The 119,404-nt window shown below is 40.2% G+C and overlaps 3 protein-coding genes across 3 annotated transcripts; 1 reads left to right on the top strand and 2 right to left on the bottom strand.

Moving 5' to 3' along the window:
* Nucleotides 1–244: 244 nt before the first annotated feature.
* Nucleotides 245–39,994, top strand: LOC308666681 (sodium-dependent neutral amino acid transporter B(0)AT3-like; the record flags this gene model as incomplete). The annotated part of the gene is made up of 12 exons (XM_081325575.1): nucleotides 245–398; nucleotides 6,805–6,945; nucleotides 10,690–10,827; nucleotides 22,019–22,200; nucleotides 22,633–22,747; nucleotides 24,313–24,418; nucleotides 26,413–26,541; nucleotides 29,495–29,651; nucleotides 31,249–31,453; nucleotides 32,946–33,105; nucleotides 38,496–38,652; nucleotides 39,702–39,994. 12 exons carry the CDS (start codon nucleotides 245–247, stop codon nucleotides 39,879–39,881), a joined length of 1,824 nt encoding a protein of 607 aa, XP_081181701.1. The 3' UTR covers nucleotides 39,882–39,994.
* Nucleotides 39,995–40,517: 523 nt separating this feature from the next.
* Nucleotides 40,518–78,707, bottom strand: TERT (telomerase reverse transcriptase; the record flags this gene model as incomplete). Its single annotated transcript, XM_081326107.1, has 16 exons — nucleotides 40,518–41,707; nucleotides 44,493–44,605; nucleotides 45,470–45,598; nucleotides 47,626–47,687; nucleotides 51,013–51,139; nucleotides 52,201–52,389; nucleotides 53,081–53,152; nucleotides 55,491–55,604; nucleotides 59,364–59,449; nucleotides 60,460–60,555; nucleotides 63,536–63,697; nucleotides 65,263–65,445; nucleotides 69,084–69,273; nucleotides 70,518–70,716; nucleotides 71,665–73,537; nucleotides 78,471–78,707. The coding sequence occupies 16 exons, from the start codon at nucleotides 78,705–78,707 to the stop codon at nucleotides 41,604–41,606; spliced, it is 3,936 nt and encodes a 1,311-aa protein (XP_081182233.1). The 3' UTR covers nucleotides 40,518–41,603.
* A 3,903-nt stretch (nucleotides 78,708–82,610) lies between these two features.
* Nucleotides 82,611–104,554, bottom strand: CLPTM1L (CLPTM1 like). Its single transcript, XM_081326151.1, has 17 exons — nucleotides 103,967–104,554; nucleotides 102,048–102,148; nucleotides 100,078–100,267; nucleotides 99,366–99,511; nucleotides 97,457–97,535; nucleotides 95,564–95,681; nucleotides 94,269–94,363; nucleotides 93,926–94,010; nucleotides 92,603–92,706; nucleotides 91,353–91,418; nucleotides 90,647–90,697; nucleotides 88,790–88,872; nucleotides 87,899–87,933; nucleotides 86,860–86,915; nucleotides 86,715–86,759; nucleotides 85,717–85,832; nucleotides 82,611–84,839 (listed from the first exon to the last, which is right to left on the bottom strand). Exons 1-17 carry the CDS (start codon nucleotides 104,147–104,149, stop codon nucleotides 84,755–84,757), a joined length of 1,638 nt encoding a protein of 545 aa, XP_081182277.1. The 5' UTR covers nucleotides 104,150–104,554; the 3' UTR covers nucleotides 82,611–84,754.
* Between the last annotated feature and the right edge of the window lie 14,850 nt (nucleotides 104,555–119,404).

The following is a 119,404-nucleotide window of genomic DNA, read 5'->3' as shown; positions in this document are numbered from 1 at the left end:
ATAAGCTTAAGGTGATCCTAAGAAAAGAGAGCAGAAGCTTTGGTTATCTTTTATGTGCCCAAACATTTCTGATGTTTTGTGTGTACATAAGTTGCTAAGTACTCTTCCTTAGATTCTTGTGTGTGATGTCAGAGATGGAAAGTTCCGCATCCATTGTTCAAAATCTGTCAGGCAAATGATGAGGTTCAAAGACTGCTACTTACTTCAGAAGAAGAGGTGATAAAGGAAAAATAGGGTGGTGAAGATGTCAAAAGTATCTCTTGATGATACAATCTCTGAAGATGAGGAAAGGCCACATTGGGATAATAAACTCCAATATCTTTTAAGCTGCATTGGATTAGCTGTAGGCTTTGGAAATATATGGCGTTTTCCCTATTTGTGCCAAATTTATGGTGGAGGTAAGAGAAAACTAGACCTAAGATATTCCCACTTATTGTTCCATTGTGTTTACATGTGTCCTTCAAGCTTCTTCACTAAAAAAAAGCCAAACCCATTATTTTAGTCCAATGAATTATAATAATGGAGCTGAAAATTAGTCTCTGAAATCTTACAATCTGTTGTGAATCTTCCAAGGCTAAAAGGGATTGGAGACTAGTCAGTTAAGAATAGTCTTAAGAATATTTTTGTATTTATATACAAGGTATAACTATCAAGAAGTGCCTAATTTCATGTTAATTGGAGAGAGAGAGAGAGAGAGAGAGAGAGAGAGAGAGAGAGAGAGAGAGAGACAGAGAGACAGAGAGACAGAGAGACAGAGAGACAGAGAGACAGAGAGACAGAGAGACAGAGAGACAGAGGTTTATTTGAGGAAGGGAAATTGTAGTAGTCTAATTATTAGTTAGATTTTAAAAGCTGAAGTATCAGAAGACACCACAGTAGCAAGTGTCCCATCTGTTCCATTGCTCTGACATTGCCTTCAACCAGCTGGAAAGTGGCTACATGTGGTTGTCTACTGTTTCCTTGGAATTTGCATATATTTCCTATTTTCTTTGAGTGAATGTTAGGATGTTTATAGAGGATAAGGGATGTCCCTGTAGAGGACAGGCAGCTGGAGAAAAGTGGAGGCAGCCCAATTCAAATGGCCACCACAGCTTCTAGTCCTTTCCTTTGATCAGATACATGGTGGTACATATCTCATCCTTCTTTGCTGGGTATTGCTGCTAAATATCAGAGCTATTTATAGGTAAGATCTTTCTATATCGACTTGATTATAGATGAGAGGATTTTCCTGCTACTACTGATGAGCAAGATTCAAGGTGTAGATTTAATCTAATTTTCCACAATTAACTCATGGATAAGGATGGATTTATTATACTCTAATATGATCTTAGCTAGTTTATTAAATCAAGACCTGAAATATAATGGTGCAATTATCTTCATGAGTAAATCCATTCTCTAGTGGGGCTATCTTAATAGTTAAAAAAATTCTGAAAGCATGAAGTTAGTATAGATCACATGCTTAATCATCACCATTTCCACTTCTGATTTTTTTGCTAGTATTCTCTAAGCCTTTTTTTTTATTGCAGAATTCAGATAGAACTCAAACTGGGTAACTTTAAAGCTTCAGAATCTCCCCCCACCTTAATTCTAGTCTTCCCCCCCAAAAGAATTCCTCTTGAGAAAATAAAAGATGGTTCAATTCTGTCTTGCACTAGCTTTGATCTCTCATAGAGGCTGACCAATCCTTATGTGAAAATCAAAGCCACAGCTGCTTTTCAGCAAGGTTATGAAGTTCTGTCTGCACTCCCACTGTTCTGCTCTTATCTTTTAATATGCTTGTGTGTCAGTGGTGTCAGCAAAGACAGTTATCGTTATTTTTTATTCTTCAAGAATCTCCATTTCCCCAGCAATCTTATCTTCCCAGAAAGTAGCTTTTCAAATCTCTTAATGTTCCAGGCAGCATCTGTAGTCATAAAGGTCTCAACAGAAGAGTTTTAGAGGGTGCTTTATCTTCCAAGATTAAGGATTCTTTAGGTAGTAGTAAAAACTCAGTTTCTCTCAATTCCTGCTAGAACTCATCTGACTTCAAAATAGTATATAGTGGAAACAATACCCATTATGTGGTGTGTCATAAAATGGGTATTTACAATAACTCTGCTGATCATAAATGAGATTGAGTAAAGTGTACATTCCAAAAATAATTTTCAAGCTATCTTGTGTTCTTTGGAGAAATAAGACTTGTTTTTCTTCAATTGTGGGATTATTATCAAAATAACCTTAAGTCTATCCAAATGATTTTCTATATCTCTTTGATATGATCTGGATGTTGTTTGGAATTCTACAGATGTCATAGCCCTATTCTGACTCTGTAATTTTAAAAATGTGATATTCATTTCTGGAAACAGAAATGTTATTATTAAATTCAGAGTAGTTTGTGAAAATCAAACAGAACTTTGTATGCACTTCTAAAATAAAAAAAGATATGTGTAATAGAGCCACCAAATCTGGACTGCAAAAATCTAGATGATCATAAGAGGGTAGCAAAGTAGAATTTTCTGATTCTCTTTGTTGCCATGTTCTGGTCATTTGGATTTTTGCAACCTAATTTAGATCTTATAGTGAAAAGTAGGATTGGACATTTAGGTTCATACAAAATTTAACAAATGTTCTCTGAAAAGGTCTTTGTGTTATTTGCATGAAATCACCAATACCAGTACTGATGTATCAGTCTAGATTGAAGGAACAGAATTCTTGTTCGTATATTCTTAAATCTATGTGAATTCCTTCTACAGATTCCTACTCATGGTCACTCATGCCCTAGTCACCTCCCGTCTTGACTATTGCAACACCCTGTAAATGGGGCTGCCCTTGAAAAGCATCTGGAAGCTCCAATTGGTGCAAAATGCAGTGGCCCACATGGCTTTGTGCAGAGGTGTCAGCATGTGTCACCTGTCCTCCGGGAGCTGCATTGATTGCAATTCAAGGTGCTGGTTGTCACCTTTAAGGCCCTTCATGGCTTGGGACCAGGTTATCTAAGGGACTATCTCCTGCCGGTCACATCCATCCGACCCACTAGAGCAGGGAGGCAAGGAATGTTGCAGGTCCTATCCCCTAAGGGGATACATCTGGTGGGACCCGGAAGAAGGGCTTCTCTGGGGTGGCTCCTTCCCTCTAGAACAGTGATGGCGAACCTTTTAGAGACTGAATGCCCAAGCTGCAACCCCAAACCCACTTATGTATTGTTGGGTGCTGGGTGGGTGTAGCCCATTGGGTGGGTGTGGCCCATTGAGTGGGCATGTCTGTGGTGGTAACGGCAGACTGGATGGGACTAAAAAGTTCAATCAATTCCAACTTTGCCAGATCTTTTTTTCCCCACGAAAAGTTGAAATTGATTGATTGAACCTTTTTTTTTGCACATGGCAGTGGAGGCCTAAAATGAAAAAGTTTTATAAAACCCAGCTGAAGACCTAGGACTGGGGTGACAGTGCGCGTTCCCACAGAGAGGGCTCTGCGTGCCACCTGTGGCACGCGTGCCATAAGTTCATCACCACAGCTCTAGAACATCATCCCTCCGGGAATTAGACTGGCCGTTCACTCTGACACTCTTTGGAAGGCCCTGAAGATGTGGTTCTACCAGAGCGCGATGGAGCCAATTAAATGGCTGGTATGAGTGTGTGTTGTCACCAGGGTAAGTGTGGGTGGAGGGTTATTATTTTATTATTTTTATTTTTTATTATTTTTATTTGTTTTATACTGGTTTTTATTTTCTGTAAGCCGCCTTGACTCATAATGAGCACGTAGGCGGCAATGTAACGTTTCCAAATAAATAAATAAATAAATAAATGGGTGTTCTATAAGATCATGAAAGAGAAGGTTTCTGAAACGAGTAGCATTATTTCTGGAATTAGAAAATGGATATATCTTCAGTCCAGAGTTTCAGAAATGTATAAAAGTCGGTATACATGAATCTCAGAAAACACAGTTCAATCATTGATGGTGTTGTGAATATATATATATATATATATATATGTGTGTGTGTGTGTGTGTGTGTGTTTGTGTGTGTGTGTGTGTACGTATATATATGTATATGTACATGTATATATGTATATATATATGTGTGTATACACAGACACACACAGACACAGACACACAGACACACAGACACACACACACACATATATATATATATATATTATATATATATATATATATATATATATATATATATATATATATATATATATATATATATATAGAGAGAGAGAGAGAGAGAGAGAGAGAGAGAGAGAGAGAGAGAGAGAGAGAGAGAAAATGATACTGGAATTTTTTTGATAAACTTAGTGGAATGACCTCTTGTTACTATTCAAGCAAATAGGATTTTACCCTTTTAGATTAATATCAGCATGAACAATAAACAGTTTTGTTTATTGTATCCATGTCCTTTCACCCCATTCTACTCACACTCTGAAGGGAGGATAGCTATCATTCTCTTCTTGGTCTCCATTCTATGGTCTTAACACTGGACTGCACACTTTTTAATATTTAAACCACAGAATATATAATTTATATGGACTATGAAGAAGCAAGATAGGAAGAGTATTGATGCCTTCAAACTTTGATTTTGGAGAAAACTCTTGAGAATACTGTGGACAGCTGAGATAACAGACAGATAGATCATTGAACAAATAAATATAGAGTTCTCACTCAAGGCACAAATGAACCAGGCTCAAATTATCCTACTTTGGACACTTCATGCGAAGATCCATCTCTCTGGAAAAGGCTGTAATGCTGGGAAAAGTAGAAGGAAAGAGAAGATGGCCAGCAACAAAGTGCACAGTCTCAGTTACAGTGATGTGAAAGATGAAATTAAGGACAGATCATCATAGGAAAAAAATCTATGTAGTCATTAGGAATAAAAGAATAATTTAATGGTACATAATCAATTTCTAAGGCATAAAAATGAACATATGGATTTGAGCTCCATAATGCATGACTCCCTAAGTAACCAGAACAACATAATGCAGTTAACAATCATGCATGTAGCTGTCTTTAGAGCTCTAAGTAGCACATTTAGAGCTGGGGTCTTCAAACTTGGCCCTTTTATGACTTGTGGACTTCAACTCCCAGAATTCCTCAGCCAGGCAGTACCCGGCTGAGGGATTCTGGGAGTTGAAGTCCACAAGTCATAAAAGGGCCAAGTTTGAAGACCCCTGATTTAGAGCATCATCAAAGATCAAGAACAAGCATCTAGCTGTGGTAAGAAGGGATGGGATAAGAAGAGAGAATCTCAGGAAAACTGATTTCAAATGAGTCAGCAGAGAAGTAACCGTGCAGCAATAACTGTTTCCCAATTCAACCACCTTACAGGAAGAGAAAACTAAATATATGCCATCCTAAGTGTTGTTTTTTTTTTAAAAAAAGAATAAAATACTGTATGGTAAACAGGAATTTTAATTTGCAACAATAACAAACTTTATAGGGCCCAAGTTATAAAGCCTTTGGACTGAAATGGGAAACATCTTTGCTGTTTCCTTTCTAATAAATAGCAGTGTGTTCCACATTTAATCTCAATTCTACTTCAACTGTACCTAGCGTGTAACCTTTACTACTGTTACTGAATAACCCACATATAAATTTCCTCACGTGTGAGCATTTGCGGTTTTCCCTTCCCAACTGCATGCAAATATTTTCATCATCCATTGTTACTGATTAATTTGGCTTCACTGTCTGGATTGAATGGTTGAATGATTTCAGTGATTTATTTTTTCTGATGGAAGGGCTTTTTTATGTTTGCATAATGCTCATGAGTTTGTATCTTAATACAGTAAAATTATTTTAAGGTATGCACTATGCTTTGTGCTTCTCTATGTTGCCTTTTCAAATTTAAAAACAGCATTTGATTCCATAACCTGAGAAAAACTCTGGGGAAAATTAGCAGCCTCAGCAGTTGATAGCTTCACCTCAAACTTAATCAGTTTTTTTTAATATGTACAACACATTAGCACTCAAATCAAGGGTAATAGCAAGGGGGACTTACAGTAATTGGGCCTTTCCCCACCTATAAAGGAGCAAAGGAAGGACATATACTTGCCCACTTGCAGTTTAATCTTTACATTAATGATATAGTTGAGGTTTTTGCCAATCTGGACTTTGCACCTCCATTTTTTTTGAAAATTGTCTCAATAAATAAAATAAATAAAATATTCTTTTATATGAAAATGATGTAGCCATTCTCTCTTTATCAAGATTGACGACATAGGTATCTTGTAGCAAAGGTATTTTTGTCTACTGTGATAGAAAACAATTCAAAATCAATCACTCAAAAAACAAATAATAGCTACAATATATGTGGTGTTGGGTTTATTGCCTAATAAGGGAAAAAACAAAATAGAGCTATTCTGATAATTTGGGTATATTTTTTAATAAGAGAGAGATGAGAGATTGATACTATACCAGGGGTCTTCAAACTCGGCCCTTTTATGACTCGTGGACTTCAACTCCCAGAATTCCTCAGCCAGGCATGCTGGCTGAGGAATTCTGGGAGTTGAAGTCCACGAGTCATAAAAGGGCCGAGTTTGAAGACCCCTGTAACTATACCACATGCTATATACCATGTTAAATTATATAATGCTGTATTCCACGGGTGTCAAACTCACCATGTCACATGATGTGTCGCGACATATCGTGGCTCTTTTTGCATTGTTGGCAATGGGGTGGGTGCGGTTTTGGTATGATGAAACCGGCCGGCAGGTTGACATCCCTGCTGTATACTGTGATACCATGAGCAGTACAATAAAACATGTTAATAAAAAAGTAAAAGTAGACAAAATATTGCTTAACTGTGTTTGGCTGTTCTACTTTTAGGTGCATTCTTGATTCCGTATCTCATTGCCGTGGTGTTTGAAGGAATCCCAATATTTCATCTTGAACTAGCTATTGGACAGTTCTTGAGGAAAGGCAGCATTGGTGTCTGGAGTCATATTTCACCCTATCTAACAGGAATTGGTAGGTTATGACTTGTTTTCAGTGTTGCACATTCCTACAAATGCCTGGGCTTCATAAATGGGAAAGAAGAAATGTTATCATACAAAATTCCTTACAACAGCAATCTCATATGTGTGAATGTTAGTGGATTTTGAAATGAAAGTATCCAAAATTAAGACAGCATTGTCTAAATTCATAGGGTCTTCCTAAGAACCCACAAATATACTTTACAATTTTTTTAAAAAAGAATATTTAACTTGCTTATCTGTTCATAGAAATGGATGCTTTATGAAGTTCTGTGGCTTCCAAAATGAAGAGGTTCAAGAGATTGCGAAAACTATTTTCACATTTTTCAGCAAATATAAGAACCAACACTTCATTATTATTCAATATTTGCAGTTCCCTATTTTTTCAGTTCCGCACCCTAACAAAATTAAAATAGCATACTGACGGAAAGCATTAAAAATGAAAATTGTCAGAAAATTAAGAAAAATGATTTGCAGAAATCATGAAAAGTTGGACATGAATATATACATACACACATGCATGCATACATACACACAGGCACAAACAGACACACACACATACGGCAATGAACATCAAAACAATACTTACTTAAATTAATGTACTTGGATGCACACTTTAAAAAAATTCTCAGGTTCAAAAGTCAAACTTAACATATTTGAAAAAATAAGAAAGCATTCACAGCATTAATTTACAGATTTGTTGGGAGCATATCAATTGTGTTACTGCAGCCTTTCTATCTTGAATGTTCAGAATATGGTGAGCAGTTCATACAAGTCCATTGTCCCTTCCCAACACCAGAACACTTTTTGCTTGATAGCTACCAATATAATATATTCAAGTATTGCTTGCTATATTTGACTTTTGTAAATTTCACAACCACCTACTGATAAACAGTATCAACTACTCCTAAATGGTTGTGTTGGACATGATCTGAAAAGTTCAGTCTCCCAAAACAAGATAAGATAAGATAAGATAAGATAAGATAAGATAAGATAAGATAAGATAAGATAAGATAAGATAAGATAAGATAAGATAAGATAAGATAAGATAAGATAAGATAAGATAAGATAAGATAATTTTTATTGTCTTTTTTTACTGTGGGCACAACAGCACACATCAAAAATGAAATTTAGTTGCCCGCTCTCAAAGTGAAACACATACATGACACACACCTGAAACATACTACATACAACAGATGTATAGACCCACACCCCTACATATGCATAACAAATAAATATTAAATACTGTCCATCTTGAATATATAATGGAAGGAGGAAGCTTGAGAGTTCACAAAGTTAATGCTGTATGGAATTAAACTATGGTTGAATCTGGGTGTTCTGCTGCGGATACCCCGAAACCTCCTCCCAGAAGTTAACAAGGAAAACAGATCGTGAAGAGGATGTGTAGTGCCCCAGATAATCTTACGGACCCTGCTCAAGCAACGCTTCTGTGCTATGTCCTGGATGGGAGGGAGGGAACTGCCAATAATCTTTTTGGCCATCCTCACCACTCTCTGCACCGCCTTCCTGTCTGAAGCAGTGATGCTTCCAAACCAGACTGTGATGCTGTATGACAGGATGCTCTTGATCGTTCCCCTGTAGAAAGTGGTCAGGACAGGGGAAAGAAGATGAGCTTTTCTCATGCGATGCAGAAAATGCAGGCACTGCTGTGCCCGCTTCACCAGTTTCTCACTGTTAGCTGCACATCCAGGAATTTGATGCTGATAACCGTCTCCACAGGTGAATCATTAATGCACAGAGAAGTGTGGCTGTGCCTGCCTTTTCTGAAATCGGCAATATCCATATTTCTGTTCAGCTGAGTCTGCTTCTAGGACACTGCCTAGGATAAGTCCATGCAGTGTTCTTGCAAGATTTTTCAGAAGTAGTTTGTCATTGTCTCTTTCCAGAGCAGAGAGATGGGCCAAAAGTCACCCAGCTGATTTTGTGCCTAAGATAGGACGAGAAATCATGGTCTCCGGTTTCTAGCTTGATGCCTTAACTACTACACAAAACTGGCTGTCTAGTATCCATTATCTGCATCTGTATCTGAAAGGGAAATTTTGGTCCTCTTAGCATCTTTTTAGTTGCCAAACAGCTTTTTTAAAAAAAACCTTGCATTGTTGCTAAAATTTCACTGTTGTACTACTACTACTACTAGTTTTATTATTATAATTTTATACAATATTAATTGTCATCATTACTGCTGCTCTTAATTTTTAAACCTGGTTGTTAGATTTTCTACTATTCCCAAAGGTGCTTTTTCAGGAGGCAAATGGACTTTCTTGTTTTTCTTTGAAGACGTTTCATTTCTCATCTAAGAAGCTTCTTCAGCTCTGACTAGATGGTGGGAAGTGGAAGTCAGAGCTGAAGAAGGTTTTTGGATGAGAAGCGAAATGTCTTCAAAGAAAAACAAGAAAGTCCACTTGCCTCCTGAAAAAGCACCTGTTCTGTCCCCTCCCAATGAGTAGCCTTAAAGAGACTCAAAAACCCTGCAGAAGCCAAATGCAGGCTGAACACACAGAAGGTGGTCCCCTCACAGCCAACTCCTTCCCAGTGTTTATCACAGAGCACCTCTGTAATTACTGGGCAATGCTCCAAAGTCTTTGGCATTTGCCCAGCAGCTCCAAAGCCCAGATGCAGGCAGACACGTTACAATTCTCAAAACGCCAACAAATTGTTTACCACGCCTTTCCTGCGCAGCCACACCCTGTAGGGTGTGGCCCTACGTCTCCCAGCCACACCTCTTGGGGCATTGCAATAGTTGCTGCTGCTGTTGACGACGTATCCTACGTCTTTCTCTTGCATCCAATAGGGGCTCCTCCTTGCTGCTGCCAGCCTCTGCTTGCTGTTCTGTTTCCTCCTCTGTTTGGCTGGGGTCCATAGGCACGTCAGCCACAGTCAGTTCTTGCTGACTCACCAGGGGAGTTGGCCCCTCCAGCACGTTGCTCGTGTCAGCTTTCTCCTCCTCCATATCATCCTCCGAGTCAGCATGCAAAGATAAAGCACCCTCCGGGGCCGGGGTCACAACAGCACCTTTGGGACAACCATACCTGGATGACTGAGAATCTCCATAGACATTGTCTACTATTACACTTTTTTAAAAAAAAACTTTTAATAAACTATTTTGATGGATTTTATGCCAGCCAGGAAACTACAGTTATTTGGAGGCCTTGAAGCTTAATCCATCAATCATCAAGCAGGAACTGTGAATGATGACCCATGCCAAGTTGAGTGCAGGGTCCCATTGATAGCATTATGTTTGCCTTGAAATCAGATGGGGATAAAGTATATGTGATAGCTCTGCCATTCCTGTAAATGTTTCCTGAATGCTGTGCTTGTTAAATGATAACATTCACTTACATTTGCGTCCTTCTTGCCCGATTCCCATGTTGGCCATACCTGAACTCTCTTGACAGATCAAAACCAAATTCTCAGTTGACATCCTAGATTACGAAGACATCTCTGATGAGACTTCGTAGAGGCAGCAACACTCTGACAAAAGCTAGAATCACAGGATGTTTGCCTCTGCTTTCCCTTGAGCAGGGAATGCGCAATTTATTTCTACATGTTAAGCTCATATAAACACATTATCGTACAGTTCCAAAACTGTTTGCTGGAAACAGGAGTTTATTGTGTGAGTCAGGCTTTTACAGTATGCCTGAAGGAAAGGCTTCCCCCCAATTCCTGTCTGTTGGTGCTGCTGTTGACTTCCTTCTGTCTATGCTTGCTTGTTCCATAGGCTATGCTTGCATGATAGCATCATTCATAATTGGCACGTATTATAATATGATTATTGCCTGGGTGTTGTGGTACCTAGGAAACTCTTTCACGGAACCCTTGCCTTGGAGCATCTGCCCGCAAGACCCCAGCAAACCAGGTGGGTGAGTTTTCTATATATTTTAACTGTTTTCATTCATTAGCAGATGAGACATGTGTTGTGACTCAGGGCCAGCCTGTGGGTCCGACAGCCGGCTCCGATGTATCGGAGGACTCAGATGTGGGGGAGGAGGGAAACGAACCGGCTGATGATGATTTGGAGACTTTGCAGAGTCCTCAGCCGGGAACCTCTGCTCAGCTGTGTGAGCCCGAGAGTGCGGAGGATGATGACCCACAGCTGGCCCTGTTCAAGGACGCCCGACGCAGGAGGCAGTCGAGCAGGGACAAACAAAGGAAGGCTATGGGACTCCTCGGGAGGAGGCACAGGGAGACCACGCCCTGAGCTCTCTATAAAAGGAGTGTTTGGGGAGGGGCTGGTTGCTGAAAGCAACTCTTTTGCTTGAGAAGATAAGCTCTTGTGTGTTTACTGTTAAATCTTGGCAGAAGCCTTTTAGCCTTGGACGCTTTCCAGTCTCTTCTTTTGATTAGGGGTGCGAGAAGAGGGCTGGTTCAGAACAGTTTGCTTTCAGCCACCCACCCCTTAATACTACGATGGAGCAGCTTCTTGCCGAGAATGCCCAGCTCAACCAGCAACTCACCTTGCTGGCCACTCAGGTGGCACAACTGCAGGCTCAGGTACATGCTGCCCCCCCACCCAGGAGGAAATGTCAGATAGCTATGCCGGATAAATTTGCTGGTAAACCAGAACTGTTTCCTGCCTTCCTGGGACAATGCCAGCTTTATATCAGCGTGAGAGCAGCTGATTTCCCCACTGACCGAGATAAGGTGGGATTCGTGTTGAGCCTTCTGTCGGGAGATGCAGCTCGTTGGGGCACGCCTCTGTTGGCACAGCCTAGCCCTTTGTTGGATAACTTTGGGGGGTTTTGTGACCATATGCGCCTCATGTACGAGGACCCGATTAAGGCGCAGACCGCCACCCGACGCCTGAAAGCTTTGAGGCAGGGTCAGCGCCCTCTACAGGCCTATATCAGCGATTTCCGGCTGCTTAGCCAGGATTCCGCCTGGAATGAGGCTGCGCTCGTGGATGCCTTTCAGGATGGCTTGTCAGAGGAGATGTTGGATGAGCTGGCCCGCGTGGACATTCCCTCAGACCTGAATGGGCTGATCCATCTTTGTCTGCGGATCGATGCCCGGCTGCAGCAGCGTAAGAGTCGCCGTGCCACCCCACAGACCCCTGCCGCCCCTGTTGTGCGTGAGCCCCCAGTCCAGAGGGAGGAGCCAATGGAGCTGGGTGCCGCCAGGTCCCGTCTATCGGTGACGGAAATGGACAGACGACGATCGGAGGGGTTGTGTTTTTACTGTGGGGACCCTGGACATTTGGCTGCTTCTTGCCCGAAGAAGCGTCAGCGGGCGTCAGTGACCAAGCCTGCCCCGAGAAAGTCCCCTGCTTTGCTATCGGGAAACGGCCCGAGCCCGATCTAGACGGTGTGAAAGATCGGGCGACCCACAACGATCACGCCGAGCGACGCCGTTCCGACGGTGCCTGTGAACCTCCACGGCATTTGATTCTGGAGGCACGACTGATCCTCCCTGGCAAGCCAGAGGGGATTCCGGTCCATGCCTTAATTGACTCTGGGGCTACCACTAACTTTATGGATTCGGCCTTTGTGGCCAAATGGGCTGTTCCCCAGTGTCCAGTGGATCCGCCCATGCTTGTGGAGACCATCGATGGTCGAGTGCTCCTGTCCGGGCCTATCACGGCCGCCACGCAACCCGTGTGTATGGCCATCAGTACCCATGTGGAGGCCATTCAGTTCTACGTCACTTCGGATCTGCACTTCCCCGTGGTCTTGGGACTGGCGTGGCTCCGGGCGCATGATCCACAGATCTATTGGTCTCAGAACTTGGTCACCTTCCCAAGTTTGCAGTGCGTGGACCACACCCGCCATATCTGTGCCGGCCAGGTGGAGGGTTCCCCAGGGGTTTCCTTGCCTCCCGAACTGTCCGACTTTGCTGACGTGTTCAGCGAGTCAGAGGCGGACCAATTACCCCCGCACAGGCCCTACGACTGCTCCATTGACCTAGTCCCTGATGCGCCTCTCCCAGTGGGGCGTTTGTACTCCATGTCGGAGCCCGAGTTGGCTGCATTGCGGGACTTCCTGACAAAGAACTTGGCTCGTGGTTTCATCCGGCCCTCGTCCTCGCCAGTGTCTGCGCCCGTGCTCTTCGTCAAAAAGAAGTCGGGCGAGTTACGGCTTTGCTGTGACTACCGGAAACTCAACGCCATCACGGTGCGTAACCGCTACCCGCTGCCCCTCATCCCCGAGCTCTTGGACCGACTCCGGGAGGCTAAGATCTTCACGAAACTGGACCTGCGTGGAGCTTACAACCTCGTCAGGGTTCGGCCGGGTGATGAGTGGAAGACGGCGTTTGGTACTCGCTATGGACATTTCGAGTACACGGTGATGCCGTTTGGCCTGACCAACGCCCCCGCTGTGTTTCAGCATTTTATGAACGACATCTTTCGGGATCTGTTGGACCAGTTTGTTGTGATTTACCTGGACGACATCCTGATTTACTCCCCGTCGCGTGAAGCGCATCATCAGCATCTCCGTCAGGTCCTGCAGCGCCTCCGGAAACATCGGCTGTTTGCCAAGTTGGAGAAGTGCCAGTTCTACCAGGTGACCATTGATTTCTTGGGTCACCGCATTTCTCCTGAGGGCATCGCCATGGAACCGAGTAAAGTTGAGTCGTTGCAGAGTTGGCAACCCCCGCGTCGCGTGAAGGATATTCAGCGACTTCTTGGATTTGCCAACTACTATCGGACATTCATCCCTGGCTTTGCTGCCTTGACAGCCCCCCTCACCCGGCTCCTGCAGAAGAAGACTCGGTTCCAGTGGAACGCCCCCGAACAACAGGCGTTCCAAGCTTTGAAGGACGCCTTCATGAAGGAGCCCATCTTGAAGCATCCTGACCCGCAACGGCCGTTTGTCGTGGAGGCGGACGCCTCCGACATTGCCATTGGGGCCGTGTTGCTCCAGGCAGCGACGCCCAACGGTACCCTTTTCCCTTGCGCGTATCACTCTCGGAAATTGAATCCCTCGGAGCGCAACTATACCATCTGGGAGAAGGAGCTGCTGGCCATCAAGGCGGCGTTCGAGGCTTGGAGGCATCATCTGGAGGGGGCGCGGCATCAAATCGAGGTCCGGACGGACCACAAGAATCTGGAAAGCCTGCAGACCGCTCGGAATTTGAACCAACGCCAGATCCGGTGGTCCCTCTTCTTTGCGAGGTTTGACTTCCGGGTGCGGTACATACCAAGCGGGCACAACCAGAGAGCGGATGCTCTGTCCAGGAAGCCCGAGTACACCCGAGTGGAAGACAAGCTTCCGCCCAGGACCGTGATCCCCGTCGAGTCTTTTGCTGCGGTGCGGGAGCCGGTGGATATACGGGCTCGGATCCGGGAGGCGCAGCAGCAGGAGGCGTGGGTGGCTCAGCGGAAGGAAGAGGTGGGGCCAGATTCGCCTTGGTCGGTCACGGATGGACTCCTGTATTATCGTGACCGGCTCTATGTTCCAGGAGGGCCACTCAGGGGACTCGTCCTCAGCCAATGTCATGATAACCCGGCTGCGGGGCATTTTGGCCTGTTCAAGACTCTGAACCTGGTCTCCCGTACGTTCTGGTGGCCCCGAGTCCGACACGATGTCCAGTCTTATGTCACCTCCTGCGTCCCATGCAGGCAGGCCAAGTCAGCGACAGGGGCCCCGCCTGGTTTACTGCAGCCTTTGCCAACGCCCAAGAGACCCTGGGGGGCTGTGTCCATGGACTTTCTGACGGATCTACCCCCATCCTCCGGCTTCACGACAGTGTTTGTGGTGGTGGACATGTTGACCAAGATGGCGCACTTCATCCCCTGTCGCGGCTTACCGTCAGCTCGCGCCACTAGTCGCATGTTCATCCAACAGGTGTTCCGGCTGCACGGCCTTCCCGATAGAGTCGTCTCCGATAGGGGGGCCCAGTTTACAGCCCGCTTCTGGCAGGAGTTGATGCGGGCGTTGGACATTAAGGTTTGCCTCTCGTCCGCGCATCATCCTCAGACCGACGGGGGTACCGAGAAGGTCATCGGCATCTTAGAGCAGTATCTGCGCTGCTACGTTAACCTGCAGCAGGACAATTGGGTGGACTACTTGGCCATAGCCGAGTTTGCCTTTAACAACTCGCAGCACACCTCCACGCAGATGACACCGTTCTTGGCCAACGTGGGTTATCACCCCCGGTTTTTCCCCCTTTCTCCCGTGGACTCACCGGAGCCGGCAGCGAACGAATTCATGGCGGAGTTACAGGCGATCCATCGGTTGGTGCAACGGCAGCTGGAGAAGGCCAAGGCCGACTACAAGAGGTTCGCCGATCGGTCGAGAAGGGATACGCCTCCACTATCGGTGGGGGATCGGGTCTGGCTGTCCACCAGGAACCTACCATCCACTCGGCCGGCGAGGAAGCTGGACCACCGTTACCTTGGACCGTTCCCAGTCGAGGCCGTCATCAACCCGGTCGCCTATCGTTTAACTCTGCCACGTTCCCTGCGCGTGCACCCCGTCTTCCATCGGTCCTTGCTGGTCCCCGAACGACCGGCCTGTCCACTTCGCCAGGCGGAACCTCCACCATCAGGAACTCGTGATGGAGACAGCACCCCCGAGTACGAGGTCGCCAGCATCAGGGATTCCCGCTGGCTGAAAGGTCGCTTCCAGTACCTGATCGAGTGGAAAGGGTACGGGCCGGAGGACTTCACATGGGAAGACGCGACCGCCGTTCATGCCCCTGCGTTGGTGACTGCTTTTCACGAACAGTTCCCATCCCGACCGCATCCGGATCGGCAGACCCGGGGGAAGGGCCCTGCGGTGCGGGATAGTGTTGTGACTCAGGGCCAGCCTGTGGGTCCGACAGCCGGCTCCGATGTATCGGAGGACTCAGATGTGGGGGAGGAGGGAAACGAACCGGCTGATGATGATTTGGAGACTTTGCAGAGTCCTCAGCCGGGAACCTCTGCTCAGCTGTGTGAGCCCGAGAGTGCGGAGGATGATGACCCACAGCTGGCCCTGTTCAAGGACGCCCGACGCAGGAGGCAGTCGAGCAGGGACAAACAAAGGAAGGCTATGGGACTCCTCGGGAGGAGGCACAGGGAGACCACGCCCTGAGCTCTCTATAAAAGGAGTGTTTGGGGAGGGGCTGGTTGCTGAAAGCAACTCTTTTGCTTGAGAAGATAAGCTCTTGTGTGTTTACTGTTAAATCTTGGCAGAAGCCTTTTAGCCTTGGACGCTTTCCAGTCTCTTCTTTTGATTAGGGGTGCGAGAAGAGGGCTGGTTCAGAACAACATGTTACATCTATCCTTTACATCAGAGGTCTTCAAACTTGGCCCTTTTATGATTTGTGGACTTCAACTTCCAGAATTCCTCAGCCAGTATGTCTGGCTGAGGAATTCTGGGAGTTGAAGTCCACAAGTCATAAAAGGGCCGAGTTTGAAGACCCCTGCTTTACGTCAACACCACAACTTGCCAAATCTGATATAGTCCTGCACTTGTCCTCTTTTGTCTTGTACTGTATAGACAAATCCTATCACCATTGCCTCACTCCAAAATGAAGACAAATCCTTACCAGAGCTTATAAGAGAAAACATACGTCTATGAGGGATAGATGGTGTTGGGGAGCAGAGTATGGCTTGGATAAGTAAAAAAGATGGAGGAGGAGAAGAATGATTCCTGTTTCTTGCTTTCACATTACTGTTTGTGTCCGGTGTGCGATTAGCTTAATCAAATGTTCTTAACCTTGCCTAATAGCTATAATTATTCACTACTAAGTTTGCTGACTCTGTAGTATTAGCACCCAGCATGGTACGCTGATCAGTGTAATCAGCAATATTTCCTTGGTGGCTGCTGGTTCCATGTCCCACTTGATTTAAAAATTAAATTAAATGAGAAATTGAAACAGCAGGTTAGCAAACAGCAGCGAAAAGCTTCCAGCATTTTCCCATTAACTCCTAGATGCTTTATCCATCATAAGCCACAGAGGGTATTTTTGAAAGTCAAAATGGTGGGTACCCACCACTTAGAATTTGTTTAGAATTGAGCCTGGCTTCCCAGAAAAAAAGGTATAGGGGGGGTGTTTTTCAGTTAAAGTCAAAAAGGGCAAGATGACTGTGCAAACAAAGGTTTAGCCCTTTTTTGGTGTGCATTATGATGCACATAAAAAGGGGCAGGACTTCAACCACATGTTGTAACTGCTCTCCTGACTTCTTTTATACCTTTCCTGTGGGCACTTTTGGATCAAGGTGGTAGGTAGATACTATTGGGAGAAAGAAACTAAAAGGAGGCAGCTTTTGGTAATTGGTATTTTGCCAAATCAGTATTTTGGGAGCTCTTCATGGCAGCCATCTTTTAAGAATATGACTAAGTGACAGGATTTTGAAATTTGGCAAGTCTGTCTACTACCTGAAAAGCTTAAGGACTCCTAATGCACGCTTTCAACCATGGCTTCAGATCCTCAATAAATGTTGTTTATTACTCAAAAGAAAATGGTAGGTCCAAGACTTCAGTTTTTCTTCATCAAGCATGAAGAAAAAGTAGAATTTTTGACCTACCATCACAATGGACTTTAAATGGCTTTTCTTTGTACACTTTATGAATGACTCTTGCCTTTGTTGCGTCAGGCAGTATATTTTGGACATAGAAAAGATGATCAGAGGTAGTAAAGCCTATGCCTTTACAGACATTGATGGAATGGCACAACTTTCTGCAGCCAACTCACCCCAGCCATCTCATTCTGGTCAACTTGCTGCAGCTAACACAACTAACTTGCTGTTGGCCAAGGTGTGGAGCAAGGAGAGCATGCCTGGATAGTCCTTGCACAGATCCTGGCCGAGGGAGCAGTACATCTGCAAGAAAAAGCCTGCCACCACTGCTTCTTCCTGGCATGTTGGCTGAGAGAGCCAGCCACTCTGCTGACATCCAGGTACTCCTTGTGGCAGAGCAAACAGGCTGATCCCAAGAATCCCCAAGGAATCCTTTATTGACTGGCTGGGGAAATGCCACTGGACCAATTAGGAATACTTTCTGGCTGATTAAATAGCTCTGGAGAAATCTGCGACTCCTTTTAAAATGAAGCCATCGAAGAGCCCCAATTTCACAGCTTCCCCTTCCAGCCCTGTGTATTTGGTGAGGCTGGAGGTGCAGGAGCATGAATGTCAGCAGAGTGGCTGACCCTTGCAGCAGGAGTGCTGGGAAGAAGCAGCAGTGGCAGGTGTCCTCACACAGATTCACTGTGCCCTCAGCCTGGAACCGTGCAGGGACTATCTGGGCATGCCGCGCTTGCTCCATGGCTCAGCTGACGGCTTGCTGAGACTCCATGCTTTGGCTTACTCCAGCCTTGAGGATTTCTAATTAAGAAGGTTTAAACATAAAGCAAGACTAGGCCCACTGCAATTCACTTGTCCCTCTCTTGAATTATCCTGCATTGAATTGTCCCACGCTAGTTGTCCCAGGGCGAAGTAGCTTCAGAGAGTTGTCCTGACCTTAGAATATACAGTAGTTCTCAAAATGGGCAGTTTTTCCCCAAGCTTGAGGTACTCAAAGCAGCTGAGCACTCAAGGTCCAAATGGTCTGCTCTGAAGGTGAAATTGCTTTTAATGTACAGAATACTCCACACACTCTACTGAAATGATCACATTTTGTTTGAATTCTGACCTGGAAACAAAGCCATTGGAGCACACCTGACCCTCTTTCTTTCCTTGTTTTTCACTTCAAGCATAAAATGCTTGAAATGCCTGTTTCCCTGTTAAAATGTTTCAAAGTCAAAATGTTTTCACATTCTTCTCAAACACTGGGTCCTCATGAACAGGCTTTGCTGTTCTTTGTTTTATAGCATGTGGAAAAATGGGAGGGCTCTTAGTGACTTCAGGCCACATATTTGATTCTTGGATCAGTTTATTTTACACATATATTTTTATCTCAGAATTTGTGTTTTCCAAAGTTTTGTATTGTTTATGATGAATAACCTCTCAGTGAAGTTGTAATGGAATCAAATAGAGTTAGCCGGGTTGAGTTGGCTGGGGCAAATTGTCCTAGATCCAGAAATTGAGCAGCTTTTTACCTCTTTAATACAATCCTAGAACAGAAATAGACATAAGGTCATGGTTGTTCCACAGTGAACTATTTTTTGCTCTTACTTTTCCCTTTGGGTACATATCACATCTTCCAAGCTGTAAAAGGATAGTTTTCATATAGATCCAGCTGAAGAAGACATGCTTCAAATGATTTCTTTAGGCTGACTTCTTCATATTCAAATTTGAGTGAGAGAACTTTTACAGACCCATCTAAGGAAGGTTTAAACAACCATATTCCAATATGATCTGAAAGTAAAGTGAATAGCATCCCCTGCAATCATGCAGCATGTAACAAGGACATCATCTGCATACATCTCTGCATACCTCGTCAAGCATAAGCAAGGGCATCAACTGAAAATAAAATGGCTGTTTTGCATTCCAGCTCAGGTATAAATCTCCCTAGATTAAGAGCATTTTATTCCCAGGTAAGAATGCATAAGATTACAGCTTCTCTACAGATAATTAAGCTATAAATTTGCCACATAGTTAATAGAGAGGTAAATGTGTCCTTTTTCTTCCTTGGCATATACAAAGTCACTGATTGAAGCATGTTTTATGAGTAGAGATTTGAGATAAATTGATATTCACACAGGTCACTTTTCTATATGCCTTTTGAGCTGCAAATTCAAGTAAATTTGTTTCTGGATCAGAAGAATGCAACCTTAGACAAAAACTGAACAGTTGGCATGGAATCCTACTGTATCGATCGTCTCTGCAATTTTGCAGAAGCTTCTGAAGGAAGGCAAACATTCCTGCCCATGTTTTTTTGCCATTTAAATAGAATCTATGAACAAAATATCAAATGTATTTATAATTTGAGACTCATTGCATATAAAGATAACTAATTAGCAACCATCCAGTCTGCTTTGCTTCCTAAGGTCTATATGGACAATATTCACTTTCTTAAGCCTGTTCTTAATAAGAACCCATGGCACTTAAAAGGATATTCCAATAAGTTGTTTGATCCTATCCATTCACTTTATCCATTGTCTTCTACTTTTCTCAACCTTGCCAACTTAGTAATCGTTTAGTCCATCATCCATGTGCATCACACACGCAAAGTACTTGCTGACCATATTGTTCTGAGAACAGTCAGCCTTCATTTGATCTAGGACTAGCTGATATGCTCCTCTTGTAGCCAAATGTATTCTGGTACTCTTAGTAACCATTTCCATATTCATAATTTGAAGATGTCTAACTTCTTTACCCCATTCTTTCTCCATGTCCAGCTATCACCACCATACGTTATCCTTAGACAGACCATTGCTTAACTATTCTGATTTTTGCTGTAATTGAAAAGTCATTCTCCTTCATAACCTTATTTAAATTTGTTATCCTCTTTCTCCCTAAGATTGGTCTCCTCCAGCATACTGTCTGTCTACTGTATATCTATTATTCTTGAGCCCAAGAAAACAAAACTTCACCTTTTTGAAATCATATATTCACTATATTCACTGAGGGTGCCTTTTTTCTTTTTAATCTTAACAATCTGGATTTTTTTCTTTCCATTTTTTATTGTTGTGATGATCTTGTCCCACTCATAAATCTTCATTCCGATCTCTCTTGTTCAAGCAAATAATAAACTTCTAGATGCCAATAAAATAGCGAGCAGGCTGGGTACAATTAATATGTGACTAATATTATATATGTGGTATATTATCTGCCCATATAACTAGTATGTAAAGAATTTGCCTATAGGGGAAATAGGTCGACAGACAATGCCATAGCTACTGCTTTACACTCTGTAGCAAGTCATCTCGAGAAACCTGGAAGTTATGTCAGGATGCTTTTTGTTGATTATAGCTCGGTTTTCAACACCATTTTGCCGAGCATTCTCATCGAGAAGCTGACTGACTTGAAATTCTCCCCCGCCATCTGCGATTGGATTCAAAACTTTCTTAGGGACCGGTTACAAACAGTGAGGGTCGGGCCTGCTTTGTCCATCCCCCTGAAGCTTTGCATCGGCTCGCCACAGGGCTGCATGCTTAGCCCCTACCTGTACTCTTTATACACATATGACTGTGTATAATCTGACCCATCCACTGCAATAATTAAGTTCACAGATGATACGACTGTGGTGGGTCTTATTACAGGTGGGGATGAGACAGCATACAGTGCAGAGGTACAAAAACTATCCATATGGTGTAGTAACAACAACTTGCACCTGAACATTGGCAAGACAAAAGAGATGGTGCTAGACTTCCGGAGAAAAAAGGAGGAACCTGCCCCACTTTACATCAGGGAGGACTGTGTGGAGAGAGTTTCCTCCTTTAAATTTCTGGGAGTCTATCTCTGCAAAGATCTGACCTGGAAAGTTAATACAACCCAGGTGGCTAGAAAGGCCCAACAGAGGCTTCACTTTCTCAGGGTCTTGCGGAAGAACAGGGTAGAACAATGGCTAATGACCCTCTTTTACCGGTCTACTATAGAGAGTGTCCTCTTGTATGGTATTGTGGTTTGGTATGCTGGTCTGACAGCCGCAGATAGGAAAGTATTACAGAGGGTGGTGAGTACAGCACAAGACATTGTGGGCTGTCCCCTGACACCACTGGATGACATCGCCAGGGCTCATTGCCTTGGAAGAGTGAGGAAAATTCTCAGGGATGACTCACACCCTGGACGGTATCTCTTTACTCTCCTGCCATCGGGTAGGAGATATAGGAGTATAGCCAGCTGCACCAACAGGCTGAAAAACAGCTTTTATCCGTGGGCTGTTAGGCTTTTGAATGGGAAATAATTTTTATAAACTTTATGCAGAATTGACTTGCGAGGCCGGTGTGTGGTGCAATTAGTTCACATGGTGTAATAAGATGGAGGGTTTGTTGTCACTGTGAGTTGGGGAGTGGGAGCACGAAGGGAGGCTCAACTAATCTCAATGTATACATGGTTGTACTTTGACAATAAAGGTTCATTCATTCATTTAGTAACCTTAACTTAGAGGGGGCATTAGAAATATAAAGCACTATTTTCTACCTGCATTGGGAAAAAACTTTTAAGAACTTCCTCTTTGAATTAACAAAACAAAATGAATGATTAATGCCTCTAAGAGTTTTATTTCATGTGCCTCTTATTTTAGAGCTCATCAAAGAATGTGATCATAGCTCTGAATCCAATTACTTTTGGTATAGATACACACTGAACATCAGCACAGACATCACACAGACTGGCCCTTTTCTTTGGTGGTTGATTGTATCTTTGGCCAGCTCCTGGATCATTGTTTACCTCTGTACAATTCAAGGAATCAAATCCACTGGAAAGGTGAGCAGTGTCTTCTTCCTGTATGGTTTTTGACTAGCCAACTAGCCAAATTTAAACAGATCCTGATAGGTTCATTTTCAGGCATGGTCAGTCACATGCCCCAATTCATCCATTGCAATAATTATACTGTATAGTGGGATGTATCGTAGGAGTTTCTGATTTCCTCCATGGAGAGGGGAAAGGGCAGATCACCTGCAGCCCATGTTCACTCTCCCAGCACTCCATTTATTGGGTCCACAGCATTTCATCATTTTGTTGTTAAAAAAATTCAATGGTGAAGCAAGCCAGATTTTGGCAGTTACATCTGTGTGTTGGCGGAAAGTTGGCCCACGATGTGAGTAACACAGCTGGGCTGCTGTGGGAACATTAACTAGGACTTCTATAGTGATGATCTGTTTGAATGACCTTCTTCTGCTTTTTCTCCCTTTGCAGGCAATTTATATTACAGTCTCTTTTCTATATATAATTTTAACTATATTCCTTATTTATGGACTGATCCTCCCAGGAGCTATCCAAGGGCTAATATATCTCTTCACACCTGATGCAAGTATATTCCCCTCTGAATTTCTAGCTGTTTTTAGGAGTTAATTGTTTTATTGAGCCTGATCTAAACTTCTAGTTCTCTAACAATTGCATTAAGTTTCAGAAAAGAGTTATTCATAATGTTTTACCCACTGAAGCTGCTAGAAGCCATGCATAGGGCGGTGGGAAGTATGTAGGGAGTACCCAGAAACTCTGACACCTACACTGAGCTCTTTGAATGTGATCCTCTGTATCTCAGCCACCATCTGTAAGTGCTGAACTGTGTAATCAGTTTCATAATTTCTTTGCTTATTATACCTTATTTAGAGAATCTGGGAACCTATTAGTGTTACTAACATTAACTAATGGTTGACTAGGCACATGGACTGGAAGCAGCACTTAGTAGTGAGAGCAACTGGGAATTGGGAACAATGAGCGATCCTCTAGATGAGGGATGTCAAACTGCCAGCTCGTGTCCACCCCAGCTCCGGCAATGCGAAAAAAGTCACAATATGTCGCAATATGTCATGTGACACAGCAAGTTTGACACCCGTGCTCTGTTGAACTCAAGGCCTCTTTGATCACAGCTGGTATGATCAGTCATTAGAAATAACAGGAGGTATAGTCCAACAGCCTTTGCAGGTTCATAGATTTCACACTCCAGTATCAGATTTTATACGCTTTCTACAGCAATCTGTTATCTACCTTTATAACTCTTCATTTGTTCATTTGCTTCCTTGTTGTGCACCAAAACCCTAACGTCATTAGGAAAGTTGTAATTATTATTTAGTTGCTGTTACCTTACCTAGGAATTATTCCTTTAATTCTTAGAATCTCACCAATTTACACCTCACCAGTGTAAGAAAGAGAGAGAAATCCTACACCTACATATACCTAATATATACATATAGCACCTAGTAAGCATGCTTTTAGTAAATTTACTCATAAATAAGTTCTATAATCTATTTAATATTTAAGGTTTATTTTTATTTGTAAATTGGGGGGAGGGTTCTATCTATAGTCTTATAGTAAACCATTTCTTTTATTGATTTTAGAAACATTTGTGATTTTAACTTGAATCTTGTAACCCCTTGTAGTAATTACACAAAATGCTGCTCGGGGACCTAACATAAAGATGACAGCTGATAGGATTCACTGTATTTCCTACTTCATTTTTATTTTTTATTTTATTTTTTCTCTTTTTTTCAAATTTAGACAGTTTTATTAGTATATGTAATAGCATATAAAAAAATACAAAAGCAAATAGTAGGAAAAATAGAGAAGGGAAGAATGAGGAAAAGGGGTGAAAGAAAGAAAGGTCGCTGACTTCCAACTCCCTTTGGTGCAGTAGAATAAGGCAGTTACATCAAACCTCAACTTTTTAGTTTTAGATACTAGTTTAAACTAGCCATTTCTATAACAACAAATCTCTCTAATTGGTAAAACCCAAAATCAAGGTTTCATTTTTTCCCCCACCTCAAGCACAAAGCGGTTTCCAAGTAGAAATAAAAGTATTGGTATTTTTTCTTTGATCAAAGCAGTCAATTTAGTCATCTCATTTTTATTTTTAATGTATTTAACAGTTCACAGTCCTAAAAAATCCACGTGCATGGCTTGATGCAGGCACTCAGAGTTTCTTCTCCCTGTCTTTAGCGCTTGGAGGACACATAGCATATTCAAGCTACAATCCACAAAAGTAGGTGTAAAGTAGTCTAATTTTGTATGTCTTAACCCAGTGCAAAATGTATGGAAGTTTCATTTATGTCAACAAAAGTCAAAATCATTTCTCTATTGTTTTGTAATCAGTCTTCAAGATGGTGAATAAGAAAGGAAAGTTGGTCAGTTGGAAGGAGAAGGCCTCATTCACATATAAAGTCCTTTAACAGTGATAAACAGCACCCTGAACTGAAAATCCTTTTGGAATATGTTTCATGTAATCTCTGAGATTTGTTGGATCGCAGGTGGTTATAAATGTAATTGCATCCCATTTTTTGCCATGGTTGTCAAGCAAATCATTTGCAGTTGTTAAGTGAACCATGTGATTGTTAGGCAAATCCAGCTTCCTCCCATTGATGTTTGCTTGTTGGAAGCTGGCTGCGAAGGCCATAAATGGCCATTGCATGTCCCCAAGATATTGCAACCATTGTAAAGCCATACCAAGTGTCCAAATTTTGATCACATGACTGTGTGGGGATGCTGCAATGGTTGTTAAGTGCAAGGAGTAGTAAAATCACTTTTTCCAGTGCTGTTGTTACTTGAATGGTCATTAAACAAATGATTGTAAGTTGAGCACTACCTACAATCAATCAATCCTCTTCCAACAGTAAGTGGGCTGAAGAAGGAAGGTGTATTGATGAGCCCTCAGAAAAACTGTCACTGCTTAATTTCACTCTTTTTTACCGAGTTTTTACTGAGTTTTACTGAGTTCCATGAGACTTGCTTGGTGCCAAGATTTTACCAGCTGAAAATCACCTTTTGACTAAGTCGATATTACTGCAATGTTAGACCATTATTGCATAGACCATTTGGGTATGCTAATGTCACATACTCAATAACTTTATTTGAAGCTGAGCTTGTCGATCAGAAGGTCGGCAGTTTGGCGGGTCGAATCCTGAGTGACGCGTAACAGAGTGAGCGCCTGTTACTCGTCCAAGCTTCTGCCAACCTAGCAGTTCGAAAGCACGTAAAAATGCAAGTAGAAAAATAGGGACCACTACGGTGGGAAGGTAACAGCGTTCCGTGCGCCTTTGGCATCTAGTCATGCTGGCCACATGACCACGGAGATGTCCTTGGACAAACGCTGGTTCTTCGGCTTTGAAACGGAGATGAGCACCGGCCCCTAGATTTGGAAATGACTAGCACGCATGTGCGGGGGAACCTTTACCTTTACAGAGAAGTGGAGTTCAGGAGATAGACCATTTGCTTGTTCTACTTTGAAAAAAGTTCAGACCCAACATCACTTTAAAAGAAGCTACAGGCTCATTTTTTTATACTCATAGTAAGTGAAAAGAAAGTAGAATTTAAAAGCAAAGTTAGCTTTTTCCCCTCTTTTATGGCAACCTGTACATTCAGTGTAAAGTCATGTTACATAGTTGCCTAAAGTAGGGACCATACTTCTTTCTAACACTTTCTAACAAGATTTTATAATAATAATTTGACAGCAATTCCTCCTTTCAACTATCTCACTAGATAATTTTACAGAGTTGTCATCATTCTGTATGGTAGGAAATTTCTGTACACTTGCCAAAGTTCCATCAATTTAGGTCAATATCCTTTCAACTAACCATAAGATTATTTCCAGGGGCAATTGAACATACCTATGTAGCTTTTTTTTGCAACTGAATGGAATTTTGCTAGTATTTTCTATCATAGTTCTTTTTTTTTTACTTCCCAGTTTAGCCTACAGTGCTAACATATTTTGGTGATTTCCCGATCCTGCTAACTAATGCATCCGCTTAGCTTCCTCCTCAATTTCTAACTCCACATCAGGTAGTTCATTACAGCCACCTGAGTTGATTGGCCTAATAAAATAAAATGTAAATTTCATGTGCTACATCTGCTAACCTTAAGGCATTCATTAGTTCACATTAAAAATTAGACCAATGATGAGAGTCCTGACAAACTGGCAATTTTCACAGTGCTGCCTTTTGGAAAGTTTATTCTGTTCCCCCCCCCCTTTTTTTCTTCTAGAAATGACTGTGAAAAAGATTCTGTCATAATAGCCACAGTGAACAGTTTAACATCTATATATGCCTCAATCGCCATTTTTTCAATTCTTGGGTTCAAAGCAACAATAAACTACTGGGACTGTTTGGATAGGTAAGCTATTAAAATAACAATCCATGTAACATTCCAATCTTTTAATTTTGCTTTGCATTATTTTGCGTATTACTTTGTTTGGCTAACCATTATGATTTGACTACTTCAAAGAATGCTACATAATGGAATTAAAATGAATACAAATCCTAGAAAATTAATATAAATTATATAATAATACATTCCAGTATTTTTAATTCCTAGTAACTTAAAACATTCTCCAGAGGATGTGATTATCTTTCTGACTTTATGCCTGGTTAAACCCAAACTGACTTGGTTGCCGATGGGAGAAGGAATAGATCACAAACACTACATTCATCTAACTGGGACTACTGATTCTAGACAATAGGGTTGTTTTCCCACTGTGAAATAATGTCTTGAGGCTAATCCTTTTTATGTCCTCCTTGCTTAATCAACTGAATAACAACAAGCTATGTCATACAAAGTGCATGAAATGCAATGAAGAGAGAGCTTTTCTATTTCAGATTTATCAATTCCAGTTAATAACAGTTTTGGTTTGGGCTTATCAAAGTTTCTGAACCATTTTCCAAAGTAGCTTCACACATGCTATGCATTGTTGAAATCCAACAGAGATATGTTGGCTAATTGAAGACACGTTATCTCTGTCCACATAAGACTTCAGCTGGTATATCAGCTAAGCTGATACTGGAGGTTATCCTGGGACTTAAAAAGGTGTCTTACCAGTTTACGTTCTGGTTAATGTGGCTGATAAAACTCACCTTCCTCCTGTAAATAATTTCCCATCATTTTGTGATGACTCTCTCAACATGTTGTGAAAATCCTTTCTGTTTACTGATCTAGATTATACTGATTAGGATTTCTAATCCAATATATCAAACTTTCATGGAATAAATAAGTTTGACATTGTTTAGTTGGGCAAATGTCCTTTACCTCGTTGGGACTACTTATTAATCCTAATTCAATTTGCTGGACAATATTTTGTTTCCTGAACAATTTTGGGTGCATCCTGTAGGTTTGGGGCTGCTAATCATGAAACTAACATCTAATATAACCATCATGTACTATTTTAAAGAAATCTTCTGTTTTTACATGATGACAGTGTATACTCCTCAGTACCTGTTGCCAATGCTGCACACATGAAAGAAACATACAAAAAAATGGAACTGTTGTTGAAGCACATCCAGTACAGCTGAAATACCTGTAGAGATCTAATGCAGCTCAGATAGGTAGACCAGGTACTTGGTTGTTGCATATGCAAATGGGACAGCCATGCTAGAGTCACATTACATTAAACAGAATGGCTACTGAAAAAGAAATGGTTAGGTCAGCAAAGGTGGCTCATAGACCACTTTTTGACCCAACAAGATATTTTTGCCTCCGCTTCCCATAAGACAATGAAAAATTTTGTGAAAGTGATGAACAAAGAAGATTTTTGTTATCTGAGATAGATATTTCCAAGAATAACTGATATCAAGATTAAGGAAGACATTGTTGTTGGTCCACAGATCAGATATATCATCAATGACAAGCGGTTCGAATATCTATTAGTAGGGCCAGAGTAAATCACACAGAAAGTGTTCAAGGATGTCACTGAGAATTTTCTTGACAACTACAGAGCACCAAACTATAATCAGCTGTTTGACAAACCTCTTAAAGTATAGAAGACCATCAAATGCAACATGTCACTAAAGATTCATTTTCTGCATCCACGCTTGGACTTCTTTCCTGAAAATCTGAACATTTCCTCAGGACATAGTCCCAATGGAAAAACAGTATCAGGACAACTGGAATCCATCAGTGTTGGCTGAATATTGTTGAATACTGCAGCAAGATGCATCGGACACTGAATACAAACGAAAGTCAGCAGTGAAACATTTTTAGCCCCATTGAACTCATGCAGCATGTTGGAAACATTATGTAATTAAATATATTACAGTCATTTGTAACTTTTTGAGATTCCTACATGATACTGACATTCTGAAATCATACATGTGTTCAATTTGAAAGGGTCCATCGTAATCACCAAAGGCTTTTTCAGGTGGCAAAATTTTGGGAAAAAATTGTTTTCCAGGGACCAATTGAGGACACCCCCTGCCTCATTTGGACTAGAAGAAAGGGAATGGTAGAATGTCATCTGTAGAGGAATAATCTGTGGTGCATATCCCCACCTTTGCTTTTTCAGTACTTTTTCACATCAATGTCATAATATAGGCAGTAAAGTTGAGCCCATAAGGATGCTGTGATGCATTAGTTTTCAGCATTCTCTTCTGGAAATATTTAGCTAAATGAAACTATTATAAAATTAAATTTATTTCCTTCCTTCCTCTCCCCCCCACTTCCCTCCCTCTAATTTCTAATCATCTGATCATTCTGAAACTACTGCAATGTGTGAAACCTTTTAAATCTTTGTGTGCCTGGAACTGGAAGCAATTATTGTACTTCCCAGGATTTAGAAAATATAAAAAACTGTTGGGGTTTTTTTGGGGGGGGGGGCTGGATTGGGGTTGGTGGGCAGAATTAATATCAAATTACTAACTCAGATTGATTGTTTAACAACAAGATTTTTTCACATTTTTTCCTATTTATCTTCTATTATTTTATTCTCTTTTTTATTTCTCTCTTTATTTATTCTGTCTTGTATTTCTGTTTCCTAAGTAAATAAAGTTTTGCATGTGTTTCTTTTATGCTGCTTCTGCTATTTTAACCCTTAGATTTTTTTTAAAAAAATTCCTATAATATATGGGTTAAGTGTTGTTTTCCACTCATGATTTTATTAACCTTAGGCATTTAGACTGATGGTAAGGAATCACTAGAGGCGTAATTCAATATTTGGAGCATCTCATGTTGCTATGTGGATGGTGCCAATTGGCTATTTGTAAGCATGAATACTCAAAGTGTAGTTAGGAGCAAAAGCTGATTTGCTAACCATGGTAGCGATGCAAATAATTCACACCTTTTTGGATTTCCACAACAGTAATATTGAATTACTCACAATTGCATTTGATTTGATGGAACAAAGCATTTCAAGAACAAACTATACTCTCTGGCTTGAGGGTCTGACACACGTTGCTCCGTCAAGAGTTTCTGGTCTCAAGCTGAAAAAATGTGATCTTCAACATTTTCTTCGTAAGGTACTGTAAGCCTATTACTGAGAGGTCCTGTTTTCCTGTGAAAGAATACTATGGATTCCTTACACAGGTAGTCCTTGACTTACAACAGTTCATTCAGTGACCATTCAAAGTTACAACGGCACTGAAAAAAAGTGACATACGACAGTTTTTCACATTTACGTCCCCCACAATCATGTGTTTAGATGCTCGGCAACTGGCTCATAATTGTGTTAGTTGCAGGGTCCCGGGATCATGGGATCTTCTTTTGCAACCTTCTGACAAGCAAAGTCAACCGGGAAGCCAGATTCTCTTAACAACCACATTACCAGCTTAACTGCTATAGTGATTCACTTAACAATTGTGGCAAGAAAAAGTCATAAAATAGGGCAAAACTCGCTTAACAAATGCCTCACTTAGCAACAGAAATTTTGGGCTCGAGTGTGGTCGTAAGTAGAGGACTACCTGTTTGGGGGATCAATTTTTTATCTCTTTTACCTAAGCAGCTTTGTCTGCATTGAGAGCATAGCGAGAAGTGTGCACCAGCTGTGAAAATCAGAGAGTCACTTTAGCAATGGAAAAGACTTGGTCAGACCAAATATTACTACCAAATTGACCAGTTTCCTCTTGGTGCTATTTTCCATTCAAGACCTTTATGTAAGACTGATGCTGGTATGCCTTCATTGGATTTAAAATTTTATCCATTCTTCCTATGCCATAAATATCTTAAATTCTTGTTCATTCACTGCTTACCTAATAGCTTTTCTATTTAAGCACAACCTGTGAAGCATGTGTAATGTGAAAACTGGTACTGAAATGTTTTCAGAGTAGCTTTTTTTTTACTCAGCTTTCTTTTTCAGATTAGTATTTTTTAAATGCGGGTAATTTTAAAGTCATCGTTCTCCTATGTTTTTAAAGAGAACTCTACATAATTTGTTCCTATGAGGAAAGCGGCTATAGGACATGATAAGAAATTGATTTTTTTAAAAAAAACAAGTGCCGGGATTGCAATTTTTTTTCCTTCACACTTTTTTTAATTGTTATGACATTAAAAAGTAAAGGTAAAGGTTCCCCCGCACATGCGTGCTAGTCATTTCCAACTCTAGGGGCCGGTGCTCATCTCCATTTCAAAGCCGAAGAGGACAGTTAAAAAGCAGCATTCTTTTTATCCAGTTAAAATGATGTGTATAAAAAAGGCAAATCTCTTCCAAAGATTCTTGTGATACTCTGTTTTTTACAGTGATGGTTCTATTGCCCCTTTGTTAGACATAATGGAAGGGAGGGCTAGAGCACAGCAATTATGTGAAATGTATTTTTGACAAAGGTCTTTTATTTACCTAGTTCCTGGGGGAAAAAGGTAAACACACCTCCACACTGATATCTCTAATAACCTCACTTTTTTTTTTAAAAAAAGCTGTTTTAAATTAGTCTCATTTTCCAGGTTTTAATTGCTGGGAACCTATCCTTGTTCATGCCTGGATTTTCATTTTATAGATGGAGAAGCTAAATTTTAGTCCACCTGGATTAACCAGTCAAGACTTGCCTTTGCATTATAAGATAACATTTACAGATGTGTGTAGCTGATCAAATTAATTGCCTGTTCCATTTTGAAATTTTTCAGACTGCTTCTGGGCCTGGCCTGGCCTTTATTACATTCACTGAAGTTGTAACGAGGATGCCTGGAACCCAAATATGGTCAATTCTGTTTTTCCTGATGCTGTTCTGCCTGGGAATGTCTTCTATGTTTGGGCTCGTTCAGGCCATCCTGACTCCTTTCACAGAAATTCCTCTTGTGTCAAAATACTTGAGCAAAGAAGTTTCTTGTGGTAAGACTGCTTTGGAAAAAGAGTTCCAATTTTATCTTTTTTTCTTTTTCTATTTATTTATTTTTAAATAAAGTTGCTGACATTGCTATTGAATATTTTCCTGATTACCTAACTATAGTGCTTCAGGGTAGTCCAAGTAAAATAGGGATGGCTCTTTGAATCTGCTTCTCCAGGTACCCCATTTGGTTGACAGAGATTCAAGCAAAGTCATTCCCAAGTAACTTACTTTCAACTGCCCCATAAGTCTTCTTCTCCTCATTAGGTGTGTGTGTGTGTGTGTGTGTGTGTGTGTGTGTGTGTGTGTGTGTGTACATGGGGAGAGAGCAGGAGCATCCATGAGGGGATCGGTGATATTAAAATGGCAGTCGAAAGTACATGGTTCAAGCTCCATTCCTTTATACATACTGTATACATATAAACCACATATACGCCTGAGTTAGTTTTGATTCCTGGCAAATGCATGGATAGTCTTTGCTGTATTCTTGGCAACATTTCAGAAGTGGTTTGCCACTGCCTCCTTCCTAGATCTGAGAGGGTGTGACTGGCCAAAGGTTATCCAGCTGGTTTTGTGTCTAAGGCTGGAGTAAAACTTTCAAAACTGACTTCTTGTCTGATACCTAAATTATATCATATTGGTTCCCTTATGTCTGTGACTGCCTGTGTGTGTGTGTGTGTGTGTGTGTGTGTGTGTGTGTGTGTGTGTGTAGACACACACATACAGTGCATTCAGAAAGTATTCAGACCCCCTCCCCTTTTGTCAATTTTGTTATGCTGCAGCCTGATTCTACAGTTGTTGAAATTCATTTTTTGCTCATTAAACTCAGTACCCCATAATGACAAAGTGAAAACAGAATTTTAGAAATATATGTAAATTTATTAAAAAGAAAAAACCCCACTGTAATATCATATTGGCACAAGTATTCAGACCCTTCACACAAAACTACACACCCTCCGGTCCTTGGAAAAACCTCTCTACGGAACGTTCCCTGATGACCAAAAGTAGTAATAGTAATAGTAATAGTAATTGGCTATGGAGAATCATAGTTTTTCCCTTTCTTTAGATATTATGCAACTGCCTTCAGGGATAAAGGGGGCAAGAACAGCCAGACTAGTTTCTAAGGCAAATAAGAATGGTATCAGAAACTGCCTGCTGCCTTGCTTGCATTCATTTTCATAAGGATAAATTGCAGAATGTACAGCAAGATAATTTGTATATATTGTGAGCTTGATATCTGCCTTTATTACTGAGCAAAGTACATCACTAAGTGAAATCAGAAGCAGAAACTCATTTATGTTTAAGCAACTTTGCTCCTGTCCTTAAATGTTCAGGAGAAATCTAGGGAGCGGGGAGGATCTGGGGAAATGAGAAGCAAGTTTGACAGATCTGGTATTATCCATGTGCAGAGCTTGGAAATATTTAACTGATTAAATTATAATTGATCTCTTTTTGCATTTTCATTCACACACAGCTACTAAACTTTCTCTTCATTAGGTATAATATGCTTTGCCTCTTTTTTGTTGGGTCTCCTTTTTACTACACGATCAGGAAGCTACTGGCTTGAAGTGTTTGACAGCTATGGAGGAAGCCTAACGTTGTTGATCATTTCTTTACTTGAACTGTGCGGTGTTGCATATGTTTATGGTCTGAAAAGGTAATGAGATTCTTCTATGTCCATTTCTTAGTACGTTCTTCAACTGAGACAGTATGGAATGTAAGAGTGGAAAGACCTCAGCCAGAAAACTTCACTGGGTCATTCTCTCTCTCAGCCCAACCAACTTTACGGGAATTTTAGGGAAAGTAGGAGCATTTTACCTTGAGTCCCCAAATGAAAAGCAGGATAAATACCTGGCAAATAAATATGTAACAAAAGCTTTCTCCTAGGATTATACTTTGAATACACTTTTATTGTATTCAGAGATCTGTATACATGATCTTCGTGAAATTCAGATCTAGGCATATGGTAAATCATCATTAGCATTATGTCCTTATGCAAAGGAAAGGCTTAAGCTAAGAAGAGGTGGCTCTCTTAAGGTTAGTTAGAGAAGGTGCTCTGGAAGCATTTGAGGTAAAAGGTGTTGTCTTGCAACCACCTCCTAGTACAATGAAATGATCATCACTTTTAACAGAACAAAACACTTCCACACCTATGATGACTAAGACCCCAGCTTTTCATTCCAGCAATTCTGTTTGTACAGGTAGTACAATGGATTCCTAAGGGGGGAAAAAATCAAGTCATTTTTTTCACACCAGTTGGGATTTTCAAAGTCTAGTTCACTGCCATGCAGTGATTAATCAATCCAAATTCCTCCATAAACTCTTTAATATTTTTAACCACTCCCTGTTTGCATAAAAAAGCCTCACCTTACTTATATGAAATCACCAAAGGAGATTTTTGCACTAGCATTGTGGAATTTTCTCACTAAAAACATCCTTAGACTTTATTTTGCCACAATGTCTGAGTGGACATTGCTACTGCAGATAAATGCTTCTGATATATTCTCACACCCCTTACAAAAGTAATGCCTGGTTATACATATACACTATAATTTTGAAACTTCTAACCCCATGTTTTTGCACCCCCTGGAATATCGTCTCACACCCCCAGGGTGTTGGGAACCCCTGGTCTATATTCTTCTGTAAAATAATGCTCTAAGCAATATTTTCCTTACTTTTATTATATGCAACACGATCCCTCTAACACAGGGGTAGGCAACCTTGGCTCTTTTATGACTCGTGGACTTCAACTCCACGAATTCCTGAGCCAGCCATGTAGCCAAGGTTGCCTACCCCTGCTCTAACAGAAGACAAGTTTCTCCAGTAGTAGTTAAATAGTAGTAGTCAAATTTCCTTCTTCTCTCCACGAACTCACCGAACCCTCCGGACTCAGAAGGTCCTGGAGCTGAGCCGCTGTGAGAGGGTGGCTCAGCTATACCATGAACTATACCATCAATTATGCCACCCTTTACCACCTGCTATCTCCCTAGAGGTGAGAGACCTAGGGAGGTATGCTTTATTTGGGGTGGCATCCTGTCCGCTCCTGGATAGGTTTGGGCCCTCTGTGAGAGGGAGGTCCCCGATCTGTCTCGGAAGTTACCTGGAAGGTATCCAGCTCAAGTGGCAGGGAGCTGGTGGACTGGACATTGTTGACCTTTTATTTGACATCCTCCTGAGTGACTATGGGACTGCCTGGCTGGACTTACCTGAAAAAATGGTCTATTTATCTTATTCAAGCACGGACTTATTTGCGCTCAGGGGTGCCCCCCCTTCCTGGGTGCGACCTGCCTTTATTTCAACTTATCCTCTTGATGACGGGCCCAATTATTGGGACCCTGAGAGAAGGTTGGGCAAGGACAGGAGCCTCTGTCATAAATTTAATAAGAGGCCCCTGGTGCACTTTTTAGCTCAATTTTTTGTGGGGTTAGGGAGGGGGGTGGGTTCACATGAGGTTTGGTCGGGAACTGGGGGGGGTTCCACCAACCGTTTCTCAGACCAGGCCCGGGATTCATCGCGCCGTGACGAGGCTTGGGTTGGGTGCCTCCGGGGCCCCGGAGCGGGGTGTGGGTTTGTTTATTCCCACAGCAGTTGGGAATGGCAGCAGGCGTGCGAACAGAGGGTCATATCAATATTCGGGAGTGCGTCCCCGCTGTCTCCAAGCGGTGATGCGCTCCGACTCTCTGGTTTCGGCCCATGGTTCCGGGAGCGAGGATGAGCAGCCACCTGAGCTCAGGCTCGTGTATTTCAATGCCAGGTCCGTAGCTAACAAGGCTCCTCTTATACGTGATTTGATCGAGGAGCATGCGGACCTGGCTTGCATTACGGAGACCTGGTTGGGCCCACAGGGCGGTGTACCTCTGGTTGATCTTTGTCCATCGGGTTTCCGGGTGCTGCACCAGCCTCAGGCTCAGGGTAGGGGCGGAGGAGTGGCGGTAGTTGTGAGGGAGACCTTATGTCCACGGGAGGCCACCGTTGTCCAGATAGTTGGGTGTGAGTCCCTCCTCTTGAGATGCGGCCCTAGAGCTCAGTTGGGCTTGCTGCTGGTGTACCTTTCGCCTAGTCGCGCAGCAGCAGCCCTGCCTGAGCTTCTCGACATCCTCTTAGGGTTGGTGATTGAGTTCCCCAAACTTATGGTTTTGGGTGACTTTAATCTACCATGCCTGGGGGGATCATCTGAGTTAGCTCGGAAGTTCACGGCTTCCATGACGGCCACGGACCTGTCGCAAGTTATTCAGGGTCCAACTCATGGGGGGGTCACACGCTCGATTTGGTTTTTCTATCTGGACGGTGGTTAGATGATCTGGGTGTGGGTTCCCCAATTGTCATGCCCCTGTCATGGACCGATCATCACCTCCTGCGGTTGGTCTTCCGTTTTGCCACTCCTCGTCGTGGGGTTGTTGAACCAAGATGGTTCTGCCCTAGGCGCTTAATGGACCCTGAGCAGTTCCAGGCGGCGCTTGGGTCCCCACCTGCCTCCTCTGCTCACAGCTCGGCCGATGCCCTAGTGGAAGCCTGGGAAAGGGCAGCCACTGAGGAACTCGACTGAGTTGTACCCATGCGGCCCTTGACCCAGCGCAGATCCCAATGGGCTCCATGGTTTTCCATGGAGCTCCGGGAGATGAAGCGTCGGAGACGGGGCCTAGAGAGCTGTTGGAGATCAAGCCGATCTGAATCCGACCGGTTGCGACTAAGGTCTTTTACGAGATCTTATCTCGCGGCGATGAGGACGGCTAGGTCTAATCACTTTGCCTCCCTCATCGCGTCCGCAGATAATCGCCCAGCCACCCTGTTTAGGGTGACCCGCTTCCTCCTTAATCAGGAGGTGAGGGAGGAGCCCTTGCAGGGTCGTGCCGAGGAGTTTAGTCAACATCTGTCGGACAAAATCGCTCAGATTCGGACCGGTTTGGACTCCGACTGGGCAGAGTCTGACGATGAGGACGATGGCAGTCTTGTCGATATTATCTGGGAGGAGTTTGATCTTGTGACTCCTGAAGATGTGGACAGGATCATGGGGAAGCTGAGCTCCACCACGTGTTTATTGGACCCGTGCCCCTCCTGGCTGGTCTATGCAGCCCGGGATGGGACACGAGGCTGGCTCCAGGCAGTGATAACTGCTTCTTTGGGTGAGGGTAGTTTTCCCGCCGCCTTGAAGGAGGCGGTGGTGAGACCCCTCCTCAAGAAGCCTGCCCTGGACCCAGCTGTATTAAATAACTTTCATCCGGTCTCCAACCTTCGCTTTCTCGCGAAGGTTGTTGAGAGCGTGGTGGCGCATCAGCTCCCTTTGTTCTTGGAGGAAGCTGACTATCTGGACCCGTACCAATCGGGTTTCAGGCCCGGGTACAGCACGGAGACGGCATTGGTCGTGCTGGTGAATGATCTCTGGCGGGCTCGGGACAGGGGTTGTTCCTCTGTCCTAGTCCTGTTAGACCTCTCAGCGGCTTTTGATACCATCGACCATGGTATCTTGCTGCGGCGTCTCAGGGGGTTGGGAGTGGGAGGCACAGTTCTCCAGTGGTTCTCCTGCTACCTTCTGGGCCGCTCGCAGCCGGTGTTGGCAGGGGGGCAGAGGTCGACCTTGAGGCCTCTCGTTTGTGGAGTTCCTCAGGGATCGGTCCTCTCGCCTCTCCTGTTCAACATCTACATGAAGCCTCTGGGTGAGATCATTCGTGGTTTTGGAGTTGGTTATCATCAGTATGCTGATGATACCCAACTTTTTATTTCAACCCCAAACCACCCCAGTGATGCCCTCGACGTGATGTCCCGTTGCCTGGAGGCGGTCCGGGTCTAGATGGGGAGGAACAGGCTTCAGCTCAACCCTGACAAGACTGAGTGGCTGTGCATGCCGGCATCTCGGGAAATGCAGATTATTCCATCTCTTACTATGGGGGGTGAGTTATTACCCCCCCGTAGATCAGGCTCGCAACTTGGGGGGTCCTCCTAGACCTAGATTCACAGCTTTCCTTAGAAGACCATATAGGACCTGTGACTAGGGGGGCCTTCGCCCAGGTTCGCCTGGTGCGCCAGTTGCGGCCCTATCTAGACCGGGATGCCTTGCGTACAGTCACTCATGCGCTCGTGACCTCTCGTTTGGACTACTGCAACGCTCTCTACATGGGGCTGCCCTTGAGGACCACTCGGAGGCTTCAGCGGGTGCAGAATGCAGCCGCGCGAGTAGTGTTGGGGGTCTCCCGATACTCCCATGTTACACGTCTGCTCCGCGAGCTACATTGGCTGCCAGTTGCCCTCTGGGTGAGATTCAAGGTGCTGGTAATGATCTTTAAAGCCCTACATGGCATGGGTCCGGATTACCTACGGCAGCACCTGCTGCCGGTGTCAACTTCCCTCCGCCCAGTGCACTCCCACAGAGTGGGCCTCCTAAGGGAGCCTCCGATCAGAGAATGTCGATTGGTGGCCCCCAGGGGGAGGGTGTTCTCTGTGGGCACGCCAGACCTACTGAACCGCTTGCCAGTTGAGCTCCGGATGGCCCCCGACCTTCGCTCCTTCCGACGCGATCTAAAAACTTATTTATTTGAACAATCCGGCCTGGTCTGATGGGGTTGGGGTTTGGACTTGGTTTTAACATTGTTTTAATCATTGTTTTATATTGGGCATAATTATTTAATTCCTTTTTTAACTTTTGTATGTATATTTTGATATTTATTGCCTTGTACACCGCCCTGAGTCCTTCGGGAGAAGGGCGATATAAAAATTTAATAAATAATAATAATAAAATAACATTAGTTTTGAAGCTTTGTACCTAATGTGCAATACAACTGAATTTAAATTCATACAGGTCATTCACCTGACGTTAAGAGTTATTAAGCTTTTAGAATATATACACACATATTCTTACATATCTATATCTACTGGTACTTGTAGGAAAATGTGGTACACATTGTGAGCACCCCATCTTTGTAAAATGCAGTACTCTATTCATTGCTAGTACGAAATAAACAGTTAATGCATTGCATAAAATCGCTATATTGCAAATTCAGCTATTCCATTGTGAACTGAATTGTTAGTGACTATAAACCTATTTGGCCACAGGTTCTGTAATGATGTGGAATGGATGACTGGAAGGCCAGTAAATCTCTACTGGAAGGCATCCTGGCAGTTTATCAGCCCTGTACTAATGGTTTCAGTCTTTTTGAGCTATCTGTTTTTTCAGCGGCAATCAACTTACAGTGCATGGAATCCAAGCTATGTATGTTAAACTTGTTACTTAATTTCTAGCTTTTATTTTTATGGAATAAAAATAAGGATTCAGTCAACACCATAGTATTGCATAAGCAGTTCCCCATAAAAAGATACAGTGCTTAAAAATCAAATTAATCAGCCAACTCAGATTTAGAAAACATTAGCTATAAATGAGAGACTATCCAGTTACAAGATATGTATATCGAATGGGCAATGCATTTCTTCTTTGCTGTGTTGCTTTCATTGTTTACCATCTAGAATTTTTAGTTATGGTTGTTCTTTGTCAGCTGCTCCAAGATTATTATAGTCTGGAAGCAGATAAAGAAATAATATGCAACAAAAATATATGTCACATATTTGCCCTCCATTGGCTGGGGGCTGTGCTTATTTTATGGGATACCAGTTGAGAATGCCTTCTGTATATATAGGCTGGGGTAGCACGTATGTGTAGGGATGTGGTGGCTCAGTGGGTTAGGATGCTGAGCTTGTCGATCAGAAGGTCAGCAGTTTGGCAGGTCAAATCCTGAGTGCTGTGTAACAGAGTGAGCGAGCGCCTGTTACTCATCCCAGCTTCTGCCAACCTAGCAGTTTGAAAGCACGTAAAAATGCAAGTAGAAAAATAGGGACCACTATGGTGGGAAGGTAACAGCGTTCCGTGCGCCTTTGGTGTCTAGTCATGCCAGCCACATGACCACGGAGACGTCCTCGGACAAGCGCTGGCTCTTCGGCTTTGAAACGGAGATGAGCACCAGCCCCTAGAGTTGGAAACGATTAGTACGCATGTGTGGGGGAACCTTTACCTTTACCTAGCACGTATGTGTGCATTTATCACAAAAAATAAGAGTAGCATATCATCTATATTTGAAGAGCAAATTGCCTCTAACTATTCATTATTCCACGTCTTTGTGAAAACAAGAGACGAAGAATAATATAAGAGATCTCCTTGCAAGAAAAGCAAGGCACATCCTTTTGAAGGATTGTCAACCTCTGTGTAGACCCCCCTTTGTACTACCATCATTCAGTTTTAATTTTATGCAATGTATGTTTAACTTATAGGAAGAGTTTCCTGCAAAACAGACCAAATTTTACCCACGCTGGGTTTTATTCATCGGTGCCTTGCTTGTGGTCTTACCGTGCATATGTTTTCCAATTGGAGCCATTTGCCATTTTAAGGAAGTACTACTGAAAAGGAAGAAGCAAGCCCTTCATCCATGTGAAAGCACTGAAGGCAACTGATGCTCTAGGATTCTGTCAGCTGATTCCAGTGATCCATAGTAAACCAGAAGTTCAGGTTATCAACACAGAAAAAGTATATTAAGGCAATCTATGAACATTAAAGAATATATATATCGTCTATGTAAACTTCTGTAGAGTTCTTAGTGAAAGTAGCCAAAATATTTCATATAAACAGCCTTTATACAGTATTATATTCTGCAATGCTACAAGTTTTTCAAGAACTTGTTTTAAACATTTCCGCATGTTTTTAACTGAAAAGGCTATCAGAACCCTGGATTTACAAAAGAAAAAGTGTAAATAAAAACTACAGGGAAGGGAGGGAAAAAAACATAGGTCAAGTAAACATATTCAAAGGCAGTCAGTTCCTAAAATGACCACTTGGGTAAAAACCGATCAGTGGCTGATGAGATAATTTTTGTGAACCACTTTCTGGGCAGGGCCAATGATCTAGTGTGGTTTCATTTTCCCTTTGTGTTGCACTTTGGGAGAACGGAAATGCCCTCCTCGCAAGCTTCCCTTCTTGCTAAAGTAGAGTTGGACAGGAAACATGGAGAAACAGTTTCATCCCAAATGGCAAACAAAAATTCAATGTTTTGAATCTTCTACTGAAGCAAAACTCAAAACCTTCTGAGGGTTCAACCAAGTGAAATAATGGAAATTCAAACCAAGCGCCTTGCCACCTTGTTTTCACTGTAGGGCCATAAAAGTAGATGTCATGATACTCCTTGTCAGCCATCTAACCTACAGGGCAAAAATTAGAGTCCGAACCTTTGCCCAAGCTATCTTCCCTATATCCAGAGAACACATCTACTATTTGCAGAGAGAAGAACAGACCAGCATGTGTTGAAACAGAATTTTATATGGCAATCTAGCCAGAGTTTCAGTACATCAATTACTTTGAAATGGATTATTTAGTCCTAGAGACTACTTGTTATGAAGAATAGTACAGTAAACACCCATAGAGTTCTACATCTTCTTTAGCGGTTAGCCTGGCAATGGAGCTCCTTATTATGTCAACAGTGTAGGAAAAAAGAGGGTAATTTTTCTGATGTAGTCTTAATGTCAGCAATAAAACTGCAGCTGTATCTTGAATCTGTATGCTTTAAGTGCATACTCCAGCAGGGTGATTCATCAGAATTTAAGGGAAGCAACTTGGTTTTCCACATTGCTCATTATACCATATAACATTTAGTATTATTCTGATGAGGCTTTAGAGGATGGAATATAGTTTTTGACAATCGTACATTACACTTTAGGCATTACACCAGAAGAGATAGCTGGTTCACCACTCCTGGATTACACTAAGTTTTCCTTATTAAAAAAGAAAAAAAACCACCAACCAGTTCCAAATAGATACATTTTTAAAATTATTTGTGAAAAACATACTTTGTGATGTAAATTGTCTTAATCTCTCAGTAATCCACAAAATTAAGCCTACATCCCCTTTTGGGCCAAACAGTTGTGCTATAATATCATGCAATGTTCTTGCTGTGAACTACTTATCAAGAACACTTGTTTTGAGCTTTCTTTCCAAAGGATGGGGCCAATATTTTACAATTCACCCCCCATAATAACATTGTATGTTTCACTTAGAAGCAAGGTAAAACTTTAGAAAAAATTAACTTGTTACATTCCAACTCCTTGGTAGAAAAAACATCTCACATGGGCAAAAAAATTAAGCAAGTGGAAGGCAAACTTGAAGAAGAATGTTGCTTTATAGAGCTAATCCAGGATGGCTTTGAAATCTTCACATAATGATGGCTTTATCACTTCAACAAGCAGCTGCATGGTAGTTTCTGGAATTTGCCGAGTCAACTGTAATTTACCTACAAAGAAAGAGTAACCAATTACTTCTTTAGGCCAACAGGTTATTCTGAACAGATGTTTCCAGATCACCATGTATCTGGCTTTAGAGAAAAGCAGACGACAAAGCTGTGAAAAAGTTCTACAGTGATCTTCCTTCTGCAGGACTAACTATTGATATCTTTGGAAATAATTAGCTTAAACGTTTAACAAAAAATAAAATAAAAAAATAAGGAATCAGATCACAAAAATTGCCATCAGCAATGTGGCTCAACTCTGCTAAGAATAATCACTATCATTCATTCATTCACCCATGCATTCATTCTGTTGTTGTTACGCCTAGCATTTGTCTCGCTTGGCTGCAGAGTCCATTTGTTTTGCGTTGTGTTTGCTTCGGTTCACATAATGAAACTATCAACGCATGATGTGATAAATTTTGGTTTTCAGCCCAATATGTTCAAGCTGATTTGGGCTGTGTGTGTGTGTGTGTGTGTGTGTATGTGTAAATGAAGGAGTGCTAAATTTTGGTTATAGATCATCAAACTGTTGTTAATTCTTAGTGACCAATTAGATAAATTATCTCCATGATGATCTGTCCCTAACTTGTTCTTTTCAGGTCTTCCAAAGCTTCCAAAGCTCTACTTACTCACTGCTGTAATTGAGTCTATCTGTCTTCTCTTTCCTTCTACCTTTCCCAGCATTACAACTTCTTCAGACAGCTAGATCTTTGCAGGATAATTTGAGTCTGGCCATTCGAATTAGAACTCATTTTTTGATGATCTATTGCTTTGTTTTCTTGGCTGTTCACAGTATTCTCAGGAGTCTTCCCTAATAACCACAGTTCAAAAATGTCAATAATCTTTCCTATCTTGCACCTTTTCAAAGTCCATTTTTATTTTCCGTAAGAGTATCACAGGGAATATCATGGCTTACACAGTTCTGATTCCTGCAGGTATACAGAGTCCTTGACTGATGACCACAATTCAGCACCAAATTTTGGTCGTAAATTGTTGCAGTTTTACAATGGTTGTTAAGCAAGTCACTGGTTGTTAAGCGAATCACTTGGTTGCTAAATGAACCACTAAGTGAATAAAGTAACGATTCACTAAGTTAGTTATTAACTGTATAACTCAATGGCTTGCCTCCAGTTGTTCTGGGTGCTTCATCACTGGAGGTCTTTAAGAAGAATTTAGGCAGACATTTGACCAGAATAGTATAGGTCTCCTTTTTGAGTAGGTGGTTAGAAGACCTCCAAGGACCTTTCCAACATTGTTATTCTGTATTTTATATTTGGCCCTAAGTCTAATGGGCCTTTTTTGCACGAAAATGACAAAAGAGTCACAAAACACCATCAAACGACTGCGGATTTTATAACTGCTCATAAATGTAAGCCAATTGCCCAAAATGAAACCATTGGATGGTGAGGGTGGCATCGCAGTTGTAATTTTTGAGGATGAATGTAAGTAACAGACTATCTGTATAGACATATCACAGCATTATGAAGATCTTTTCCAAGATCTTCATGGTTGCTTTATCAACTGCTAGTTTGTGGCTTATTTTTTGACTGCTTCTTCCCTAATATTGATCCTAAAAAGCAGACGTTGTCCACCTCTTTGATATCTTTATTGCCAATTCTAAGGCTGGTTGTCAAGAGTTTGGTCTATAATATAGACCTAATTTATAATTTTAGTCCCATTTTTTTCATGGTGCTCGACTTGCAAATCCTTTTGCCTTTTCAAATTTAATACATAAGACATTGTAATATAAGGTAAGGTTTTAGTTCTCCCTTGGGCACAGAAGTCAGTTATGAAACCTTGGCCTTAAATTATGATTTCACAAAACACCTCTCTACCTATCTGCACTGGATCAGTGTGCTGATTATGGTTTATAACTTTCAAGAAGAGGCCTTCATCTTGCAGTGGATTGATTTGGGTTGATAATAATAAAAATACCTATGCACATGCTTTTATTGCAGGAAAGATGCCAGACATGGTGCAGTTAACACAAGTAAAGAAGAAATACCTAGGCAATATTAACTTGCGATCATAAAAAATCTCCTTATTGTAGCAACATTCCATTTTATAAATGAAACTTAAGGCAGAGTTAGTTCTCTGTATGTTCGCTAAAAAAATAATTTCTTAACAGCACTATTAAAACAATTTATAGTAATCATCACAGAAACTAGTATTAATTTGACACAGATTTGCATTTTTAACTGAAAAATTAAAATTAGAAAATAACGCTTTTGTATATTGCCAACAGGATTTTTATTGAAGAGACATGTATAATATCATACTCCTATACTGAAAGCACAATTGGAAATAGAGGTAATATTTCAAGAGCATAGTAGTAGTTGACAAGCTTTACACTGCTTATTATAGACTCTACTGATGTGGACAGATACATTTACTGATATGCACAAACAGCTTTAATACTTATCTCAGCCTAGCAGCTGTTAGAAACAACCAGTTACTTGCAGCTTGAGGCTGAACAAGTTACCCTCTGCTTGTCCCCTATGCTGGCCAGACAATCTACCAAGGAACGGTTTGTCTTTTTCTAAAGTTCTACTAGACAGTGAAGTTGCAGTGGAGTAGGGTGATAAGCTAATTCCAGTCTCCCTCCTCAGATGATGTGGAAAGAAGAATAACTATACAGTATCTGACAGGGCTTACAGAAAGAGATAGGCATCTAAGGTCCACAATCATGATACTAATCATCATATTGTGTATAAGCTGTATTGACACTCTATGCAACTCACCTGAAAACATCTAGAAAGTATGAAGGACATCAAAGGAAAGGAATACTTACACTGTCTGAGGGGTCCAAGAAGACACTTGTAAATCACCCTGTGATTTGCCAATTTAGTGCTGAAGGCATGGAAGGAGAGCCACTGGGCTGCTTTGTAAGAAAACGGAACTGGGCTACCTGTTACAAGAAAAAGAAATCCCCCAAACTTAGAAATGTATTTTGTGATTCCGTACAATTGCTTTGCTATAAAACATCGCTACTCTGGCACTTGTGAGGGACCAACCTGACTGATATTCGAATGTACTACCGATTATTTTATTTTACTTCAAAAAGAAGCACCCCCCCAAAAAAAAACACCCCAAAAAACCAAAACAAACCGCGCTGCTGTCACCTTTGTGAGAGAATTGATTGGGACCGCAGTACACACAGGAGATTTAATTCCTCACTACATGCTGATGTCAAAATAAAAAATAAAAGGCTGTACCCAGCAGTAACCCAGTGAGGGCTTCCTTTCCAAGCCAAAGAACATCTCTCAGAGGAAACAATCACTTCAGTAGACAAAAAGGGGGCTTAATGTTACCTAGCTGGGTAATGAAATGTCTGCAAGCAACTGAGTTCAAAGGGCACCACGGACTCCATAGTCAACTGCACTTCTCTTAATGTCATAGTCCCACTCCTAATCACTATTCGTAAAGGCTATTTGAAGGGAAAACGGGATAGCAACTTCCAATAGTGCAACTTCAAGTTTAATTTACTTTTGAGAAAGGAAAGAAGAGCTATTTTGGTCTAACTGTTAAGATATTGGTTTAGAAACCAGGGGACTGTGGGTTTGAGTCCTTCTTTATGCACAAAGCCAGCTGAATGACCCTGGGCTAGTCAGGGTCTCTCAGCCCAGGAAGGAGGCAGTAACAAACTACTTCAGAAATCTTGCCAAGATTACTATAGGGATTATCCAGGTAATGAAAAGCATTAAACAAAAGTCAGCCCAGGGCAGCCATTTTAAAAGGGATATTAGTCTCAAAAGGTATTTATTTCACCTACCTGCATTTTTAGCTTTCAGAATAGAGAAGCAGCATGAAGCACTATCGGAGATGACCGTCAGGAAGAAACGTGGGTTATTTTTGATATGGTGATGAAATGGGAGCTGGAGAACACAGGCATGAAATCTAGCATGAAAAAAGCCACAGATATTCCTTGCTTATAAGGGTTTCAGATGTACCAGCATTTAATGTCACTGAATTTAAAACTCTGAGGTGGAGTTTCTACTGGATCAAGTCAAGGAATTGGCTGTGAGGGGGGTGGCTTTAAAGCCAGCACATATATGGACTACTGCTTGGGAACTTTAAATGTTCTCCATTAACTCTTGAACCAAATAGTGACACAACACAGAAGAAAACACCAAACTTCTCCTTCCATTTGGCCTTGACCAAAGTGTACGTTCTATAATTCTGATAAGCAAATGTTTGCAAGAGAAGAGAGAGGGGGAGGGGGAAAAAAACCTTTGCAAGAGAAAAGATCTGTTCAATTGTAAAGTAATTAAAGGATTATCAGTACTTAAGAAAGTGAAGATGGGGATTCTAATGCAGCAAGCAAGGGCAAGGCAGGAAGATGCAGGTCAAAGCCCAGACAGATTTTATTCAGACACAATGTTCCGGAGCCAAAACTGGTTAATAAATTACATGCTTACTCTCTGCTTTCTGACAGCAGAAGAGAAGGCATGAGGGGTGGGGGTGGAGAGCAGCTGCATATTCACAGTTGTTTGAACTGACATCAGTTTTGATCGAAGAACGATGCAGATGCATTCCTAATAACATTTACTTAACCAAGAAAGCTCCAAATGCTTAAAGTGGTCCATAATGAAGTGCAGGCAAACTTGCACAACAGCAGTTCTGAGGAGATCTTCTGTATATTGCCATCCTTGGCCATGCTGCTATGCCTGTCTAATTGCCCCTTCATTTTTTCCCCCAACAACCTCTGGTCTGTTTAGACTCAAAGACTTCCCAGGTTATCAAACCAAACTCATGTCCAGCTAGTTTCTTTATTTTAAAAGGGCTTGCTTTTTTGCACTGGCAGATTCCTTGGTGAAGATTTCTTGTGCTGTTTACTAGAATATTTCTTTTGGGGGGGGGGCGGAAGCAGAACTGTTACCACAGGCACCCAAGAAAGAGCATTTTTTTCCAGTAAAACTCTAGAACAGAGGAACAAGGGACAGCTCAGCAAGTCCCTTTGGCTAGGAGCCTCTAGAAAATTAAAGCCAAATATTTTCCAGAGAACAGAGTACCACTAGGATTTGGTCTAAAGGAAATTGTAAAGTTGCAAATCTCCCATTTATGCATGGCCAGATTAAAAGTAAAACCTTGGGCAAGAAGAAGACACTATGACAACTATTCTGCTGGTGGTTTATTTGTGTGAGGTGGGGATAGACAGATAAAGAAAAAATGGTTGTAAGAAACGGGTTGTAAGAAACCCTGGTGATTTAGATAACTTTAAAGATAAAGAGAAAAAGGTTAAGTAATGTGTTTTCTAAAATGTTAATATTGCATAATAAGCATAAGATTACTTATATTTTACATCCAGAGATGATGTACTTAGGAAACATAGGAAGTAATTTCAAGTAATTGGGAACTGAAGGCAGGTCACCTCTTTTGGAAAAACCGCTCTGTAAAATTATCTTACAAAACAGACAAGTTTTATTTGTGGGACACATAAATCATTAAAGCATTTCCCCAATTCTCCAAATGAATGGACAATATCAGTAATTACCATTAAAAAAAAATCTGAGAACTGCCAATTCTATCTGTATTACAACTGTAGCATTAGAAAGCATTATCGGGAGGAATATGGATCAATACTGGAAGTTAACAAAGGCTGCCCAGATAATGCAGATCCTCCTAGAGCAGGGGTAGGCAACCTCGGCTCTTTTATGACTCATGGACTTCAACTATGCTAACTCAGGAATTCTGGGAGTTGAAGTCCATGAGTCATAAAAGAGCCGGGGTTGCCTACCCCTGTCCTAGAGAGTACAGTAATATATTGCAGTATTTATTATGCTAGATGTATTTCAAATCACTCCATTAAAGGGCCATAGCCCAGCACATTCAAAACAAACTTTGAGAAAGCACAGTGTGACATCATCTTTACCCACCTCACATTCCAAGGGGAAGTTAACAGGGCTTCAAGGTTACATGCTTACCTGTAGGCCTGCAGAAGTAGTATCTTGTAAATATTAATGTACACTGTCCTGAGGCTATTGATCTAAATTTAGAGCAGGGGAAATAGAAAAAGATAATAAAATGTTTCTCCAGCAAACAAACATGCATTAAATCAAGTTACCGTATATACTTGAGTATAAGCCGAATTTTTCAGCCCACTTTTTGGGCTGAAAAATTCCACTTCGGCTTATACTCCAGTCAACAAAAAAACTTACCGAGGACTTGTGCGCGGCCGAGGCTTTGGTGCTTCCGGGATCGCGCGCACCTCTCCCAAGCCACTGCCGTCCGAGACCTGCCGAAGTTTGGGGAGGTTTGGGGAGGTGCGCGCGCACCTCCCCAAACCTCCCCAAACGGCAGGTCTCCGTTCCTCCGCGCCCTGCCTGCCTGCTTCTTTCCGCAGCGGAAAGAAGCAGGCAGGCAGGGCGCGGAGGAACGGAGACCTGCCGACGTTTGGGGAGGTTTGGGCGCCTCCCCAAACCCCGGCAGGTCTCCGTTCCTCCTGCCGACGTTTGGGGAGGTTTGGGCGCCTCCCCAAACCTCCCCAGGTCTCCGTTCCTCCGCGCAGACCTGCCGACGTTTGGGAAGGTTTGGGCACCTCCCCAAGTCTCCGTTCCTCCTGCCGACGTTTGGGGAGGTTTGGGCGCCTCCCCAAACCTCCCCAGGTCTCCGTTCCTCCGCGCAGACCTGCCGACGTTTGGGAAGGTTTGGGCACCTCCCCAAACCTCCCCAGGTCTCCGTTCCTCCTGCCGACGTTTGGGGAGGTTTGGGCGCCTCCCCAAACCTCCCCAGGTCTCCGTTCCTCCGCGCAGACCTGCCGACGTTTGGGGAGGTTTGGGCGCCTCCCCAAACCTCCCCAGGTCTCCGTTCCTCCTGCCGACGTTTGGGGAGGTTTGGGCGCCTCCCCAAACCTCCCCAGGTCTCCGTTCCTCCGCGCAGACCTGCCGACGTTTGGGGAGGTTTGGGCGCCTCCCCAAACGTCGGCAGGTCTCCGTTCCTCCTGCCGACGTTTGGGGAGGTTTGGGCGCCTCCCCAAACCTCCCCAGGTCTCCGTTCCTCCGCGCAGACCTGCCGACGTTTGGGGAGGTTTGGGCGCCTCCCCAAACCTCCCCAGGTCTCCGTTCCTCCTGCCGACGTTTGGGGAGGTTTGGGCACCTCCCCAAACCTCCCCAGGTCTCCGTTCCTCCGCGCAGACCTGCCGACGTTTGGGGAGGTTTGGGCGCCTCCCCAAACCTCCCCAAACGTCGGCAGGTCTCCGTTCCTCCTGCCGACGTTTGGGGAGGTTTGGGCGCCTCCCCCAACCTCCCCAGGTCTCCGTTCCTCCGCACATACCTGCCGACGTTTGGGGAGGTTTGGGCGCCTCCCCAAACCTCCCCAGGTCTCCGTTCCTCCGCGCAGACCTGCCGACGTTTGGGGAGGTTTGGGCACCTCCCCAAACCTCCCCAGGTCTCCGTTCCTCCTGCTGACGTTTGGGGAGGTTTGGGCACCTCCCCAAACCTCCCCAGGTCTCCGTTCCTCCGCGCAGACCTGCCGACGTTTGGGGAGGTTTGGGCGCCTCCCCAAACGTCGGCAGGTCTCCGTTCCTCCTGCCGACGTTTGGGGAGGTTTGGGCACCTCCCCAAACCTCCCCAGGTCTCCGTTCCTCCGCGCAGACCTGCCGACGTTTGGGGAGGTTTGGGCGCCTCCCCAAACCTCCCCAGGTCTCCGTTCCTCCGCGCAGACCTGCCGACGTTTGGGAAGGTTTGGGCACCTCCCCAAACCTCCCCAAACGTCGCGCAGACCTGCCGACGTTTGGGGAGGCGCCCAAACCTTCCCAAACGTCGGCAGGTCTGCGCGGAGGAACGGAGACCTGGGGAGGTTTGGGGAGGCGCCCAAACCTCCCCAAACGTCGGCAGGTCTGCGCGGAGGAACGGAGACCTGGGGAGGTTTGGGGAGGCGCCCAAACCTCCCCAAACGTCGGCAGGAGGAACGGAGACCTGCCGACGTTTGGGGAGGTTTGGGGAGGCGCCCAAACCTCCCCAAACGTCGGCAGGTCTGCGCGGAGGAACGGAGACCTGGGGAGGTTTGGGGAGGCGCCCAAACCTCCCCAAACGTCGGCAGGTCTGCGCGGAGGAACGGAGACCTGGGGAGGTTTGGGGAGGCGCCCAAACCTCCCCAAACGTCGGCAGGAGGAACGGAGACCTGCCGACGTTTGGGGAGGCGCCCAAACCTCCCCAAACATCGGCAGGTCTGCGCGGAGGAACGGAGACCTGGGGAGGCGCCCAAACCTCCCCAAACGTCGGCAGGAGGAACGGAGACCTGCCGACGTTTGGGGAGGTTTGGGGAGGCGCCCAAACCTCCCCAAACGTCGGCAGGTCTGCGCGGAGGAACGGAGACCTGCCGACGTTTGGGTAGATTTGGGGAGGCGCCCAAACCTCCCCAAACGTCGGCAGGTCTGCGCGGAGGAACGGAGACCTGGGGAGGCGCCCAAACCTCCCCAAACGTCGGCAGGAGGAACGGAGACCTGCCGACGTTTGGGGAGGTTTGGGGAGGCGCCCAAACCTCCCCAAACGTCGGCAGGTCTGCGCGGAGGAACGGAGACCTGCCGACGTTTGGGGAGATTTGGGGAGGCGCCCAAACCTCCCCAAACGTCGGCAGGTCTGCGCGGAGGAACGGAGACCTGCCGACGTTTGGGGAGGTTTGGGGAGGTGCGCGCGCACCTCCCCAAACTTCGGCAGGTCTCCGGACGGCGGCGGCTTGGGAGAGGTGCGCGCGATCCTGGAAGCACCGAAGCCTCGGCCGCGCGCAAGTCCTCGGTAAGCTCCGGGCGGTCACTTGCTTCGCGTCTCCTGAGGGAAGGGGGGGCGACTGGAGCGGGCGTGTTTCCTCGCCTGCTGGGCGCCGCGATTTGCCCGGGGAACGCGCGGGCCCCGAATGGCAGCGTGGAGCGAGGAAGCAGACAGCCAGGGCTTCCCCGAGAGCCGCGGCCACACAGGGTATTCCTGTGTATTCAGGCTTGCAAAATGGCGGATCGAGCCTCTGCTGGCGGCAGAGGCTTGCAGAGCGCGGATCCAGCCTCCGCCGGTGGCGGAGGCTTGCAGAACGGCGGATCGGCTTATACTCAAGTCAACAACTTTTCCCAGTTTTTGGGGGTGAAATTGGGGGTCTCGGCTTATACTCGAGTCGGCTTATACTCAAGTATATACGGTAAATCAAAATTGTAGACTGGAAAGATAAAATAAGTATTGTATGCCAAGATAACTGTAGTGACATCAGTTTCTGGCTCAAGTCGATTGGGTGGCACAAAATATCTAGATCTGACTGTATGTTTGAGATCATTGTGCATATAAAGTACTTTTCAGGCATCCGTTCTGAATTCTGCATTCTCTTACCTGTAAATCTACCAATAAAGGGTGACATTTGAGCTGCAGGACTGCAAGCAATTTATTTCTCATGTTCACACCAGCTTTTCTAGTACAGTTCAAAGACAGGCTTGACCTGATAGATGTGTAAGCATAACTGCAGTGGAAGGTAAGTGGAGAAAGAGATCAGCCTAATTTAGACATCATTATACTTCATTAGATATTTTTCCTATTACAAAAATATATTTAAGTTAGCTTTTATAAAATTCAAAACGTGAAGATTTTGAAATAATGATCATGTAGGGAAACGTTAAACGTTTTTAAATTAGAAGGTCATAACATCTTAAAACATTTTGATGGCAATCTATAATTTTTAAAGAAGTGCTTAATTATTTGTAACTTTATACAAAAGGTTCTGGACTTATGCAGAAATCATTTGGGGTCTTCCAGAATTTAGGGCTGTTGTTGAGTGGTCTACCTTGTCCTCTCATCACACATTCCTATGCATGGTTCCCTGTCACTCTTCAAACCTGCAGCTCAAAACAATTCACATGTCAAGGCTGCCACCTGGATGGTGCAATTCAGATTGAAAAATAAAAAGTCTTGCAATCTGCTGAATGATCAGCTCTATTAATTCCAAATATTCCTTCACAGAAATCTGAAATATTCCATTTTTAGATCTCCACAAATTAGTCTATTAATCCAAAAATGCATCCTTTTAAGCCTGCGTGAGAACATCCTGCCAGGTTTAATCTACAAACACAGCAAGGATTTAAATTTTATAGAAATCAAAACTGTAAGTTATAGTAGAGGCTTGAAAGCTCATCTTTTAGCTTCTAGTAAGGTATATTACTTAGGCTATAAAATTATTTGAGTTGATTCATCATCTATTTCAGAATCTATGTAGATTAATCTGTGTATTATGAAACAGCTACTTTGGGAGGATAATATAGTTCTAAATGATTTTAAATTTCACAAAAGTCACTTGAACATAGCGGACTATTTTCACTATGTTTTTATACTTCATATTCTAACTAACTTGCCACAACCAGCCTTTAAGGATAAGCAAATATGCTGTTTACCTATGGGTCTTTATTTAACTTTGTCTACTAAATTTAACCTCACTGATTCATTCAATAAATCTTTGGTTTATCAACTCACTGATTAAAGCATCCAGTCTTAATATTAATGCAATAACTATTCCTGAATAGTACATACCTGGAGTAATCACAGTAAATTTCCAGAGTCTGTGTATTAATTAATAATCCACACCATGGGATAACACAGTGAGTTGGTAATTGTTTGAACTCCAAGCTACGTGGAACGTTTTCATCCACAGGAAAATTCACCACAGTCTTAGATGGATTTATAACAAAGCCATACTCTGGAATGCCTTTGGCTAGAGTCCTACATGAATGAAAATATATGTTCCAAATTGCTACCTAAAATAATTCCATCACAATTACTAACTGCAGATACATATGATAAATTTCTCCAAATAAGTAGTCAGCTGTATAGTCTCTCCAAAACTCCAGAATGAGTGAAAGCTGGGGAAAGCCGCTTGTAGGTCAGATGTAAGTTACACCTGATAGCTTAGGTTTTGATATTAGAATTGCTAATTTTAAGCAAGATGGCAATAAGCCTAAAATATAAGAACTTAATAACTTCCCCTGCCCCCCCCCCGGATTGGCTTTTCTTCAGTTATGTGAATTTAGTCACTTCTACTTGCTTACCCCCTTATTTTATAAAGTCCATTTTGGTTTTGCTAACCATGGAAAGAGCAAGGACTGATCATTTTATTTAGAATCAATACACCAGCAAGATCATAACCCATGCTTTTCATGGTAATCATTGCTACCTCTACAGGACTTTATTGAGGGTTTCAGTTAATTTCCTCTTGCATATATTCTAAAGAACGCATATATTTAAAAGAAAGCATTTTAAGTGCACTTTTATGGAATATCCATGTAGAAAAATGTGAAAGAAGAGCAGAATAGGACAAGATAGGAATGTTTTCATCCCTTTGTGCACAGAAAATTAGAATTCAAGGAAAGATGATAAAATCACTCATTAAAAATAGTATCTTTCATTGTCATACCTCAGAAATGTTTTTGCTTGTTCTAAATGAGGTGTAACGAGCAGAAAATCATCTGTTAAACGCATCAGTACTCTGTGATATGAAAAAAAGTTAATATCTTGGTCTTGGGTACATTTAAAGCACGAATGCATTGCTCATAGTTCTTCATTTTTCAATTACTTGAGGTAAACGTAATACACGTATTACTCCCATTACATATACTATTCTATTATCCAAATCATTATAAAAAAATGTATCAGTGCTGTAAATTAACCTTTCTCCCATAAATAAAATTGGCACAAAAACGAACAGGATTTTAAGTTCTGATCATCCATCACAATGATGGATGAACCCACCTGCTATGTTTAATTTCCATATGATGAGAAGCTGATTGGACTTGAATCTGGGCAGAAAAATACACTAAAACAAACAAACCCTGACTCAAATTTTTCCGAGAACTTAAGTAAGGATAACAGGATATGCTTGGGTTTTTGCAGACCTTCTCCATACCATCTGCCAGTCCTCAAGAGTCAGGCTGAAGATAAAAATAAATACTTCCTTGGATAAAATATGGCTTAAATTCTGTGTGTCCACATAATCTTCCTGGCAGCAAAAGTGCTTTGTCACTGCCTTTCTCCCAGATGGTTTTCAGACTTTTCAGTTCAGGTTTTGCCTTCAGAATTTCTGGTAACCTCTCACTAACTACTCAACTCAGTATAGTCATTATTACTGATAATAAAAAAACCCTTCCCAAATATCTTGCCAATACCATAATTTTGCCAGAAATCCTGATACACTGCAAGCAAAATGAAATAAACTTTACTCTACAGGTTGTATTAATGTGGTGCTTATCCCAGCACCACATTCACAGAAGGGAAAATAACACCCCTCCCAGAAGTCTCAAAATAATTTAGTTTTGGGTCAAAGTGGGAGAAGAGGATAAATTCATTGTTGGCTCTTGAACACCTTTATACAGGGGTCATCGTAGAGGCAAACATAGGTGCCCTCGATCTGTTTTAATGGGCTGGTATAACATGTCAATATTTACTTGTTCTGATTTAAATGTTGGAGGAGGTAAGAAAGACACAAGTACAGGATGTGCTTATTGCTTGATCTAGAAAGACTTGACTAAGCATTGGTTTTTTATTTCATTTCAAGCTGCACCTTTGAAGAAAGCAACTCTGCATTCTTGCGTGTGTGCCAAAGAATCTGGCTGGCACTGCTGGCTCCTGGTTGTATCAAAAGGTGACAACTTTTTGTTCTTTCATATTCTGAAATGGATTCTGGAAGGAGTATTTTGCCAGAAATGCCACTATTTTCATGAAGTACTAGCAAAAGGGATTTTTGTCAGATTCCTGGAGACAAAGAGCTAAAATTCCTAGGCCTGCTTGAAATGCAGCTTTGAAAATAGTTTACATTCTGATGCAGATGCATATGGATGTTGGGGAGGAGGTACCGTGTTTTCCCCAAAATAAGACCGGGTCTTTTTTTTTTTTGCCTCCAAGAGAGGCACCAGGTCTTATTTTGGGGTGTGTGTGTTGTCTTTTCCACTCACCTCCAGCGCCGACAGCCCCACCCAGCCAGCCCACTTCTTCTGTGGCCGAAATAGCAGCTGAGAGTGGAGCTCCGGCCTGCATTTCACAGTCAAAGGCCTTTCCGGAAAGCCACCACAGCCAAGAACCAAGCTATGGATTAAAGCTCGGTTCTTGGCTGCAGCGGCCCTCCAGAAAGGCCTATGACTGTGAAATACAAGTCTGGGGACGCCACAGAACAAGTGGGTTGGTGAGGAGAGGCCTGGATGCAAATTAAGTTGATATGGGGCGCATCGGGCAGCTTCACACCCCCACCCCAGCTTCATTTTTAGGTATGTGCCTCACTCGAAACTAGGGTTTATTTTTGGGGTAGGGCTTATATTAGGCCCACCCCCAAAAATCAAGCCAGGGATTATTTTCGGGGTAGGTCTTACTTTTAGAGAAACACAGTAGTAGTGGCGTGTGTCATTACATCATACAAGTGAGGCAAATTAGTGATGTCATGCAGCTGACACAATATAACTTGCATATATTTGATTTCACAGTGACACATGTAACAATGTAGTTTTAACCAAATACCTACATAGAATCTTCCTATGTTTCAAGTTGGCTAGTTTGCCTTAACTGTTTCTCAATTTACATCTGTTGGATTATAATTTGATAGACAGAACTGGAGCAGGAACAGGCTCTGATTTGTAATATGTTTGGCAGACATGCAGGGGCAAATAATGCTGGTTAATACCTCCAACTCCTTTCATCCTTAATTGGAAGACTTTATACTGGGCTTCATGTTATTATCTAAGCACTGAATGATACTTAACTTTTATAAAGATTGCAGCACAAGAGAGTTTGGTCCTTTGGGAATGGCTAAGATGCCAAACAGCAGAATAACACCTTACCCATCCTTTTGCACATTGCACAGTAACTTATTCTCCATGTCTCCATAGCAGAGGTTGCAAAGTAGAGTTGATAAAATGGAGCCCTGGGGAATTCCACAGCACTGCACATAGTACCTGAAAAATGCCAGGAACCAAAAGCCCACTGTCATTAAGAATGCAAATCTGGTAGTAAAACAGTTAGTTGTAGTAAGGCTGAGCATTTCACTGCAATAAGAAGTATTTTCTGATGGGCAAATTGTGTATCATGTGAGAAACATATGATATTGACAATGATTTCCCTGTAAATAGAGCAAGTAAATGGGACTTGAGCTGGAATCTTGGTGCAGGGGACAGAAAATAGGCTTTTCTGTTAGGACACCATTGCCCCAAGTTCTGTTGGATAGCAATACTCAGAATTCTGAATCAGTGTATTGATTCAACTGCTCGACATTCCCTCAAATAAACACCTATTTCTCTCTCCCCACCTGGCACGAAAGATTCACACTGGTATCTCATGGGCTTCTCCCTATGTACTTCCTCTCTTTACCTTCAGCTACACAAGCAGTAACATGAAACAGAATATTTCTGACATAGCTGAATAGACAACTTACCTAACTATATTTTTAAGTTTGTGGATCGTGAAAATACTGTTAAAATCTTCCCTTGCAGTAGAACACAATGCATTCAAACGCATTCAAACACTGGAGCTACTGTATCTGATGGATTCGGTCTATATTTGTATTTAAAATAAGCCTGAGTATATGGGAGAACAGTAAATATTTCACTTCCCACCTGCAGGTACATTCCACACTACCAATCAGGATTCTACTCACTATGATTTTCCTCGGCTGGGGGGAGACAGAATAACTGTCTAATGCAGGGCTTTTCAACCTTTTCACCCATTGTACCACTTTTAGGATATGGCAACATCCGAGTATCACCATTAGCCTAGCAAGGTGTCAAAAACTTGACCAAAAAAAGGAAAAAAGTGATGAAGTACAGGTAGTCCTCAACTTACAACAGTTTGCTTAGTGACTGTTCGAAGTTACAATGGCACTGGAAAAAGTGCCCCCCAAGCCACAGCCGATCCTGGCACTTCCGCTGAGCCCTGACAGCCCTGCAGCTCCAGCTGTCTCTTGCTCAGGGTTGTGTGGTGCTGCCACTGGTTCAGCTCATTCCCCTCCCCTGCCACCACTTTTCTAGAATGGTTGTGTATCACCTGCCAGGTGCCAATGTACCACAGGTGGTACCCGTACCACTGGTTGAAAAGCCCTGGTCTAATGGACAGAGAGGAAGAGAAATAAATTTAAAGGACTTCTGGGGAAGGGATGGCAAATTGAAGATAGCTTTGGCTGGCTTTCCTCAAGGCTTTTGCTGCCAAGAATGGAGGCAGAGAGCGGCATGCATGCCCCTCCCAGCCTCCGTTCTTGGTGACAAAAGCTCTTTGCAAAAATGACCAGACTCTACAGGGACACAATCTCTCACCCCTGCAGGCTTCAGCAAGCCTTTGCTCAAGGCTTTTGCCACCAGGAATGGAGGCTGGGAGAGGCACACACACACACACACACACACACCCTGCCCTCCTTTTTTGGCGGCAAAAACTTTTTTCAAAGTCGACCGAAGCCTGCAGGGATGCAATCTCTCGCCCCTGCAGGTTTGGGCAAAGAAGTGGCAAATGGACAGAAGGCCTGAAACACTGAAACATCCCATCCATTTGCAAAGGCTTCTGGCACAGATCTCGTTCAGGCCTCCATTTGCAGAGAATGGAGGCCTGAAGTACTGCGAAATCAGTAGCGAATTCTCTGCGAATACACGGAGGGCCTGAAGCACTGAAGCAAGCAAAGAAACCGTGGCAAAGAGGCTGGAGAAGAGACAGCTTGCTAGATCTTTGCAAGGTAAAATCTCCACAGGCCCAGTGCCTGTGGAGATCTGGCGGGGGGAGGGGGGAAATAGGTAGGCGAATGTTGCAGTGCCTCTGCAGTCATTCATAAGGGTGAACGACCATCGTGGTGCTGCAAGATTTGTAACCTTGGGACTGTGTTGTAAGAACTTGAAGGGGGGTGATGTAACTTTGAACAGTCACTTAAGTGAACTGTCGAAACTCGAGGATTACTTGCATGACAAAAAGAAAATGGAGCTAAACTAGTGGTACGTTTGGAAACATTTCTTCTTGCACATGTGTAAGTTGCTTTCCCAATCCAAACGGTCTGCCACCATTTGAATAAGCGGATTCCTCCCCCATCCCCAGTGCTTAGATGCTCCTCTTTGTCCAGAGCTTATGTAAGTTCATCCCTGCCCTCTAATCTCTCGTCTATTCTCCTAAATGCTCTAGATTTGCCCTCTACTATACCCTAACCCAGGGGTTGGCAACCTTAAAACACTCAAAGAGCCACTTGCACCCGTTTCCCACAGGGGAAAAAAAAACCACTGGGAGCTGCAAAACGTGCGCGCATGCTAAGCGGGGAGCTTGATTGAAGAGTTTAATTAAAAAGAAATAGAAGCTGCTATACATGAGTTCTCTCTCCCTCCCTCTTTCTCTCTCTCCCTCCTCCCCTCTCTCCGATCTTCTGCTCACCTGGCAAGCTGGCTTCACGCTGCTGTTCTCGGACAAGCTGACACACATTCTTATTGGGCTGGCTCTCTTGCTTCCTGTGGAGATGCAGCAAAGGCAGGAGCCCCTCCCAATAAGCTTGTCAGCTTCTAGGAGAACACTCTTTTTTACACACACACACACACACACACAAACGGGGGGGGGGGAAGAGAGAGAGAGAGAGAGAGAGAAGGGAAAGTGCCTCTCTCTCTCTCTCTGCAAATGGCGGAGGACGACTGGGAGCTGTAGGACCAGTGCTTTTTTTGTAAAAGAAAAAGGTGCCGGAACTCACACATGTCATACAACCTGCCTTGCCTACGCTACAAGGTTCCATCCAAAAAAGGTGCCGGAACTCCGTTCTGAGCGTTCTATGAGAAAAAAAGCCCTGTGTAGGACACATCCAGCGCCGTGGGTTGCCGACCCGTGCCCTAACCCATGTTTTAGATAAATTGGTCCCTTTTCAATCAACTCTTAATTATTATTTTTTTAGCAGTAACAGAATGAATACATAAATGGATGACATTTCAGGAGCTATCTGAATGCATTCAAGAGGAAAGGCTGGCAGGCTAAGCACAGATGTTCTGAGGTCAGAATCAGTTTAAATCCTGGCAGATGTTCTGGCTTCTACCCTCAAGAGGGTTAAGAATGATCTTTAGAAGAAAAGATTATTTGAAAATCGCACAGCAACGACTAGCTGAAATAAACTGAAAATGAAAGGACTTGGGGAAAAAGAAACAAAATGAACAGCAAAATAACAAGAGGCTGTGTGCCACCAAGAGAAATAATCATTGCAGCTTTATATGCCATCAAAACCAAGTGGCAAGAATAGTAATTGCTAAAAAAACAACAACCCAGCAACAGCAGTATAAATACTTCTCTTAATCTTAACCCTTAATTTCCAACTTTATATTCTATGAAAACTTAAAAATGTAGGGAATTGTAGATGCCTTAGTTTGGAAAACAGTGAGTTAGAGCCATGGAATTTGTCACCAACTTTAACCATTTTGAAACGCGCTAGCATAAATTCATGGCAAATCAATGGCTCCTCTCCAAGATGATTATATAAATATTTCTTGTAATAAAGGCAGCAGGCCTTTCAGTAATAATTGCTAGAGAATATGGGTGGGAGGATATTCAGATGCTCAGCTTGTGCCTCTCAGGGGCTATCTAGTGGGCCATTTTGGAAAAGAGTGAAAGGGTTTGAGGCCCTTACCCAAACTCCTAAAATCCTATCCCAATTAAAATCCAATCAAAAGCAAGTTGCCAGGTGAAACATTCCTAAAAAGCTTATAATAAACATGTACCTGTCCTTAATCTTCAGGATATTATTATGGATCAACTCCAAGAAAAACTCACGGAGGCTAGAACTGCTTTCCCTCAGTAAAACACCCTGCAATAACAAAAAGAAAATATAAAAACAGCCCAGGTAAAATATTTTTAAATGAGACCTGTGCATTTTTGGGTTGCCAAATCAGTAAATTAAGTGAAGAAAATCCCTCTCTCCTACTTTGCAGTTAATTACTGTCCCTTGATAGTGATCACCTACTTCATTAGAGAGGGAGGGGGAGGGGAATGTAATTGCAAAAGGCATAAATCATCTTCTGATGTTATAACAGAAGCAAACCAAATTAGGCAAAACAATCTATACAGATCAATGTAACACAGGATCATATTAGTCCAACTATAGTTTTCAACATGTATTCATTTGTAATCTGTATGGCCAAACTTCTAAGAACATCTTGTGTATTGAAGGTCCAGTATGTGATAGTACTACATGAAAGAAAAAACTTGTTAAAAATTAAAAATACCTATAAGATAAGCTATAATCATAATCTATAATAAATCAGGGAGGATGAATAACGTATAATAAAATAAGGCTGTCCGTCAAAATGACACTGTATGTTACTACCATCTAGTGGTAGTATCTGGCAATAACACCCAATCAGCTATACTCAAAGGTAAATTCCAATAAACATAGTATGTACGCTGTCAATTGAAAGAGAATGGATAGAACACTTGAATGAGCCCATCTAAGACTATATAAATGTGCAGTTCAAAAGGTATAAATTTTACATATGCAAATGCCAAGGTTTCTTATAAATTCCCCTTTGACATTTGGAATAAGTTGGACATCATGATACCCATTAAGATTTGAAGCATTAAAGCCAAGACAGGAACCAGGAGGTAAAAATAATGAGATGGGTTGAACTTTGAGCCATGTTTGTAACTGTTTAACATTTTAAGATACAGTGAGAGGCAACTTTCAGACTTGCAAACCAAGTCTTCTCAGGACCAGAGTGTTGCTAGATTGAAAAGCAGCTCTCTGAAAGCTTGCTGAAAAACAGGCAGATATTTGTAAATTCCCTTTTTCAGGAATATAAATTCTAGCTGTTAAATTACCTGCTCAACAATTATAGCATTTCTCATTGAAGTGCTCTGTTGAAGATGAGATACAAACTGCTTCATTCCATGCATAAACTCATTGTGACTTGAGGCCTATAAAAACATTCAAATTAAGTTATTTTAACTTCATAAAAGACCATAACATGTAACGTAAAACAGGAAAGAGTAAGATATCTGAGTACAAAAATTACCAATAATTTTCAGACATAAAAATAAAAATTCAAAAGCCTTCTCTGATAATGCCCAGGATTAAAAACATAACTGGGGGGGGGGAAGACTGGTTAATAGGTCTGGCCACTTAGTTTTTCTCAAACAGAATGAAAAAAGCTGTCTTTAAAACCTAAAACCTAGCTTAAAAAAGTATAATGAACATCACCAGACAGGCCTGAGAATCACTTTTGGCTTAACAATGTTAATTTATGTAAGCCTACTTGTATAAATTATATGTTCAATGAAGTTATTGGAATAAGACTGCAGGTTATCAGATACATTTTAATGGAGGCCATAATGGCTATACTCTTATTGCAGCCCATAAAATGGCTGTATTCTCCCAGAGATCATTCTGTATACTTTTACTTGTTTAATTGTTTTAATGTTTGTAATTTGTATGGCTATTTTTTTTTGGGGGGGGTGTTTTGTTAGTATTTGTTTTAATTTTAAACTGCCCAATCATGAATGTATAAATTGAAATATATAACCTGAATAAATGAGCAAACAAATAAACAAACCAAAAGCCATTCTGTTTGAATGCCATGATATAAATTACATTTTCAAATATCAAATTAAAAAGAAAAAAAGACATTAAAATGTTAAATAATTGCAAAAAAAATATTTAATACCCACATCCAAGAATCAATTATTTAGCCTAATTGGTGCTGCTCCTTGTAGAAATTAGAAGATAGGCTACATCAATTATGGTGACAAAAAATTACAATATTTTAAGTCCTAGAAGCAAACGTGACTTTAAATATAAATATGGGCATATATCAATATCCATGGGGAAACCTCCTCACCAATACTCTTTTCTTTTTAGCACTGCTTCCTTTTACTTCAAGCTGAACATTTGCAGAATGAAGTAGCACAAAAGATACACAGAAGAGAGTTAATGCTTAGTATAGGAACATCACAGAGAAGATGTTGCTCTACTTAATTTTGGCTGATGGAAAAGGAATAATTTTATTAAGTCTCTCCCTAAGCAGCATTTCTTGCAAAATTGGACCAGACAGGAAAAAAAAACCTACAAAAAGGATTAACTGAAAAGTTCTTCACAAATTGCTCAGTGTGATGTCATTATATTTTTCTAGAAAAACCATCAAAAGATCCCCTTTCTGCTGGGTTTATTCAAAAAAGAAGATAAATAAACTAGTGCAGCTTTTTATCTTCCTATCTTTAGCATGAAAGAAAATCCGCTTCTTTCTTCTGCAGAGCAAAAGGAAAGGGAAAATGGCTTTCATCAGCATTTGCAAAAGCCTGTAGCAAATGAGGAAAACCATTACAAAGGCCGCAGTGGTAGTTGTGACCACAATGGACAGAACAAAATCCATTTAAAGCTCCAAGGGTGATTACCATGTTGTGATTTATCTAGTATAGGATGTACAGCTTCCTTGTAAGGATCACAGTACTGCTACTCTCTCGAGGGTCACCTTCTTTGAGATCTTAGGTGAACAGAGTAATCTTTAACTCATTAGGAATGCCTAATTCTTTGGGAAACTCAGTTCCCTGGGGAAATTCCAGCTTGAAGTGAAATCTTCTTCAACCCATTAGCTATTCAAGACATCAGAAACCCAAGGACTTCCAGTTTTGCATCGTGGCAAGACGGATGCAGGAAGGCAAGGTTCTTCCTTCTCTGCCTGATTTCGCCCTGCTGGGGGCCCTGAAAAAGGCCTAAAGTCGCCCTGAAGAGGCGATGAAGGAGGAGAGGTGCCTTGTCAATCACAGAGACGGCGATGCAAGGAAAGCCCTCTAAACCTGCAGGGGAAAGACAGTTTTGATAAATCTGAGAACTGAGATAATTGTTCTCTTGGGGAAAAAATTATTGAGGTGAAATATAAGAAAACAACCCTTTAAGAGTGGAAAATGGACTTTGAATGACATCTGGTGATGAATTTAAGTACAGCACCATAACCAACTCCTTGGCTGCTTGGTACAGTGGGCAATAAAGGAAAATATTTTGGCATTTTTATCATACTAACCTTCTTGGGGTATAGATACCTACTGACTTAGATACCTTAGACTTTTAATCTCAAGAGCTAGTGGGAGAGAAATAAAAATAACCTAGATGATAAAGGACCAAATTTCCAAATTGAAGCTACAACGGGAAAGCTCCCAGATAACTTCAAAGTATGAAAAAATAAACCAGAAATCAGAGGATGAAGCAGAAGAAATGGATCTAGAGATAGAAAAGGTAGAAGAGAAATATGGATTGCCATATACAAATAAAATATTGCAAGACCTACTTATAACAATGAAAATACAATACAAAAGATCTCTTACTTCCTTCTCCAAAATACACCTGAGGACAAGGAAGATTTGAGAAAACGGAACATAAGAGCAAGCAGAGGACATGTCTAGGGAATGTGGATGGGCGGAGTCCCCCCCCAATACTTTACCTAAATTGCCTTTCTTATGCCAAGCAGCCTGCACAAAAATAGAAATAAAATTTTGGGGCGATTTAATTGCCTTGGCTTGGAAAACTACTTGGCAAAGAAAGAAAGCGAGTATTAAGACTTAAAAAACAATTTGATTTATCAGAGGGAGCACTATCTGTTTAATATACCTTTGAATATGATTTAAAAAATCAGATGACCCTTATATACAACTATATTTTTATAATGGAAGATACAATTTAGAATTAAAATGGCATTTTCTTTTTTTTGATATGGGAAATTTGAAAAAAGGATTGGTGTAAATATTTTTTTTTAATTTGGGCTACAGGAAAAGGTGAGCAGGGTTGAAAACTGCAGGGAGAGCATCAAAATACTAGCACATAAAGTTTGAGTTGCACTATGTGACCTAACACATTTAAAGACTTTACTTTTTTAGTAATAATGAGGAACCCTCATGTCTGTCTTACAAGTGTTCTGTAAATTTTTTTAATAGATCCATTTCTAGTCCTCATGACTGCTGCATAGCGTCGTATGCTGTAGCTGGTATTTCTGTCTGGTGCAAGAATCTGTAAAATCACTTCTACCAGTTTATCATGGGGAAGAGAGTCATAAGCTCCTGTGACATCAGCCTGGAAAAGAAACATGCAATTTCTCAACTTCCAAATGTCACTCAAAATAAATGTGGTATAACAATAGAAAAGTATTCACTCACAGGTTGATAAATTGTGCAACTGTCATGGTTTTCAAATAACATCAGTGTGCAGTAGACAAACACTTATAATTCTCCATAAATAAAGGAAAGTAACAGAAGGCATTTTTTCATTTTATTTATTCAATTTCTGTAGCCCCCAACTCAGCCAAGTGATTCTGTGCAGCTTTGGTTTGATTATATGTAATTATCCTCACCTTCAGTAAAGGATGAAGATTAACCATCCCCCCCCCAAAAAAATGTTCATTTTTTCCCCCCAGAAGGGCTTAGGAAAGTTAAGAGCTGGGTAGAGGTAGACGAACTGTATACCCTTATTGTTGTTAATGATCACTGATCGTAACAAAAACTATGTTTATCTGCCTATAAATGCTCTTGAGACAAAATTCAAGACCTTCAAACATTTTTGTGGAATTTCTACAAAACGAATATATTTACTAATTGGTGTGAAGTACAGAGCAAATTTTAGGCTGTAGAACCTTTTGTCTTTTTCTGCAACGTTGAAGAACAATTAATGCTAGATATAAGTTATCAGTTAAGGAACGAGAATATAGTTGGCAAAATAGAAACTGGATAACACAATTTTTGTGAACTAGGAAGATTGAATCTCCCTTAGGAATGAAGAGGGAATGTGTTTGATTTCATTGCTATCTTGATGAAAAACCTCGTTTTCCTGAGAATGCCCTTAATTCTACACTCCTGTGTACGGCTAAGGTCATCAAGACCATTTTCTATCAACAGATCCTGATACCTTGTTTCCTTGAAAGTAAGACCTATCCCCAAAATAAGCTCTAGCTTGATTTTTGGGGTGGGCCTAATATAAGCCCTACCCCCAAAATAAGCCCTAGTTTTGGGGCGAGGCACATACCTAAAAATCAAGCTAGGATGAGGGTATGGAGCTGCTCCACATGCCCCGCACCAACTTATCTTGCAGCCAGGCCTCTCCTTGCCGGCCCACTTCTTATGCGGCATCCTCAGGCCTGCATTTTGCAGTCAGTGGCCTTTCTGGAAGGCCGCTGCAGCCGAGAACTGAGCTTTGGATTGAATCTGTAGCTCGGTTCTTGGCTGGAGTGGTTTTCTGGAGCTCCATTCTCAGCTTTATCCACAGAATGTTAGTTGCCAATCCTTTTTCCATGACACAGCCTTGTTGTTTTTGCTTTGTTCTTCTGTTCTAAGCTTCCTGGTTTGTCTGGACTATGACCCTGCATTTGCTCCAGCATCTCCTATGCTGATTTGCTTTAGATAAGCAGCTCCAGAGGTACTGTCATGAAGCCTGACAGGATTGGGAAGAAGTTGTTTTTGGCCTGTCTTTTTACCTTAACAGGAGCTGAACTTTTCTGGTCAATGCTATTGCTCTGGTGATCAAAAATAAAATACATACTTCCAAGAAACGAGACTGCATCTTTAATAAAAGAAAAATGTTGAATTTAATCAAAAAGGAGGCCTATTCACAAAGTGAACAACAGCTTCTATTTTTTTTTAACATACCTTCACAAAGTAGAATTTAGGCATTTCAGCATATGATTCCAAAACCCTTGAAACAAACTTCTTCCATATTGCATAAATGTCATCCTGTCCAAACACAGTTGAGCCAACCAAAGCGGGGTTCTTAAATCGTTCATAATTAAGAACACCAAGTACATTTTTAAGTTGTGTGTTGAAGTGCTGAGCCTAAGAAAGAATCACAGAAAAACAATTTCAACAATATTAAGTGCTTCTCTCATGGCAAAACATGAGAGCATAAATTATTCAATGTTAGAAAAGAAGGAAAGAGGCTTCAAGAAGCTTCCTTAATGAGTTGCTGGAAAGGGCACAGGAAGAAAGAAAAAAAATAGTTGCAAGCATGTAATTAAGGAGCAAATGCGATGGGTGCATGTGTAAGTACACGAAGAAGCTGAGGTCTGTGTGAAACTGGGTCACAAGAAATCACTCTTAACTAATACAACAATGAACCTACTTTTGAAAAATAAAAAGATTTATTTTTCAGGGACATTCATTAAACATTTCCTGCATGAAGAGGTATTGCATTGATGGTATTTGGATATGCTCTACTGAGAGGTGTTTCAGCAGCACTTGACTAAGCTTGTCTAGGGGTGTAAGCTAAGCAGGGCTGGCCTAGTTAGTAGCTGGATAAAAGTCATCCATGGACTCCATACCAAATCTGTAGGCGAGATTAGAAAATTAAAAGAAAGGGTCAGGGGCAAACTACTTCTGTATTTGAGGAGTGGAGGATTTATTAAAGAATTCTTAAGGAGTGGCTTGCTGAAGTAATTACATTGTATTACTTCAGAAAAAGAGATTAAAGCAAACCTAAAGGACAAAATCATCAAAATAACTCCATCTTGAATTTGCTTCATCTAAGATTGGAGAATAAGAAACTTGGACAGATTTTTCAAGATTTTATCACAACACCATAAACCAATAAAATAAAATTTCTACAACATTAAAATAGAAAACTATGCAATGTCTTTTTTGGCCTGCGCTGTTTAAAAGCTGAGAACAAGGAAGAGGTTTACAGAGCCAAATAGTTATTTCATGAGCTGGACTGAAATGTATGGATCTATGCTATAATAGATAGATTGACAAAATGTATCAAACGATTATCTTTATCTGCTTCTGTTCGCATATATGTATAAACTCATCACCACTAGGCTATGAAAGTATATTTTGTTAGGAAACTAAGGGAAGAAAAGTGAGAGATCCAAGCTTTTGTCTGACACGTTTGTCAGTTTTCCCATATGTTGATTGGTTGGCTGCCTAAAAGGCATAATAGCAAAAACCTGGTAAACAATACATTCATGATGAGAGAATTCTGAAGAACATAAGCAGGAAGACTTTAAGCTAACTTCTGCAGATAAAAGCAAGTCTAAACATAAAATATTCAATTCCCACACAAAAATTGAGAATGTAAATACATTTAAGCCTGTGCTATTGGAATAGCATGGTGAAGCCTCATCTGCCTTTTCTATTAACTACTGAATGAAAATGCTGTCCAGAAGCCCTGTTCAGGGTCCCTTTGGAGATTAGCAGGGGAAAAAAACACCCTGCAGATCACTGCAAACTTTTTGCAAAACAGTTATGACAAAATTGACATGCTTACTCTAAACTTGATGCCTCTTATTCAGAACCATTGAGATGGCTAGGCTGATGCTCTGCTAGGTTATCTGAGATTGGTTTGAATCTGTGGACACCAAAGAAGCAGATAAGGTTATTTGCAATATGGAATCTGTCACATGCAAGCTGAAATCGTGCCTTTCCTAACTTATATTATTTACCATAGTATCTCCTAAGCCAGGGGTCCCCAACCCCAGGGCTGCTTGCATGGAACAATCCTGCCGGTCTGCAAAGCCAAAAAGGTTGGGGAACTCTGTCCTATGCTACTTACAAGGATGAAGGACACGGTTTTATAGTGGTTCTGCTCCTTAAATGACCTGTGCTGGTTGACAGTGATGGAGGAACTCTGGCTGTTGATATGGGGTGCCCCTAAGCTTGATCCTCTTCCTATTCTATTTAATATCTATCTGAAATCAATGGAAGACATCATTATTTTATTTATTTATTTATTTTTGGGACTTATATGCCGCCCTATCTCCTGAAGGACTCAGGGCGGCTAACAACAATAAAACACAATAATACAAATGTTAAAAAAGATTAAACTAACAAGCCCCAATGATAAAATATTAAAAATATTCTATTTAAAAATCCCTATCGTCAGTCCAGGTCAGCCTGATGGAAGAGAAATGTTTTAAGGCCGCGACGAAAGGACCGGAGATCCGGGGCCATCCGGAGCTCAAGGGGAAGTTGATTCCACAGGGGAAATTGTTGATTAGACAGTTTAGAGTAAATGCTGATGATCCCTGTGATCTGGAAGTCTTCTTAGACTTCCTGCTGAAACAGCCGGTCCAAATGCAACTGTTCTTGGAACCAGATGATTTGGCTTCTGTCATTTTTGGATCATAACCTGCTGCTGGGTTGCTGCTTTGCATTTTACTGATTAGATGTAACAACATTATTCTTTTGAATTATTCAATGGGCTTGATTTAAATTATGTAATGCCATTTAAGTGTTACATAGTTGGGCAAGTACAGAATGAGTGTCAAATTAATAAATTCTTTACCTCATGAAAATTAAGGATGAGTAGCAGTGAACATACCTCTTGAATTTCAGAAAAAAAAACACTTTAATAAATGAATGAAGTTACAAGGAATCTGAAGGCAAGATAAATGCACGAAGAAAGAAGTCCAAGATGTGTAAACTCAATTGCATGAAAAGGTAAAAAAGGGAACACAAGGTTCCTCAAGACAAGTATAGCTGAGCACTCGGATCTCTAAGCAGCACAAGAAAAGCTAGAAGTTGCCAAGTGAAATTGACAAACAATGCAAGGATCAAGTTGGGCTTAAAGGAAAAACAAGGGGAAAGAAACAACAGGCATTTCACTCGAGATGACAAAATGTTACCAAATTGTCAGCTCCCCAGCGCAATCATTCGAAAGTAGGATTGGGGCAGATAAGGGTTTCATTTCAAAACTGTGAAGCATTGCATAAAAAATATGCTACCTTAAGGGAAGGCTGGATGAATTCTACTTCCAAGTGCCAAATGTATTTTCAGAGATACTCTTAACCTTTCAGTTGCCCTGTTTTTTCAGTTAGTACATTGCCAAAATCCTGGATAGATTTCAAATCAAGTGGCTTAATAATTGATTGAAAAGTGTACACAAGGAATGCTCACCCCTATCTCCTCATTACAGAGATTTTAATAAGGAATACTTGATTTGATTTGGCTGATAAGAAAGGGAATCATATTTTTTATCAAACATATAGATAGGAAATTGGGCGAAGTAAAGAATAATATTCAAAATGATCTTGCTGGAAAAGACGCTGGGCTGAAATTTAAAGAAGTTATTCAACAAAGAAAAATATTAAATTCAGCATTTAAGCAAAGCAATAAAAGCTAAATACAAAAGAAATGCACAGAAAATGTAGATAAAAAGGATGCTTGGGTTGTTCTTGATCATAAGGGAATGTAAATCAGCAACCTGAGGATTCTGCTACAAAATAAAATAAAAAAACTGCAATATCAGTTGCATTAAAAGAAGTATACTTAACACAGAGTAATAGTTTGATATGTTATAAAAACAAGATCCCAACAGGAACACTGTTCAATTCTGGATGCTATATTTTGAAGATGTAAACAAACTGGAACAGATTTAGAGAAGTGAAATCAAAGTGTACAAAATACACATCTCAGGCCCCTGTCCCCCAAACACATGAATTTGATGTAATGTTGAATTAACTCAATAAATTAAGGACCTTTTTGTCTCCGCTTTTCCTGCAGAATGTTTCTGCTCCTACCACACCATTCAGCTTGACCACAGGCCTCAACCCATTTGGTTTGGGGATGAATCGGAGTTTTGATGCCAGAGGAACGTACTTTCTCTGCTGCATATCTTCAATTTCTTCCTGAAATAGAGGCCGAAGCTGCACTTTGGCGAGATGGCTCCTAAAATCAAAGTTGCCAGTACTTTAAAATGTACACACAGCGGACTGTCATTTAAGAGGCCACTCAACTTCAAAGCGACTCTAGGTGATTTACACTAAAAACAGGACACAGTACAAGAAAATAGAATTCTATCCTTAAATGTCATATAAATTTCCCGTTTATTTTAAGGTGTAATTTTCTAACTACTGCATTGTCAATGCAATAAAAAGTTCTGGAAAGTGGCACCATCTGGCCAATCTCCTCAGGTCTTAGAATACAGGCAGTCTCAAGCCTGGTTAATACGTGTTATCAGTAGGCTTCATCGGAAAGGGAAAATAACCCAAAAGAAGGAAATGGCAGAATGTTGCCAAGGAAACTAAGCGGAGATGTCTATAATCATCTGAAATCAAGTTCTGACTTCAAGGCAACTTCGCATTTACATTCCACAAGAAATGTGGAAATCGAACTCCACAAAAATGCATGATACTGTTCATATGGCTCTGGAAACCAATTCAGATGAAGAGAATTACAATGTGAGGAAAATTCCTCTGACGGAGGAGATGGGGGGGAGGGGGAGGAGCCCTGATGGCATAAGGCGCTTCCCACCTCTTCTAATACGCTACAATGTCTGAACACAGCTGGGAGATACATGACTAGCAAAAGCAGCTTTTCCCTTCATGTGTTCAAAGCATATGCAGATGAGCTGAACCTCCTCTGCTTTCTAATCCCAAATTAGGCACCTTGTCTAAGATGTGAAGACTACCTTCAAGTCAGAATTAACAATAGAACAGCAACTGTCCGGTTTCAGCGCCGAGAGCATCCAAGCATAGGAAAAAGTAGGGATAAGGAATCAGATTCAATCTCCTACCTGTTTGGGTGCTTTAGATGACATCACATATTAGGAAGGAAGGGCAGTTTAGGCTTTGAAAAAATACCCAAACCAACAAAACTCCATTCTAGCCTTGGACAGGGCTCCTTTGCCCATGAGGGAGACACGAGGACTGCCAGATCTGTACAGAGTCTGTTTATGCGGTACAGAGATAAGCTTCCTATTTCCTGCCTTGCCCAGCACAGGCACCTTTAGGAGTCCAGCATCCCCCCCACCCTGAAGGAAGCAGGACGCAACTAGAGCATTGCCACCATTTGCAAGATATGGTAGATAGACTGACCTAATGGCCTAGATTAGGTCTGTAGAATCCCCCACCCTTAGCATAAAGGGAATCCATAGCTTTCTTTGCATTTTTGAGCTTCTGGTTTCCTAATACCTGATTCCAATGCTCTGTAGTTTGCTCCAAATAGCCTTTCGGAAGAAAAAAAGTAAATTTTTTTGAAATGCCGTCTCCGTGATATAGAAGAAAGATCGAAGGAGCTCTGAAACATAGCAATCCATCAGCCAGTACAGGAATTTAGACATTAGCTCTTCCCGAAAACGATGTTCAGAGGCAGGAACAGAATGGCCACTTTCTATAAGCAGAACCCAGATTTAGTGACAGTAAGATTCCTGTTCTTCCAAGAAGCATCTATTCACATTACAGTATCTCCACAACCAAGATATAGGTTAAAGGTTAAAAATTAGATCTGACAGATAAAATGATGCAAACCATTAAGTAATGACTATGAAATGTCTTATATGTTTTTGCAGTATAACAATGCTGCATTATAAATCAAATATGTTAACTGTATGTATATTTCTCTCTAATGCATGCATGAAATGTGATAGTAGGAACATCAACTTGGTGGAGCAGTGGGCTAATGCCTCCTTAAGTAACACCAGCTGCCTGCAATTAGTGCAGGTTCGCATCCCACCAGGCTCAAGGTTGACTCAGCCTTCCATCCTTCCGAGGTAGGTAAAATGAGGACCCAGATTGTTGGGGGCAATTAAGCTGACTTTGTAATAATGCCGCTTGGGGGTGTGTGTGAAAGCCCTAATAAGCAGGCATATACATAGAATGAAGGCTACTGCTAAGCTTGTAAGCCGCCCTGAGTCTTCGGAGAAGGGCGGGATATAAATGGAATAAAAAAACACAACCTTCTTCTGCCAGTGACATCAGATTCTGAAAAAAGAACTGCTTTCAAACAAGCAGGCCGTCTAACAAAATGTCTCTTATTTACAAGGCTACTTAACTTGTACAATTAAGAACATGAAAATGACATTTGGAGGTATTTTAATATTAATTTTATTAATTTTTATTGTAATTTTGGGCTACACTATTTAATTCTTTCTTAAATTTTGTACATTGTATTTTTTATTGTATTGCCCTGTACACCGCCCTGAGTCCTTCAGGAGAAGGGCGGTATAGAAATTAAACTATTATTATTATTATTATTATTATTATTATTATTATTATTATTATTATTATTATTATTATTTTCAAAAATAAAAGCATTTTCTGAGGATATCGCTGTTGATACCTTTGGTGAGACGAAGCCAAGCACAATCCCTCACTCTCATTTTCCATGTCAATTCCTCCAAAGAAAACATGACAAACTTCCCCAGGGAGATAAACTTCTTCACATTTCTGTAGAAGCGGCACTTGTTGTGGTTTGAACCCCAAAGTGCAGGAGGCACCACTCTCTCTAAGCATTCCCTCACAAAAGTATACACTTGCCAATGGCTGCTGTACTGCTTCAGCAACACTAGGAAATCAGAACTGGAGGAATCTCGGAAGACCTGTTCCTTAGCCTTTTTTTCAAATAATTCAGTTCTTTCAGAGCTTCTGCTTGAAGCATCCGTTTCTGAAAATAGGTTCAAGGCATCTGACCTGCTTGTGATGCAACCTTCTGCTGGATTGTTCTGCTGCCTGCTTGATGAAATCTGCCCTACTTGGTCACCATTTTGTTTCAAACTCTGCTCCCCTAGGCTTATCTTATCTGGTTCAGAAACCGAAACGGGACAATTCCTTCGTAATATTGCTTGGTAAGGACACTTTGCATGGTTCTGTAAGAGTTCTTGGAAGACATTTCTCATCTGCCAATAGCGTTTCGGAAGCCTCTTCTTTTTCTTGGGACCGCTTTGAAAGCCAGACCTGTCAGACTGCTTCAGAATCTTACTGCTGAAGAATACTTGTTCTACTAAGCGTCGCCCTCCTGCTGGATGGCCCTTCAAGTGATTTAATATGAATGATTTAGGTAAACACTCTTTCAAACGGTAGGAATAAAAGAGAGAATGTCTCTCAATATGCACTACAGGAATGCTAAGTCTGTCAGGCTTCCTGACAGATTTAGATGAGCAAATTTCAAGGTCTTTTTCTGGCAGGACTTTTTTTGCAGGCCCCGTCTGCACAGAACTAACATCAGAGATTCTAGTTACCAGCTTTGGCGGCTTAGCATTACATGTTGGTTGTAGATTGGATTCACAAAATGTTTTACTTATACTGTCCTGCTTTTCACACACCAAAGCCCCTTGATTGTCATTAGTTGCACTAGGTACCCCAGACATTTGTACTCCACCACTCTGAGGAACAGAGTTCATAAGAGTTAAACCTTTTGAACACGATTGTATACATGCCACAGAAGCCTCAGGTTCATCACAATCTAAAATCAACTGATTTTGGTTTTTTATAGAATCAGGGTTTCTTGTTTCTTTTTCTACATTGTCCTCCTTTATCACAATTTTTATTTCCTTGGCATTAATATCACACTGGCTTGTCCTCTTCCTTTTTAAACACTGTGGTCTTAATGATGGGCTAACAGGGAGGGGTTGTTGCTTTTTTATGTAGTCACCAGTTCTCATGATTTGGTTTTTCTTTGCAGGGTTTTGGCCAGAAGCACTTTGAATTACTGAAGATTGCCAATTGTGTTGTTGTTTTTCATTCCATTTCTGCCTTTCAGAATTCCTTTTCCTCCACTTTGTTTTTTTGGGATACCATGTACAATATTGAAACTTTTTACGGATATAATTTGTTAGGATACAAGGTGAACGCCTAAGAACCCTCTGCCTAAGAAAATTTGGAAGCCGTGTTGCATTTCTTGAAGGAAGCTCATAGATGGGTTCTCCACAAATTTGGTAACAGCAGCTAGGAGGCACAAGGATAAACAGAGCACAATGCTCTAATATATACATCATGATGTCATCCCCAACTCTGTTCAAAATGATCTCCCAGAGCACATTATGTCGAATAGTTTCTGTCGAATTATTAGGCATATAGCTACCAATATTTGGCATACAGGTCAACTGGTAATTATTTTCATTCAATAGGGTATAACCAAAGGTCAACACATTCTTTTTCTTCTTTTGAAAAATTCTCTGAATGATTCTTGTAATGACATCATCCTGACTGGAAACCTGCAACATAGCAAAAAAAAAGGTATATTCTAGCAAAATTTTGAATAAATCACAAATGGCAATTACGTAGAATTGAATAGAAATGCAAGGGGGGAAAAATCCTACTTTATTCAACATACCAGTGGATAGCTGGTATGTTGAATACCACCATGAGATGAAAAAATATTCCCACCAAATATCTTAATGAAAGTCGACTTGAGCATTTCTTAATGCCTGTGTATATAGCATTTTTTCACTTAAAGCAGGAAGCAATATCTCAGTCAGATAAGGATTGCTATAGTGCTGAATGCTGACATGGCAATCTTGAATTCTACAAACATACAGTGAGGAGAAAAAGTACCGTATATACTTGAGTATAAGCCGACTCGAGTATAAGCCGAGACCCCCAATTTCACCCCCAAAAACTGGGAAAAGTTGTTGACTCGAGTATAAGCCGATCCGCCGTTCTGCATGCCTCGGAGGCTGGATCCGCGCTCTGCAAGCCTCTGGGATCCTGGGAGGCCTAATGCAAGCACCAGCCCGCCTGCCTCAGGTCTCCCCCACCCCCAGATACTGGGCTTCAGCACAGCTGGCTGTCTTGCCAAAGAGAAACATCTGGGAAGGAAAACCCTGTCTTACCTCTTTCCCAATTCTGCCTCTGCCCTTCCTCCTACCAAGGTGTTCTGGGACTAGTTCCCTAGCCTTTTGGAGCTTTTGGTGTTCGCCCATCAGCTGTCTACGGGGAGGCAACAAAGCTGCCTCTCTAGGCTTTGAGAAAAGGCCCCTTGCACAAAAGGCAGCTTCAGGACGAGCTTCCAAAAACCCTTTCCTTCCTTAACGCCCTCCCCACCTTCCCCCAGAAAGCCATATTTCTTTTTTTTATTGAAAATTTTTATTGAAGTTACAATATTATCCCCTCCCCAACCCACCCCAGAACCCCTCCCCCTCCCCCATATTTCTTCAATAACAAAAACATAAAAAGCTGGTTGGGATGTACTCGCTGATTTCCCCCCCCCTTTTTTTAGATGCTAAAACTAAACTCTCCCTCTGCCTTCCAACCAATATCCCTTTTTAAAATCTTACCTTGGCTCCAGATGGAAGAGTAGAGGAACTAAGCTAGTAAGGAGAGAATTTTTTTCTGCAACTTTTTACTCCTGAAGTAGTAGTAGTAGTAATAGTAGTAGTAGGAATAATAATAATAAATCCCTAAAAGTTGTGCCAGAAAATGGAGGACGCTGGGTCTTTGCAAGTTTTAGCTGTCTGTCAGACTGCCTGAAAAGGGCGGCCTTCAGGCAGCCAGGCAGACAGCTAAAGCTTGCAAAGACCCAGCGTCCTCCATTTTCTGGCATAACCTTCGGAGATTACTTTAAAAAAAAACAACAAAAAAAACCTTCAGAGGAAAAACAGCTGCAGAAACATTTTGTCTCCTTGCTGGCTTGGTTCATCTACTCTTCAGCCAGGAGGGAGTCCAAGGCCTAGAGAAGGAGAGCTTTGCAGCATCCCTATGGACAGCTGATGGGCAGACAGCTGAAAGAAGCAGGCAGTCAGGGCGCGGAGGAACGGAGACCTGCAGGTCTCGGACGGCGGTGGCTTGGGAGAGGTGCGCGCGATCCCGGAAGCACCAAAGCCTCGGCCGCGCACAAGTCCTCGGTAAGTTTTTTTGTTGACTGGAGTATAAGCCGAAGTGGAATTTTTCAGCCCGAAAAGTGGGCTGAAAAATTCGGCTTATACTCAAGTATATACGGTATTTGATCCCTTGCTGATTTTGTACATTTGCCCACAGACAAAGAAATGATCAGTCTACAGTTGTAATAGTAGGTTTAACGGTGAGAGACAGAATAACAACAAAATCCAGAAAAACAAATTTCAAAAAAGTTATAAATTCATTTGCATTTTAATGAGTGAAATAAGGTGTCTTTTATAAAGGTAACAAGCTGAGATTAGGAGCACTCTCTTAAAGGAGAGCGCTCCTAATCTCATCTTGTTATCTGTATAAAAGACACCTGTCCATAGAAGCAATCAATCAGATTCCAAACTCTCCACCGTGGCCAAGACCAAAGAGCTGTCCAAGGATGTCAGGGACAAGACTGCAGACCTACACAAGGCTGGAATGGGCTGCAAGACTACTGCTAAGCAGCTAGTTGAGAATGTGACAATAGTGGGTACCATTATTTGCAAATGGAAGAAAACAAAATAACTGTTAATCTCCCTTGATCTGGGGCTCCATGCAAGATCTCACCTTGTGGATCACCTCAATAATCATGAGAACAGTGAGGAATCAGCCCAGAACTACATGGGAGGATTTTGTCAGTGATCTCAAGGCAGCTGGGACCATAGTCACCAAAAAAACAATTGGTAACACACTATGCTGTGAAGGACTGAAATCCTGCAGTGCCCACAAGATCCCTCTGCTCAAGAAAGCACATGTGCAGGCCTGTCTGAAGTTTGCCAATGAACATCTGAATGATTCAAAGGAGAACTGGGTGAAAATGTTGTGGTCAGATGAGACTAAAATCAAGCTCTTTGGCATCAACTCAACTCGTGTTTGGAGGAGGAGGAATGCTGCCTATGACCCCAAGAACACCATCCTCACTGTTGAACATGGAGGTGGAAACATTATTATTTGGGGGGTTTTCTGCTAAGGGGACAGGACAACTTCACCGCATCAAAGGGATGATGGATGGGGCCATGTACTGTCAAATCTTGGATGAGAACCTCCTTCCCTCAGCCAGGACATTGAAAATGGGTCATGGATGGGTATTCCAACATGACCCAAAACACACAGCTACGGCAACAAAGGAGTGGCTCAAGAAGAAGCATATTAAGGTCCTGGAGGGGCCTAGACAGTCTCCAGACCTTAATCCCATGGAAAATCTGTGGAGGGAGCTGAAGGTTTGAGCTGCCAAATGTCAGCCTCAAAACCTTAATGACTTGGAGAAGATATGCAAAGAGGAGTGGGACAAAATCCCTCCTGGGATGTGTGCAAATCCGGTAGTCAGCTACAAAAAAACATCTGACCGCTGTGATTGTCAACAAGGGTTTTGTCACCAAGTACTAAGTCATGTTTTGCGAAGGGGTCAAATGCTTATTTCACTCATTAAAATGCAAATCAATTGATAACTTTTTTGAAATGTATTTTTCTGGATTTTTTTTTGTTATTCTGTCTCTCACTTTAAAATAAACCTACCATTACAATTATAGACTGATCATTTCTTTGTCAGTGGACAAACTTACAAAATCAGCAGGGAATCAAATAGTTTTTTCCCTCACTGTACATTAAAGTCTGTGGTAATTCTGGTAGCAAATAAAAATGGGCAAGAGCTCCTTAAAACATTTCTAGTCATAATTGCATCTAGAGTCTAGTAAAAACTCAGAATAGCTCATTTACACTAATCAAAATATAGGATTACAATACATGCACAGATTTGTACCCATTGTCCATGACTGGAAAAACTAAGAAATTATAGGAAGCCAGCGTTCAACTAATGGAAAGAGGAGGGATCCTCAAGCTATTACCTCCCTCATTTCGCCAGGACCTGAAGACCTGGCTCTTTGAGCTTTCCGGCCCAGGCTGAGAGTTTTAATTGGGGTTTTTATATTTCTACTTCAGGGACTGAATTTAATCATTTTTAATTGTTTTTTAATTTTTGTATTGATGTTTTAAACACCTTGTAAACCGCCCTGAGTCCTACAGGAAAAGGGTGGTATATAAATCTAATAAAATCTAAATCTAAATCCCTCCTGAAAGGCTTTGAACCTCATTCCGAGGGATGTTCCATTTAAGACAGAGGCTGAGGAATTCTGGGAGTTGAAGTCCACAAGTCATAAAAGACCCAAGTTTGAAGACCCCTGATTTAAGATGTTGAACAAAAAAAAAGATTAGCTATTACAGAGGCTCCCAATCACCAACTTTCCTAAAAGAAAAAAAGGAAATGCCATTGCTGCTCACTGATAAAAGGAACAGCACTGGAGAATCAAGGGAGGGCTTGCGGTGACTAAAAGAAACTAAGAAATAGGCAAGAATGAAACAAACCATCAACAAACCATGTACTAATCAAGGAACTACCAAGGAGAAAGCCACACCCCTTAACACTGGCAGGGCAAGCCTATTGTACTGTATATAAACAGAGAGCAAACCACACCCTCATTAAAACTGATGACGTTATGTAGCTGGGTAAGGAAGCATCTGCAAGCAAATAACCAATCTTCAGAAAGTGCCAAGGTCTCTGCAGTTCCTCCCTGAGCTAAATGTGTTCAATTGGAATGATTACTTATATATTAGCTCACCAGATTTTCTTCAAGTGGTTGCTTTGATGCACACTACACCACAAACATACTTGGGTCCCCAAAGCCCACCATTGAGTCTTTAGCATTTTTAAATAACTTTAGATCTGTAACTTTAAAACACCACATAACGCTATCGTTTTAAAACAGTGCATCAGCATGAAGTTACCTGGTTAGGGTAATGAAAGGCCTGCAAGAAAACAACCAAAGCTCGGAGAGCACCAAGGATCCCTCGTGTCAACCTTAAGCTACAAATATTCTCCTTTACTGGTAAAACAGTGCAGCCTACAATAGGCAGAAGGAGAAAGCCCTCCTCCGACAATGGGGAGGAACAATGAGCAAACTATGCACTAACCCAGGGGTAGGCAACCTCGGCTCTTTTATGACTCGTGGACTTCAACTCCCAGAATTCCTGCTGACTCAGGAATTCTGGGAGTTGAAGTCCACGAGTCATAAAAGAGCCGAGGTTGCCTACCCCTGCACTAACCATAAAACATATTAGGAATTTCCCGAGGGAAATACTGCTGCATTTTCTGCAGACAAAACTTGGCTGGCCCTTGGAAAACAGCGATTCCCAAGGCGCGAAATAGGTTACCGTAGCCTTTCTACGGGAAGGGGATCGGTGGGTCAGAAAGTAATCAGGGTTAAGCGTAAACCTGTTCCATTTTACCTGCTGGAAGCCGAAATAGGCAGGGAGGGCCTTGCACGCAGCCAACCGCCCCACCAAGCACTGGGCGACCAGGCTACGGTAGCTCCCGGGATCCCCGTCCTGGACGAGAGGCTGCGGTTGGTCAGTTGCAAGAGTGCGCATCTGCAGGCGCCGCACAAAGGCTTCCAGCGGCAGCACTTCCGCGTAAAAGGAGCGCAGCAACCCCCGCACAGCTCTCCATCGCCGGGATCGGTCCATGTAGGCGCGGAAAGAAGCACGTTTCCCGCGGTCTACCGAAAGCCGACTCGCCTCCCTTATTGGCTCTTAAAGGTGCAAGAAGCCACGCCCTTTAAGGCAGCCCGGGAAAAGTTGCCGCCGCCGCCGCCGCCGCTCCTCTCCTCAGCCTGGGTTACTTTGTGCGCAACCGTTTCTGTAACGCGGTGGAGGGCGTGTGATGCACACTCTGAACGCCAATATTTGAGTTGCTGCAATATGCCATGCAAGATCACATCAAAGCCACAACAAAAAAAAATATAGGGACTGACATCCGAGGGCACCAAATTAGGAAGAGGGCGAGTGGACGTGGAGATAGTACTACATAATTTAAGTCATGGATGCGTAAAGCAGGAGTAGATGAGGTGGAAAGGGCTGATGTTAATAGTGTAGTATTCTCAGCAATCGTGCCGAACAGGACCAGTAAGCAGATACTTCGCAAAGTTTTTTTTCCCCTGAAACCCGATATTCCATCGGCCCCCGTATAAAAGAGAAAACTTAGTGGGGGCTAAACAGTGTGAGTGGGAATAAAACGGCTGCTTAGAATGATTCAAGAAAAAGTAAAATAAACTGCCGACTATAGAAGAATGGACTTTAAAAGTCTCCAATCTGGCGGAAATGGCCAAGATTTCAGCGTACTTGAAAGATCAAACGCAACAGAGATATATTGTGGAGTGGAGAAGATGGATTGATTATATTCAGAATAAATACGGGACTAAAAAGTTTCATCTAGCATTTGAATAAGTACTGATGTGATATTTATATTGCTTGTAGTTATTTTATAAGAGTTAAAGTGCGATAGATTTAATATTTTATTGTTGTTTGCATAAGGTAGACTATGATTGCTTGTATTTTTATACCCTGTATTTAATTTTTATTTTTATTACATTTATATCCCGCCCTTCTCCGAAGACTCAGGGCGGCTTACAAGCTTAGCAGTATTGAGCTCTGGGAAGTAGGGGAGGGGGGAGGGGGAAGGGAGGGAGGGGTTGGGGAGAGGGGAGAGGGTTGGGAGGGGTTTTGTCTTTTTAAAAATGTATTGTAAAACTTTTCAATAAAAAAAAAGAAAAAGTAAATTAAGTAGTACCATGATTCGTATTTAGTTAATACTCAGAAATGACCCAACGTCCAGTAGATTATTATCTGGGAATCCAGGTAAGGAGTCTAAACTCTTAGTTGTAATTCTCCAAGACAGAGGGGGATAATAGTGAATGAATCGGAGATTCCGTTATAAAACAATTATTTGAGTAGTAAAAGTAGTAAAATAAGTTTCTTCTGACATATTAACAAGAACAAAGTCAAGGAAACTGTAGGGCCGCTAAATAGAGAAGATAGCAAGGAAATTACAGGCAACGGGAAAGCCGAACTGCTTAATTCATACTTTGCGTCAGTCTTCACACAAAAAGAAACTATAGCCCAACATTCCAAAAAAAAAAAAAACCCCACTGGAAAAGACATACTAGAAACAAGAATTAAAATAAGCAAGAAAATAGTAAGAGAACACGTATCCAACCTTGACAAATATAAATCACCGGGATCAAAGAGCTGGCAGATGTTATCTCGGAACCATTGTAACACATCTTTCATAAATCCTAGAGCACTGGGGAAGTACCTGAGGATTGGAAAAGGGCTGATGTGGTCCGCAACTTCAAGAAGGGGAAAAAAATGGACCCAAGAAACTACAAACCAATCAGTTTAACATCAATACCTGTGAAGATCCTAGAAAAGATAAAAAATCTGCAAACAACTAGAAGCAAACAAAGTCATAACTAGTAGCCAGCACGGGTTTGTTAGAAACAGATCATGCCAAACCAATTTGATCTCATTCTTCAATAAAGTGATTAAACTAGACCAGTGAAACACAGTGGAAGTAGTATACTTAGATCTTAGTAAGGCATTTGACAAAGTAGACCACAGCCTACTCCTTGGTAAGCTAGGGAAAGGTGGAATAGATAACATCACCACCAGATGGATCTGTAGATAGCTGGCAAACTGTACTCAATGAATAGTCCTCAACGGCACTCCATCCACATGGAGAGAAGTAATCAGTGGGGTACCACAAGTTCTGTCTTAGGCCCAGTACTCTTCAATATCTTCATAAATGACTTAGATGAGGGAATTGAAGGGGAACTCATCAAATATGCAGATGACACCAAACTGACAGGAATACCCAACACCCCAGAAAACAAACTCGGGAACCAAAAAGATCTTGACAAACTTGAACAATGGGTCCTATCCAACAAAATGAGTTTCAGTGTGGAGAAAAGCAAAGCCTTACATTTAGGCTGGAAAAACCAAAGGTACAAATACAGATTGGGCGAGACCTGACTTAAAAACAGTAACTGTGAAAGGGATCTTGGAGTCCTAGTGGACGATCACTTGATATGAGCCAGCAGTGTGCAGCAGCAACCAAAAAAGCTAATACAGTCCTGGGTTGTATAAACAGGCATAGAATCAAGATCACACGAAGTATTAGTACTGCTTTATAAAACCCTAGTAAGACCATACCTGAAATATTGCAGCCAATTTTGGTCACCATATCACAAAACAGATGCTGAGAGTTTGGAAAAAATTCAGAGAAGAGCAACGAAGAAGATCAAAGGCCTGTAGACTAAAATATACAAAGAATGGCTACAGGACTTGGGTTTGGCTAGTCTAAAGAAAAGAAGAAATAGAAGAGACATGATAGCAGTGTTCCAGAGGCTGCCACAAGACAGAGAAGGCCGGGTTGTTCACCAAAGCATCAGAGAGAAGGACAAGAAACAATGGTTGGAAACTTATCAAAGAGAGAAGCAACGTGGAATTAAGGAGAAACTTCCTGACAGTGAGGACAATCAACCAGTGGAACAGCTTACCCCCAGATCATGGGCACTCCATCACTGGAGATTTTTAAGAAGAGACTAGACATTCACCTGTGTGAGACAGTATAGGGTTTCTTGCCCAAGCAGAGGGTTGAACTAGAAGACCTCCAAGGGTCCCCTCCAGATTCTTATTCTATTCTATTCTATTCTATTCTATTCTATTCTATTCTATTCTATTCTATTCTATTCTATTCTAGGCAGGTAAGTTTCATCAAATTTAACTGACTATAAAATGTAGGTACATGCAAAACATCAAATCTCTCTCTGTTCTTTCGCATCGTGACCTAGCTGAATCGCAGCTTTCATTAACTTCAAGGAATTAGGAACTTTTTCAGAGAATACCAAAGACCAAGGGATACCTCCTTGGTTTTTCTTTCACAGCTCTTTTAAGCAGTGATTTGGCAAGCTTAAGTAGCTTTCACTGCCCTTTTTACCAAAAACAAAAACCACACCCTCAGCTGCTGTGCAGAAGTACTGAAGAACTTTTCTTCCTTTTTGAGAGCTGGTGGGGTGGTTTCCTCCACTTGGTCCTAAGGCCATCTCAATACTATCTTTTCAGCTTCAGTTTCTTCCGTTTGTCAGGTGAGGGTACTGGTTGTACATCAGTAACTTCCTTGCAAAGGGGCAAGGTATAAACATTCAAGGCTTTCTCTCTCTCTCTCTCTGTTAGTGTGTGTGTGTGTGCAAATTCTAATAATTCATACAAGTGAACTTGTATGGTAGGTGCCATGATGGAAAAGCAGCCTCTTGCCTTTTCTATTTAGGCAATGCTATTTATAATTCTCCCATCCTTGACACGTTATTTGCAAATCAGAATGACTGTCCAGAGGCTGCTACTTCCCATTTTCTAGGAAAGTCCAACTTTCAATTGCTCCCTGAAATGCATTTCCAAATCAAAGGTAATGTGTGAAATTTCCACTAAATCGATTCTTCTCAGCAGTATAATCAGAATCTGAGGTTGAGAAATAGCATATATGGTGTGGATGTGTGTGTTTATATATATACATATATATATATATATATTAACATTTATTGCTATACAATGTGGAGGAAACAAACATAACTGAGACGATGAGAAAGTAACCAGATCTCTCTCATATTACCAATAACATTTCTAATTAAAATTCAAAAACTATTTTCATGTAAATCACATAGTATTTGCATTGCAAGTCATTTAACCAAGCAATTATATTTTGTAGTTTCCAACATGAGCCAAATAAAATTGTATTAATAATTCTCTCAAGATATTTTATATAGCTGGAATCTTTTAAAAAATGCATATGACAATATTTCTTCCATTTAATAATTTAAATTCTGCTGTAGATAAATAAAAGTAAAATTAGCAAAATGAAAGCTTGGGAGTTAATTGACACATGGTCAATTCATGTTGATCCAGGCTAAATTAGTGATACTTTAGTCCCATCATTAATGTTAAATTAGTCATCATTTATTTGCTCTATTAATCTGAGAGGGATTGAATATAATAACTACTTTAGACTGGAATCAACTCATTTTCAATAAACAACCCTAATGATCTAAAACCTGATATTATCTTGAGAACTAAGTGCCAGCAGATTTCTGGAACTCTAGTGGGGAAAATACACATGCATATTGAGCAGTATTGAAAGCAAAACCTTTTGGCAATAAAGTTACTACAGTATGAAGCATACTCAAATCTCATTCAAGTCAGTGGCCTTAAGCATGCACAGCTAGGCACAAAATGGCAGCCCTATCTCCTCTCCCCCACCATTTCTTAATGTGGAATACATGACCCCACAGGAACTCTTGATTGTTCTCCAGTGTTCTGTATTTGAAAAGTAAAAGGCAATTCCGTAGATTATATGTAACAATTGTATGGGAGGCAATGGGGATTAGTCTTGAGAAAAAAAACACAGCAGTTCTATTAAAATTCATGCCACAATCTAAATGGTTTTTTAAACTTGCATTTTGAGCATGCTTAAAATATATTTCACTTGAAATATAAACATTATTTGATTAATAAACATAGCATCCCAATTTATAAAAAGGCATGTCATAAAAAATTTAGGCCCCTGCACCAAAACAAAACATGGCAATTGGGCAGTTACAATTTCCTTACCAGTAGAGTTTGAACTGATTTTCCTTTATGAATTTTTCTTGAGATCATTATTTTCTGCCTGCCTTTTGCTTCAGACCACTCTTCATTATAATTTACATTGTTATAGAATGAAAAAGGTCTACAGTCTCCCTGCCGAAGTATCATTGGCACAATAGTGTGTCATGCAACTATGTATTTACATTCTTCTAAAAACATGTTTTTGACTGAAAAAGTAATGACTTCATCTTAGAAAAAAGATCCTATTTAGTGGAATCAGGAAATTCCAATTTTAGGATTGAACAAAACTATGTGTGTACCAAAAAAAATCCATTCCCCAAACTACAGAATACTATTTGACTTACTGGTATGCTAAATTTTTTTTAAAAGTTACACGCTTTGCATCCAGGACCAGCTTAGAATGGTTCGAAATATACCATTGAGAGTACATGTCTTCATATGGTTGCTGCCACAATTAGGTTCATTTAAGAAGCATAGCTGACATCTTTAAAAAAATTAAATGCTCACGTCAGGAAATACAGTACAAAATAAGGGGCACTTTCCAGCCAACCAAATATATCCTTGATTTCAAGGAGTGCGTGAGGAATGTACCCTCCCTAAAATCATAAAAAGGCTGGAACATGCCCAAGGATTGGTCCAAAACATTTTTTACAGAAAGGTTTGAAAGTGAACGGCAGGTCCTTGTCAGTTTGTTACCTTTTCATAATCATTCACAGTACGTTCCTCTTGTTCATAAACTGAAGAGCAGAATTTAAATGCACCCCCCCTAATGTCAGCTGTTAGAGGGTTCAAGACATTAAGCATAATGGACACAAATGTTTATGCAGAAACTGTCAAAGCAATTCAAAATGTTAACCACCTGACAAATATATTGGCAGCCTTGTTGAAACCCAAATAATAATTTAAAAAAAAATTCCAAAGGTAATCATAACATATTTTGGCAATGCAGATGATACAATGTCCATGACATTCTATCCCAAGCTCTGAAGAATACTCATTTGCTTCATCTCTTTATAAAAGTCAAACAGCATATGCAGCCAGCATCAATCCAAAGAATTTCCTAGTAATATCTTAAATTATTCTTTGTGGGGTTTTCTTTTCAGCTTCTCTTCATAAGATTCTCCATATTCATTCACTCTGCTCTTATCCACAGGATAAAGCCTTAGGGTTAAAAAGAAATTGTGACATTTTCTTAATCAATGCTTCTGTTTTTTTGCTATTGTTAATACATATATATTTATATGTCTTGAAGTATATACAAAGTGCTTCGTTAACACGTTGTGGTCTAGCTAAAATATGCCGCAAATGACCAATGCTATGTTGCTACTGTAAGCAAGGAATGTTGCATGTGAAGCAAGAATGATTAAAGTCAGTAAATTAGTCTTTCTTTATCCTATCAAAGACATAATGTAAAAGCCTTGAATGACTAAAGCCATGCCAAGTACTGGTGGTCAGTATTAATAGGTCCATTTCTTAATCTCCACTGCATATAGCAGATGGTGGCTTGGAATGCAAGAGAAATATTTGGCATAGAACATGAATTAATGAATGAAGTGAAAGAAAAATTGTTAGGCTGTTATCTAAAGAGAACAATGTAATATATTTGAATGATGGTGCCTGAAGTGGAGTTGGTTTGATGAAAACAGGAATAGAAATGAAGGTGGTTATTAGGAATAAAAAAAATCTAAAAATATATTTTAGAAGGCTAAGTGTCAGCTAGACTGTTGAGGATATGTATGAGAATAGGAATCCATAAGTTGATAGCTGAATGTTACACTTTGCTGAATTGTGATAATGAATGGGGAAAATTGTGCAACATTCTGGATAAATAATTATTTGATAGCATCAATGAAGGTTTTGTGAAAAATGGATAGGAAAATAAAGAGACAAAGAGATGAAAGAAACTACAATACACAATCAATACACGATTTTCTCAACCCTGCATGATATACAAGGCATATCTATATTTTCTCCTGGCAGAAGAACTAACGCTAACCATCTAATTAATGAGAAGAAATTTAAAATAAAAAAAGCGTACCATCTTTGGTAAAGGTACACCAAGAACACCACATCATCTCTAAAGCAAGCCAGCCGATGAGATGTTGGCATTGTAATAATAAATGCAAAAATATCATCAATGAATGTGTTGAACGCCTGTAAGTAAGAGACAAGAGGATGCAGCTTGTTTAATGGCATGTAAATGTGTTACTTAAAATAAAAAAATCAAGCAAATTAATTGATTTTGATGACACAATATTTAAACAGAATAGCTGAATTGAAGGTAAAAAGGTCAATTTAAAGGTTACAGAGGGTCTTTCTCTCCAATAATGAAAAATGTAGGTTAAATCTAGAACAAGTGAAACCCATATGCAACATCTAAATGATTTTGTAACTTATCCTTAGTAGATTAAAAATATCCTTAGTATGATAGGCTCATGACTCAACAAGCTGACTTTAGCAGTTAATAGACTCATTCAACTTGCGAGCCATAGGGTTAGGGTTAATGGTGCTTGATGTCTTTTCCCCACTTTACTAATGCAACTCCAAGGCTGGTCAGTAAAACACTGGGCTTTGACTGACCTGATGGGCTAAATAATATCACAATTATTAGAGATGCTAATGCCATTATTAATTATGCAAGATTAATGTAATGTAATATAAGCACTGTGCTTACAAGTCATGTCAACACCACCTTGAGATTCCTGTGCATGTGGCCAAAAGTTCCTCCAAGTCTAGCTTTTCATTACATTCTAAGCTGGTCTTCCTAAGAGTCTTAAATCTAAAATTACTTATTAGGGAAACTGCGAAATAAAACTCTCCCAATTATTTGTTTCAAATCAGGCTATGGACTTTACAATGAATATAAGACTTAATGGTTCTCTATATAAACTATACTAACAGAGTTATTGCCTAGTAACTTTGTGGAATATTTTTTGGTAATACCAGGCTGGCAAATAAAATTCCAACTGTAGCTCAATTTTCAAGTAATAACTAATGGCTCAGCAGCATAAATCTTAAGAAGCAAAATTAACTTACCTTGTATGTAAATGCTTTCCATGGCAAATGTGCAACAGATTTCATCTGGAAAGAAAGAAAATAAGAAGGTCATAAAATATATATTAAAAATAGTGAAGGTTGGATTAAATAACATATTACAATATTGGGTTCAATTGTTAATTACCTTATAATTTACAAAAAGCTGTGGCAACATAAATAGAAATCCAAAAGCATACACTCCTGTTGGAAGGGGAAAAAAACATTAATTGTTGGTGTTATAGAACAAAAATAAATATCCATTTTTATTTCCTCCTGCTTTTAAACAGTAGGAGACACTAAGTGCCGCGCAATTTAATACTGAGCTTTTATTTCAACTTAGGTTCTCACCCTCTCTTATACTGTAGTTCATTCTAGAAATTTAAAATGTTTGGTTCATATTATTTTGTAAAAATGCATAAGAACCCTACAAAATTTTAATTACAGATGCATTACATTAATATTTGAAGAGAGATTAGGTTGGAGTGGGAAATTGATGGACAAAAAATTCCCAGAAAAATTAAATGGCAAACTGTGTGTGTTGTGGGTGTTTCTCTCTCTCTCTCTCTCTCTCTCTCTCTCTCTCTCTCTCTCTCTCTCTCTCTCTCTCTCTCTCTCTCTGTATGAGAGATATTTATAGAGCCATCCAGATCATATATGTGCATACATTGAGAATTCAGCTTGATATGAAACAGACTTTACTTTATAATAAATTAGTATAAATGTACAGCTAACAAATAGGAAAAAGGTAGTCTGCTTTGTTCTACTAGTAGCAAATTTAAAACTGAAATTACAGGACCAGCATTTCAGCTTTATTCTACCTCTTGTAGTCTGATACCAGCCTAATATATTAAGTTGTAGACAGTTAATGCAAATAAATGAAATGGCTTGTGGTCTTAGCACACTTATGTGAATAGTTCCTTTTTCCAGATCTGGCTGCCTCTGTTGCTATCCCACTAGATTAGAGCATCCCAGGACCTAATACTGGAATTGATCTAAATCAAGATGGATTATATCTGTGGTTTCCCCCTCCCCCAAATATGCTCTGAAGCAATGTATGATAGCAAGAATTTAAGTACAGCTATTTATAAACACCCACTTCCAAAAATACTATGCCTCAGCAACTTCTTTTGAAAATACTTTTAAAGAACTAGATTTAAAGAAAAGCAGTAAAAACTCACACTTACCATTGACAAAACTATTAATTAACCATGAATACCAGCTTATGAAAAAGAAAAGGAGCATTATTTTCATTATTGATCATTTAAAAAAACAACAATTAACACATAAACGTCTTTCCTCACTCAAGTTTTTCTGTGCACTTCATATAAAGCACATGCAAATCACGTCATGAACACACAGAGACAGATGTACTGTATATATGGCGTTGAACTGGAAGTCAGGTACGATATTTTTAATATATAAAAGTACAATATATCACAACCTCCCACCACTTTAGCCAAAATATTTACATAAGTAATACAAAGAGAATGGTAAAGTAGATGAGAACAAAAAGTAAAAATAAATTAAAATTAATATAGAACTATTTATGTTCATATTTATATTTATATACTGGCAGCCTCAGTCATCTACATTGATAGATGGTATCTGAGAAAGAAGGCATCTCAACTTTAAAAAAAGCCCCTCCATTTTTTTAACATTTGCAAAAGTTAGTTGTTTAAATGTAATTAGTTTAAGAAATTCCTGATGACTAGTTGAATTTGGCTTTAAGCCAGAAAAGTCTTAAAAAGTTGCAATAAGTATTGGCCCAATGTTGCACAAGCAGGGTTTATGTTTTTTAGCATTTCATCCATGCTTATTCCTGTAATGACCATTTTCTGATTTAGCAGCTTCAGAAAAGAAGTTGTAGGATTTGCTATCAACTTTTAATAGAAAGATTTAGAAGGCTTTGATTAGAAAAGGCAGTGTTAATTCTGAGAAAGAAGCATATGTTATAAGACGACAGCTGTTGAAAGTAGACATTTTTGAACACTGTAGGATTTTTTATTTATGCTACCAAAAAAGTAACATAAATCTTATCATGCCTTAGATTTTTAAAGTAGTGTATAGCAGCTTACCTTTTGTACTTGATATTCAACAAAGAGTAAATTGCACCTCCAATACACAATGGATATAGCAAATATGACAAATATTTCATAGCCTGAGTGACAGAAAAAAATAAAACTACATATAAGTATTCATCCTTTTTTTTCAAATGGCCTCATGGATTATTCCCCTTTCACCATTATAACAGCACTTCTACAGAATAATTTGGTATCCTGAGAGGTAAAGGCTGATGTATATTTGGATTCCAAGATCCAACATTCAATGAACTACATCAAATTCATATACGGTATATTGATAAGTAAAAGCTGGGCAAAAAGAGACCTCATTAGAATAAAATCTGAGCATTTAAAGCCAACTCTTCCATCTCAGTAGTAAGATGGAAGTTTTGTAAATTTCAATATAAAAGACCAAGAATGCAGAATACCATTATTTAGAATAAAAAAAATACAATTTCCATGTAGTACTAAATATTTAAATACATCAAGGGTTCTATCCACAGAACCAAAATTAGAAGAAAAAGACCATTTTTCGAACAGATATATTTTTATAAAGAAATAATTTGAATCAAATTTAGTTTCTATGCTGGTGTTAACCACAGTTTAGCCCTTAAATGACTAGAAAAATGTACATGATCCTAGGACTAGAAAAATGTTTGTCCTCCTATTTTAGGTCCAGGCTAATTAATGTATATGATCACTTTCAACTAATATTACTTAAATGATTAGGTACAAATTATACCTAGACAGCAATCAGCAAGAATTGCTAAATCTATTTTTATTAGTAGTTTTTAACTTTTCCTTTTTTGACATTTTGATTGGTTCAGAATTGTAATTGCCTGGCACAGTGTAGATACTAACACTGGATTATAATCCTCTGGATAATTAATCATTAAGATCCAAATCTTCCGTTGTGGGTTAGTTCAGATAATTTTCAACAGGGAGCCATATTAAAAAAATGACCTTGGAATTCTATCTGGAAAAGGTAAACTAGTGTTTGTAGATATCACTATTGATTTTTCATCACTACAGAATTCTTTCCACACAACAATTTCATGGAGTTTCTCTAACTCTTATAGGATGACAATTTAATTGTCCAATAGAGCAGACATGTCAAACACAAGTCCCAGGGGCCGGATCCGGCCCGCGAAGTGGTTTCATGTGGCCCGCGAAGCCATCCTGGAAACAGTGAGGGAACGGCCCCCACTGCCTTGGCCCTGGCCCTGAGACCCTCCTTCTGCCAGAGCCCCTCAGATCTGTCCCACTCCTGCCCAGGCCCCCATAGGCACCCTTGATGCGAACGATGTAGAGCTGGCCACGCCCACCCAGTAGGCCATATGTACTCTAGCTATGCCCACCCAGTAGGCCACGCCCACCCTGGCCATACCCACCTGGCCCCCTGAGGGCAACTGCAATGCTGATGCGTCCCTAAATGAAATTGAGTTTGACACCCTGCAATAGAGCATGTTAGGCTACTCACATGGTCATGTGATCAAAATTCAGTTGCTTGGCAACCGGTATGTATTTTTGACGGGTAGCGTGATCTACTGTGACCCTCTTGACAAGCAAAGTCAATGGGGAGGCCAGATTCACTTAACAACCGCGTTACTAACTTAACAACTGCACTGATTCATTTAACAACCATGGCAAAAAAGGTTATAAAATGGGGCAAGACTCACTTAACAACCATCTTGCTTAGCAAAGAAATGTTGGGCTAATTGTGATCATAGGTCAAGGACTGCCTTTATAGTAAAAAAAGCATGCTTTACTGCTTCTCAGTTGGATTCTGTAGTCAAATCAGTATAGATCTTTAGCATAAAAATTTCACAAATCAATAAACTTAAAATAATTCTAAACATAAGGTTATTTTACCTGAGTATCATATTCCTCAGTTTTCTTCTCAGACTCAGTAAATGCCCCAAACTACACAGAATATAAGAATTAATCAGTATAAATCATTTTACTTATGATCCCAGACCTATAAAACCCAAATATAAAATTTAAAATACAGGGGGAAACAAGCCTAAAATAGTCAAGATACCACTGAGCTTCTGCAAGCTGGAGCTAGTGCTAAAAATTTGGCAATCTTTACAGTGATTATCTAAGGTAGGTCTTGCAGAAGACATACTGTTAATTCTTGACCAGAAAGATAATTAAGATTTCATATAATTGGGTTTATGAGTGCCAGACTCAATGGGTGGTACAATGTTTAGTGTAATAATGCATGTATTAGTAACTCAGTGTATTTGAGCAGAAACATACATTGTTATTACACGGGAGAGGTGTATATTTGTCTGCAGTCTCCATAATAGGCAGCGTATTAATTTCATTAAGGCTTTAGTTGGGCCATCCGTGTAAAGATTTAATTCCAAAGTGCCAGGTGGTCTAATCACATCTCACTTTGCACAATATTACACTACCATATGCAACCTCTTCCATTCTGTAGAGAGACAAATTTTGCATATATCTAGTAGCCTAACCCTTTCCAGACTGCAATATACTTAAATCTATTCCAGATGAAAATCCAAAGTTGTGAACAGATTGAGTAATTAACATAACATTTTAAAAAATGAAATACCTTTACTGCTGGTATGAGACCATTCCATTCAATTGTCATTTTCAATGCTTTCTTCACTTTCCAAAGCTGGAGGATAAAATGTAAATTCAATATTTTAATGTACCATATTACAAATGTCTCATTGTACAACCTGATTGTGATATTTAATTATAACTATACCTGAATTCCTTGGCATTGGCATTTAATCCTAACTTTTGTTAACTATGTTTTGGAAAGAACTTGAGTTGTCATGATAGTTTAACAATGACCGCATAACAGAGAAACCATATACTCAGCTTTGCTATTTCTATATACGTGATTCTACAATAAAATGGAATGTATGATGTTCAGCCTTTAACAAGAGTACTATTGCTTAGGACTTCACTCACTCCAAAAGCAAAAACTTTACATATCAGCTCAATTATATTTAACTAACATATAATAAATATTTTCTTTTGGTCTTATGGTCAAACCATAAATATAGAAATTTTAATTTCTCAAATGATTCTTATAAAGCCATTCCACACTTGTTTTCCCCCCCCTCTTATGTGAGATCTATTGTGCAATAAGGTTATTCTGTGGATAGAACATGTAGCTGCAGTTACTTTTGTGACTCTGAGGTATAGCTAATGTAGTTTATAGTATATATTTTATACACGTACTTTATACTTATATAAGAAGGCAAGGCTCAAAAGAGCAAAAGATATTAAATAAATTAAAGTCTTTCAGATAACTAATACTAAAGACTCAGGAAAAAAAATCTAGCACAGAATGTGCCTCAATTGTACGTTTAATTTTAAAAAAGCTCTTAAGAAAATGAAGATACACCTAATAAGTTTGTGAGTAATGGATGCTGGAAATCCCAATAGCGAAAAAATTGAACTTCTTTGCTCCTGCATTGATCTTGCTTTCTCTGTATGACCAGGAAGACAGAATTATGCAGAAGAGCAGGAATGACAGCACGTACTGTACAAAATAGGGTTAAACATGCAAATAAAAGATATGCACCCCATCAAACAAATCAAGTAACTGATCTCAGCCACTTTTTTTCAGATCGTAGGATAGAATAATTGACATATCATTCAACTAATTTCCACCATCATTAGCTCAATTCACAAATCAATTTAGAATGCAAATCACTTGCAACTAAGCTGGTTCTGACCTATTAAAATAAATTTAATCATGACAGTTTAAATCCTTGCATTCTTACTAAGCTGCTTTGAGAACCAATCTGTCTGTACATATCACATGTAGAGATAATGACAGCTCACCTCAATCACTGCTCCAATACCAGCTGGAATCAGCACCAATAAGCTTGTTTGTTCATCCAACAGAAAAAGAAATATGATCACAGTACTGAAACATCGCCAGAGCACTGCATGAAAAGAGTTCATGTTAGTGCACTGCGGATTTTAGAAGACTATGTTGGATGCATTTGGATATATTTGAGAAAAATATCTTACTTATTTTGAAAAATAATTTCAGTTGGAATCACAAATATCATTTTGTTAAACTATGGTTTTCTAAACAAAACATAACCACATTGCACAACGTACTAAGCTACTTGGCAAACTGTTAACGGCTAGCTTTAAACAACTAAAACTCTTTTTGGCTAGCACAATCCAACCTAAAAGTTTGGATAATTATAGTTCTACGTTTCTACACAAAACCATCTAACAGTATTCAGTATCTAGCATTCTTTAAACCTAGAATAAGAAGAAGCACTGAACAGGATGTTAAAATTTGGACCACATCTTAAGGCAAAAATTGTAATCCAACTGCAATTTTTTTTGGCCCATTGTATTTCTTGTTCTAGACATGTTGGCTAATAACCAGACTTTAAAGATGCATTCTTCTAGCAAGTTTTTCCCTTCCTATAAGCAACATAAAGTAGTGCTGCAAGGAACTAGTAGCAGGGAGTATGGTTACAATGGGGGCACTGCAGTGGAAATGAACTAATGGTTCCCACATAAATGATGATGGGATTTGATAGCTTACCCTGAGAATTTGCCTGATTTGGGCTGAACCTCTCATCTTCCACCACTTAGGAATGGCAGCAATGAAGAACACAATCCTAATGAACAGGATTTGCCATTCCCAGAGTGGAGTGTATTATAATTTTAGAAGCAGTATAAAATTCTGCTTTCAGTAAGCATACCTAACATTGAGTGAAAGCCTATAGGAGTGAAATAAATCCTTAGGGAAATAAAACAATGGAGAGGGACTTTTCACAATAATCTTTCAGTATATTTGCTGAGAAAGCACAAAGAAAGCAGGTCAGGACCACAGCATGATACTTTCTGTGGGGGCCCTGCCATTTAGAACATTCTAGTCTCTGAAGCCTGTTGAGTGACATCTGAAAGTACTAGAAAAATCAAATTAAGACAATACTGTTTCGACACGGTTTTAATCTATAGGACTAGTGGAATATTATCTAACCATTGCTATAATCCTTCATATGGGCCCATGATTTTACAACAACCATTTAGAATGTTGTTTAAAATTTTCAGTTATATTTTCTTGGAGTAAATGCCTGTGTGCCTTGTTAACACTGGAAAATAGCAAGGAAGCATGTAGATAAATATGCTATTTACCTGCTTTTGAAGACATGCCAATCATACTCTTCTTTTTCTTCCAGAAGCTGATGTCATTTTTGAATGCAAGGAAATCAAAGAGAAGCTGCAACATAACACCCACCATTAACAGTTATCGCTATTAAAAAAAAAACTAATGTAACAACAGTTTTAGAGCTGACACAACCTTGCAGCTTACTACAGTTTACTACACTTGATCAGATATAACTGACAATATTTCAGGATGCTGAAAGAAGGAAAACAGTTTCTCTTTACAGTGTCTTTTTCTACATCAATAGAATTTTATATTACCTAGATGCATATCAGTATTGTTATTATTGTCTAAAACATATGATCTGCTTACATGGAAAGCTGCAACAAAGAATGTCAAAGCAAGAAAATAGAGGTTTGTATCCACAAATATTCCCTTTACTTCGTCAGCATCTTTTTCTGAAAAACCTAAAAGAATAAGCAGAAGAAATATTTGATCATAGAGATGAAACAAATGTTCCTAGAAATTTAAGTTAAATGTAAAACAATAAATATTTACTATTTTGTAAATACTAAAATAATTCTTGCAAAGCTTTATTAAACACATTATCAGACAGTATTAGGCAAAAAATAAAAATAAAGCTTCAATAGCATTTATTTATGCCTTTCCCATTTGCAGACTGACATCCAAACCAGAAATAGTCTCACTGTACATGTTAGCAGGTGAAAGAAAGCTGGGATGCTTTATAGAGCTTCTTGACTTCAAATTAATTTTCATAATATTGAATCATAAATTCAAAATACAAGTAGTCCTCAGGTTACAACACCAACTGGGACTGGGATCGCTGTTGCTAAAGTACAATGTCATGATTGCATTGCCTAGTGAGGGCAATCCGGACAATCCCGGTTGCTGTAACCCCAACATACATACTACTACTACTACAACATACTACTAAGCTTGTAAGCCGCCCTGAGTCTTCGGAGAAGGGCGGGATATAAATGGAATTAAAATAAAATAAATTAAAATACATGGATCATTAAATGGGAAGCAGCAGGAGCCCCAAATAAGGAGTGTAAATGTGTCATGGGAGGATAAAGAGGTGTCACAGCAGGGTGGGGGAGGCCCTGGGGGACTGGCACAGGCTGCATGTGAGCCAAAAAGGGCTTGGGAGACCTGGTGCAGACTGTACACACATCACTGGAGGTTGGGGGAGAGTTTGGGAGGCCGATCACAGGCTATGTACAAGCTAACGGAGGCCTGGGAGAGCGAAGACTATGCATGGGGATGGTGCTGCAGGTGGGAATTGACTTACTGGAGCAACTTACAATTTTCCCTGCTAGCTTCCCTATTGACTTTGCTTGTGAGAAGCCAGCAGGGGGAAGTTGCAAATAGTGATGTTGTAATTGCCAGCTGGGCACCTCAGTGCCTGGATCATGGTCAAATGACTGCAGGGGTTCTGTGATGGCTGGAACTTCAGGGACTGGTGGTATGTCCATTTGTTCAGTACCATCTTAACTCTGAAGAGTCACTGAATGAATGGATATAAACTGAGGAAAACCTATAAAGATCCAAATTTAAAGAAAAATATCATGTGGAATTCCTAATCAAAACCAGTTTATCAAAGGGGCCGCTGTATTTCCATGAATAATCCAGAAATGGAGGCTTACCAAACTGCTGTAGAGAGTAAACAGCGTCTTGCATATGAATCCAAAACCGCAGTTTTCCCAATGATATTTTATCATAGGACACTGTAAGTGGAAGTTCTGTTGTTGAACGGTTTATAATCTGCATTAGGTTTAAATATTTCACAAGATTAATAATAAACTGGATATTGCTTGAAATACTCCTTACCAGTATTAAAGAGTTAATAAAAATGGCTAGGTTCTAATTATACATCCCCCCCCCAAAAAAAAATATTCAAAAGAAAAACAATATTTATTCAGAAATGTTCCTACATAATATTTGTGAAATCAGTATTGCCTAAGTGTTATTTTGCAAATAATGATTATCATTTCTGGTAGAAATTATATTTAAATTATTTAAAGTTCACCAAAGAATAAGAGAACTATATATAAAGAACAATTCAGTGTATTTGGTAAAAACCCTTCCATCCATCCCTGCATCCATTCCTTTAGCTGCCAACTCATGCATAGCTTACAAGGATTAAAACAATTTAAAATAACACACACAGGGCCATCTCATGGGGGGGGGGATCCACAAAAAAGTAAGAATGTGCTCAGATTCAATAATAGGCTCATATATATTTAAGCCCTTGCCCAGTGCCTGAGGGGAGAGATAGGCTTGGGGGTGTTCTTTTGAAGGACGGCAGAATCAGGACTGGCCAGATCTTGGGTTTGGGGGAGACTGGTAATAGAGAAGATGAGAACTCTAATTCACAATTTGCTAAAGCCATGTTTTTAATACTATACATTTCTTATTATTTTAATCTGCACTATATAATAAGCATTCAAAAATAAGCACATCGTTAAAACAATTTTCCCATGAAGAAAATGTACATTTTGGACTTTTTCACTTAGAAAAAGGGAAGCTATTGTGAGTGGGAAGCTATGAAATTAGCATAAGGGTAGGTTTTTTTTAATCTCCCTCTCATATAAATGACTGCATGAGCCAAGATTAATCAAAATTTTGACCTAAAGTGCACAGATACACTATGGAATTCAATGCCAAAGGTTTATTGGTCTGGGACCATAAAGAAATATTTTCATTTGCATACCAGTGTTGTGGTACTTGCCAGCTCAAACTTTAATGGCAATAAGGTACCAAAGGTGGTTAGCCTTCCTATATAAAATGCTAGAGAAAATTGGAATAAATCCTGTCACCCTTATACACTATTGTGGAGTTTTCACTTAACATTCGGACTAGGTAAGATATGACAGTAGCATACTCAGGCTGAGTGTCCTACTTCATATGTTTACACTTATAAAGTTCCTCTTGCACATATTCTGCTGTACAAAAGAAAGATCAGCTCTAACATATTTTCACTTTGTAGGAGATATATGTTCAATGAGAGAAGCAGATTGCTATTGGGGCTTATGGATACTGAATTAGAAGAGACTCATGAAAAAATAATTTTAGATATGGTAACAGCAGCAAGATTATTATATGGACAAAGATGGAAGGGTATTGAAACTTTCACAATGGAGGAAGGGATAGTAAAACTCTCAGAATTAGCAGAAATGGAAGAACTGCCCTGTTAGATTAGGGAGAAAACAAGTGCTTTTTTAAAAAAACTGGAACCCTTTTATTGACTTTGTTTTTAAAAAAGAAAAAAACAAGTGAAATATTTTATGGATTTAATGATTGCAAAATATGAGAATTCAATATCAGCTGAAGGGATTTCTGGAGAAGATAAAAAGGAGGGGAGATGATGGGTTTATCAATATCTATTAAAGAAAAGGTCAGAAGTCATTATTTTTTCATAACTTTTATTTTCTTTCCTTGCACTCATTTTTAGATTTGTCATTTACTTTATATAAAATTATTAATAAAGATAGAGAAGCAGACTATTTAATTTTTAAAAAATCACAACTGTTCCTTACCATTAAATCTTTCACTCTGTTGCTCAGCTGATCAATAAATAATATTGGAAGATAGTGCACTGTCTTGCCCAATTGTATCCTGCATTTTAAAAAATATTTATTATAAATATATTGGTTTTGACACAAAGATTTCCATCCTAAACAAATAATTTTACAATGTGTCTTTCAGAAACAGGTGTCCTTGTATATCCTATGTTGTGTAAGAAGTTTATAGACTGAACATATACAGGTAGTTGCTCTTACACAATGACCATTTATTCAGGTTCAAAGTTAAAAGAGTGTTGAGTGAACAGATTGACAACTGGTCCCTGAAGATTCAGCTGTCACAGCATCCTTGCAATAATGTGATTGTGATTCGAGCATTTGGCAACCAGCACGCATTTACAGAGGCACAGTGTTCAGCAGCCAAGTGATTGCCCTTTGCAACCTTCACACGTGGTTTCTGATGAGCAAAGTCAATGGGGAAGTCGCAAGCTGTGGGCACGTGATGGCTTATTGACCCGTTGTTATTCACTTAATGACTGCAGCTGGAACTGAACTGTCATCGTAAGTTGGGTGGTGGTCACGTGATTTTTCATTTTATGACATTTTATGATTTCATTTAATGACAAGGTTGCTGTTTCCAACTGTGGTTACTGAGGACCACAGATAGACCTCAATTTACAACAGCTTATTTAGTGATCGTTGAAAGTTACAATGGCACTGAAAAAAGGGACTTAGGACCATTTTTCACACTTAGGACTGTTCTAGCATCCCCAGGGTCACGTGATTTACATTCGTATGCTTGACAACTGGTTCATATTTATGACCATCTTTTGCGACCTTCTGAATAAGCAAAGTTAGTGGGGAAGCCAGATTCACTTAACAACCATGTTACTAATTTAACCACTGCAGTAATTCATTTAACAAATGTGGCAAGAAAAGTCGTAAAATGGGACAAAACTCACTTAACAAATGTCTCACTTAGCAACATAAATTCTGGACTCAATTGTGGTCATAAGTTGAGGACTATCTGTACTTAGTTGTTCCAGTTTTTGGACCAAAAATGGAATTTTCTATCTGGATCAGTACATGTGGAAGGTATGAATATGGCAATGAGGTCTGAGAGACGACTGTTTTCATAAGAGACCTGAGTTTAAGTTCCTTGTTAAACATATCTTCTTGCAAGCAAATAGTGGAAGCTTTACATCAGGGGTCTTCAAACCTGGCCCTTTTATGACTTGTGGACTTCAACTCCCAGAATTCCTGGCTAAAAGGGCCAAGTTTGAAGACCCCTGCTTTACATAGTTTAGCATGGAATAAACTCTCAGTTTACATTAAGTGATGCAATGAATTTTTATACATATCCCAACTTCTTTCAAGTTGCTTAAGGCAACATACAAGATACTATTCTTTTTTTTAAATCATCAACATCTGATGTAGTTTAGAGGAAGAAATATGTCATGCTTAAGGCTGTCTGAAATCTGGAAAACTTAATAACTAATCAAAGGTTTGAATATGAATCTTTATGTCTGAATAAATAATATAATTATCTTACTACTACGCTAGGCAGCAATAGTTTGGGTTACCTTCAAAGCCCCCAGAAGCAACACAAATGCTTTCGAAGAAAACTACCAGTAATCTGAAAATGAAAAATGTATTGCAATAGCAGCATTTCCCAATTTTGGCATCTTCTGGCTTAATGTATCTGGAGACTGTCCAAGTTAGGAAGGCTGCACTAATTTAGTTAGTAATTTAGTTTGCTACTTTGCATACATGTTGCCCAGAGACAGGATCTTGGACGCTGGAGAAACAAAAATATGGGCCCTCAGTGGTAAAATATTATTTGCCCTTGTTGAAAGTCATGATATTAAAGACAATTTTTTATACTATGTGGACTTTACCAGAAGCAACATTATTATTAGCTTACATTTTCATATATCTGTGTACATCAGCCGGGAGAGAGGATCCATCAAAGACAAAGTCTTCCACCATAACATTTAAAGTCAATCTAGATCTCCAGTGTGACACAGGCTCATCTAGAGCATAATTCTGCTTTTTTCCTGCTTCAATTTGCTATTTAAGAAAAAAAATATATAAACAAGATTTAGTATGACTTTGCAAACACATGTGCTTGCAACAACAGAACAAAACTATCATTTTAGTTATTTAAACACTAAAATCACTTATCACTAAATTTCTCCTTGTATCTAGATAAATATTACATTTGAGAGAGAAATTCAAAATCACAGTAATAGAGGATTCACTTTACAGTACAAACGTCTATAAAGAGAGAAGCAAAAACTCAAAATACGTTTTTTAAAATCAAAGCAGATATTGAATTGGCAGGTTCAGGATAGATGTGAGAAAGAATTAACTTGAGTACATTTTGTTACTATTGAAAAAAGCATGTTTTTTTTTCTAAATTGAATACAGAAAAAAAATGATAGAAACCACTTTGATATTTCACAGAAAATCTCTGCCGTTTTGAGTGGTTCATGATCTAAGCAAGGCGATTTGTAGCTTACAGAAATAAAAAAAACCACCCAAATTCCTATGAACAATACATCAATTTATTTCATTTGTTGATCTTTTAGATTTCAGGAATCCCCCCCCCAAAAAACAGGGGAAAATAATCTCACCTGGGTGATAGATTCTCCTGTAAGAAGATTGATTTCCTCTGGTTTAGGTACCATGTACGTAGTGAGAGGGCTTACTATATGCACTTGCTTGCCATCGTGCCAAGGCAGAATTCCAGCATGATGAAGGAATATGTAAGCATATAATGTCCCATTATTTCTTGTTTTCTTTGGTACAGAAACATTAACTGTTCTAAAAAAACAAAACAAAACATAGTTTATAAAAATGCTTAAACTTGGTCATGGAAATAGGGTAAGTTCTTATCTGTTTAATTCCAAAAGTGAATCACTAGCCTTTTAAATGTCACCAATAGACTTTTCTTCCTTATTTGAAAACTTTCATAATTAGGGTTGAAGTATTTTATAGACATAGCAATCACAATTTAGCTTAGATATTAATTAAGCATCAGTGGGACCTGGGCAGCAAATAGATATAATAAATAAATAATAATAATAATGTCACATAACACCCCAGATTTAATTGTCTATAAGAAAAACAAAAATGTGGCAGTACCTGGAGACAGCAGAATAAAAGAGAAAGAACTGGAGAAAATCACAAAATACAAAGATTTGCAAACAGAAGTAAAATGACTGTGGCAAAAAAAAGCAAAGGTAGTAAAAATAGTAATAAGTGCCTTGGGTGCAATTCCCCAAACAACTGGAGCACCATTTGAATATTATTGGTATTGACAATCAATTGCAAAAGGCAGCTTTACTTGTATACTTTTAATACCATCAAAGAACAACATCTGACTATTCCAGGTCCTTGGGAAGGACTCAATAGGTGGATAAAAATGCCAAATCCAAACTAAATATCTGGCTGACTGTGCAACAAACCATAATAAATTGAACTATTTTGAAGTCATTAGAATTTCAATTGGGTGAATTTCAAATGAGTGACTTTGGGCCAGTCACTCTCTCTCAGCCCATCTTACCTCACAAGGGTTTTGTTGTGGGGAAAACAGAATGTGGAAGGAGTATTAGATATGCTTGCCATTATTATTTTTACAAATAATAACAGAGAGATTAAGAATGAAAATAAAATACATACATTTGCAAGTGCCACATTTGATAAAAGCACAAAACCATTTATAATTCATACAGAGGCAACTTCATGTACGGTAACTATCGAACTAAATGGAGCTCCCCAAAACTTATGCCATTTAATAAAATGTGTTAGTCGGAAAAGGTGCTACTAGACTCCTTTTGATTTTTTTGCCACCGTAGATTAACATGGCTCTCCTCCTACAACATTTTTTTTTGCACTCCAGCAAACACCATACTTATGGGCCATTACAGTTATCTCCCATTTTATTTAAGTCTTCAAAGAGCTAACAAAAATATAAAACTGCTTTTTCATATAAATAAATGAGAAATAACTGGATGGTAGCTGAGAACTGGAAAAAATAGCTACTTTCAGTTTTGGAAGAGACAATAGCAATGCGCTTCTGAGATATCTGTCAAAGTCTACACTGTATAAGAAGCACTATTTTTCATTTTGTTTCTTGCTTAAGGAACAGTAGTGGAAAAAAATTTCTATCCATTCCATGTGATAGAGACAGAAACGCAGGAGTTAGCAATGAAAATAAAAATAAATTTTGTTATTTAATTTAGTTTATGGAAAGTTTAAGCAAAATATCATGTGTAAATCCAGAATAACAAATAACCTTAGTATTACATTTGAAGGACACTTACTTTGAACTAAATTCTATCAATTAGGCTTATTTCTCATAAATGTGATTAAAACTAAAAGGTCAGATTGTTCTGATATCTTGTAAGCTTTTTGTAATAAAAAGGAAAAAAATATGACCTAGATTTTTTTTCATGAAATATACTGACCAGTGGGTAATAGGCATTTCTATATGATTTAAACATGTTAATACAGTCACTAATATAAATAGGGATCAAAATTTGATTTGAGATGGGTACAAACGAGATCTTTTGAAGAAATGGAACAAATAAATTCAAATTACCTTTCAAATTTAGTTTCAACATCAAAATTGTCCACATTCAAAACCAGGTCAATGTTATTTTCAGTGCCTATGTTTGAGCGTGTAGTTGTGTAAACACTTAGCTGAAACAGAAGAAAGACCATTAATTTATTGCTATTTTGCTGGAGAGCTTAAAGATTCCTGCCTTAATCATTCTGTCTTTTATGTTGAATATCATGTTTCCTCATACACACTGCCACTAATTTCTCTCCCTTCCTCAAAATTGACATGGTTCAGTCTAACTAAAAAAAATGAGATTTAAAAATGCATACAACTTCCTTCTCCTTAATTCGAGCCAAGCCTCATCAAGATGAAAGGAATCCATTATAGTAGTCAATTCACTGTAGTTTAGCAAGCACTTAATAAGTTTCCTATATGTGCCTACTGCAGATTGACAAGTAATAAATCATAATATATATGTTCCATCCAGGGCTTTTTTTCTCATAGAACGCTCAGAACGGAGTTCCGGCACCTTTTTTGGATGGAACCTTGTAGAGTAGGCAAGGCGGGTTGAATGACATGTGAGAGTTCCGGCACCTTTTTCTTTTACAAAAAAAGCACTGGTTCCATCTATAACAATCTTTTCAGAAGTGTACAAGTTGTACAGTCTATTCAAATCAAAGATATCCCCCCATCCTTCCTTGAAAAGGTGGGAAAAGAACAAAGCACAAAACATGGAAAAGTTGAAAAAAATTCAATTCATGAAATCACAAAAGAGAACTGACTAGTGCTTACCAAAATTTGATGCTCCCTCCAGATTTTGTAGAGAAGGAGCAACTGCTATAGGTTGTAAGCTGATATATTTAAGTATGCCAATACATGCCCATGTAGTACATCTTTTTGTTTATTGAACATATGTAGTTCAAATTAATGGACCAATGGAACAACATTGTAGTCCCTTCAAAGGCTACAATTTTACATAAAAGAGGCACAATTGTTGTTTCTTATCCATCTATTCCTCCCAGCAATTGGCAGAAAAATCTTACTCTTGGAAGCTAAGTAGAAAAAAAGGTACTCAGCTACCATATATTGGAAAAAGGAAAGACAAAAGGAGCCTTGGTGGAGCAGTGGGCTAATGCCTCCTTAAGTAACACCAGCTGCCTGCAATTAGTGCAGGTTCGCATCCCACCAGGCTCAAGGTTGACTCAGCCTTCCATCCTTCCGAGGTAGGTAAAATGAGGACCCAGATTGTTGGGGGCAATAAGCTGACTTTGTAATAATGCCGCTTGGGGTGTGTGTGAAAGCCCTAATAAGCAGGCATATACATAGAATGAAGGCTACTGCTAAGCTTGTAAGCCGCCCTGAGTCTTTGGAGAAGGGCGGGATATAAATGGAATTATTATTATTAAAAGGCAACATTCAAGTGTGCCATATGGCAAATAGCCATAACTTCCCCATACAATAGGCTAAGATAATCATAATCATCATCATCATCATCATCTATTTTCATGTCTAGAGTGATGGGACTCTGTAGACCAGTACGTCCCACAACAAGGATCTGGGCAAAGTACTGACATTAACACTGCACTCTGAGATAATCTGCCTACTTAATGCCTCCTGGGATCATGGGAAGCGACACTGGATTAAATAATCTGTAGAATACTCTAGCAAGGCCCTTCCAATTGCAACAAAAGGGGCTTTTTGCTTCATAAATTTCAATTGCAGCACTAATCTTCCATGTTAATTACAGTTTCTTTTTTTAAAAAAGACAACCCAAATCCGGTCTGTCAAAGTTCACCTGCATCTCCAGTCCAAAGGGGGGGGGGGAGAGAGCAATTATCCCGCTCCGCCCCACCCCAATCACGAAGCGCCACTGCATCACTGCCAACAATTACCGCTCATTTGCTGGTAGGACTCAGGTGGGAAGAAGGGGGGAAAAAAACGGGGGGGGGGGTTCTCACCTGGAGCTTGGGCCGCCGCGCCAGGTAAGGCCGAATGCAGCCGTCGTTGCTTTCGACTTCGTGGACGGCAGCGAGGCAGGGCCGGGTATGGACGATGCCGTACATCACCCAGCAGGTGTGCGCCACGTAGACGGCAAAGAGCCCCACCGCCAGCCCCGTCAGCGAGCTGCGCCTCGGCAGCATCGCCCCCCAAGACCAGCGCCGCGGCCGCCACCGGCATCGACTACCCAGCACAGGCAGCAGCGCACGACACCGAGCGCTCTAACTCCGGGGCCGTTGCCCGAGGCGAGAGCCGTCAGCTCCCCAGCCGCTTCCCCTTTTTCGGATCTCCCTTCTTTCGACAACGGAAACGAAGCGGCCGCGCGGAGCGCGCTGGGAAACGTAGTCTCTTAGAGGACAATGGAATCCCCGGGCGAGCATTTACACAGAAAAAGGTCAGCCTGCAACGCGAGCGTTCCCACGTGAGGTCAAGATTCTCGCCTCCCTCCGACCCTAACTTGGCAACTCTGGAGTGGGTGCTTGACGTGCCAGAAAGGATCCTTGGAATAATTTGTTAAAAATTTATGTTCTTTTAAAGTTATAAAATATTCGACCACTTGTAAAATCGTCTCTTGTTTAAAACGAGGGTCCCCCCCCCCGCAGCCATTAGTTGTTGCTGCTCCTTATAGTACGGGGAACTTTTTTTTTCCCAGCCTCGATGCGATAGCTCTAGTTAAAAGGGTATTATTTCCAACTTTCTTACGGGAAGCATTCCAGAAAGATATGCCCATTTAGTTTTAGTTTTCTATGGTGTGCTGCGTATTCATAAATCGGAAATCAAATCTGAAATCAGGAAGGTTTTAATATGAGCTGAAGCTGTGGTCTCGCAATGCATTTTAAAAAGCAGGTGTATTGAGTCTCAGGTAACAACTCAGTCAAGCTTTGTGGTTTACCGTGTTATCCTAACAATCCTCTGGAGCTTACCATAAAATTGGTATAGTGGGTGATAAGTGTGTTGGACATGCTAATATCGTAAATCTTAAGCTTCTTAAAATTAAACAGACACAGCTCAAAGATGGCACTAGCTGTGGAGAAGTGAGCAGTCATTGTAGGAGTGATTCTAATAAGTTTTTTAAAGGTTCTTTTTAGTAATTGTCGATTCACCCTCACCATGAGCATGTAGAAGCATATCTTATTTCTAAATCCAATTTGTGACTTAAATATAAATCTTTTGATCTATGTGTAAACTTATTTAGGATGAATCAGTTATTAGTCTTTGATATAATGTTTAGCTGTGTAACACAAGGCTGAGTCAGAAAACCTCACTAAGGAGTACACATTTTTCATTTTGCAATTCCCTAGTTATGCACTACAGAGGGACGCGGTGGCTCAGTGGGTTAGGACGCTGAGCTTGTCAATCAGATGGTCGGCAGTTTGGCGGGTTGAATCCCGAGTGCCACGTAACAGTGAGTGCCTGTTACTCGTCCCAGCTTCTGCCAACCTAGCAGTTCGAAAGCATGTAAAAATGTAAGTAGAAAAATAGGGACCACTATGGTAGGAAGGCAACAGTGTTCCGTGCACCTTGGCGTCCTTGGACAAGCGCTGGCTCTTTGGCTTTGAAACGGAGATGAGCACCGGCCCCTAGAGTTGGAAACGACTAGCACACATGTGCGGGGGAACCTTTACCTTTGTTATGCACTATGCTTTAAGCTGACCTGAAGCAACTATATTTTGGGGCTGTACAAAAAAAATAATTATTTAACTTGTGACAAGTATAGTTACAAGGTCCACATGGTGGGAACCGAAATAGCACTTCTTTCAGTTTACAGGGAACTGATGGTGAGGGAGGTGTACAGTGGTGGTGCAATTTTTTTGTTTCTGTATATTTTGAAAATGCAGCTTTTAAGACAACCAAACATGATAAATGTGTCATGGTTACTGTTCTGTACCAGCCTGCTACCGGCCCTGCAGAAAAGGCAGGGACAACCCCTTTTACAAGAAGGCAAGAGGCTGGAATTAAGCCTGCCAAATTTATGGATACAAAAACAAACAGAACAAAACACGAACCAAGAAACAGCTTTTCAAGCGGTTGCCTTCAGCAAACCAGCCCTCCCACGCATTCCCCTTTTATACAGTTCAGGGCGTGGCTTCTCTCTGCCTCCTTCTGAGGTGCCCCATTGCCTTCCTCTGTTTACTCCTGATTGACTGCCTCCTGTGTCGGGCGTCCTTGAACAGGGCCAGCTGTGGGTCATCTTCATCCACGCTGTCAGGCTCACACAGCTGGGTCTGCGTCGTGACCAGGTGAGAGGGGCCTGGCTGAGGGCTCTCATCAGCAAGCTCTCCAACCCCCTCAGCAAGCTCTTCAACACCCCCTCCTCCTCTGAGTCGTCCGACCCAACTGCCGAACCCACAGGCTGACCCTGAATCACAACAGTTACCAACTTGTAATACATACCTAATTAAGCAAGATTACAACCAACCTACTTACCTCCCCCCACCTGTTACAATGTTGAAATGAGGCATCTGTTATAGGAATTTTAGGAATAGGAATAGGAATTTGATCATAACTATTTAAACTATCCTCTCAATATTTCATTTCAGCCTATTTGCTTTTCTTGTATTATTTATGTGGAACAACAGAAATTTTAAAGAAATTTCCTTTATTTTATAACCTGTTTCATATTTCAATATTAAAAAATGCACAAAAACTACAAAATATTTTCCCCATTTTTTAATTTGTATTCACATTCAAAATTAAGTTTACCAGAATCCAGTCAAATAAAAAAAAATCCAACCAGGTTAAAATGCCCAGTGATGCCACGATGCATAATTAAAATCTTGAAAAGACCTAATTCTTGTAAACAAACACGCAATTTATTTTAAGGAAATCAGTGTCTCACAATGGTAAACCATAAAAGCCATGATTATTTTGTTCCTTGGCATGGTTCAGTTTATAGCATTTTACAATTAGAAACAAAGACACATAACTCTACTCACTTGACAAAAAAATTACAAAAAAATTGCTCAAAGTGAGGTATTTCCTTTAGGAAATTAATGAATAGTGCTGATACCAGATATAGTCAGACTGTATAAACTTAAAGGACACTGTACAAAAAGAGGAATTATTTGAAAGGTTACTTCAGTAAAGACAATGAAGTGAAATATTTCAGCTTTGAAACTCGACTATACTTGTAATTCTGGATTGCACTGCAATGCCAACATGACATCATTAGCAGCAGCTGATACATGGTCCTCATCCCAAACATTTGCTAACATAGCAAGTTCAGGGACATATTTTCCTATTTGGACTGTGGTTAATGATGTTTCTTATATAATAAAAACAATGTCTATATATATGTGCAAACCAGAAACAGCAAAAAATATACATTTATATCAGAAATGCATTGATCAGGATTCTTCATTTAATCATAGAATGGATGCAAAGGTACGTACTGCACTGAAAAACTGTTCCCCGAATCATTTTCTTTTTAAATAAAGGACTTCAGCAGTATTGACTGTTATACAGTATTTAACTAATGTTTGAATCTAACCTGTTAGATCTCCTGTCAGATAATACAGATAATAGCTACTGGCATAATAGCAAAAGTTATTGGTCCAAATGTAAATTTACAGAAAAATTCTAAACGTATCAACTCATGAAACTTACTGAGAGTTAAGTGGGTATTGGACTGAATCATTACTTGCCTTCAAGCAGTGACCCATATTAGGTATAGCTGTAACAAAGTAATCTCAAAACACTTAGAGGGGGGGCGGAGCCAGCTGTCAGAGCGGGCGGCTGTGTGAACGGATTTCTCTGTCACACACAACCTCTCACCCAGTGTTCGCAGGGGCTTTTCGGAGCCCTAGGAGGTCCTGTAGGGACAGCCGAAATTGCAGGCGTCCCGGAGAACCTACATGTGCGGCGGCTCGTGTCGGAGATCCGGAGAAAGCCTGATGCGAGCGAACTGGGGAGAAGGAGGCCAGTAATGGCCGACATGAAGATCTGACAGAGGGACGGAGCCAGCACGGAGCTAGTGGTACAACGGTAGAACGGAGCTGACGGAAAGTATATCCAAATATTTATATCTGAAAATATCAGAAAGCGCTTGGGAAAGAGACTCTGGCTGGAAGTGGGTGCCTCACGGAGAGGGAACAAGCGGCGATAGAAGCGCTGAGAGAAGGCATTAGGCGAGAGTGACAAGAAGAGGAAGCCAGGAAGTTATCAGACTGTAAACTAGCTGTGGAAACTGCTGTAAACTGTAAATTAGCCGTGAATTCAGACGAAACGACAGAAAAGCAACAGGGCAAAGATTACCTTTGGAGCCTCGGAGACTGAGCCTTTGAAAAACCGGGCGTGGAAAGTGAACTGTTTGGACTGTCTTGGTAAATTTTGAACTTTTGAAACTTTGCTCTATTTGCCACAGGTGGTTAATGGACTTAAGATGGAGTAAGTGACATAGCAACTTAGTAACTGAAGTCCGGATAGTGAGACACCTACTGGTCTTTGGTGGCAGAGAAAGACATAAAAGGAGCCAATTTCAGAGCCGGAAATGAAATAGGAACGTGATTTTGAACATATCTAGATAAATATATTACATAATTTTATTATATAATCTGTTTAGTTGTTAATAAGTATCTGGCTGTAATTGTTATACATAACCCTTCATTATATAGTTAAAAGGTTTATATAAGGCTAAAGGAACTAAATACTTGTAAAGCACGTTTGTGATTAAGCAATCTGGTTAAATATGACAAGTATTCCGAGTTTAACTAAGTCTAGCGCAGGTAAGAAGGTGACAACACAGGGGCAAGGGATGTCCTCAAGCCCTTCTAGTCAGAAATCCATAGAGGACATGTTGCAAAGGGAAAGATCAAATTCAAATTCTTTTAAAGATTTACAAGCCCTCTTACAAAATATGCATGAGGCAATGACCAAAAATCATGAGGAGATGAAGAAAGAAATAGGTCAAATAAGGAACGATACTGGTGAACTTAAGGGGAAAATCCAAGCGATAGATGATAAATTTGAAGGGATTCAACGACAATTAATTAAAAATGAACAAAGGTTACAAGATATGGAAGCTAGAATGGAAAAAGAGGAGAAGAGAGTTGAGGATCTAAATGAAACACTACTTCAGGCAAATAAGGAGTTAGAGACAACAGTTATTTTTCTGGAAGCGGAAAACGCTGCTCATTACCTACGTTTCCAAAATGTTCAAGAAAAAAGGGGGGAAGATTTACTGGATATGATGACAGAATTAATGGCAAAGGCACTTGGTTTAGGGAAGGAGGAAATGTTGGCGGAAATTGACGAAACATACAGGGTTCAAACTAACTATGCGAGGAGACACAACCTCCCTAAAGACGTACATGTAAGACTGGTTAAAAAATCAATCCGGGATGAACTTCTGCATAGATCAAGAGAGGAGCCATTAGAATTTCGAGGACAACAAATAACTATTCTTAAACAGATACCTAGAAGGATGAGGAATTTGAGACGCGGCTATCAATTTTTAACATTGAAACTGATTAGTGAAAATGTGAACTTTAGATGGCTAACTCCAAAAGGTATTTTAGTTACGTGGCAGGATAGAAGGTACAGATTGGATTCGATAGAGAAGGCAGAAGACTTTTATAAACTCCACTTTAACAGCCAGGATGAAGTAGAAGTAGAAGATCAAGACGGAAGGGAGGTAAGAGTAAGAGAGAGACACAAGACAGATAGTTTTGGAAGGGAAAGCTTTAGGAGTAGAGGATAGAAGGAATAAACCTGGAGAGTCCACAGAGTTACATGGAGTCAGAGATAAGGATGCGAGAGAGCCCCGAATTACGAGATCTACAAAAACTAGAAATAAGTAAAACAAAGGGAGATGAGTGTAGAATTTTGTCTTTAAACATCAACGGTTTAAACTCGCCAGTGAAAAGGTGGAAACTTTTTAATAAGCTCATTAGCCAACAATTAGATATCGTTGCAATCCAGGAAGTCCATATAAAGGAACAACAAAAACATTTACTAGCCCAACCAAAATTAGGGAACTTATTTGTTTCATTAGACCAACAAAAGAAAAAGAGAGGGGTGGCATTATATGTAAATCAGAAATTGGCAGCCAAACAAATTTATAATGACAAAGAGGGTAGAATATTGATAGTTGAGGTTGAAATAAACTATAGGAAGGTGATGATGGTAGAGATATATGCCCCAAATCGCAATCAAGAACAGTTTTTCAAGACACTACATAATAAGATATGTAGCATAGATCATGACGAGATCTGCTTGCTAGGAGACTTTAATGCTATTTTAGATACAAATCTGGACTATATGGGCAAGATGATTAGGAAAAAGAAAAGAAGAACTTTACCGAGATCTTTTTTTAATTTGGCTAGAGACTTAAACATTCAGGATGTTTGGAGGGAGAGAAACCACAAGGCAAGACAATATACATATTACTCTAATCGGCATAATTCATGGTCTAGAATTGATATGGTATGGATGACAAAAGAAATCAACTCCGAAGTTGAAGAGGTGTGTATTGAGACAGGTACTTGGGCAGACCATAACCCCATGAAATTTAGCTGGAAAGGTTAAAAAAAAATATCTAGATGGACCTTACAAAGATCAATCCTAAAAGAAGATGATTTTAAATCAAAGATGGAGAGAGAATTAGAACTCTTCTTCAAGGAAAATAAAGTTGAAGACACCTCTGTACAAAATAACTGGGACACAGCCAAGGCAATAATGAGAGGAGTAGCAATGGCATATATGATAAATAAGAACAAGGGGAAAAAACAACAACAGAAAAGGTTAGAAGGGGAATATAAAAGTTGAGAAACAATACTCCAACAAGACCCACAAAAAGAATATCAGACAATCAATGGATTTGATTAAACATAAGCTTAATATTCTAGATAAAGAGAAACTAGCACAACAAATGAGAGGCATAAAACAAAACTTTTTTGAAAATGCAAACAAACCGGGCCGATGGCTCGCAAAAAACAAAAGGAGAAAAGCTGGATTAGTAAACTATGTGATGACAAAGGGAGAATACACTATCAGGAAGAGGAGAAAAAAACTATAGCCCAGGAATTTTATGAGCAACTATATAAAGAAGATAGTCAGATAAACGTGGAGAAAGTGGAGGAATGTTTCCAAAAAGCTAAACTACCTAAGGTTACAGAGGAAATCAGAAATATGCTGAACGAAGAAATTAGGTTGTCCGAGGTGAAAAAGGCCATTAACAAACAAAAAAACAATAAAGCATTGGGTCCTGACGGTCTCCCGATAGAAATCTATAAGAAACAACAAAATATTTTAGCACAACCCTTACTGGAGGTGTTTAATGCGGTATTAGAAGACGCAAGAACGCCTAAATCTTGGTCTGAGGCAAATATAGTTCTCATCCCGAAAGACAATACTGATCATACATCAATTCAAAATTATAGACCTATATCGCTACTCAATTCGGATTATAAGATATTCACATCAATCATAGCTGAACGACTTAAACGATTCCTGAATGACTTTATACATGTAGACCAGAATGGCTTCCTTGCTAAGAGGCAAACTAAACATAATATTAGAGTAATACTGGATACGTTAGAGTATTACGAACTACACAGTGGACAACAGATGGCGTTATTTCTAGATGCCCAGAAGGCTTTTGATAATGTAAAATGGTCATTTTTATATCAACAACTCAATTTTATGGATATGGGTGAAAAATTTATAAACATAATTAGGGCAATCTATACTAACCAGGAAGCAAAAGTAATTATTAATGGGGAAACATCTAGGAAATTTCAAATCCAAAAGGGAACACGGCAAGGTTGCCCTTTATCTCCACTGCTGTTCATACTGACACTAGAAGTTCTAACGAGAACAATTAGAAATGACCCACAGATAAAAGGTTTAGCTATTAAAAAGGAAACTTTTAAACTCCAAGCATTTGCGGATGATCTGGTCTTCATCATGGAGGACCCATACCACACGGGACCAAAATTACTGGAAGAATTAATTAAATATGGTGAAGTTGCTGGATTGAGAATAAATAGACATAAGACTAAGATGGTTAAAAATATGACTAATAAAAAGAAAAATTGGCTGGAATTATGGACATAGAAATAGTCAAAAAAATAAAATACCTAGAAATTAATATCACGGCTAGATGCACCTCACTTAAAGAAGATAACTACGATAAAATAGTGAAACAAATAAAAGGTGATTTGGAAAGATGGGGAAACCTGAAACTTTCATTATTGGGGAGAATTGCGGTTATCAAGATGAATATGCCCAAAATCTTGTTCTTGTTCCAAAATATTCCAATACAACTTGATTCCAAATTCTTTCGAAATCTGAACAAACTATCACTAAATTTTGTTTGGCAAGGGAAAAAACCAAGAATCAAAATGAAATACTTGCAGGATACAAAGGAAAACGGGGGTTTTGGATTGCCAGACTGGGAGTTATATTATCACGCCGCGGCGTTAAATTGGATTAGAGAATGGATAATTTTGAAAAATAGAAGATTACTGACTTTAGAAGGTCATGATTTACAATTTGGTTGGCACCCCTTTTTATGGACTGAGAAACAAGGATTATTTTCACACTTTCAAAAACATCGGATTAGGCAAGCATTATTTAACATCTGGAACAATATTAGAACTCACAATTATACTAAAATACCAGTCTGGCTATCCACTCTCAAAGCGATTGTTTATCCAAATCTATTTGATTTGGGCAACATAATTTCATATAAGGATATCATGAATGATGAGGGGGAATTGAAGTCTAGAAATGAATTAGATTTACAAGGAATAAAACTAGATTGGTGGGCCTATTTACAGATTCAATCAAGATTCGGGAAGGATAAAAAAGAATGGGGGATAAATACTGAGGAAACGGCCTTGGACAAAATATTATTGGGCCCAGATAATAAACAGATAAAGAAATTATATAATTTGCTTCTGGGATACAAGTTGTTCGAGGAACAAGTGAAGGACCCTATGTTGACTTGGGCTAAAAATCTGGGACATGGCATTGACCTTGATACATGGCAAACGCTCTGGGACTGAAATAAAAGAATAACATTGGCTTCATCTTACAAAGAAAACCTATTCAAAATGTTCTATCGATGGCATCTTCCTCCAGCACGTTTAGCCAAAATGTATAAGACAGCATCTCCCAAATGTTGGAAGTGCTCCGAAGAACTAGGTACATACTTTCATACGTGGTGGTCCTGTAGCAAGTCACAAAGATTTTGGGAAATGATTTGGGCATGGCTAAAAGAAATATTAAGACAAGAAGTTGAGTTCAGTCCAGAATTTTTCCTATTGGGCATAACAAAAGAGAAATACCCTAAAGACGAGTTGTATCTGATGATTCACATTATTACAGCAGCAAGAATGTCATTTGCCCAGAATTGGAAAAGGAGTGAAATCCCAGTAGAAAACAAGGTAATAAGGAAAATTTGGGAATGCGCAGAAATGGATAAATTAACTTTGGAAATTAAAAATAAAGACCAATCAGGTTACTACAAAATTTGGAATAAATTTTATCTTTGGCGGGAACAAAAGGAAGGTCTCTATTAGAACTTATAGATTGGTTGATTGCTCTAAGTATTGTATTATATTTAATTGACTTGTATCTTAAGTGTATTTTATGTGTACATATATATATATATATGAATATTGTAGACAAGAAGGTATGTCAGTCCGTTTGTACCATGTCCAATGTTTTAAATAATAAATTTAATAAAGTAAAAAAAACACAGAGAAATTACTGATTCTTAATTTTTTTAGTCTATAAATATGGTTATTCTAGATGTAAATAGCCACTGCAGATTGATCCTGTCACAATTTAAAAAGGGTCTAAAACCCTGTAATGAATCAAAGTGTTATGCTGCTCTCAAACAATATTTCTCTCCATAATGAATATCATATACATTGTACAAAAATATGTAAAATGTTTCCTTTAAAATGAACTAAGCTGCTTTAATTTGGAAATTATAAGAGATTGTAAACAAATCTAGAAGACATTTGGGTTACAAAAACAATTGCCTATGTATAGCTCCTAAATTATAAATTTCAAGATAAGATTTTTACAAATTTTATTGTGTAATAATTACTTATAATGGACCTTATTATCCTAAAGGTGTCATAGAAAAAAAAGTCAATAGACATTTTTAATGAATTATAAGATTACTATAGCTCATTACTGGGGTAATCCCATCAACCTTCGCTCCTTCCGGCGCGATCTCAAAACATTCTTTTTCGAACAAGCTGGCCTGGTCTGATGGGATGGGGTTGGGTTTTTAAAACTAGTTTTAACTTTAATATGTATTGATTTTATGGGCATGATGTTTAATGGTTTTTTAATTTTTGTATTCGATTTTTATTGTGTATTGCCCTGTTCACCGCCCTGAGTCCTTCGGGAGAAGGGCGGTATAGAAATCAAATTATTAAATTAAATTAAATTAAATTAAATATGCCATTTACAGAAAATGAATACAGATCAGCCCTGGAAGGTAGCTCTGAGTCCAAGTCAGTATGAGCAAACTTCAGTGAACAGTCACCTGCCCCTGTCTGTTTTTGTGCGTCGTGTCTAAAAGAAGCTCGGAACATTTATACAGAGCACCCCAAGACCTTGTAGATAATAGTAACCTGGATAATAAACCAGAAGGATTATTACCGGTTGTCCTCCGGGTGAGATTCAAGGTGCTGGTTCTTACCTTTAAAGCTCTACATGGCTTAGGCCCGGGATATTTGCAGGACCGTCTGCTGCCGGGAACGACTTCCCATCGCCCAGTGCGCTCACACAGGGAGGGCCTCCTCAGGGTGCCGTCGGCTAGTGTCGGCTGGCGACCCCCAGGGGGAGGGCCTTCTCTGTGGGAGCGCCAGCCCTGTGGAACCAACTCCCCCTTGAGCTCTGGATGGCCCCGGATCTCTGGTCCTTTCGCCGCAGCCTTAAAACACTTCTTTTCCATCAGACTGACCTGGACTGACGACAGGGATTTTTAAAATGTTTTTTAATTTTTAACTTCAATTTTAATTTATTCTATTGGGGCTGTTAATTTAATTCTTTTTAACTTTTGTATCGCTGTATTTTATTGTTGTTAGCCGCCCTGAGTCCTTCGGGAGATAGGGCGGCATATAAGTCCCAATAATAAATAAATAAATAAATATAAGACAATTTTGTTTTTTGAACTGGAAAATTCAAAAGGTGCTGGCTTCTTTTATATCTATGAAATTGCCACAAATAGTTTTTCTAGTAGAAGAGGAGCTACAAAGCTTTAGGGAAATTATATGGATAATCCATAGCAAACAAGAAACTTGTACAAGAAGATTTATTTGAACTCGTGACTTGTAGAAGAAATAACTCCTTCAGACAGTTAATGGAGTTTGTGTTAAGAAGGCCGGTTATAGATGGTGAATAATCCCACGAGTGTTTTGGATGGACTGCAGCTCGCAAGATAGGATTGAGTGGTTAATACTCGGAAGACAAAAAAACCACTAAATTCAATAGGGGATTGAGTTAGGCTTAAGTCTCTGAAGTTGTTACAATCTTTCCAACAAGGGCTCCTAATACCAAAGCCATAAAATCAATGTTTTGCAATAAACTAAGTATATACTAGCACACTGTCTTATATTCTAGTTGGTGGGATGCAAAAACTGTATCAAGTCACTAGATTAGAGATTTGACCGCAGAGTAGTTTAAGAAAGCTTAGGAAGACTTTTTTCCCCCCTGGCAGTGTCAAGAGTGGATATGGAGGGGGGCAGGTGGAAATAAAAGGAAAGAAATGAAATAATTGAAAAGAAAAGTACAGTGACTGCAGGAAAACAAAATCTTAAAAATAATTAGAAAATAAATTAATCTCCAACAGAATTATTTGAAAATACATTTCAGGAAAGTGGAAACTGCTTGGGACTGAATGAATTGGCTTCTGGAATGCCACAAGTGTGTAGAGTTACAATACAGAGAAATATATAAAAGGATATTTGGTTGAATTATACAGTGAGAGCCAGCTGTGATCCAATTTTATTGAACAGATTTTTGCTTGTCAAATTAGGGTATTTCCTTGGGACTAGCTCACAAGGCTAACATCATCAGAATTAAGGGAGGTTTTTTAAGACAAAGTGAGCTCCTTTATCAGACTTACCTGATACTTATCATCTAACAAGTACGCTGGTAGGAATCTCCTGTAAAATTGTGGCATTTCATCATATAAACTACTAGATAATTTGCAATGCAAAGAGTATCTCTGAGGATTATAACTTGTGTTCAAGACCTTCTTCCTTATCCATGCCCATGGGTTTTGTCGACAGTAACAAATAGAATAAGATACCTCCACTACAAGAGAATTGGGAGATGGGTATTTTAATCAAATTTGGCAATCCCCTTCAAATCTATATAAAATTCCAGAGTTGAGGAACACCTGAAGATGTAATTCCAAGTCTGAGTTTGGAGAACTTAAGTTATATTCGGGCTAAAGCCATGGACAACTAAAGCTCAGATGTCAGTTCTGTTTTGAAGGAGCCATATCTTAAGAACATAAAACCATTGCTTGAGGGAAACTGCTGGCTACAGCATTGAAAGGTACTCAGATTAAAAAAATCAGTGTTTTAAATAAGATTGGAAAAGTGATCAAAATCAAAAGTAGGCTGATGCCGTAAGACCCAATTTTAATTTCTGGTATTCCCCCAAAGAAGCGTGTTCGCAAGATATCTAGCTTTGATCTTGACTATGCTGAGGTAGCAGAGGGTCTTCATCCCAAATTTTTCTGTTGTAAAAGAGTAATCTGGAGATCTATTAATGAACTCTCCCTCTGATACTGAGTTTTAGGATTGAAGATGACCAGGAAGCGTTTATGCAGCTCAGATAGGTGAAACTAGCAATGGTAGGAGGAGGAAATGGAGGAAGCAGGAATGGAGAAGAATTCAAGGTGGAAACTCTACAGTGCTGATTTTTTTTTTCTCCTCCTAGTTTTGTCCTGCTCAGTTTTGAGTGGGGCAGGTTTTTGGGAAGGCTTTGTCAATCTAGTGAGCAATTCCTCCTTTACAAGAAGCAATTCAATAGAAGCTTGATATTTCCTATAGAAGAGATAGAGAGTCTTCAGTGCAATCAAAAAGAGAGAAAGGAGTGTTCAGACAGTTTCTGGGGCACAACAGATTTTAAGTTGAGGACGAAATACCAGAATCTGCCATCCATATGCCTGTTCTCAAGGAAAGTTCACAACCAAGACAAATGATTATGCTGAACCTGTCTTGTTTGGCAATATTTACAAGAGTTTACTGTATCAGCTTTCCCAAGAGAGAAAAGATCGATCTGAGAAGTAATTTTTCCTTCTGCAACAATGGCATTTGTGGAATAGGATCTTCGGGACCAAAGACACGAGACTGGAAAGCATTTTGCACATGCTCCTCGCAAGGCAAAATAGGAAAGGGAATAATAAATGGATGCAGAAAAGTATTTTGGGTTCAGACAAAAATCTAGGAGAGAAATTCATTACTGCGGTTACCAAAAATGTAAGCAGAGGGCGTAGTGTGATCTGACCTAGTCATGTGCAATGGTACACAGAAAAAATGGCATTCCTCCTTGAAATCACAGAGAATGCAATAAAACATCTCATATGGTGGGAAGCTTTCTGTGCTTAATAGGAATCAAGGGGAGGAGGAAACAGAATGCAGCCGTGATGAACAGCTCACTGTTAGTTGATTCTGAAGCAGATGATAAGTTCTTCTCTGAATTTGTCTTCAGATAGCTAATTGAGCTGACACATGTCCTGGACCTTGGCATATTATTTTGTTTTTCCAAGGCCTTTGGTAAAATAGAGAAACAATAATACAAAATTTAGCAAGTGAATATCCTTCCTATGAGGCTTTTTGTTTTCCTATGGTGGAATCTGATTCTTTGGGTAAACTGACAAAACTTCGTAGCTCTATTGGAAATGCCTTTACCAAAACGTTCCTACATAATGCCTTCCCACCGATTCTGCTTATTAAGGATTTAAAAATTTTAAAAGTTCCTAACTCTGAAAGGGGCTGCATTTCCTATTCAACTATGCTATTGTAGAATTCTTTCTTACATGTAAGGAAGTGATACCGGTGACAATTGTGGTGGCCTTTGTGAATTACAAATTAGGCTTTTCACAATGTGTTATGTTAAGGGTTCCTATTTTATAGGTTAGCTAACCATGCCCAATTATAAGACAATAATTCTGACTTATTTGTCCCACCTAACAGCATTAATCTATGCCAGAGTGTTTCTTTATCGTCCTCTTTCCTTTCTAAAAAAATTGGATCACATTGCTTTGGCAAGTTAAGAATCAACAACCAGAGAATATATTCACTATTAGAAGAAATGATTGAGAATAATGAATTACTGCTATTTTCAAGATGAATGGAATTCTAAGATACAGGTTTCTTTAAAATCAGTATTTTGGTCTTGAGAAAAAACAGCACTTTCAATAACTGATACTTTGCAGAATCTAATTTAACTCACTGAACAGGAGGAAAGGGGAACCAGACTTATAGATGTATTAGATTACTTCAGCTAAGAATCATTTATGCAAACAATCATCCATACCATCACAAAAACTGTATATCTAATTTGGCAAAGTGGGTAAAACAAAAGGATAAGCATCATTCTGTGGCTAAATCCATAGTAATACTATTGAACATAGCCTTCATCTGCATTATCCTTATCCCATCTTACCCAAATAATTTTAAAATAGAAGATATTATTTATTTCAAATTCTAAATAGATTTCAGCTTTGAAAATCTCTGAGGAGTTGGTTTTTTAAAAACCTCGTTCTCCATATGCTCTTCAAAAAGAGCATTACTAGTAAAATAAAAGCAACTTGATAGCAAGAGATCCATTCCTGCTACTATATGTAAAAACCTTTATGTTTTGAAACATTATGAAAACAAGCCACCCCTACTTTAACATAGAAATGATAGCAGGAAATATAAAAACGTTGTGGCCATTACTTGCACAGTAGGACTCTATATTAATATAGTCATTATCCCACAGTCTAGAATCTATCAAAAGCTGCTCCCACTAAAAGTAGAAAGCCTGAAGTGATCACAGCAGCTCTAGCAACCTAAAAGGAAAAAAAAAATCTTTGGTCCCAATCTTGAAATACACTATCTTACAAGGTTCAAAAAAGCTCTTTGCACAGATATTCAGATTTAAGAGGCAGTATTATCGTTATGTCAATTAATAGAATATTATGACTAAACAGAACAGGCATGTAAATAAACCAGCAATCTCACTTCTTTAGAATGTTATTTAGTTACTTGGAAAGAAAGAGCTGCTTTTGAATTCTGAAAAAAGAAGCATCTCATATGGTTTCTGTGGCTACAAAATGGAAAGGTCAAGGACACAGACGATACTTCTAACCACTCTAGGACTTTAAAATTATAGAGCTTTCTGTGTATACATTCTATGTGCAGTGTCAACTTGCA

Source organism: Vipera berus (genome assembly GCF_964194415.1).
Source record: "Vipera berus genome assembly, chromosome: 3".
Classification (NCBI taxonomy): Eukaryota; Metazoa; Chordata; class Lepidosauria; order Squamata; family Viperidae; genus Vipera; species Vipera berus.
Note: the sequence above shows the minus strand (reverse complement) of the source record. Positions and strands in the feature narration are given on the sequence as shown.

Excerpts from the sequence above, each read along its gene's own strand:
- CLPTM1L (XM_081326151.1), bottom strand. The coding sequence starts at position 104,149 with ATGCTGCCGAGGCGCAGCTCGCTGACGGGGCTGGCGGTGGGGCTCTTT. Across the intron at positions 94,364-95,563 it reads TTACTCTCTACAGCAGTTTG|GTTTTTCAGAAAAAGATGCT; the intron begins GTAAGCCTCCAT and ends TTATTCTTTTAG. Across the intron at positions 86,916-87,898 it reads AATTAATAGTTTTGTCAATG|GAGTGTATGCTTTTGGATTT; the intron begins GTAAGTGTGAGT and ends CCCTTCCAACAG.